Source organism: Dama dama, chromosome 16 (genome assembly GCF_033118175.1).
Source record: "Dama dama isolate Ldn47 chromosome 16, ASM3311817v1, whole genome shotgun sequence".
In the NCBI taxonomy this organism is placed as follows: Eukaryota; Metazoa; Chordata; class Mammalia; order Artiodactyla; family Cervidae; genus Dama; species Dama dama.
This window is the reverse complement of record NC_083696.1, coordinates 25,962,559-26,106,737: the sequence shown is the minus strand read 5'-3', so window position 1 is coordinate 26,106,737 and position 144,179 is coordinate 25,962,559. Positions and strand designations below refer to the sequence as shown.

General features: G+C 40.7%; 1 protein-coding gene across 5 annotated transcripts; it reads left to right on the top strand.

The window, feature by feature from the left end:
- Positions 1 to 42,498: 42,498 nt before the first annotated feature.
- Positions 42,499 to 120,758, top strand: PTPDC1 (protein tyrosine phosphatase domain containing 1). 5 transcript variants are annotated; one of them, XM_061163592.1, is made up of 10 exons: positions 42,499 to 42,855; positions 74,337 to 74,424; positions 104,394 to 104,565; positions 106,608 to 106,688; positions 106,918 to 107,036; positions 108,218 to 108,355; positions 110,062 to 111,317; positions 114,126 to 114,311; positions 116,449 to 116,559; positions 118,839 to 120,758. In XM_061163592.1, the coding sequence occupies exons 2-10, from the start codon at positions 74,343 to 74,345 to the stop codon at positions 118,953 to 118,955; spliced, it is 2,262 nt and encodes a 753-aa protein (XP_061019575.1). In that variant the 5' UTR covers positions 42,499 to 42,855; positions 74,337 to 74,342; the 3' UTR covers positions 118,956 to 120,758. The 5 variants fall into 5 exon arrangements, with proteins under 5 accessions (XP_061019575.1, XP_061019577.1, XP_061019578.1 ...); XM_061163594.1 differs by lacking the exon at positions 118,839 to 120,758 and adding an exon at positions 117,032 to 117,480; XM_061163595.1 differs by lacking the exon at positions 74,337 to 74,424.
- Positions 120,759 to 144,179: the final 23,421 nt, after the last annotated feature.

Below are 144,179 nucleotides of genomic sequence, written 5' to 3'. Positions count from 1 at the left end.
CCTTGCCCAGCCCCGGGTCTGTCTCAGGGAGTCTATGCACTCATCCCACCTGAGGAAGGATAAGGCGACAGGGCCAGAAGCTCTCCAGGCTGCTGCTCGCTGCCAGCCTGGCCACCCTGTTTCCTCTGGGGCCCCTTCAATCTCACAGGCCAGAATCCCTTATCAGTGTCGTGCAGTTCAGTGAACTGTGCCCCGTGTCACCGGTGAGGAGGCTGGCATGCTAAGTTGTTTCAGTCATGTCCCCCTCTTTGCAACCCCATGGACTGTAGCTCGCCAGGCTCCTCTGTCCATGGGATTCTCCAGGCAAGAATACTGGAGTGGGTTGCCATGCCCTCATCCAGGGGATCTTCCTGATCCAGGGATCGAACCCACATCTCTTATGTCTCCTTCATTGGCAGGTGTGTTCTTGACGACTAGCGCCACCTGGGAAGCCCAGTGAGAAGGCTATGTCAATACATAGTGTCACCCCTGAGAGACTCAGTTTCCCATCATAAAATAAAAATCAGACCAACTTCCTTATCACAGGATTTCTCAGCACTTGGTCCATAGCAGGTACTTAACGAACAGACGCTCCCACTTGCTGCATGCAAGACTGAGGAGGGGAGGGGCTCACTCCAAGCCACACGGCTCGTGGCGGGATTGGAAGGACACGTATGGTCACAACAGGCTGTAAAGAAAGCCTCCTCTCCTGGGAGGCTGGCGAGGCCAAGGTCTGTGTCCGCTCCTGCTGTGAGTCCATCACTCATCGGCCCACCGAGTGGCTCTGTGTGGGGACTGCTCGTGAGGAGCAGAGGGGAAGAGGGAATTCTGGAGAGTTTCAAATTGGTGATTAAGTGGTCCAGCTTGGAGGTGATGCTGGTCGCTTTCCTTGACAACCCGACCAGAGCTAGGACAATCCTGCCACATGCACAGCAGGGCTGGGACGAGCACTCCAGGCAGCCAAAGCTCAGAGCGGGGGTCCTGCCTCCAGGCTGCTCCCCTCGCTCTGTAGCATCCCCAGTCTGTCTCTCCCTTAGTGAGGTAGGGTCTCAGGGGTGAAAGAGATCTCCAAGCACCCTCCTGCCCAATACTGTGACAACCAATTCATGTGTGTCTTGACCAGTCATGTCTCCTTGACTGTTCTGGCTCCAGCCTTCACTAGTTTGGGAGACAAACATTGAAACCTGTCTGAGCTTTATCTTTCTCATCTCTCCATGGGGGACAGCAGCAATCCCATGTTCCGGGATTAGTGTGAGAGTGAAATGAGATAATACGTTCAAGGTGCTTAGCAGAAGGCCAGGAACAGGGTAAGTGCTCACAAAATTGGAACAATAAGATACTTTTAAGTGCTCAGAAAATCCTTACCAGTGATTACCCTTTGAATGAGTATCTTCTACCATACACCTAAGCCCTTTGGCATAAGGCAGTGTTGTCCCCATCTTTCTGACCAGAAAACTGAGTCTAGAGGCATTACAGAAAATGCCCAAGGAAGCTAGTAAAAGCACAGTCAAGTTTGAATCCTATGCTAGGAAGTCTATGGTTGCCCTATCCTGGGTGTAGGAAACTAGTGGCCAGGTGGTAGGGATGAAGCTCATATGTGCCAATGCCCAGAATAAAGGGTGGATATTGAAGCACTGAGAGGAACAGTGCAGAGGTCACGATAGAAGATGCTGGCACTGCATGGGTGCATTTCAGGGCAGTCTTGGAGGCCTGCGTGCAAAGATGCAGCTGGGTGGTTCTAGATAAAGATGCTGGCATGCAATGGGAATTTGCTGTACGACTCAGGGAAGTCAAACTGGGGCTCGATGACAACCTAGAAGGGTAGGATAGGGAGGGAGGTGGGGGGGATGTTCAAGTGGGAGGGGACATGGGTAAACCTATGACTAATTCCTGTTAATGTTTGGTAGAAACCAACGCAATACTATAAAGCAATTGTCCTTCAATTAAAAATAAGCAAATTTTAAAAAAGAAAAAAAAGAATTTCCCAGATTAATAAGGAATAAAATAAAAATAAACTTTAAATTCTTGAAAAAAAAAAAAATGCTGGCATCGTGTTCTCCCATCTGCAACACTCCGGTCCACCTAGGCATCTTCTTGAAGAAGCTCAAGTCGGGACGCAGAGCTGGGAGCAGGGACGGAAGCCCAGGCTGTGGGACTCCTGTTTTGCTTCCTGGAGTCCGTGCCTGTCAAGTGTTTTGCCAAGTGTCCCCCAGCCCCCAACTCCCTTGCACAGGTCCAGCCTTAGGTTTCAGAACTTGGTATGAAGCCAGGCACCTTCTCAGCATGGGTGAGGAGAGAGAAGATGCAGATACCCCGACAGGACTGATGACTCGGGTGAGTCCTCCCTCCTTCCCTCCAGCCCCGGCTTTCTCTGCTGGGGACTTTGGACAGTTCCCCATCCCTGGGACAGTGAGGGTGAGTGGCTTCCCAGAAGGTGTGAGAGACCAGGGGTGGCCCCAGGAGAGCCAAGTTGGCATGTGGAAGTCCCGAGGAAAAGAGAGAGCTGTGGAAGGTGCTCCAGGGCTGCGCCCTCATTCTCGAAGGCCTCTGAGGCGCCAGGTCCTTGCTGAGCGCAGGTGCAACCAACCTGCCTGCGTGCAGCCCGCGCGCCCTCTGCTGGCTTCTCCCGGAACAACAACTTAGCTCCCATCTGTCTCTCTCCCGCCTGCCCTTCTGGTGGCAGGAGAAAACAGGTTTGTTTTTTCCCCCAAAGAAACAAGTGTTTGTTTATTTATGTATCATGTGTTTCTATTTTTTTAAATCTCTGCCAAAGGCCTTTAAGGTCCTTGACAACAACATTCACCAACCCCACCTTCACCACAGTGGGGAGAACTTAATGCTTTCTAGGGAGAAGGGGATAAGTTCTGATATTTTAAAATAGTTAAAAGAGGATATTAGAACAAGGCCATCACTGCCTGCATGAGTTTCCTTTGGCTGTCATAAGAAAGCACCACAAGCCGGCTGACTTAAAACAGCAGATATCTGTTTTTTGTGTGCTGGAGGTTGGAAGTCTGAAATCAAAATGTCGGCAGGGCCATACTTCCTCTGAAGGCTCCAGGGAGGATCCTTCCTCTTCTCTTTCAACTTCTTGTGGCTGCCGATGATCCCTGACTTGTGGCTGCCTCTCTCCAGTCTCAGCCTCTGTAGTTGAATAGTCTTTTCTTCTGTATGTCTGTGTCTCCATCTCCCTCCTGTCATTGGTTTAGGGTTACCTTTATTCATCATAACTGATTACATCTACAGAGACCCTATTTCCAAATAAAGTGACATTCACAGGTCCTGGGAGTTAGGACTACAGCATTTCTCTTTGGGGAGCAGAGTTCACCCCACAACACTGCCCATGTGGCACCTTTGTTCAAATTACACAAAGACACCCCTTCCTGAAGGTAGGCATGGCTGCAGCAGTCAAGCACAGGCTGGGTTTGTGCCCCTCGCTTACCCTTGAGCTGGGTACCTGTGTGCAGAGAACAATCTGCACAACTGTAAGCAACAGCCCTCTTCTGGAACCTTTCATGTAAACGCTAACATCCATCCCAAGTAAAAGGTCCAGACTGAAATCTCAACTTCAGCCTGGGTCAACGGTGCTACAAAACCCAAAGGAAGAGCTTGAGTGGCTGCATCCCAAGGGTGGGGCAAAGCAGGGTCTGCAGCAGACAAGGCCATAAGTGATACATTATCTACAGAGGGTTTAAGAGCAATAACAAAGGTGTCTAAAAGTTGGTCTCCTTTTCTTATTATCACTATGTATCCGCTACTTTAAACAATGTCAGTCATGAAACTCTCCTCCCTTACCCACATCTTATGCTGGTTTAAGTTCTAAACAACTGCTGCTGTTGTCATTGTTTTTATAATATATGGATACTTTAGGCTAGCATACACTATTATTTACCTTTTCATGAAAACCATGGTCTGCATGGAAGTTATTTAGATAACTGGAAGTTAAGTAGTAGAACCTGACATACATCTTGAGTTTGTGAGGTCTGGGGACCATTGGTGAGCCCCAGTAGGAAAACACACTCCTGAGACCAATGGTAAAGTCCGTGTCCACCCTTCAGGCAGGGTGACTGTGAAGACAAAGACAGACCTCAGGCTCCAAATCTACTATTCTGCCAGAGCACTGGCGGTTTTATTTTTTATTGGTGTTTAAACCTTACGACAGGGCCTTCCCTGGTGGATCAGTGGCTAAGACTCTGAGCTCCCAACTCAGGGGGTCTGACTTTGATCCCTGGTCAGGGAACTAGATCCCACATGCCATGGCTAACAGTTTGCTTGCTGTGACTAAGACCTGGCCCAGCCTAATGAATAAATAAATAATAATAATAATATTTTAAAAACTTACAACAATGAGACAGAGAGCCAAGTGTAAAGTGTGACAATTCTGTATCCTGAATGGGGTGATGATTACTAGACAGGTGGTAAAATGACAAAGAACAACATACATGTACCAACATCAACTTCCTGCTTTTGATTTTGATTAACTATAGTTAGTTAACCTAAGTTGTCACTGGGGAGACCAAGGTGGAGGGTACATCAGACCTTTCTGTATTACCTGTGCAACTTACTTTGAATCTAAAATATAGTTTAAAATAAAAAGTTAAAAAGGTAGCCGCGGGCAAGAGTAATCTCAAAAGCCAAACAGAACAATGAAGTAGTGCAAAAGGCAAAGTGTGATAGTTTTGTGAATGCAGATTTATTTTGCACATGAAATATTTAACTTAAATTTATTATTCTTTTAAAATTACATTATGTATTTTTAATTTGTTATTAAACCATGGCAGATCAATGTTTTGGTTGAATGTGCTCCCCTAAAATATGTTAGTATAAAAGTTTTATCCATGTTAATTTGTCTTTCTATTTTATACTGTAATAATTGTTTTGGCCATTTGAATGCAGAGTTCCAAAGAATAGCAAGGAGAGATAAGAAAGCCTTGAGATCTTTTCAAAAAAATTAGAGATACCAAGGGAACATTTCATGCAAAGATGGGCTCAATAAATGACAGAAATGGTATGGACCTAACAGAAGCAGAAGATATTAAGAAGAGGTGGCAAGAGTACACAGAAGAACTATACAAAAAAGATCTTACTGACCCAGATAATCACGAAGGTGTGATCACTCACATTCAGCTAGAGCTGGACATCCTGGAATGTGAAGTCAGGTGGGCCTTAGGAAGCATCACTATGAACAAAGCTAGTGGACGAGATGGAATTCCTGTTGAGCTATTTCAAATCCTAGAAGATGACGCTGTGAAAGTGCTGCATGCACTATGTCAGCAAATTTGGAAAACTCAGCAGTGGCCACAGGACTAGAAAAGGTCAGTTTTCATTCCAATCCCAAAGAAAGGTTATGTCAAAGAATGCTCAAACTACTGAACAATTGCACTCATCTCACACGCTAGTAAAGTAATGCTCAAAATTCTCCAAGCCAGGCTTCAGCAATATGTGAACCCTAAACTTCCAGACGTTCAAGCTGGATTTAGAAAAGGCAGAGGAACCAGAAATCAAATTGCCAACATCCGATGGATCATCGAAAAAGCAAGAGAATTCCAGAAAAAACATCTATTTCTACTTTATTGACTATGCCAAAGCCTTTGACTGTGTGGATCACAATAAACTGTGGAAAATTCTGAAAGAGGTGGGAATACCAGACCACCTGACCTGCCTCTTGAGAAATCTATATGCAGGTCAGGAAGCAACAGTTAGAACTGGACATAGAACAACAGACTGGTTCCAAATAGGAAAAGGAGTACATCAAGGCTGTATATTGTCACCCTGCTTATTTAACTTATATGCAGAGTACATCATGAGAAACGCTGGGCTGGAGGAAGCACAAGCTGGAATCAAGATTGCTGGGAGAAATATCAATAACCTCAGATATGCAGATGACACCACCCTTATGGCAGAAAGTGAAGAGGAACTAAAAAGCCTCTTGATGAAAGTGAAAGAGGAGAGTGAAAAAGTTGGCTTAAAGCTCAACATTCAGAAAATTAAGATCATGGCATCCAGTTCCATCACTTCATGGCAAATAGATGGGGAAACAGTGGAAACAGTGACTGGCTTTATTATTCTGGGCTCCAAAATCACTGCAGATGGTGATTGAAGCCATGAAATTAAAAGATGCTTGCTCCTTGGAAGGAAACTTATGACCAACCTAGACAGCATATTAAAAAGCAGAGACATTACTTTGCCAACAAAGGTCCGTCTAGTCAAGGCTGTGGTTTTTCCAGTGGTCATGTATGGATGTGAGAGCTGGACTATAAAGAAAGCTGAGTGCCGAAGAATTGATGCTTTTGAACTGTGGTGTTGAAGAAGATTCTTGAGAGTTCCTTGGACTGCAAGGACATCCAACCAGTCAATCCTAAAAGAGATGAGTCCTGGGTGTTCATTGGAAGGACTGATGTTGAAGCTGAAACTCCAATACTTTGGCCACCTGATGCGGAGAGTTGGCTCATTTGAAAGAACCCTGATGCTGGGAAAGATTGAGGGCAGGAGAAGAAGGGGCCAACAGAGGATGAGATGGTTGGATGGCATCCCCGACTCAATGGACATGGGTTTGGGTGGACTCCAGGAGTTGGTGATGAACAGGGAGGCCTGGCGTGCTGCAGTTCATGGGGTTGCAAAGAGTCAGACACGACTGAGCGACTGAACTAAACTACTGAATTTTTTTTGGAATGAAGTTAAATTAAAAATTTGCTGAGGGACTTTCCTGGCAATCTAGTGGTTAAGAATCTGCCTGCCAATACAGGGGACATTGGTTCCATCCCTGGTTGGGGAATATCCTCAGAATTGCACAACTCAGGTATTATGGAAACCACCTCTGTGGGTAATTCTTGGTCACCTGGGACCACAAACATGTGGAGATCTGGGGAGAAGCTGTAGTAGGTCCAGAAACACCTCCTGGCCGGGGTCTTCCTGGGTCAGGCTGGTGAATGGGGTCCAAGGAACAGCCCTGGACCTAACTGGCTGGTGCCTGACATGTGGTGTTCCCGTCATGGCCCTCATATGTAAAGGGATCCGTGGACACCTGGCCCTATGCTGCTGTAAACAGCTGGTGCCTCATGCCTAGGCATGCCTGCATCCCTGCGTCCCTGCATCCTCACCACACACATCTCTTCTTTCTGCTGCCTTCTACACACCTTTAGGGCACTGGCCTCGCAGACATGACCCATTTCACATCTGGACCTCCATCTCCCTGTCTATGAGAGGAAGGATGGGTTGGATCGTTCTCAAGGCTCCTACCACTTCTGACGTCATCTTTGTCCTGGTTCTCTTTGTTTGGGATCTATTTCTTCACGTGTTTACTCAAGCCATGAGCCACTTACCCACAACAATCCTAGGGTTTTGACACAATTATCTCTCTTTATGGATGAGGGGACTGAGGTTCAGCAAGGGTGGTAACTTGCCTGGTTTACCCTATAATAAGTGGCAGGGCTGAAACTGGAATCTGAGCACACTCTTAAAGGCCTCCCATCACTAGGCCACTCGGCTGGAGGCAGGAGGGAGCCCCCTGGGCCAGCTGCCCATTGGTAAAAGTGAATGTCTGGTGTGGAGTGAATTACTGGAAGTGTTCAAGCAGAGGCAGGCTGATTGGTCAGGAAAGGTGTAGAAGAGGATTGGGTAAGACCTGCATGCTTCAGTGGCAGCATCATATTAATATAATGTTTCCACTTTTGAGAGGTGTCCCAAATAGTTTGTTCTTATTGATTTGTGAATAATTTACATTTATATAAATTAAAAATGCATCTTTTTATATGAAAAAATGAAATTTCAAGGTTATACCTGTAGCAACACCATCCTCAATCTCTTGCCTTTTAATGTGCTTTCCCGAGCAGGAAGAGGAATGAGGGGAGTCACAGCCCTTGGGTCCACAGAGGAGCAGGTCCACCTTGAATCTTATCTGCGCCATGTACACAACAACCACTACTCTGAGGTGCCTGCGGTATCCTTCCAGTCTAGAGATACCAGCGCCGATGATTCCACTCTGAACTTTTCAACAGCACCACAGCCTGGGCTGGCAATTTCCAGGAGCACCAGCCATGTGCCCAGTAAATTCTGAGCCCTGGAGAGTGCCCAGCAGAGGGTCCCTCAGTCTCTTTTGACTGGGATGTTTCATCATCCTGGCACTGATGTTCTCTGGCAAAGATCTTAATCCAGTCCACCACACCCTCCTTTCCTCAGTCCGTTCTCATATTTCTTGGCCAGTGTCTTTTCCCTCCTAGTTGTGATCCTACACCCCATGTTTTAGCTGTAGTTCTGAATATACATTCTATTTCTGGTAGCTACAATGTCACTATTTGCTTTGAAAAGTAAACCTCAAGAGCTCTGTGGCTTAACCCACTTAGAATTTCTTTTTCATTCACATGTTTGTCTGATGTGGATGTTCCTGGTCTATGGATGCTGTTTCTTTCTCCATGCAATGACTCCTTCCAGGGTCCTTCCAGGGAACAAGTTATGGGTTAGTTGTGTACCCTGTGATATTTGATTTTTCTGCCCAGCATTTAGCCCATGTTGATGAATGTTGCATATGCACTTGAACACAATGTGTGTGTTCAGCCAACTATTGTTGGCTGAGTGTCCAATAAATGTCAGTTAAGTCAAGCTAGTCCGTATCCTTACTGATTTTGGGTGTCAAGTTTTAAGAGACAAATGTTTAAATCTCCAACCATGCATAAGGATTTGTCTATTTCTCCTTTTTGCTCTATTGGTTTTGCTTCATGTATTTTGAAGTTCTGCTGTTAGATACACACTCTTAAAGATTAAGTCCTTTTGAAGAATCAACTCCCTTATCATTATGACTTGCTCTTCATTATCTGTGTCAATATTTCTTGTTCTGAAACATACTTTATCTAATATCAATATAGTCACACTAGATTTCATTTGGTTTGATAGAGTTTGCGTTGTACACATTTTTCAATTTTTAAATATGCAGCCTGTAGGCATTTCAAAATTTGAGATATAATTGACATATTATATTAATTTCAGTATGCAGTATAATGATTTTATATTGGTATGTATTGTGAAATGATTACCACCAAAAGTCTAGTTTACATTCATCACCACACATACATATAAAAAGCTTTTTCCTGAGGGTTTTTAAGATCTACTCTCTTACAAAATTTCAAATGTATAATAGAGTATTAACTATAGTCACCATTCTGTACACTACATCCCCAGGACTTATTTATTTTATAATGGAAGTTTGTACCATTTGAACACCATTGCCCATTTTTCCCACTCAGTACTCCCTACTTTTGGCAGCTGACAATCTGTTCTCTGTGTCTATGAGTTGGATTTTGTTTTTTGTTTTTTTAGATTACACATATAAGTGAGATCCTAAAGTATTTGTTTCTCTTTTTGATGTCAAATGCAAAAAATCATCACCAAGACCAATATCAAGGAACACACTATCTGTTTTCTTCAAAGAGTTTTATGATCTCAGATCTTATATTCAAGCACTTAATCCACTGAGATAATTTTGTGCATAGTGTGAGATTTAGTGGTCCAGTTTCATCATTTTGCATGTGGTTGTACAGTCTTCCCAGCACCTTTGAAAAGACTGTCTTTTTCCCATAGTATATTCTTGGATCTTTTGTCATGAGTTGATTGACCATATTTATAGCATAAGTTGACTCCTGTAATCGCTATTCTATTCTGTGTATCTATGTGTGTTTTTATGCCAATACTATACTATTTTAATTACCGTAGCCTTGTAATTCAGTTTGAAATCAGGAAGCGTTATGACATCAGCTTTATCTTCTTGGTCTTTTGTAGTTCCTTATAAATTTTAGGATTGATAGTTCTATTTCTCTGAAAAATACCATTGAAATTTTGTTAGGGATTGCATTGAATCTGTAGGTTACCTTGGGTAGCATGGCCATTTAAGAACTGTTAATTCTTTCAATCCTTGAGCACATCATATCTTTACATTTATCTGTGTCTTCCTCAATTTTTTTCATTAATGCCTTTTGGGTTTTAGTATACAGGTTTTTCACCTCTTTGGTTAAATTTATTCCTATATATTTTATTCTTTTTCATGCAAATTATAAATGGGTTTTTTCCCTTCATTTCTCTTTTTGTTAGTTCATTATTAGTATATAAAAAGCAACAGATTTCTGCAAGTTGTTTTTGTATCTTGCAATCTTACTGCATTTATTAGTTCTAATCATTTTTGGGTGGAGTCTTTAAGGTTTACTGTATATGTTATTTGCAAATGGTGACAGTTTTATTTCTTCATTTCCAATTAGATGTCTTCAATTTTCTGCCTAGTTGCTGTGGCTAGGAGCCTATCTATGTTTTTATATTTAAGTGAATTTCTTACATACAATGCATAAGTGAGTCTTGTTTTTATATCTATCTCTGCCTTTTGGCATGAGTGTTTAAACCATTCACATTTAATGTAATTATCCATATGGCTGCATTTACATCTACCATACTGATTTTTTTATTTGCTCTTTGTCACTTTTTTGCTTCTTTCCATACCTTCATTTAGGATGAATACTTTTTTATGATTTCATTTTGTCTCCATAGTTTTGTTATTAGATGAATCACATTTATTTATTGATTTACTCTAGAGTTTACACTGATCACAGTCTATATTCAAATAACAATATTTTCATATATAATATATAAACCTTACAATAGTAAACTTGTATTTCCTTACTCCCACCCAATATTCTGTGCTATTGTTATCAGATATTTTAATTCTACACGTTATAAACTCCAAAATACATTGTCACTTTTTGCTTTAAACAGCACTCTTGTTAAAAAAACTTTTTAAATTGGAAAATGTGTTCGAAATTTATTCACATATTTGCCATTTTGGATAGTCTTCATTTCTCTTGTGGAGAAACAGTTTTGGCCTGGCATCTGTTTCTTTATTCTTGAAACAATTCCTTTAACATTTAGTAAAAATTGCTAGCATTGTAGTAAAAATCTGCTAGCAATAAATTATCTCAGCTTTTGTTTCTTTTTTGCAAGATATTTTCACTGAGTATGGAATTCTGGGTTAACATTTTCTTTCAGTACTTAAAAGTACTGTTTTATTATCTTCTGAACCGCACAGTTTCTGAATAAAAATTTACTGTCATTCTTACTTTGCTCTTGTAATAAGCCTTTTTTTTTCTCTAGCCGCTTTATGAGATTCTCTCTTTATCACTCGTTTTCAACAATTTGATAATGTGTGACTTCCTTTATGCTTCTTCTATTTGGAGTTTGTTAAGCTTCATGGATATTTGGGTTTCCTGTTTTTCTCAAATTTGGAAGTGTTCAAGTATCATTTCTCTAAATATTTTTCTTCCTTTTCTCCCCTTTAAGTACTCCAATTACAAATCTGTTAGACTACTCAGTATTGCAACAACTGAGTAAAGTTCCGTACTTTTCGTTCAGTCTTGTTTTTCTCTATGTGCTTTATTTTGAATGGTTTCTATTGCTACAGCTACCAGTTCACTGATTTGTTCTTCTGCAGAATCTAGTTTGCTTTTAATTCCATCTAGTTTATTTTTCATTTCAGTATCATATTTTTAATCTCTGTAACTTCCACCTGGATCTTTTTTTCCCGCTTCTAGTTTTACTGATATACATCACTATATACATTTAAGGTATGCAGAATAATGATTTGACTTACACACATCTTGAAATGTACTTGGGGCTGTTTTATATCTTTTATTTTTTCCTCATTATGCTCATATTTTTCTTTATTGCCTTGAACATAGTTATAAGATTTGTAGTTGTTTTACTGTCTTTATCTATTAACTCCATTATCTCTGTCATTTCTCAGTCTGTTTCTTTTTCTTTTTTTGAGTTTTATTTCTTATGGGAATATAATTGCTTTTTAGTGTTGTGTTAGTTTCTGCTGTAAGGTGAAGTAAATCAGCGATATGCATACATATATCCCTTCCCTTTTGGCTCTTTCTTCCACCTCCCCCATCCCAACCATCTAGGTCATCACAGAACACCAAGCTGAGCTTCCTGTGCTTTATAGTGGGTTCCCATTAGCTATTTATTTTACACACGATAGTGTATCTATGTCAGTCTTAATCTCCCAATTTGTCCCACCCTCCCCTTTCCCTTGTCCACATGTCCATTCTCTATGGCTGCATCTCTATTCTTGCCTTGGAGATAGGTTCATCTGTACCATTTTTCTACATCCTACATTTATTTATTATGTACAATATTTGTTTTTCTCTTTCTGACTTCCTTCAGTCTGTATGACAGATTCTAGGTCCCTTTGTGTCTCTACAAATGACTCTATTTCACTCCTTTAGTGGCTGAGTAGTATTCCGCTGTATTTATGGACCACATCTTCTTTATCCATTCATCTGTCACTGGATACTTAGATGGTTTCCATTTCCTGGCTATTGCAAATAGTGCTGCAATGAACACTGGGGTATATGTGTCCTTTTGAATTACGGTTTTTTCAAGGCATATGCTCAGTAGTGGGATTGCTGGGTCATATGGTAGTTACATGTTTAGTTATTTAAGGAACTTCCATACTGCTTTCTATAGTGGCTGTATCAGTTCACATTCCCACCGACAGTGTCTTTATCATGTTGAGGTAGTTTACCTCTATGCCTACTTTCTGGATAGTTTTTATCATAAATGAGTGCTGAATTTGTCAAAAGCTTTTTCTGCATGTATTGAGATGATCATATGGTTTTCATTCTTTAATTTGTTAATATGCTGCATCACATTGATTGATTTGCATATACTAAAGAATCCTTGCATTCCTATGATAAATCCCACTTGATCATGGTTGTATGATCCTTTTAATGTGTTGTTGGATTCTGTTTGCTAGTATTTTGTTGAGGATTTTTTGCCTCTGTATTCATCATGATACTGGTGTATAATTTTCTTTTTTGTGTGATATATTTGTCTGGTTTTGGTATAAGGGTGATTATGGCCTCATAGAACAAATTTGGGAGTATTCCTCCTTCTTCCATTTTTGGGAAGAGTTTGAGAGGGAAAGGTGTTAGCTAAAGACCATATACAATAAACTCAGAGCAAACATCATTCTCAGTGGTGAAAAACTGAAAGCATTTCATCTAAGATCAGGAACAAGACTAGGATGTCCCCTCTGGCCACTTTTATTCAACATAGTTTTAGAAGTCCTAGCCACAGCAATCAGAGAAGAAAAATAAATAAAGGAATACAAGTTGGAAAAGAAGAAATAAAATTGTCACTGTTTGCAGATGACATGATACTATATATAGAAAATGCTAGAGATGCCACAAGAAAACTACTGTAGCTAATCAATGAATTCAGCAAAGTTGCAGAATACAAAATTAATGCACAGAAATTTCTTGCATTCCTATACAGTAACAATGAAAGAGCAGAAAGAAAAATTACGGTAACAATTCCATTTACCATCACAACAAAAAGAACAAAATACTTAGGAATAAACTATCTAAGGAGCCAAAAAACCTTGTACTCAGTCTGTTTCTGTTGAGTAATTTTTCTCCTGGCCATGGGTCATGTTTTCTTGCTTCTCTGCCTGCCTGGTAACTTATGTTTGAATATTCCATATTGTGAATTTTACAGTGTTCTTTCATGCTGGATACTGTTTGTTGTTGTTGTTCTTGTCTAGTTGCTAAGTCGTGTCCGACTCTTTGCCACCCCATGGACTGTAGCCTGCCAGGCTCCTCTGTCCATGATATTTCCCAGACAAGAATACTGGGGTGGGTTGCCATTTCCTTCTCCAGGGAATCTTCCTGATCCAGGGATTGGATCTGTGTTTCCTGCATTGGCAGGTGGATTCTTAGCCACTGTGCCATGTGGGAAGCCCTGCTGGATACCATTACATTATTTTAAAGAGTATTGTTCTGGTAGCAGTTACTTTCAGATCAATTTGATAATTTCGAGGTTTAATTTTAAAACTTATAGGGGTTTCAGAGTAGCTCTTATTCTGGGAAAAATTCAGCCTAGTAGGCCTGGCCCTTGTGCATATGCCACTCAATCCCCCAGGCATTATTAGGAGGCCTGTGGGAACACAAACTATTCCCACCCTTACCTAAATACCAGGAAGTGTTCTGTCTATTGCTTTGGGAGATTCCTTTCCTTGGTGCAAACAAGTACAAGTACTCTAATAAAGCTTCAACAGTATCCTTCTGCAGATGTCTGGAACTCTATAATACAATCTTTTTCTAAATTCTGTCTGCAAATTTCTAACCTTTCGACTTTCCCAGAACCCAATATCTGTTTCTTGAACTCAGCAGTACTTCTGAATATTGTTGGGTTTTCGTGTCCTCTCTTGCATTGCTCTTTGGGAAGTTGACTCCAGGCAGCAAGTTGGGACAATTATAGGGCTCATGTCCTTTGCTGCCTTTCAGTTTCTCAGTCCTATGCTCCCTGATTTCCAATGTCTGAGAACTATTGTTTCAGATATTCTATCTAGTTTTCTAATTTTTATGGCCATAGGGCAATTCCCATAGCATTTAATCTTTCATGGACAGAAGTACAAGTCATCCATTGAGTTCTTAATTTCAGTTATCATAGTTTACAATTCTAGAATTTCCATTTGATTTTTTAAATCATTTCCAGTTCTTTAAAAAAAAAAAACAAAAAAACAAAAAGCCTCTATATTTTCATTGGATGTATTGAAGACATGAAATATGAAACAATTATTTTAAAGTCCATGATTGATAATCCTAATATCTGGGACATCTGTGGGACTGTCTTCAGTCTTATTTTGCTTCTTTTAATTTTTCGTTAATTATTGTCCTTTTAAATGCCTGCTTATATTTGGTTGATTGCCAGTTATCTGTGGTTTAAAAATAATGGAGATAATTTGAGACTTTGGATTCCTTCTCATGCAGAGAGGATTTACTCTTACTTTGGCAGGTAGTTCGTAAGGGACAGGGTGTAAGCCTTCAGGGACCAAGCTGAGATTCTGGGTGCTAGATAGCACCCCCCCCCCCATCCTTGACCAACTTTGAGTGACAGTTGTTGCTCCCCAGGCCCATGGAACCACCAACAGTCTCATTGAGTTTCTCAGCCTCTGCAGCGGCAGTATTTATTTCTGGCAAATATCTTGGGGAGAAAATGTGCCAGATGTTGGGTTCCCCTAACTGCACTTCATTTCTCTCTATGATGATGTCAAAAGATGTGACTTTGAATTTTGTCCAGATTTTCTAGTTGTTCTTGGTTGTGAGGGTTAGTTTGAAACAAACTGGTTCACCATTACAGAAAATGAAACTCAGCATTGATTTCTTTTTAATAATATTTTTGAGGCTAAGAGGGCAGAAATTATGCCCAATGATGACATCTACTCAACTAAAATCTTCCTGGTGGTCAGAGCTAACTCTAATTCCCTGAACAGTGAGATCATAAAGATGATTCTACCCAAATAGCTAGGGTGGATAGCCCCCTTGATGAAGCCAGACAGTAGCATTCTTAGACTAAAGCATTTCAAGCAGAAGAGATTTACTACCATGACATGTGCAAGTAAGTTACTGAAAAAAGAAGTGTTCACCCATGGTACTATGGATGCTTGGGAGAAAAGTGCTTATAATATTAATATCTAGGAAAAATCATTATAATGGTAGTTTCTAGCATATCCTGTCTCCAGAAAATGAATTTTCTAAGGCTATATTATAAGTCTTTTCTGTCCATACCTGTCTATTAAACGCTAGACCTCTTTTCTCCATTGTCTCCAGTATCCTCTCCCTGGATGTCCATCAGCACCTCAGACTCAAGAGTCCAGGCTAACCTTCCTCTCTTCTCTGCCCCCCAAATCTTCATTTTTCAGAGAAAAATTTCTGAGATGAAACTATTTTAATAGAGGCTGCATCTGGAGAGTTTAACTGTGGAACTGGAGAGAGATGAAAGGCAAGGACTTTAGCTTTTTGTCTTTTACTCCTTTATAACCTTGAAAAAAAATTACCTAGGAATATCATCCTTAAAATAAAAAAAACATGTTCTCTAGCATTCACTCTCATGGCCATTGAGGCAAGAACATTAGCATCCTTCCAGATGACTGTTTCCACCCCTCCCTGTCCACTTGACACCAGACCCTCTTTCCAACCCCACCATCACATGTGTATGCAGAATGTAGCCACCGCAAGGGCCTTCCAGCTTTCCCATCCCACTCCAGTCTACTCTACTCTGATTTGAATTCTCTTTTTAATTGTCTCAAATGCATAGCTGAGCATTGGAGTAGCAATGACACCTCATTGAGGTGCCCAGAATGAAGTCCTAAGTCTTTGGCATGAAATAGAAACTCCTCATGACCCAGTCTCAGCCAACCAGATAGACTTGATCCCAGGCCCTCACCTTCCAGATCTGCTCATTTCTCAACATCCCTGAACTCATCCAGACCAGGGCCTGTGATGGTGCTCACCAATCAGGTTTTCACGAGCACTGATAACAGGGCTTGTGACAGTGCTCTGCATGGCCCACAATATTGTTATTTTTTCCCCTTTTCTCTTAATTCTCATATACGTATAACCCATGTGTAAGGCTAACACCACTTGCCACCTCAGCGCTATTTATTACTATGGTATTATAAAAAATAACACAAGTTTGTGAATCTCATGGGCTTAGATTCAATACTGGAAGGTGACTTACTTTTCTCTTCCAAAAAGAGAATCTCATGGGGGTGTCTGGAGGATGAAAAGAGAAGGGGGCATAAGGCCCCAAGCATAGTTCTTGACATAGCAATTCTACAACAGATACTTTGAGGAGGACCCTGGAGAACCCTTCCAGGGTCCCTGTTCTTACAGTGCCCTCTTAAAGCAGTCCTTACTCAGCCTTCAGGCTTCTCAGGTGGCTTAAGGGTAAAGAATCCACCTGCCTGTGCAGGAGATGCGGGTTCAATCCCTGGGTCATGAGGATCCCCTGGAGAAGGACATGGCAACCCACTCCAGTATTCTTGTCTGGAGAAGTCCATGGAAGGAGGAGCCTAGCAGGCTATAGTCCATGGGTCACAAAGGAGTTGGACACGATTTAGTGACTATAACACCAACTCGGCCTTCAGCAGTCAGCTACGGGCAGCCTGCTCCGTGGTCTGGCAGCACAACTGGGGCAGCATTCTTCCAGTGCATGGTATGCAGAATAATTGCCTTTAAAGATACCCCTGTCCTAATCTCCAGAACCTGTGATTATGTTAGCTTACATGGCAAAAGAGGCTTTCCAGATATGGTGGAGTTGAGGCTCTTGAAGAGAAATTTTCCTGGATTATCTAAGTGGGCTCAGTGTAATTCCAAAGGTCCTTACAATATGGAGGTAAGAGAGTCAAAGAAGCAACGTGATGACAGAGGCAGAGATTGGAGTGATTCTTTCCTCTAGAAGCTGGAAAAGGCAAGGAAATAGATTTCCCCCAGAGTCTCCAGAACGGACCAGTCCTGCTGACCCGTTAATGTTTAGCCCTGAGAAACTGATTTCACACTGTTGAACTTCAGAGTTATAAGACAGTAAATGTGAGTCATTTAAGTCACTGAAAAAAAGCAAAAGTGTTAGTTGCTCAGTCATGTCTGACTCTTGGTGACCCCATGGACTGTAGCCCGACAGTCTCCTCTGTCCATGGAATTCTCCAGGCAAGAATACTAGAGTGGGTAGCCATTCTCTTCTCCACAGGATCTTCCTGACCCAGGGATTGAGCCCACATCTGCAATGGCAGGCGGATTCTTCACTGCTGAGCTACCAGAGAAGTCCCATTAAGTCACTAAGTTTGTGTTATTCAGTTCAGTTCAGTTCAGTTCAGTCACTCAGTTGTGTCCGACTCTTTGCGACCCCATGAATCGCAGCACACCAGGCCTCCCTGTCCATCACCAACTCCCGGAGTTTACTAAAACTCATGTCCATGGAGTCGGTGATGCCATCCAGTCATCTCATCCTCTGTCGTCCCCTTCTCCTCCTGCCCCCAATCCCTCCCAGCATCAGGGTCTTTTCCAATGAGTCAACTCTTTGCATGAGGTGGCCAAAGTATTGGAGTTTCAGCTTCAACGTCATTATTAGGTTGGTGTAAACATAACTGTAGTTTCAGACTGTGAATTTTAAATCATTATAACTAGTCTCAAACACTCATTAAATAGGAGCCATTACAATCAACACATTTTTGCCAATGAAAAATAAGTTTGTTTATTTCTGCAGCATAAAAATCTGTGCTTCAGGATTCAATGAACTTTTGGAAAGCATTTTCTGCTTCCTGCTGGTTGTGGAAGCATTTTCCCTGCAAAAAGTTGTCAAGATGTTTGAAGAAGTGGTAGTCGGTTGGCAAGAGGTCAGGTGAATATGGCAAAAATGCATAGCTCAATTCACTCAACTTTTGAAGTGTTGGTTGTGCAATGTGTGGTTGAGCATGGTGGTGCAGAAGAATTGGGTCCCTTCAGTTGACCAATGCTGGCTGCAGGCATTGTAGTTTTCAGTGTGACTCATTGATTTGCTGAGCATACTTCTCAGATGTAATGGTTTCGCTGGGATTCAGAAAGCTTTAGTGGATCAGATGGGCAGCAGACCACCAAACAGTGACCATGATTTTTTGGGGGTGCAAATTTGGCTTTGGGAAGTGCTTTGGAGCTTCTTTTTGGTCCAGTCATTGAGAGGGTCACCACCAGTTGTTGCATAAAGTGCACTTTTCGTTGTACATCACAATCCAATCGAGAAATGGTTCTTTGTTGTTGCAAACAATAAGAGAAGTCACTTCAAAATGACAATGTTTTTGATTTTCAGTCAGCTCATGAGGCACCCACTTACTGAGATGTTTCACCTTTCCAGTGTGCTTCAGATGGTTAACGTTAAGTTCTTTGGCAACTTTTTCATAAGATCATCTTTGTTGGTCCTCTCAGTTTGTTGTTGTCAACTTCCCATGACTGGCCACTGTGCTCCTCATCTTCAAGGCTCTTGTTTCCTTTGCAAAACTTCTTGAACTACCACTGCACTATACGTTCATTAGCAGTTCCTGGGCCAGATGCATTGTTGATGTTGTGTTATCTCCACTCCCTCACAATCCATTTTGAACTCGAATAAGAAAATCGCTCAAACTTGCTTTTTGTCTGACATCTTTTCCCTAATTTAAAATAAATACAAAATAAACAGCAAGCAATGTCATTAGCAAAAATACATAAAGCGAGAAATGGGCATTAAAAATGATGTATAACATAACCACATTTACTTAAGAATGCATTCTAATGTCAAATGGCAATGTTCAACAGTGCAAAGCCATAATTACTTTTGCACTAATCTATTAATTTTGTTATCAGCAACAGGAGACAGTACAGGGTAACAGCTAGAGCTGTACTGGGCACCACACCATCTTCCCAGTGGTTTGCTGAAGGGACAGTGGCCCATTTTTCTTAGGTCATAGCTCCATATTTGATTTGTTTGAAAATATCAATGCAAAGCCTGCTGAATTCAGTCAACAGCTGACATCTAAAGGGTCAAAATCTGTCCCACTCCACAGTTTCATGATGATTGTAACGATATCATTTTTACCTCAGAAATACCTTTGAAAGTTGCTTTCATACCTATGATTGATCATGACTCAGGCCTGGGACCTGAGACCCTTTGGTGCATGCTGCAACGCTTGCACCTGGACACACCTATCCTTGAGCTAGAAAATACAAAGAAATTATATGAGAGTAAAAATAATGGTGTATGTGCAGTTGGGGCAAATTCTGGACCAAAAGACACAAAAAGACAAAAATCCAAACTGCCATTTCTGAAGAGCTGGGAGTAAAAACTGGGTGTTGGGAGCAAAACAGGGTGCTGGGCATGCCCCCAGAACTCAACACCATGAAGGGGTGGGTAAACAACCTAAGCCACCCCTCCTGCCTGACCCCTGGACATACCCTACCCTCACCCCATATGAGGAATGAGCTTGCCCACCCTGCCCTGCTCCTGCCCTGGGGAGCAAGTGGGAGAACCCATTTATTGTTTTTGCTCCCTCCTGTAGCTGGCACAGGAGCCCCAGTAAAGCCTTGCCTGAATTTCTTGCCACTTCCCTAAGAGGGCATAATTTCCTTGATCCTGAGTGAGAGGAGGTTCTTCTACAAGTTACCCCAGAGAGACTAGTGACTCTTCCTTGGGGTAGAGTATTGAGGGACATAGGGAGGTAGAGGCTTGGATTGGTCAGAGACAGGGAATAGTACGTGACTGCAGAGAAGTGAGTGACTCTGGAGAAGTAGAGATACTGTCAGGAGTTGGGGGAGACTGGTGATCCCCTCTGAGAGTTGGGAGATCATAGAAGGGGATCATATGAAACGTCAGGAAAGCTTCTGGTTCCCCATGTTTTGGATTACAAGAGTTATATAAGGCAGGATTTTGGTAAAGAACCTTGAAAGCCTGAATATAGGAAACTTCAGTCCACTTTCCCATCCTGCAGCAATAAAGATCCAATTGCAGAATGGTATTATAATTTAGAGACCTTTTTTCAGGCTATTTTTCTCCATTTCCCAACTTATACAACTCAAGTTTTTCCTTTCTAAGCCCTTCTATTTAAAAACAAATTTCCAGTTCTTTTTTTTAAAATTTATTTATTATTTTACTTCAGTTCTTAAAGATACACTTCAGAGGTGTTTCTTCTGGCTTGGAGAGGGTTCCTCCCATGTCAGGTAACTTGCAACTGAGAACAAGAAAGTTCTACAAATGGAATCTGATGTCCCAGAAACATTTACCAGGAGGCTTTAACCTGAAGGGGTTCAGGGTGCCCCCCAAATTCCTTTCAAACCTGATGGGGTTTCAAACATCCTCTACTCTGCTATCAATTCCTGACCAGATGTCTCTGGTCTTCCTTGGTGCCTTGCCCAAGTTGTCCCCCAATGTGGCCGGGGTGGGGGGGACATTTGAATCATTGCAAACTGGTTGTCAGGATTTTCCCTTGGAGGGATCCATTGTCTACACAGCTTAACATCCTACGATAAATCTTCCTACACTGGGGTGTATTGCTCGTGATTGACCATCTACAAAGTTTCTAGTTTGGGCTTCTGGGTAGTGGCCAGCCAGATAGGCTGTTCATAGCAATGCATAGGCTGTCAAAGCCTGGAGTGAAGGAGTCCAATAGATACAAAGAGGGACCCTTGGAGAAATTGAAGTTGGGTGTTATGAAAGATGGCACAGGGTTCAAGGCTGGAGGCTGGGAGACAAAGAAATTCTCATAGTAAATTTTGGGCATTGAGCAAAGTAAGAGACTAAATGGCAGAAGAACCCAAAATGCTTTGCCTTGTATGTCTGACAGTGAAGACAGAATTGGGAATCGTCTGACAATTTTGTCTGACAGAGTTTGGCAGAACAGGGACACAGTTTAGGAATGATGTCCAAGAAATCCTCCCTTAAAAGGGCATGGAGATATAAAGTGAGAAAGATACCTTGTTGTGAAAGTAAAATGCAAAAGAAAAGTATAGTGGAGGGTCCCACATTGGACAGTGAGAGAGCGAGAGAAACCTCATGGGCTCCTTCACGATGGGAAATCACATTTTCACGAGGTTCCAAAGGACGGCGTCAGCTATCACTCAAGTGCTATTTGAAACTTTGTAACCTGGGGAGTACCCTTGCCACCCCCAACTTTGGGGGGAAGACTTAGCGCAGTGGGAGACCAGAGTTTATGCCCTGTGGGTATTGAAAAGAGAGCAAAGCAGAGAGCAAGAGAAAGAAGGGAAGAGCAACAGTCAGGGACCTCACGCTGCCCTTGGGCAAGGCCTGCAGTTTACCTTGAGTTCCTAGGTTTTGGCACCAAGTATGATCTTGGGGTTTCCCTGGTAGCTCAGACAGTAAAGAATTCACTTGCAGGGTGGGAGACCTGAGTTCGATCCCTGGGTTGGGAAGATTCCCTGGAGGAGAGCATGGCAACCCACTCCAGTATTCTCGCCTGGAGAATCCCCATGGACAGAACAGCCTGGCGGGCTACAGTGCATGGGGTCACAAAGAGTCAGACATGTCTGACCAACAAAGCACAGCATGTGTGATTTTGGGTGGCCTCAGCTGTAACGGCTTGAAGCAGGGTTTCGGTCCCTCACCAGAGATTGAAGTTGGGCTGCAGTAGTGAGTGTGGAATCCTAACTCCTAGATGAGAGGCCAGTGACAAGGCTCTGGCCCTTCAGCTTTGCAGAAATGAATTCCCACAAAGACACAAAATAGTGAAACAAGTAAAGGATTTATTAAGAGGAAAAAGAGTACATGTGGATGATGCACAGGCAGGCTCAGAGAGAGCTGAACCCTCATGGTGGTTTAAATTACCTTTATGGGGCATTCCTTCTGGGTTTCCTTTGACGAATCATCTTGCTTTGCCTGGTTCTGAGTCTGTATTTGGTATATCTCAGGATCATCCCATGAGTGCATGCACATCTCTTAGCAAAGATGGATTCTAGCAAAGAGGACTATGGTATGTTGACATCACCTGCTACAGGGTGGTGCCTGCTCCCTTTTTGACCTTCAAGGAGCTGTATAGTCAGGAAGGTCTCCTTGCGTTCAAGAATGAGAAATACATAGTCCCTTATCTTCTATTCTGAGCAGGGCTCGGCCTCTCCTACCTTCATCTTAGAGTGCAAATTTTAGCTGCTCAGCCGGGGGCCCATCTATTTCCTGCTTCAATATCACACTGCAGATGAGGAAACTGAGGCACAGAAAAGGGCCATGTACTGTGCGGTGCTTAGTTGCTCAGTCATGTCTGATTTTCTGTGACCCCCGTGGACTGCAGCACACCAGGCTTCCCTGTCCTTCACCATCTCCTGGAGCTTGTTCAAACTCATGTCCATTGATTCAGTGATGCCATCCAACCGTCTCGTCCTCTGTCGTCCCCTCCTCCTTCTGCCTTCAATCTTTCCCAGCATCAGGGTTTTTCGAATGAGTCAGGTTTTTGCAACAGGTGGACAAAGTATTGGAACTGCAGCTTCAGCATCAGTCCTTCCAAAGAATATTCAGGACTGATTTCCTTTAGGATTGACTAGTTTGATCTCCTCACTGTCCAACGGACTCTCAAGAGTCTTCTCCAACACCACAGTTCAAAAGCATCAATTCTTTGGCACTCAGCCTTCTTTATGGTCCAACTCTCACATCCGTACATGACTACTGGGAAAACTATAGCTTTGACTATACGGACCTTTGTCAGCAAAGTGATGCCTCTGCATTTTAATACATTGTCTAGCTTTGTCAAAGCTTTTCTTCCAAGGAGAAGTGTCTTTTAATTTCATGCTTGCAGTCACCACCTGCAGTGATTTTTGAGCCCAAGAAAATAAAGTCTGTCACTGTTTCCATTGTTTTCCCATTTATTTGCCATGAAGTGATGGGACCAGATGCCATGATCTTAGTTTTCTGAATGTTGAGTTTCAAGCCAGCTTTTTCACTTTCCTCTTTCACCTTCATCAAAAGGCTCTTTCATTCCTCTTTGTTTTCTACCATAAAGGTGGTGTCATCTGCATAGCTGAGGTTATTGATACAAAGAATTAAGAAGCTGGCAACTTGCAAATGCCAATCAGTACAGATAATAGAAGCCCCATACACCCGCACCCAGAGTCAGTTCTCTCTAGCCAAAAGAATCGGAAAAGGACAACCTAGCAAGACAGAAAACTTTTAGACCATAACTTTAAGACTTTAAAGAACCAAATAGAAATCTTAAAACTAGAAAACGCAAATTAAAAACTCTAATCAAATATCACAAAAAATACCGCAACTCTATTGCCATTTCCATCCCCAAGGAGTTACTGGGGAAACTAGATGCCCACCCTCACCCACCTGACTGTAACAAGACAGCCCCTCCCACTTACCAGCATGGTGTTAGAGAAGGCTGAATGAGGAGCTAGGGCCTTTATCCCCGTCTGATGGTTATGAATCCCTCCTCCACTATGTCAGTGGAGACTAAGTAGGGAATCTGAATTTCCACCCCAACTGGGCAGTACCAAGGTGGTATACCCCTTTTCTCACCAGTGCAGTGACAGAGGAGCCTGCTGAAACAAAGAATTTAAATATGGAACAGTCTCATAGCATAATAATTATGTCCAGAATATAATAGAAAATCATCAGATAAACCAAGAAGCAGGAAAATCTCAACTTGATTGAGAAAAGTCAGCAGAAGCCAATACCAATGGGACACAGGTTGGAATTACACAGCAAGGGTTTTAAAACACCCATAATGAAAATGCTTCAATGAGCAAATATGAGCATGTTTGAAACAAATGGGAAAAAAATAGACAGTCTCAGAAAAGAAATAGAAAATATAAAGAAAGTAAAATGAATATTTTAGAACTAAAAAATACAAATGAAAAACTCAATGAATGGGTACAATGGAAAATAGAGAGGAAAGTACAGAGTGAAGAATCAATAAAGTTTAAGGTAGAATGATAGAAATTATTCAACTGAACAAGAGAAAGAAAACAGCTTTTCTAAAAGTGAGCCCCCAATTCCTGTGGCTCAAGATTGTCCTGTAATACAAATCTCACATGTATTATTGGAGCCTCCGAAGGAGAGGAGAAAGAAGGCGGGACTGAAAAGTTTTCAAAGAAATAATGGCTGAACATTTCCCAAACTTAGCAGATGACCTAAACCTACATATTCTAGAAGATGAACAAACTCCAAATAGTATAAACCCAATGAAATCCATGTAAAACAGCACAAAGTTCTGAAAATGAAAGACCAAGAAATTTTTTAATTTAAGACAAATTTTTAAGGTTTTTATTTTGTATTGTTAACGTTGATTAACAATGTTGTGATAGTTTCAGGTGGACAGCAAAGGGACTCAGCCATGCATCTACATGTATACTTTCTCCCTCAGACTCCCCTCCCATCCAGGGTGCCAGATAACATTGAGCAGAGCTCCATGTGCTATACAGGAGGTCCTTGTTGGCTATCCATGTTAAATATAGCAGTGTGTGCAAGTCCACCCCAAACTCCCTAACTATCCCTTCCCCCCATTCTTCCCCCAGCAACCATAGGTTCTTTCTCAAAGACTGTGAGTCTCTTTCTATTTTGTAAGTAAGTTCATTTGTATCATTTCTTTTTAGATTCCACATATAAGGGATGTCATACAATATTTCTCCTTCTCTATTTGACTTACTTAACTCAGTATGACAATCTCTAGGTTTATCCCTGTTACTGCAAAGGGCATTGTTTCATTCTTTTAAATGACTAAGTAATATTCCATTGTATATGTGTACCACATCATCTTTATCCATTCCTCTGTCGATGGACATTTAGGTTGCTTCCATGTCCTTGCTATTGTAAACAGGGCTGCAATGAACATTGGGGTGCATGTATGCTTTTGGATCATGTTTTTCTCTGGATATATGCCCAGGAGTGGGATTATAGGGTCATATGGTAGCTCTATTTTTAGTTTCTTAAGAAACTTCCATACTGTTCTCTATAGTGGCTGTACCAATTTACATTCTCACCAACAGTGTAGGAGGGTTCCCCTCTCCCCACACTCTCGCCAGCGCTTATTGTTCGTGGATTTTTTGATGATAGCCATTGTGGCTGTAGTTTTGATTTGCATTTCTCTAATAATTAGTGATGTTAAACACATTTTAATGTGCCTCTTGGCCACTGTATGTCTTCTTAGGAGAAATGTCTATTTAGGTCTTCTGCTCATTTGTTGATTGGATTTTTTTTTTTATGCTGTTAAGCAACATGAGCTGTTTATAAATTCTGAAGACTAATCCCTTGTTCGTCACATCATTTGCAAATATCTTCTTCCAATTTATGGGTTGTCTTATCACTTCATTTATTGTTTCCTTCGCTGTGCAAGTTTTTGAATTTAAGTAAGTCCCATGTGTTTGTTTTTTATTTTATTTTCATTATTCTAGGAGATGGATTGAAATGTTAGAGAGTGTTCTGCCTATGTTTTCTTCTAGGTGTTTTAAAACATCTGGTCTCATATTTAGGAAGGACCAAGAAATGACATTTTACCTATGGAGAAAGCCATTCAAATGCCCATATTTCTCATTAGAAATCATTAAGCCAGAATTAAGTGGCACAGCATACTTCAAATACAGAAAGAAAAGAATTATGAATGCAGAATTCTATATCCAGTGAAAATATCCCTCAGGAATAAGGGGAAAATCAAAACACGCCTAGAGGAAGAAAAACTAAAATTTGTCATCAGCAGACATGGCAGCCAGTCCCATCACTTCATGGCAGATAGATGGGGAAACAGTGGAAATAGTGGCTGACTTTATTTTTCTGGGATCCAAAATCACTGCAGATGGTGATTGCAGCCATGAAATTGAAACACGTTTACTCCTTGGAAGGAAAGTTATGACCAACCTAGACAGGACATTAAAAAGCAGAGACATTACTTTGCCAACAAAGGTTCATCTAGTCAAGGCTATGGTTTTTCCAGTAGTCATGTATGGATGTGAGAGTTGGACTATAAAGAAAGCTGAGCGCCGAAGAATTGATGCTTTTGGGCTGTGGTGTTGGAGAAGACTCTTGAGAGTCCTTTGGACTGCAAGGAGATCCAACCAGCCCATCCTAAAGGACTCAGTCCTGGGTGTTCATTGGAAGGACTGATGCTGAAGCTGAAACTCCAATACTTTGGCCACCTGATACGAAGAGCTGACTTATTGGAAAAGACCCTGATGCTGGGAAAGATTGAGGGCAGGAGGAGAAGGGGACGACAGAGGATGAGATGGTTGGATGGCATCATCAACTCGATGGGCTTGGGTTTGGGTGGACTCTGGGAGTTGGTGATGGACAGGGAGGCATGGAGTGCTGCGGTTCATGGGTTAGCAAAGAGTCAGACACGACTGAGCGACTGAACTGAACTGAACTGAGACATACCGCAAAAGATGTTTTTGAGACCAAAATGATAAAAGAAGGAATTCTGAAATGTCAGTGTGGAAGGCAGAAAAACAGTAGGAGTAAAAGTGTGAATAAACCCAGTAGACTTTTCTTCTCTTCTTGAATACTCTAAATCACATTGACAGGGTTGGGGGTGGGTGGCAAGCAAGAAGGAAGATTTCTCTCATGACCCTCGCTTTCTTGATGACAGTCTGTCACAGTTTGGATGGCACACCCTCTGCTTTCTTCTCTGATTTTACTCCACAGGGTACAGGAGAAAGAGCCCTGCACTATATGACCTGGTTATAGTCCCAGGTCTGTCACTGACTAGCTGTGAACAAGTCAACTCTCTGAGCCTTGTCTATAAAATGGGTATAAATCTACTTTATCTAGTTTTTGAAAGAAATTGAATAGTTTTGTATTTAAAAGTACTTTGTAAACTGAAATGTACTGCATTAATACATTCCTTTTCAGAGCATAGGCCCCTAACTTGGTCTAGGATGTAGAGAGAAGAGATAATAACTGAGCTGAAGCATGAAGGAGGAGAAAAGAAGAGGGGTGATAGGACAAGAGAGGAGCATGAACAAGGAAAAGGAAGGCTAGACAGATCTGGGAAAAAAACCACTCAGAGTCTGCACAGCCAGATTAAAGAATTGAGGGAAATGGGTGGAGGAGACATGATGTTAACAGTCCAGGCAGGCAAGGTCATAAAGCACTTTGCACATCACCCTACGGAGTGTGGACTTTTAAAGATGTGGTAAATGAGGTGTTTAAAGAGGGAGTGGAATGATCAGATTTGTGGTATGGAAGGCATACCTGGGAGGGCAGTATAGAAGGAGGCATAGAAGCAGTCAGACTAGCCTGAGAGATCACTCAGGAAGCAGGAGCAGTAACCCAGGCCAGGAATGTCAAGAACCCAAGTTAGGGCAACCATTCCACAGGTGGAGAAGAGCAGAGTAATCCAAGAAGTTCTGAGGAGGTGGGGTCCATAGGACAGGACACCAGTGAGCAGGGAGGTAAAGGGGATGGAGGGTGACTCCTAGTTTCTGATTTGAATCGACAGATCAAAAGAGGTTCCTTCACTCAGTTAGAAGCAGAAGCAATTTGAGGGAAAGAGAGGATCCAGTTTTAGAATGTTGAGTTAGAGACACCTGTGGGACAAGCAAGTAAAAGGGTCTTAATAAACTGTTGGAACATAGGAGGGAGATGTGGGATGTATGTAAACAGAAGACACTCTTAGAGTGTTATTGGGATCACAGTCTCATAGCTTGTATGTGGATGTACTATATCCAGAGGGTTCTAAACTCTCCACCTTCATTCCTCAGAATTTGTTAAAAAGAAAATCAAACAGGGAGCCCCTTTAAAAACATACATCTTAAAGGCTCTTTACATAGATTAAATCTTTATCGTGCATGGTTAAGCTTGGAAACGCTCAGATTCATAATGGTCTTTTCTAAGAATACTGCTGCCTGGGTTCTTTTCCAGGATGGAAGAACTTCTGTAGCATGTGTAGTGTTGCAGTCAAGAATTTCCATCCACATTCAACCTACATGTCTTTTGTCTGGTTAAGCCCATTGCTTTCGGTTCTTATTCTCACTGGAAATAATTTCTTACTGTGAGCTTACACAGTAAGCTTTATAACTTTATAACTTTAAACCTGTGATTGAACTATTCCAGACATATGAATGAACATTTTTAAATGCATTTATCAAGATGTTTCCAAATCTCAACTACAATTAACATTCCGCATTAATTTCCCATGCCCCTCCTCCCCCTTGCTCACTCCTTGCCTGCCATAATGGACTTGTTTGCATTTCTGGAAGGCCCAAGGCCTTATTTTTACTAACTGCTTCTTTATAATGACTGGAAGTAAATTGACATGCAATTTAACATCAAGAGCAGAAATAGATCACTTCCTTTCTCTTGTGTCATAGTTTATTCATCTGTAAAACAAGAAGGTTGAATTTGATTGGAATTAGAGGACAAGAATGGAACCCCTAGATTCCCAGGGGGCTCTCAGTGATGTAAGCAAGAATAAATAAGCTAATAAAATGGAACTTTTGCCCACAAAAAGGCTACAGAAGGAATAAACATTTACTAAGTACACATGTACTTAGGTTTATGTTTCCTTGAAGTTGCATAATGAAGTAGGTATTCCCATTTTCAAATGAAGAACTAGCACACAGAGAGGAAGATAACTTTCCTAAGGCAGAATTGGCATTTTACAAAACTAAATAAAACAAAAAATCAGGTTTCTTTGCTTTTAAATGGAATTATATCAACTTAATAACTTAGCCAGGATCATCCAGTTAACTGGAGAAGGAAATGGCAACCCACTCCGGTATTCCCAGTGCTGGAAATCCTATGGACAGAAGAGCCTGGCAGACTCCTGGCATTCCATGGGGTGGCAAAGAGTCGGACACGACTCAGTGACCAAACAACAGCCAGTTACAGAGGGAAAAAGGAAAAAGAAGTGGATTTTTGTTTTATAGATACCATTCAAAACATGACTCATAGGGAGAGGCATATAGTTATTTGTATCCTTCTCAATAAGGTTAGAAATCTATGGAAATGGAATAGTTGTTTTCTAAAGCAAGGACCTTCCCTCTCAAAAAAATCCTAGGATTCCAAGAAAACCTGTTGATTCACAGTATGTGCATTGATAACTAGCTGCCACAAGGTGGCACAATTCTCAGTAAATGCAATGAGGTTGAGTGCACGCGTGCCAAGTCGCTTCAGTATTGTCCAACTCTGCGAACTCGTGGACTGTATGGCCCATCAGGCTCCTCTGTCCATGGCATTCTCCGGGCAAGAATAGTGTAGTGGGTTGCCTTTCTTACTCCAGCAATGAGGTTGGTCTAAGTCTAAAATCTCAAATTTGCCTTCTCCACCCAGAGCATCCTTTCTCTTTTAGAAATTCAGTCTGATTTTTCTATGTAATAAGGGCAAGCTTACATGAATATGGTTATTCCTTTAATCTGGAATCCCTCACACCATCTCTTATCTCCCTCCTCTCACTAACTCACATTCATCTTTAGCTTACACCTGAAATATCATTTCCTTAGAGACCCTCATCTCCCTGAACAAGATTAGTTTCCTGAGACCATGCTCCTGGCGCATCTTTGCCCTTGGTCATACTTTACACTCTTGAACTTTCTAACTTCTGGGTTTGAAGCTTCATATAAGGACAAACAACCACACTGATCTCATTTGCAGCTCAAATATGGAGGCCAGCCCTGTGTCTGAGTCATAGTAGGCATTCAATAATTAGCATTGCTCAATGAATAAAGTAATGGTAGACTAAACATTAGAGAAATAGATAACCTCTAAGATTTCTTCCTCCAGATCTCAGGGGAAACATTTTTTCCCACCAAAAAGAAACAAAAGATTGATCAAGCTTCCATCATTTCTGATCTTTAACTCCATATAGTGGTGGAAGACGATTAGCAATGCTTAGGAATTACTTTACATTTCCTTAGTTAATGTCACACTATTATCCGTAATTGTGTAATTTAACTATCCACTTCTGAAGCTGTCATCTAGAGTAGTAATAAATGAGTCTCCTGTGACTGAGAACAACAACTTGGATCTAGTGTGGAGAGGGGATTTCTTCCAAGCTTGCCTCTGGCAGCTGAACAACTTTCCCCCAGGAACAGGATCTGAAATATGATATTTTCCAAGAGAAATGTGCTCTAACCAATTGGCTCTGTGCTTTGAGGCTGCTCTGGTTGGTGTGTGCAAAAGGCCTGAAAACTATCCATTGGGGAGATTTTTATATGATCTTTGCTCCTTTTTTTTTTTTTTTTGCATGCTAATAAAACTTAAATTTAATTTAATTCAACAGTGAACATTTGCTGTGTGCAAGAAACTGTGCTGAGTCCTATAGAGATGTGAAAAGCAAGACTCCTGTCCTCAAGAAGTTTACAGTCCAGTATTTCTTGCTGCTGTTGTTCATTTGCTAAGGCATGCCTTAGTGACCACATGCCTTAGTGACTCTTTGTGACCACATGAACTGCATCACTTCAGGCTTCCCTGTCCTTCACTATCTCCCGGGGTTTGCTCAAACTGACGTCCATTGAGTTGGTGATGCTATCTAACCATCTCACCCTTTGCTGTTCCCTTCTTCTTTTGCCTTCAATATTACCTAGCACCAGGGTCTTTTCCAATGATCAGTTCTTCGCATCAGGTGGCCAAAGTATTAGATTTCCAGCATTTCTTATTTCAGCACTATTAGTCATAGCTTACATTAAGTTCATATTTTGGACAAATGATTCCTACTCCTTAGGAGAGCCTAATGGAATCTTGAATTGGGTAACAGAAAGGGGTGATGCTGAGGTCATTGGAAAGGATAGATTCAATATGTGCATATTAATTTGATTATTCTAACTACAGAAAGTGTGTGTGTGCTAAGTCGCTTCAGTCATGTCTGATTCTATGCAACCCTGTGAACTGCAGCTCACCAGGCTCCTCTGTCCACGGGATTTTCCAGGCGAGAATACTGAAGTGGGTTGCTGTGCCCTCTTCCACGAGAACTTCCCGACCCAGGGATCAAACCCACGTCTTTTACATCTACCTGCATTAAGTGGGTTATTTTACCACTAGCACCACCTGGAAAGCCCAACTACAGAAAGTAAAGCACAACAAAACTATCCTTCTGAGGGTATATGCATGAGATTGAAGTTAGCAGTTATATGGAGTTAATATTAGAGAGGTGATAACAGACTCAAATATTAGCACAGAGGTACCCTAATCTCCATCCAGCATGTTCACTCCAAGGCTCCAGCAATAATCAACTAACAGTTCCCACTGACTGAACACCCACCTGGGCTTTAGGATCAGCAGCTATTACCCACATCTTCGCATGTGCTGTTGCTTCTGTTTGTGCCGCTCCAATCTAGTGTGGCCGGGAAACCCCTTCCCTTCAAAACCCAATCCGAGCTCACAGATGCCTCTGACAAAGCCTCTCTTCCTCCTCTGGAGCTTCTGATCACTTTGTTGTCTCGGCTTATTTATGTGGACACCATCCTCTCACACTGCCAGGCTGGAGCTGCGCCTCATTCCTACCGCACCTCCAACCCTGTAGCTTGGGTTCTTCAAGATGCTAGAGGGTGTCCTTCCTTCTGTATGCTCCCTAAAGTCTGCCACAGTGGAGAGGAGTCCCTGGGGAGTCAGAAAGTCTCTTCTCCCTATATGTCCACAGCTGTAGCCCTAAAATTACTTTTAGGACTTTTCATGGGATTACTTTTCATGGGAAACTGTCCTAGAAAATCCCAAGAGGGCATCAGATGACTAGAAACATCATTAGATTGATTACTATTCTCAATTCATATGTTTTCTCAAGATTAAAGTGCTTTCATATGTACTATTTTCTTTCCATCTTTATAAAAACACAGTTTTAAGAATCTTAGAATCATCTGAGCTGGAAGTACCTTAAAGAACATACCAATTCTCTTTCAAACTAAAATGAAGATCAGAAAATTTTAAAAACTTACTCTGAATCCTAAGATTTAGCAAGAAAAGTAAGCTGCAAAACAAATTACCACAAATTTAATGGCTTAAGACAACACCCATTTATTAACTCACAGTTCTATGGGTCAGAAGCCCTGCCTGGCTCAGCATGACTGGCTCCTTGCTCAGGGTCTCATGAAGCTGTAATTAAGGCATCAGTGGGCTGAGTTCCCACTTGGAGGCTCTAGGGAAGAACCTACTCCCAAGTTCATCCTTACTGGCAGGACTCAGCTGCAGGATTGAAGGCCCAGTTTCCTTGTTGGCCATTGACTCTCAAATCCTTTCTACCTGGCCCCTCCATCATCAAGCCAACAACAGGGCATTAAATCCTTCTAATACTTCCAATCTCTGATTTGTGCCATGGCTACCAGCTACAGAAAATCCTCTGTTTTCAAAGGTCTCATGTGATTAGGTTAGGCCCACCAGGATCCTCCCTTTTTCTTATCATCAACTGTGCCAGATAACATAACCTAATCACAGCAGGAAAACCCATCAGATTCAGTCCCAAGGATGATTCAGGATGTGTATGTGGAAGGTAGGCAGGAACTCTTGGAAAACATGTTAGAATCCTGCCTACACACAGGGAATGGAAATCAGAGACATGGTTTTGATACCAGCTTCACTACTCACCATCTCTGTGGTTGGACATATCATTACATTTGATTGAGCTCATGTTTCTTCATTGTAGACTGAAATTAATAAATACCCCTGTTAGTGAGAAAATGGATATGAGAATGGCTTTAGGGTATAAGGCATAACCTGGCAAGGTCTAGCTCAAGTTAATATGTACAAGTCTGTGACATCACTAGACTCAAAATTGCTAAAAGTTAGAGGAAAGTTTGTCTCTTCAGACCTGCCAAAAACAGGGGCTTCCTCCTCTGCAGTGTCAGCCCCACTGTCATTATGACATGGAAGTTGAGGGCACCAAGAAAAGGAGAGGAGCTACAGGATTTCAAAAAGCAGTTTCTTCCCGCCCAGGACTAAACTGTATTTGGATGTATCTGGACTGCTCTAGCCCTTGGCTAAAGCTGGGATTTCTTCAAGTGACAAAACAGTCCTGGACCCCCAAGCTGACATGTTCATCTGATAAAGTTGGGGCCTAACTCAGAAGGGGAAGGCACAGCAGAGATAACTGGGCACATGTTTCAGCAAGGAAGAAAGCTCGTCCATCCCTCCCCACTCTCCAATGTTCCTTAGCGCAAAAAGTGTGACTTATGTTAACATCTAGTCATAGCTCTCTTCATTTAGGACACCACCAAAGGGGCAAGGTTCTAAAGGTACAAGTAAGCCAGCACACGCATCTGTAGGAGGCTGATTTTCTCTTCCTTCAGTGTAGCTTACTTTCTGAGAAAGGAGCACGTAAATCTGGATGTAAATTGCTTAAGAATGATGGCTTGCATGTACTAACCATGTTTGCCTCTTCAGCAGAAGAAACCATTATGTGATGGTCTTCCTCAACCCTTTTTTGCTAAATACATAGAATAGAGCAGAGTCTGGAATAAAACAGATATTTCAAAAAACATTTGCCAAATGAACAAATTTATAATGAAAGTAATCATATTAAAACAGTGAGCTGGACCCATATTTCCTATTTCCCACCCACCACTCTTTCTAGTAAACCGTTTCCCACTATATTGGGCTAGTGGCTGCCTTTTGAACAGATTTAATAGCAGGTGTTAAAGCTCAGGCTAAACTTGAATGTGTCAGCTCCTATATCCACTAGAAATTCCAACCAGTCTGTCAAGTTAAATGTCTCTATAAATAGTCATGCAGCTGAGGAAGTGAACAGCACGTTGACCATCTGTTGTCTTTCTTCCCTGGGGAGCTGAGTTGAAGGAATTTGAAAGGTTAATGAGCTCTCTCTGGCTCCTGTGATCTTGCATAATCTTTGGATGTGGGTCTTGTCCACTTTGGAAGATAAACACCCAGGAAATACCTCGGGAGTGCACATGCGTATACAATGATTAGAGGTGTCTCTCCTTAGTGATCTGTGAAGTTTTTAGAGGCTCTAAAGGAATACTGGGGAACTACTTGGGCTTTGTAGTCAGCTCAATGTTTTAAACCTTGATTCCTCCATGTAGTCGGATAACTTTGGTTCCTCTCTGATCTTCTGTTTCTTCACATGCAAAATTGGAACAATAATATTAATAATATTTATATCATGGGGTTATTATGAAGGTTAAATGAACTAAGTACACAAAGCACTTAGTATAGAAATAGGCTCTTCATAAATTGGCTGTATGATTGTTTGTATGTACTAAATTTCCTCTTGAATACCTGTACATTTATTTCTTCAAACCATGCATACATTTATTCCATAAACATTCACTAAGTGCTTAATAATATTCCAGTCCCTGTGCTAAATGACAGATGTTGAGTTAAGTGAGAGGATGGCTCAGGCGAAAGAGAGAGGAAATTAACACTGAGAACCCACACTGAGCCAGACTCTGTGCTGAGTGTTGGGAATCGCAGGCGAACAAGTCACAGAATTTGAATCTCATATCTGCTTTTGCTTCTTCATTTCACACATTAGTTCATTTAAGAGACATCAAAGCTCAACAAGCCACTTTGGCGTTCCGGTCACCAAAATTTCTTTTTGACTCAGTCTTCTTTGCATTCCACTGGGGCAGGAGAGCATACCCAAGAGACTTGCTTTACACTCCAGTCAAGCCTGAGCTCAGTCTTGGCCTCCCACTGCTCCCCAACTATCTTTGATTTCCCACTTGTAGTGAAGAATAACTCCACTTTCTCAACAGAAGCTTCAGTGCCCTGGGCCTCAATGTGATTGCTTTTGAAAGTAATTGTGTTTTGGCAAGAACATCCTGCTCTCTTAATTAAGGGCTTCTGTGGTTTGGTCCTTGTCCTAGATCCTTTTAATTTATTCCCTGTTGTCAATTTCATCACTAAGTATGTCCTCTTATATAATGTTATTATAGCACAAGTGACATAGTTCCATAAAATTTCAGGAAAAGTGGATTTTACTGGAAATAAATGTACTCAGAGAACCGCATTATGAAGAAACATTCCACAGTGCTGATTCGTTCTCTATTTCCCACAAATCCACAGCAACAAGTGACTCATTTTAAAACTAGCTCTAGAGTTGCCCATCTAAAATAACTCAAGTAAAACACACACACACACACACTTGTCATGTTTGTCACAATTAATCAATCTTACAACACAATTCCAGAACAATGAAAAGTTAAATAACCTATAAAACTATAAGAATTTTAGAACCACAAATGTGGGGAAATTTTTATACTTCTCAAGTGGGAAAGGTATTACTAAGCATTGCGTCAAAGGCAGAAAGCATTAAGAAAATGACCAATAGAATTGATTTCTGAAAAAAATTTAAAACTTTTACAAGACCAAGAATTCTGCCAAATATTAACAAACATAAACTAGGGAAAATATTTGCAATCCATAAAGAGCAGTTAACATATAGTTTTTCACAGTTGCATGCTAGGCAAAAGTCATGAGAAGACAATTCACAAAACAAATGTCCAGTAAACATATAAACATGTTTGAATTTACCAATAAAGCGATACAGATTAAAACTATGAAACATAGTTTTTCACCATTAGAATGGTAAAGCTTAAATTTATGGATAAGGCAAGTACGTGCATGAACCAGCACTCATACATTCTTACCGGATGGGATTAATTTTCTGGATGGCTATTTTGTAATATGCAAATTGTTTTTAAAAGCATATACCATTTGACTCAGCAATTTCATTTTAGGCATTATCCTAAGGAAATAACTGGAGAAGTCACAAAAATGTATTGTAGCACTGTTTATAATAAAGAAGGATTTGAAACAACCTTCTATCTACAAAGGGTAGTTAAATTACATGACTCTTGTACAGTGGAATATTATGCTACTGTTATGGGCTTCCCAGGTGGCTCAGTGGTAAAGACTCTGCCTGCCATGTAGGAGACCTGGGTTTGATCCCTGGGTTGGGAAGATACCCTGGAGAAGGGCATGGCAACCCATTCCAGTTCCATGAGTTTCATGAAGAGAGAAGCCCGATGGGCTTCAGTCCATGGGGTCACAATTCTCACTCCTTTACTGGCTTCAAAGAAGCTGCCAGGTTGTAAGAGGGTCGATGGAGAGAACCAAGAAGCTGAGAGCAGCCCACTGCTGACAGTCAGCAAAAAAAATGGAACCACAGCCTAGAGCTGCAGGGAGATAAATCTTGCCAATAACAGCTTGGAAGCAGATATTTCCATGGTCAAACCTCTGATGGGACTGCTGTCCTGGCCAACAGCTGATTGCAGCCTGGCAACAAAAACTGTGAGATAATAAATAAGTGTTGTTTTAAGTCACTAAGTTTGTGGTAATTTGTCATTCAAAGCTGTCTATGTTATGTTAGGTAAAAAATAAGTTATGAAATAGTATGTCGTATGATCTTATTTGAATTAAGCTTATGTTTGAATAAATTTGTACAAAAATGTCTTGGACAGTATAAGCCACTTATATAAATTTTAAATTTATGTATTTTTATATATAAAATTTATATATTTTAAACATAGTCCTCATACTGTTCTACTTTCTTGCAAATTATTTTTTCAATGAATACTTTTTTATAATTAAAGATAGATATATTCTCATTTTCAAAAATAATATATTCAAAACCTTGGGAGGAGAGTTTATCATTTTTGTGTCATAATGATGCAACATTTGGCGGGGGGAACTTTGGAACACATTGAAATTCACTGATTTAAAGATAATGTAACATATTTCTGTTCATTAAGGTAATCTGTGAATATGATTAAACATGAATGCCCATCTTTTATTAATACTAAGGATAAAATGAAAAAATGCAATCAGAGCTTTTGCATTGCTAAAAACAGCTCACATTAAATTGAGACAATTACGTTATGGCTTATTTCAAACACAATTGCAAATAATTGTCAGTTCAGTTCAGTCGCTCAGTCATGTCCGACTCTTTGTGACCCCACGGATGGCAGCACACCAGGCCTTCCTGTCCATCACCAATTCCCGGAGTTCATCCAAACCCATGTCCATTGAGTCGGTGATGCCATCCAACCATCTCATCCTCTGTCATCCCCGTCTCCTCCTGCCCTCAGTCTTTCCCAGCATCAGGGTCTTTTCAGATGAGTCAGCTCTTCGCATCAGGTGGCCAAAGTTTTGTAGTTTCAGCTTTAGCATCAGTCCTTCCAATGAACACCCAGGACTGAGTTCCTTTAGGATGGACTGGTTGGATCTCCTTGCAGTCCAAGGGACTCTCAACATTCTTCCCCAACACCACAGTTCAAACGCATCAACTCTTTGGTGCTCAGCTTTCTTTATAGTCCAACTCTCACATCCATACATGACCACTGGAAAAACCATAGCCTTGACTAGGCAGACCTTTACTGACAAAGTATTGTCTCTGCTTTTTAATATGCTGTCTAGGTTAGTCATAACTTTCCTTCCAAGGAGTAAGCATCTTTTAATTTCATGGCTGCAGTCACCATCTGCAGTGATTTTGGAGCCCAGAAAAATAAGTCAGCACTGTTTCTACTGTTTCCCCATATATTTGCCATGAAGGGATGGGACCGGATGCCATGATCTTAGTATTCTGAGTGTTGAGCTTTAAGTCAACTTTTTCACTCTCCTCTTTCACTTTCATCAAGAGGCTCTTTAGTTCTTCTTCACTTTCTGCCATAAGGGTGGTGTCATCTGCGTATCTGAGGTTATTGATATTTCTCCTGGCAATCTTGATTCCAGCTTATGCTTCCTCCAGCCCAGCATTTCTCATGATGTACTCTGCATATAAGTTAAATAAGCAGGTTGACAATATACAGCCTTGACGTACTTGACTTTTCCTATTTGGAACCAGTCTGTTGTTTCATGTCCAGTTCTAACTGTTGCTTCCTGACCTGCATACAGGTTTCTCAAGAGGCAGGTCAGATGGTCTGGTATTCCCATCTCTTTCAGAATTTTCCAGTTTATTGTGATCCACACAGTTAAGGGCTTTGGCATAGTCAATAAAGCAGAAATAGATGTTTTTCTGGAACTATCTTGCTTTTTCGATGATCCATTGGATGTTGGCAATTTGATCTCTGGTTCCTCTGCCTTTTCTAAATCCAGCTTGAACATCTGGAAGTTCACGGTTCATGTATTGTTGAAGCCTGGCTTGGAGAATTTTGAGCATTACTTTACTAGTTTGTGAGATGAGTGCAATTGTGCGGTAGTTAGCATTCTTTGGCATTGCCTTCCTTTGGAATTGGAAAGAAAACTGACCTTTTGCAGTCCTGTGGCCACTGCTGAGTTTTCCAAATGTGCTGGCATATTGAGTGCAGCACTTTCACAGCGTCATCTTTTAGGATTTGAAATAGCTCAACTGGAATTCCATCAGCTCCACTAGCTTTGTTCGTGGTGATGCTTCCTAAGGCCCTCTTGACTTCACATTCCAGGATGTCTGGCTCTAGGTGAATGATCACACCATCATGATTATCTGGGTCACAGAGATCTTTTTTGTACAGTTCTGTGTATTCTTGCCACCTCTTCTTAATATCTTCTGCTTCTGTCCCTATCATTTCTGTGCTTTATTGTGCCCATTTTTGCATGAAATGTTCCCTTGGTATCTCTAGTTTTCTTGAAGAGATCTCTAGTCTTTCCCATTCTACTCTTTTCCTCTATTACTTTGCATTGATTGCTGAGGAAGTCTTTCTTATCTCTCCTTGCTATTCTTTAGAACTCTGCATTCAAATGGGTATATCTTTCCTTTTCTTCTTTACTTTTGGCTTCCCTTCTTTTCACAGCTGTTTGTAAGGCCTCCTCAGACAGCCATTTTGCTTTTTTGCATTTCTTTTTCTTGGGCCCCCCCAAAATAAAGTCAGCCACTGTCTACCCATCTATTTGCCATTAAGGGATTGGACCGGATGCCATGATCTTAGTTTTCTGAATATTGAGCTTTAAGCCAGCTTTTTCACTCTCCTCTTTCACTTTCATCAAGAGGCTCTTTAGCTCTTCTTCACTTTCTGCCATAGGGTGGTATCATCTGCATATCTGAGGTTACTGATATTTCTCCCTGCAACTGCAATCTTGATCCAGCTTATGCTTCATAAGGAAACAAAATTACAACTTGAAAAACTGATAAGCCAGAACATTCATTCAACTCAATAATGGAATATTTGAGATAAATTAACAGGGCAAGTCTTCAATAAGTGTAACAACTTACCATTCAAGAATGACTGTCCACTTATCTCCCTTAACAGTAGATAGATTCAGAGCAGTGGCTAAGGTGTATTACTGAGAATATCATAATTGGAGATGGTGCCTGGAATAAACTGTTTTCATATTAACTAAAAAATGATTTCTACATAGTACAGGTTTTCTGTAAGAGGGATGATTAAATACAATTTAATTTTTGGCTAGAAAGTACAATCACAATAGCTATAGAGTACATCTTTTCAGCAGCTAAAATACAGTATTTAAGCTAGTTGTGAGATGTGACAATGAAGTAACTAAACTCTAGGTTATTGGGTTTGCTAAGGAAAATATTGTCAGCTGTGAGTATCATTCAATCTTGGAATCTTTTCATGGATCCAAGAGCCTCACCAGCTCTATAGTGCAGATGTTTAAACACTTGATTCCCTATCCTGCATCTTTTCCTCTCATCTGATTGGTTTTGCTTGTGTCAAGTGCCCATCCATTGGCTGGGGAAGCAGAAGATGTCTAAATTTAGAATGCCACCAAGAAAACTGCCCACAAGTTAAAGTAACACCATCCACCCCCACCCGCTGCCCAAAGCAAGGAGACAACGGATGCTACCGGCCATAGCAATCAAACTCCTTGGCGTGAATATGTGACCCACGTACTTGCCTATCCCCTCTCTCTTCATTCCCAGTAGTCAATATGCCTCACCCTCTTTGCCATCTATATACTTTTGTACTACCATTCCTTACACGTAGCTGGTGGTTTCCAGTTCAATTTTCAAGACCCCATTAGTCATCAGCTCTTTTAAAAAAATATTATTTAGAGCCATCAGTTCTTTAGAATTTCTTCTGTGACAACGCCCTCCCCTCCCTTCCAGGTTGGATGCCTTCTCACCTGTTCCATACCACCCATAGTATCATGATGTGTTCAAATTGTCTGTACTCTTGTCTTTCTCCCCCTTGACTGTGGACTCCCTAAAGGCAGGGATTATCTGACGAACACTTATGCTTAATGGAGCAGCATGTATTCAATGAGCATTAAAGTTTATTGAATACAAAAAATCAGTCTCATTACTTACTAATAAACTCTAATATGGGCACTCTTCTCCCCTGGACAGTATCGAGAAGTACCAAGTTCAACTTTTTCAGTTCTCTTTTAGCTTCGACTGTTTATCAAAAGCAATTGTTTTTACATTACAATATTGGTGTTGTGACATAACTATAGTTTTACACTGGTATATTACCCGAGGCCTGCTTCCTGCGCTTATAGAGGAGTGGCCTTATTCTCATTGTTTTTGATTCTAATCAGCTTTAGACAGAGTAGAATGGTCCTTCTTAGTACACAAAATTATATTCCTTAGGCCCATATGCTTGTAAAATACTGTGTAGCAGCTCAGTAGTATATCTAGATCATTTGGTATATCTATGGTTTGTCACTATTATCTTTCAGTGTTCATGTGCATGAGAGGGCTAATAATGCCCGCCCACCTGGCAGGATTGTTGAGCATTTAAGAGGAAAATACATGTAAAGCATTTAGCACAGGGTCAGCCACAGAGTTTATATTTGCCTAGTAAGTTGTTCAGCACACCCAGGGGAAGGAATTATTTCTACTGAGTTGTGTGGTACAGGACCACTTGCAAGTGTTTATAAAAAGAGGTTGTAGTTGTTCATCCAAAGGCATTCTTCCTTCCTTATTTGGAAGAGAATTTTATTGAGGGCAGAAATATGCTTAGAGTACCAGGCAAGGCCATGTCACTAAGTTCAAATCTGTAAGATGTAGATAGTAGTTGTCGGGTGGGGCTTCTGGCAAGATCCTTTTTAAAAGAGATTTTTTAAAAATCTGACAAATACTCAAGTCTGAACACTAGTTTCTTAATCAAGTAAAATTGGTGTTTCATTTTGCAAAACAGTGAGCTTAAAGCTCACAACTCAAACTTCATTTGATTAGAACAAATGGCAATGCCATATCATATCATTCAACCTAATAGTCCAAATGCCTTTCCAGACAATCATCATAGAATTTTAAAGATACATATATCTCAAGGGTCAACTTTTGATAGAGTTAATAATTGTTACTGTGAAATTGGCTTTTTTTCTTTTTCTGCAAAGAGTAGTGGTGAAGAATACAATGACTACTGCTGCTGCTGCTGCTGCTAAGTCACTTCCGTCGTGTCCGACTCTGTGCGACCCCATAGACAGCAGCCCACCAGGCTCCCCCGTCCCTGGGATTCTCCAGGCAAGAGCACTGGAGTGGGTTGCCATTTCCTTCTCCGATGCATCAAAGTGAAGAGTGAAAGTGAAGTCGCCCAGTCGTGTCCGACTCTCAGCGACCCCATGGACTGCAGCCTACCAGGCTCCTCCATCCATGGGATTTTCCAGGCAAGAGTACTGGAGTGGGGTGCCAGTACTGGATTGGTGCATTGCTTTCTCCGACAATAACTACTAGTTCAAACTAAACTAAACTAAGGTGATGTCAGAAGCTACAACAACCATTTTGGCCCAAACTTGGGGATAGAAGCCAAGAGTAAGGATAGAGTGGAGTTTGCATTCCTGGGGTACCAACCTAACACCTTCTGAGAGAGGGGGGAAAGCCTAAGGGCTTAGGATGTTGAAAGTTAGGCACGCAGGCGAACCCATCCGTCCATCTGTTAAAGGAGCTAGTGTGAGGCTGACTGCGGGGCCTTGATCTAATCCCAGTATTCCCGTCCTTAGGAACATCTGAGACTAGCTGGAGGCTAGGTAGCCAGTAAGACTGGGGCTGGACTAGGATGACAACAGAGGAAGAAAAGGTGGAAAACAGGCTCTCGGTCCAGGGCTGAGAGGCTGGCCAAACCCCATACTGTGTCAGCCCTCGTCCCAAGTACTCCTTTCCCTTTTTTCTCCTACTGGTGTAGTCCGGGGAGAGCAGCGGGAGTCAAAATTGGACTTCGGCTACCCGCAGTCCCGCAGAACTGACCCCGAATCCACCCAACAGCGTCAGCTGAGCAGTTAGTGCCCCACCGCGCCCTCAGCCCGCCGCCCACTTTGAAAGCTCCGAGAGCCGCCAGCCGCGTCACGGGCCGTCTCAAGCTGCCATTGGCCAGCGCGCGTCACGTGCAGCAGCGCGCGTCGGCGATTGGTGCAGTGCGAGGCCGCGGGGACGCGCCGGGGACCGCAGAAGGAGCGTTGCCTCAGCCCCTAGTGCCCGGCGGCGGTGAATGGACCGCTAGGCGGGCGGCCTGGTCAGGCAGGCAGGACTGTGAGGGGCGGTAGTGTTGCCTGCCCTGCTGGGCGGCGGCGGGGCCTCTGGGACACGTCGGCGAAGCACGGCCTGTGGGGTTCAGTTGGGGCTGGGGTGGAGGTCAGCCGGCGGACTGGGGGCAAGTGGGGCGGGGAAGGCAGTAAAGCCTACCCGCCCGCCGCTACGAGGACTATGGATGAGAAGCCGGGGGAGAGGCGCGCGATCTGCTGCTAACTTAGCTGCGCCGGCGATTCCAGCTGCGTGTTAAACGTTTGAATCCTCACGTGGTGAGTGCTGGCGGGCACCTCAGTGAGGAGGACTGGCCTGGGTTTCGGGGCTGCAGGGCCCTGTTGCTAGGGGCCTCTCTCAGCCCCGCCCAGGACCCGACATCCTTCTGTCGGAGCTCCTGATTTTTAAATGTCAGTAACTAATTAAAAGTAAATGAGTAAACGGAGGGGGAGGGCGGATGGGCCGGTTCCAGACCATCGGTTTTTGGCCAATGTAGACCAGATCCTGCTTCTAATTTGTGGTGTGACCTTGACCAAGTCACCTCTCGAGGATGGACATTCTCAACGTATATGATAGTGCTCATATTTTTGAGGGGGAAAAGATCTCAGACAATACAATGGCTTGTGGCTTTCCAAAGGGCCTCAGAACTTAAGTACTGCCTGTCTCGGACTGGAGGATTAGAAGGGAAAATGCTTAGAAAGGCTCCTGGGAGGAGAGGGGGTAAATGAGAAAAAGGTGAGAAACCCTTCTTTAAGGGGAGAGATAAAGAGACGTTCTTGTGATAGTTTTGTACATTAGAAGATTAAAACAAACGAATTGGAAGAACTTGAAAGGTCGTCTATTAGAATAGTTTTGTGACGCCGCACACGTACACACACATAATTTTACTTGGTCTCCAAAACAGACTGTCATTCCCCCTTCTATAATGAGAAAATTGAGGATCCAAGGGTTTGGGTGACATGCTGCAGTCAGAGCTATTAAATGAAGAACTGGAATTTAAACCCAAGCCTCTGTGGCTCCAAACCCATTCATCATGTTGCCTCTCAGCCTCTGTTCCAGTTTTGTCCCAACCAAGAATTCTACTTTGTGACTTAAAATATGAACATTCCCAGCCCCCCACACCCAAAAATGTGAATTCAATATCTGGGACCTCGCCTGGTAATCTGCATTTTAACTGTTACTAGGTGATTCCATTTTGGTGATCCAGGGACCATTTGGAGAACAATTACTCTATAAATTTCCCATCCAGCCCCCTCCTCCTGATGGGGTGTACCCTCCCGATTCAAAGGGCAGAGATTACATCTTCTCTTCCAAAGAGGTGGCCAACCAAGCTTTGGGAGAAGCCAAGGTTTATGAGCTAGCACCTTGCACAGTTCTCAGTTTGAGAAAGTGCTGGCAATTTTGGTTTTCTTTCTTCCTCCCTCCGTCTTCCTTCCTTCCTTCCTTCCTTTCTCCTCCCCGCTTTCTCTCCCCTCTTTTTTTGTACAGCTTCCTTTGTTGCTACTCTGATACTCCTGAGAAAATGGCTCAAGGCATTTATTTTAAAGTCCATATTAAAATTTAAAACACCATGAAAAAAGTTTTAAAACCACAATTCATTCATAATGCTTCCAATCTGTAAGTTTTCATGTTCTGCTATTAATTAATAATCTCCCTCTTGTTAATCATATAGATTGTTCAAGTTCACACAATTTAGAAAATTCTTATAGGAGATGAGCTTGAACCTCACAATTCCAATTGGAAATCAGATAATTATGCTGAAGATAAACCTTAAATCACAGTTCTCTTAAGAGCATATCTCATTCTTCTTCCGAATGCCTCAAAATCTGAAGATTTTTCTTTAGTTCCAAAAATAAATGGTATCGTTGGTATGAATATGTATGCACTGAAATGTTTCTTTTCCAGTGACTATCTGTTCTTTCCCATGTCACTTCATTCTCACCAAAAGATATATTTATATATATATATATAATTTGCTTATATATTTCATGTTCTAAAAAATGTAAGTTGAATAATCAAAACATTTCTTTGCAGTTATTAATGTGTCATTTAAGTGTCATTTAATGCACTTTGCTGCTAAAAAGGCTTTATTTTTCTAGTTCTTATGGAGGCAATATGGGATAGAGGAAATAAAGTGAGTTTTGGTTTAAGGAAGACCTGGTGCTCCAACCCCAATTCCAACACTTTCAAACAGTGATCAATCTGGTCACAGTAAATTGAGCAAATTGGATTTTTAAAGAAGCTGTGAATTTTGCATTGTAACTAGTTAGAGTGATGAAAATTTGAAACTCTCTATCTACTTACACTTGCATGAAAAAAATAACTTTATTAATAGGGATTCTGCTTTAACATCTTCTCAGTTTGTTAATGATCATGTTTTATTCTTTTTTTTTTTTTTGTCTTGTTTAGAACCTAACATTTGTTCTCTTGGGTAGTAAACCTTTATGATTTTAATCCATAACTTTTTGAGTGGCAGATTCTACTGCAAAACCATTACCTAGCCTTATTCTAGCTTATGAAAGAATACTTCCTTTCTTTGTTCTTTCTCTTGGATGTGAATAGGTATTAGTCTTTGGCTCATACTTTCCTGTCTGGTTGCTCCTGTGTTTATAGTGCAAGGAGTTGGCCATTGCAGGTGGAGAATGGTTTAGAGAAGGCCTACAAATAGTACTTGAGGGAAACAAAGGCATGTCTTTTTTGATCTTGGAGTCGTTTTTATTCACTACAGTTCAAGCAGCACCGTTTCTTCTGCACACTTGATCTAATAATTTGTGGCACTCTTCCCTTCAAAAGGAAGGTTGTCTGGCCCCATAAATGAACTCAGGATTTTATTTCCTAAAAATGTTTGAATACTTGTGCTAGGCATTATAATAGTTTAAATGGATCAGTTATTATAGATTCATAGATTCCTGTATGTTTAAGAATGGCCATATGATCTTAGCTATTCATGGAAACATTTTCTCATTTTGAATCATACTGTTTTCAAAGTCAATCCTAATATGTTATTTTTATAGCTTTATAAAGACTAATTTAATTTAGCTCTAGGTGGAAAATGTTCTAGAGGATTTATATTTTCTCCATTTAAAAAAATCTTCTGATTTAGGCTTTAAATTGCCCAGTAGTTTAATTAGTGTTGTTTCTATGTTTTTATTTTATTCTAGACACAATACTGTTTCCCAGGAAGTTTGCATATAATATGTATTGACTTTTAAAAATAATGTTTTCCAAAAATAAATAAAGGTAGGTAATATATATAGTCAATATCAAATTTAGAAAATACTGATAATCAGAAAATAAAATATACTGTTAATATTTTGACATATGTTCTTCTGGTCTTTGTTTATGTACTTGTTTTATTTATGTATTTCTTAATAAAAATGAGATCATACTCTACATTCTATTTTATACCTTATATTTTTTAATCTAGTATCATATGACAAATAAATATGCTTTTTACACACATGATTTCAGTTCTTTGTGAACAGATGTTTTGTTGCTAAAGTAGGGACCACAAGAATCTATGTATTAAATCAGTCTATAGAAACCCAGTCTACCAACCCAGGAACAGAATTATTTCTCTGCTTCTTTTTGACCTTAATTCTGTACCTCTTACTCCCCACTGCCCATTTCCCCACCGCTAGGAGGGTTCTTTTGGGGGAGTCTCTGAAGGAAGTTTTATCTAGTCAGTTATACATTGTTAACACTTAAGTTCTCTTCTTTTCCAGTCTTTTTCAGTAAATCCTTCAGAAATTTTATATTTTATTTTATTTGCTGGAAACATCATGAGTGGAGTTGGGAGGATTTGGAGTAATACAGGAAAATAAGATCATATGCTGGAATTCTTTCTCAGACTTACAGGGAAAGGAAAGATAACGGAATAAAAATACTTCCTGGGTATATGTTTTCATTCTTTCTCCCAGACAATGATGTTTTTAAAGGTCAGGGACTATCTATCCTTATATTCCTCATGCCTCTTGTAGTTCTTGGCACCTAGTAGCAACTCAGGTATTTATTATATTGACTCATGAGTCCCTAACTATCCTGGCTTCTTCCTCCCTTAACATATACTAGTTTATCTGTCTCTTTTCAGTATGTTCCTGTATACTCTGTCTTCATACTTTGAAAAATATATATATTTGCACAAAGACACAACTTTATATGATTGAAAACTGGAAAAATATCAAAGATCTAATTTTATTATTATTGATGATGTCAAAGTTTTCCATCATCATACAGTTATAACTAAAAACTGCATTATTTATTTTGTTGTTCAGATTGTTCCAGTGTTTGCCATTGTGAGCTGTTTTAGTTGGCTTCTGAATCGCTTTGACATAGCCCTAGCAGTTTGTGTTTTGAGCATTTTTCTACTTTCTGGGCCAGGATCATCTTGTATATTCTCTACTCTGCTTCTAAAATCAGCCGTTTCTCTTTTTGTTTATCTTTGTTGTTTTTTACTTTTTTATTTTCCATATGGCTTTTTACAAGATATTGAATATAATTCCCTGTGCTATACAGTATGACCTTGATGTTTATCCATTCTATTAATATATATAATAGTTTGCATCTGTTAGTCCCAAACTCCCAATCCATTCCTCCCCCATCCCACTTCCCCTTGGCAACCACAAGTCTATTTTCTATGTCTGTGACTGTTTTATAAATAAGTTCATTTGTGTCATATTTTAGATTCCACGTATATCATATGGTATCTGTCTTTTTCTTTCTGACTTCACTTATGACAATCTCTAGGTTCATCTGTGCTGCTGCAAATGACATTATTTCATTCTTTTTTATGTAAAATCACCCACTTCCCTGGATCCTTTCACTGGAAAATGGTATTAGAAACCAGGACTTGCTCTAATCTGCTCATCATTGAAGCACACTTATTCACCCAGGCCAGGGAGGGGTACAGTGACCACAGCTGGGCTGTGCTCAAGGAGACTGACAGGCAGTTATACTGGGGCAGAATCACTCTGGTGGGAGTCCCTCCCAGTGCCTGCAAAGGCTGAAGCAGATGGTTGAGGAAGGCCCTGCCCCTTCTGTGCCACTCAACAATGATACCTTGCTTCTGTGATGTCCCAGGTTTTTTGTGTAAACTTTCCTGGTTGTGGGACCCTTAGTCCTGTTACTTCAGGCTGTCTTTTCACAGCCAATCCTCCCTGAGTCCACTCTGTGAACCCCACATTCCAGCACCCAATGCCTTCTACACCAGGAGACACACAGCTCATACTGGAGCGCACAGGGCTGAGGCACAGACCATGCATGCGTTTCTTACTTTGTTCTGCCTTCCACAGAAAGTGCCATCTCCTTTGATCCCCCAAAGTTCCCTTTCTGCTATAGCTGATCTCCCCACATTTTCTGAATGTGGGAACCTGTGCTCACCTTCAGCCTCCCGCCAGGATTGCTGGCCCCTTTTTTGATTCCTTTCCTTTTTTTCTTTCTTTTGTCCTACCTGGTTGTTAGGGGATTTTTTCTTATCCTTTTAGGAGTCCAGAGTCTTCCACTAATGTTCAGAAGGTGCTCTGTGAGAATTGTTTCATTTGTAGATGTATTCTTGATTTAATGGTGAGGAGAGACAAGTTCTGGGTCCTCCTATTCTGCCATCTTGACTTCTCCCTTAAAATTTTTTTCTTTAATGAATTTTGCTTTTAGTATTGTACTTAAAAATTCATTACCAAACTCAAAGTCATGCTGATTTTTCCCTAAGTTTCCCTAATTTCCCTAAGAAATTTTTTAGGTTCTACATTTTACATTTAGGTCTATGATCCACTTCAAGTTAATTTTTGTGTAAGATGTGAAGTTCAGTTTGTTGTATATGGACTTCCAATGTGTAGTGTGATTTATTCAAAAGACTCTTCTTTCTCCATTGAATTGCCTTTGCACCTTTGTCAAAAATTGACAGTATTTGTGTAGGTCTGTTTCCATACTCTCTATTCTGTTTCATTGACTGATGTGTCTATTCTTCCCCCCTCCACCCCATGTTCAATATTGTAACGGTGAGTCTTGAAATTGAATAATATAAATGCTTAAGCTTTTGCTCTTCTTTCCCAGAATTGAATTGGTTATTCTAGTACCTCTACCTTTCCACAAATTTTTGAAATAAGTTTATATATTTCTATTAAAAAAAAAAAAGAAAACCTGGCTAGAATTTCAATAGGGATTGCATTCAGTTCAGTTCAGTTCAGTCGCTCAGTTGTGTCCGACTCTTTGCGACCCCATGAATCGCAGCATGCCAGGCCTCCCTGTCCATCACAAACTCCCAGAGTTTACTCAAACTCATGCCCATCGAGTCGGTGATGCCATCCAGCCATCTCATCCTCTGTCGTCCCCTTCTTCTCCTGCCCCCAATCCCTGCACTAGGTCACAGAAAATCGACATCTTTACTGACTAGTTGACTTTTATGTGTTGGCTGTGTGCCTTTTGACTTTGCTAAACTCATTATGAATGAGTTATTTGGTAGATTCTTTGGGGTTTTCTGCCTACAGTATGTTGTCTGTGGTTAAAGCAGTTTTACATATTTCTTCCTTTCTAGCCTGAATACCCTTCATTTCTTTTTTTTATTTAAATACACTAGCTAGGACTTTCAGTATGAGGTTGAATTAGAAGTGATGAGAGAGGACATCCTTGCCCTGTTACTGATCTTAGGGGAAATACTTAACATCTTATGCTCAAAATTATTCAAGCTAGGCTTCAGTAGTATGTGAACCGAGAACTTCCAGATGTACAAGCTAGGTTTCAAAGAGGTAGAGGAACCAGAGATCAAATTGCCAACATTCATTGGATCATGGAAAAAGCAAGAGAATTCCAGAAAAACATCCACTTATGCTTCATTGATTATGCTAAAGCCTTTGTGGACCACAACAAATTGTAAAATTCTTAAGAGATGGGAATACCACACCACCTTACCTGTCTCCTGAGAAACTTGTATGCAGGTAAAGAAGCAAGTAAGAGCTGAACCTGAAACTACTGACTGGTTCAAAACTGGCAAAGGAGTACGACAAGGCTGTTATTGTCACTCTGCCTATTTAATTTACATGCACAGTACATCATACAAAATTCGGGCTGGCTGAATCACAAGCTGGAATCAAGATTGCTGAGAGAAATATCAACATCCTCAGATATGCAGATAATACCAGTCTAATGGCAGAAAATGAAGAGGAACTAAAGAGCTGCTTGATGAGGGTGAAAGAGGAGAGTGAAAAAACTGGCTTAAAACTGAATATTCAAAAAACTAAGATCCAGTCCCATCACTTCATGGCAAATAGAAGGGAAAAAACTGGAAATATTGACAGATTTTATTTTCTTGGGCTCCAAAATCATTGCGGACAGTGACTGCAGCCACAAAATTAAAGCTTGCTCCTTGGAAGAAAAGCTCTGACAAACCCAGACACCACATTCCAAGGCAGAGGAATACTTTGCTGACACTTGTCTGTGTAGTCAAAGCTATGGCTTTTCCAGTGCTCACGTACAGTTGTGAAAGCTGGACCATGAAAAATGCTGAGTGCTGAAGAATTGATGCTTTTGAACTGTGGTGTTGGGGAAGACTCTTGAGAGTCCCTTGGACTGCAAGGAAATCCAGCCAGTCCAACCTAAAGGAGATCAGTCCTGGGTGTTCATTGGAAGGACTGATGCCGAAGCTGAAACTCTAGTACTTTGGCCACCTGATTCGAAGAGCGGACTCATTGGAAAAGAGCCTGAGGCTGGGAATGATCGAAGGCAAAAGGGGAAGGGAGCGGCAGAGGATGAGGTGATTATAAAGCTTCACTGACTCAGTAGACATGAATTTGAACAAACTGCAGGAGATAAGTGGAGGACAGCGGAGTCTGGTGTGCTGAAGTCCTGGCATGCTAAAGTCACAAAGAGTTGGATACAACTTAGGGACTGAACAACAACAACAAAGAGAGGATATCCTTGCCTTGTTCCTGATCTTAGGGGGAAGGCTTAGCATCTTGCTGTTGAGAATGATGTTAGCTGTGATTTTTACAAAAATAATCTGTATTAGGTTAGTGAAGTTCTTTTCTAATTTTTGAGCATTTTTATCATGAATTGATGTTGAACTGTTTCTGCTCATGTATTATATGATCACATGATTTTTCTTGTTCTGTGTGTTAATATGATGTCCCATGGACAGAGGAGGGCTACAGTCCTTGGAGTCACAAAAGTGTCGGAGATGACTTAGCAACTAAACAAAAACAACAAGCATTTTAAGTCTACATTTCACTAAGTATATTCATGTTGTGTAAATGAAGTTGTCTTTATTTAGTTCAAAACATTTTCAAATTTATCTTGAGACTTCTTAACTCATGTATCATTTAAAGTACATTGTTTAATTTCCAAATAATTTGAATCGTCTAGCTATCATCTATTATTGATTTCTTTTTTTTTTTTTATTGATTTCTAGTTTTATTTTGGTATGCTCTGAGAACATATTTTATAAGGTTTGTATTTTATATTTATTAAATTGTGCTTTATGTACCAGAATGTTGGTGAATGTTCCGTGTGTGCTTCTGTTGTTGGATGAAATGTTCTATAAATATCGGTTGGATCAAGTTGATTGATGGTACTGTTCAGGTCATGTATAGTGTTACTGATTTTCTGCCTACCTGATCTATCAATTCCTTGAAAAGAGGTGCTGAAACTTCCAACTGTAAATACAGTCATCCTGCTTATTCACAGTAAATTGGTTCCAGGGTCCCCCACCCCACCTTGGATTCCAAACTCCATGGATGCTCAAGTCCCTTATATCAGTTGATGTAATGTCTGCATATAACCTATGCATATCCTCCCATATACTTTAAGGCATCTCTGGATTACTTATAAACCCTATAAAATTACTTATAGATATGATGTAAATGCTATGTGCCTGCGCGCGTGCGTGCTGAGTTACTTCAGTCATTTCTGACTTTGTGCGACCCAGTGGACTGCAGCTTGCCAGACTCCTCTGTCCATGGGATTCTCCAGGCAAGAATACTGGAGTGGGTTGCCTCCAGAGAATCTTCTCAACCCAGGGATTGAACTTGTGTCTCTCAATGTCTACATGCATTGGCAGGTGGGTTCTTTACCACTAGTGCCACCTGGGAAGCCCAAATGCTATGTAAATGGTTGTAAATACAAGCTAAAGATTATGTAAATAGTTGCAGGTATGTAGCAAATTCTTAAGTTCTGCTTTTTGGAGCTTTCTGGGGTTCTGTTCCCAAATATTTTCCATCCGTGGTTGGTTGAATCCACGAATAGGATTAAGCTTCGTGTGTGTGGGTGTGTGCATGCACACGCGCGTGCACGTGCATACTTAATCATGTCTCTTCAGATTTTCTGTTTTTTTAATTACCTTTTTGTTGAGGTAACATTGGCTACAACATTATATAAACTTCATGTGTACAATAATATATTTTTTCTATGTACGTTACAGCTCAACACCAAAAATTCAATTTCCATCTGTTACCATTTAGTTGATTCCCTTTACCTATTTCACTCTCCCCCTGATCACCCCTTCCTCTCTGGTGACCACTATGTTCTCTATATCTATCTATTTGGTTTCGTTTATTCAAGTTTTTTATTTTTTATATTTCATATGAGTGAAATCACATGGTATTTATCTTTCTTCATCTGACTTACTTCATTTAGTATAATGCTCTTAAGGTACATCCATGTTGAAAGATGATACTGAGCAGTATTCTATCATTTTTGTGACTGAGTAGTTTGTATTCCTGTATATACATATTTATCTATCTATGTGATGTATCACACACAGTGATGGGTTTGAGGATGTTGAATCAACTTGCTTTGATAGATCATGGTTTGGTTTGAGAATGTTGAACCATCCTTGCTTCTGTAGATCATGGTTGTGTGATCTTTGAATGTATTTTATTCAGCTTGCTAATATTTTGTTGAGAATTTTTGCATCTTAGCTTAGAGATATTGGCTATAATTTTCTTTGTGTTGTCTTCATTTGGTTTTGGTATTGGAGTGATGTTGGCTTTATGAAATTACTTAGCATTCCCTATTTTTCAGTTTTTTTGAAGAGTTTGATAAGGATAGATATTAAATCATCTTTGAATGTTAGAATTTACATGTGAAGCCTCTGGTCCTGGGCTTTTGTTTTGAGGGAGGTTTTTATGTTTCCATTTCACTGTCTGTCTTCATAATTCAGTTTTGGGTGGTTATAATGATTCTAAAAATTTGTCTGTTTCTATGTTTCCAATTAGTTGTTACATAGCTGTTCATGATATTATTCTATAATTTTTTGCATTTTTGTGGTATCTGGTCTGCTCTATTTCCAGTGCTTTCGAATACATTCTTTATGTCGTATATTGAGTTCTTCAGCTCCAAAATTTGTTTGGTTCTTTTTTAGGGTTTCAACCTCTGTGGTAAACTATTATTTTGGTTCATTAATTTTATCTTGAGCTAATTGAACTTGAGCCTTTCTGAGTTTTCTTGTAGCTTGTTGAGTTTCTTCATGACAGCTCTTTTGAATTCTCTGTTAGATCATAATACTCCATAGTTTTAATTTTGTTTTGGATGAAATTGTCATTTTCTTTTTGTGATAGTGTTACTGTGGTTCTTCATGATGCTTCATGAGTTGTTCCTCTGGTGGTGTATTTGAAATAGAGAATACTTTTCAACTGATTCTGATAACTCAACCATGGCTGATTCATATCAATGTATGACAAAACCCACTGGGAAAAAAAATAATAATAATAAAAAAAAAAAAAAGAAAAAAAAAAAAAAAGTAATTAAAAGGATTTTATTTTCTCTTCCAATAGGTGGCGCTATAGCACACATGTTCTCTTATCTGTGCTACCTCTGGCTATATTTAGGAAGTAGCACTTTCCACCCTCCACCTGATGGGCAGAAAGCAAAGATGAACCAAAAAAGAGCCTCTTGATGAAGGTGAAAGAGGAGAGTGAAAAAGCTGTCTTAAAACTCAACATTCAAAAAACTAAGGTTATGGCATCCGGTCCCATCACTTCATGGCAAACAGATGGGGAAAAAATGGAAATAGTGGGAGATTTTATTTTGCTGGGCTCCAAAATCACTGCAGATGGTGGGGCTTAATTGCTCTGTGACATGTGGGATCTTCCCAGACCAGGGATTGAACCCGTGTCACCTGTCCTAGCAGGTAGATTCTTTACCACTTGAGCCATCAGGGAAGCCCTGTCCTTTACTTTTCAACCTGTTTGTGTCATTGAATCTAACATGTCTTTTGTAGATTGTATATATTAGTAGTTTAGTTTTTTAGGGGGAGAATGAAATCTAATTTATGCTTTTTTATTTTATGGTTTTGGGTCCATAAAAACTAAGACTAGTTTTTTAAGATCAGTTTTAAGTTCACAACAAAATTGAGAGGAAGTTACAGGGATTTCCCAAATATCCCCTGCTCCAACAGATACGTCACCCATTACCAACATTGCTTACCAGAATAATACATTTGTTATAATCTATGAACCTATATAAATATATTATAGTCAACCAAAGTATCATTTACCTTAGTGTTCATTCTTATTTTTAAATTTATTTATTTTTTAATTGAAGGATAATTGCTTTACTGAATTGTGTTGGTTTCTGCCAAACATCAACATGAATTGGACGTAGATATATATCTGTCCCCTCCCTCTTAAACCTCCCTCCATCTCTCTCCCCATCCCACCTTTCTCGGTTTTTACAGAGCCCCAGTTTGAGTTCCTTGAGCCATATAGGAAATTCCTATTGGCTATCTATTTTACATATGGTAATGTAAGTTTCCATGTTACTGTCTGTTGACATGATGTTGGCGATATTATCTCTGATTCCTCTGCCTTTTCTAAATCTAGCTTGTACATCTGGAAGTTCTTGATTCACATACTGTTGAAGTGTAGCTTGAAATATCTTGAGCATTACTTTGCTAGCATGTGAAATGAGTGCAGTTGTGTGCTAGTTTGAACATTCTTTGGCATTGCCCTTCTTTGGGACTGGAATGAAAACTGACCTTTTCCAGTCCTGTGTCCACTGCTGAGAGTTCCAAATTTGCTGGCATACTGGGTGCAGCACTTTAACAGCATCGTCATTTAGGATTTGAAATCTTTATAGATGCTCTATGATGTCAGTCATTTCAGCCTGAAGGATTCCTTTAGTATTTCACATAGGGCAGATTTGCTAGCAACAAATTCTCTCATATCTGTTTTTTTGGTCTTTGTTTTTAAATCTGGAGATGCCTTAATTTTGCCTTTATTTTTAAAGGAGAATTTAGCTGGATATATAATTCTTGGTTGACCATGTATTTCTTTTAGCACTTTGAAGATGATCATCTGACTGTCTTTCATCTTTTCTGATAAGACATAACTATCTGTTAACTCTCTTCATGGTCATATTTTAGGCTACAACTTCCTCCACTCAGTTTTAGTTCCCTCTACTTCTGTCTGCTTTCTTTCTTCGCAAATCCATTAAAACCTCCTGCTTCTCGCTCCGTGAGATTATTCTTTTTAAATTTCTTCTCACCAGGATCTTAGGAGGAAGGGGAAGCTAGTGTGTGAATTCAATCCACTACCTAAACCAGATGTTCTCTGTATCTTGCTATAGAAGTTCTGATGTAAGCCTGTGATTTCCCAGGAGCTACACACCTGCCCTTGTTTTAAGTTATCCAAGCTTGTCCCTCAAGTGTTTCAAATATGTTTCACAGAATAGTATTTTCTTTGAGAAGTAGTTCAGGAATGTAAAAGATGTAAAGTCTTGTTATCCTTCCCAGTCTGTAAATAAATGGGGGATGTAAGGTGAACAGTAAGCTCTGCTTCACCTTCCCAGTCTGTAAATAAATGGGGCTGTAAGGCGAACAGTGAGCTCTGCTTCACCTTCCCAGTCTGTGAGGAAATGGGGGCTGTAAGGCGAACAGTGAGCTCTGCTTCACCTTCCCAGTCTGTGAGGAAATGGGGGCTGTAAGGCGAACAGTGAGCTCTGCTTCACCTTCCCAGTCTGTGAGGAAATGGGGGCTGTAAGGCGAACAGTGAGCTCTGCTTCACCTTCCCAGTCTGTGAGGAAATGGGGGCCGTAAGGCGAACAGTGAGCTCTGCTTCACCTTCCCAGTCTGTGAGGAAATGGGGGCCGTAAGGCGAACAGTGAGCTCTGCTTCACCTTCCCAGTCTGTGAGGAAATGGGGGCCGTAAGGCGAACAGTGAGCTCTGCTTCCCCTTCCCAGTCTGTGAGGAAATGGGGGCCGTAAGGCGAACAGTGAGCTCTGCTTCCCCTTCCCAGTCTGTGAGGAAATGGGGGCCGTAAGGCGAACAGTGAGCTCTGCTTCCCCTTCCCAGTCTGTGAGGAAATGGGGGCCGTAAGGCGAACAGTGAGCTCTGCTTCCCCTTCCCAGTCTGTGAGGAAATGGGGGCCGTAAGGCGAACAGTGAGCTCTGCTTCCCCTTCCCAGTCTGTGAGGAAATGGGGGCCGTAAGGCGAACAGTGAGCTCTGCTTCCCCTTCCCAGTCTGTGAGGAAATGGGGGCCGTAAGGCGAACAGTGAGCTCTGCTTCCCCTTCCCAGTCTGTGAGGAAATGGGGGCCGTAAGGCGAACAGTGAGCTCTGCTTCCCCTTCCCAGTCTGTGAGGAAATGGGGGCCGTAAGGCGAACAGTGAGCTCTGCTTCCCCTTCCCAGTCTGTGAGGAAATGGGGGCCGTAAGGCGAACAGTGAGCTCTGCTTCCCCTTCCCAGTCTGTGAGGAAATGGGGGCCGTAAGGCGAACAGTGAGCTCTGCTTCCCCTTCCCAGTCTGTGAGGAAATGGGGGCCGTAAGGCGAACAGTGAGCTCTGCTTCCCCTTCCCAGTCTGTGAGGAAATGGGGGCCGTAAGGCGAACAGTGAGCTCTGCTTCCCCTTCCCAGTCTGTGAGGAAATGGGGGCCGTAAGGCGAACAGTGAGCTCTGCTTCCCCTTCCCAGTCTGTGAGGAAATGGGGGCCGTAAGGCGAACAGTGAGCTCTGCTTCCCCTTCCCAGTCTGTGAGGAAATGGGGGCCGTAAGGCGAACAGTGAGCTCTGCTTCCCCTTCCCAGTCTGTGAGGAAATGGGGGCCGTAAGGCGAACAGTGAGCTCTGCTTCCCCTTCCCAGTCTGTGAGGAAATGGGGGCCGTAAGGCGAACAGTGAGCTCTGCTTCCCCTTCCCAGTCTGTGAGGAAATGGGGGCCGTAAGGCGAACAGTGAGCTCTGCTTCCCCTTCCCAGTCTGTGAGGAAATGGGGGCCGTAAGGCGAACAGTGAGCTCTGCTTCCCCTTCCCAGTCTGTGAGGAAATGGGGGCCGTAAGGCGAACAGTGAGCTCTGCTTCCCCTTCCCAGTCTGTGAGGAAATGGGGGCCGTAAGGCGAACAGTGAGCTCTGCTTCCCCTTCCCAGTCTGTGAGGAAATGGGGGCCGTAAGGCGAACAGTGAGCTCTGCTTCCCCTTCCCAGTCTGTGAGGAAATGGGGGCCGTAAGGCGAACAGTGAGCTCTGCTTCCCCTTCCCAGTCTGTGAGGAAATGGGGGCCGTAAGGCGAACAGTGAGCTCTGCTTCCCCTTCCCAGTCTGTGAGGAAATGGGGGCCGTAAGGCGAACAGTGAGCTCTGCTTCCCCTTCCCAGTCTGTGAGGAAATGGGGGCCGTAAGGCGAACAGTGAGCTCTGCTTCCCCTTCCCAGTCTGTGAGGAAATGGGGGCCGTAAGGCGAACAGTGAGCTCTGCTTCCCCTTCCCAGTCTGTGAGGAAATGGGGGCCGTAAGGCGAACAGTGAGCTCTGCTTCCCCTTCCCAGTCTGTGAGGAAATGGGGGCCGTAAGGCGAACAGTGAGCTCTGCTTCCCCTTCCCAGTCTGTGAGGAAATGGGGGCCGTAAGGCGAACAGTGAGCTCTGCTTCCCCTTCCCAGTCTGTGAGGAAATGGGGGCCGTAAGGCGAACAGTGAGCTCTGCTTCCCCTTCCCAGTCTGTGAGGAAATGGGGGCCGTAAGGCGAACAGTGAGCTCTGCTTCCCCTTCCCAGTCTGTGAGGAAATGGGGGCCGTAAGGCGAACAGTGAGCTCTGCTTCCCCTTCCCAGTCTGTGAGGAAATGGGGGCCGTAAGGCGAACAGTGAGCTCTGCTTCCCCTTCCCAGTCTGTGAGGAAATGGGGGCCGTAAGGCGAACAGTGAGCTCTGCTTCCCCTTCCCAGTCTGTGAGGAAATGGGGGCCGTAAGGCGAACAGTGAGCTCTGCTTCCCCTTCCCAGTCTGTGAGGAAATGGGGGCCGTAAGGCGAACAGTGAGCTCTGCTTCCCCTTCCCAGTCTGTGAGGAAATGGGGGCCGTAAGGCGAACAGTGAGCTCTGCTTCCCCTTCCCAGTCTGTGAGGAAATGGGGGCCGTAAGGCGAACAGTGAGCTCTGCTTCCCCTTCCCAGTCTGTGAGGAAATGGGGGCCGTAAGGCGAACAGTGAGCTCTGCTTCCCCTTCCCAGTCTGTGAGGAAATGGGGGCCGTAAGGCGAACAGTGAGCTCTGCTTCCCCTTCCCAGTCTGTGAGGAAATGGGGGCCGTAAGGCGAACAGTGAGCTCTGCTTCCCCTTCCCAGTCTGTGAGGAAATGGGGGCCGTAAGGCGAACAGTGAGCTCTGCTTCCCCTTCCCAGTCTGTGAGGAAATGGGGGCCGTAAGGCGAACAGTGAGCTCTGCTTCCCCTTCCCAGTCTGTGAGGAAATGGGGGCCGTAAGGCGAACAGTGAGCTCTGCTTCCCCTTCCCAGTCTGTGAGGAAATGGGGGCCGTAAGGCGAACAGTGAGCTCTGCTTCCCCTTCCCAGTCTGTGAGGAAATGGGGGCCGTAAGGCGAACAGTGAGCTCTGCTTCCCCTTCCCAGTCTGTGAGGAAATGGGGGCCGTAAGGCGAACAGTGAGCTCTGCTTCCCCTTCCCAGTCTGTGAGGAAATGGGGGCCGTAAGGCGAACAGTGAGCTCTGCTTCCCCTTCCCAGTCTGTGAGGAAATGGGGGCCGTAAGGCGAACAGTGAGCTCTGCTTCCCCTTCCCAGTCTGTGAGGAAATGGGGGCCGTAAGGCGAACAGTGAGCTCTGCTTCCCCTTCCCAGTCTGTGAGGAAATGGGGGCCGTAAGGCGAACAGTGAGCTCTGCTTCCCCTTCCCAGTCTGTGAGGAAATGGGGGCCGTAAGGCGAACAGTGAGCTCTGCTTCCCCTTCCCAGTCTGTGAGGAAATGGGGGCCGTAAGGCGAACAGTGAGCTCTGCTTCCCCTTCCCAGTCTGTGAGGAAATGGGGGCCGTAAGGCGAACAGTGAGCTCTGCTTCCCCTTCCCAGTCTGTGAGGAAATGGGGGCCGTAAGGCGAACAGTGAGCTCTGCTTCCCCTTCCCAGTCTGTGAGGAAATGGGGGCCGTAAGGCGAACAGTGAGCTCTGCTTCCCCTTCCCAGTCTGTGAGGAAATGGGGGCCGTAAGGCGAACAGTGAGCTCTGCTTCCCCTTCCCAGTCTGTGAGGAAATGGGGGCCGTAAGGCGAACAGTGAGCTCTGCTTCCCCTTCCCAGTCTGTGAGGAAATGGGGGCCGTAAGGCGAACAGTGAGCTCTGCTTCCCCTTCCCAGTCTGTGAGGAAATGGGGGCCGTAAGGCGAACAGTGAGCTCTGCTTCCCCTTCCCAGTCTGTGAGGAAATGGGGGCCGTAAGGCGAACAGTGAGCTCTGCTTCCCCTTCCCAGTCTGTGAGGAAATGGGGGCCGTAAGGCGAACAGTGAGCTCTGCTTCCCCTTCCCAGTCTGTGAGGAAATGGGGGCCGTAAGGCGAACAGTGAGCTCTGCTTCCCCTTCCCAGTCTGTGAGGAAATGGGGGCCGTAAGGCGAACAGTGAGCTCTGCTTCCCCTTCCCAGTCTGTGAGGAAATGGGGGCCGTAAGGCGAACAGTGAGCTCTGCTTCCCCTTCCCAGTCTGTGAGGAAATGGGGGCCGTAAGGCGAACAGTGAGCTCTGCTTCCCCTTCCCAGTCTGTGAGGAAATGGGGGCCGTAAGGCGAACAGTGAGCTCTGCTTCCCCTTCCCAGTCTGTGAGGAAATGGGGGCCGTAAGGCGAACAGTGAGCTCTGCTTCCCCTTCCCAGTCTGTGAGGAAATGGGGGCCGTAAGGCGAACAGTGAGCTCTGCTTCCCCTTCCCAGTCTGTGAGGAAATGGGGGCCGTAAGGCGAACAGTGAGCTCTGCTTCCCCTTCCCAGTCTGTGAGGAAATGGGGGCCGTAAGGCGAACAGTGAGCTCTGCTTCCCCTTCCCAGTCTGTGAGGAAATGGGGGCCGTAAGGCGAACAGTGAGCTCTGCTTCCCCTTCCCAGTCTGTGAGGAAATGGGGGCCGTAAGGCGAACAGTGAGCTCTGCTTCCCCTTCCCAGTCTGTGAGGAAATGGGGGCCGTAAGGCGAACAGTGAGCTCTGCTTCCCCTTCCCAGTCTGTGAGGAAATGGGGGCCGTAAGGCGAACAGTGAGCTCTGCTTCCCCTTCCCAGTCTGTGAGGAAATGGGGGCCGTAAGGCGAACAGTGAGCTCTGCTTCCCCTTCCCAGTCTGTGAGGAAATGGGGGCCGTAAGGCGAACAGTGAGCTCTGCTTCCCCTTCCCAGTCTGTGAGGAAATGGGGGCCGTAAGGCGAACAGTGAGCTCTGCTTCCCCTTCCCAGTCTGTGAGGAAATGGGGGCCGTAAGGCGAACAGTGAGCTCTGCTTCCCCTTCCCAGTCTGTGAGGAAATGGGGGCCGTAAGGCGAACAGTGAGCTCTGCTTCCCCTTCCCAGTCTGTGAGGAAATGGGGGCCGTAAGGCGAACAGTGAGCTCTGCTTCCCCTTCCCAGTCTGTGAGGAAATGGGGGCCGTAAGGCGAACAGTGAGCTCTGCTTCCCCTTCCCAGTCTGTGAGGAAATGGGGGCCGTAAGGCGAACAGTGAGCTCTGCTTCCCCTTCCCAGTCTGTGAGGAAATGGGGGCCGTAAGGCGAACAGTGAGCTCTGCTTCCCCTTCCCAGTCTGTGAGGAAATGGGGGCCGTAAGGCGAACAGTGAGCTCTGCTTCCCCTTCCCAGTCTGTGAGGAAATGGGGGCCGTAAGGCGAACAGTGAGCTCTGCTTCCCCTTCCCAGTCTGTGAGGAAATGGGGGCCGTAAGGCGAACAGTGAGCTCTGCTTCCCCTTCCCAGTCTGTGAGGAAATGGGGGCCGTAAGGCGAACAGTGAGCTCTGCTTCCCCTTCCCAGTCTGTGAGGAAATGGGGGCCGTAAGGCGAACAGTGAGCTCTGCTTCCCCTTCCCAGTCTGTGAGGAAATGGGGGCCGTAAGGCGAACAGTGAGCTCTGCTTCCCCTTCCCAGTCTGTGAGGAAATGGGGGCCGTAAGGCGAACAGTGAGCTCTGCTTCCCCTTCCCAGTCTGTGAGGAAATGGGGGCCGTAAGGCGAACAGTGAGCTCTGCTTCCCCTTCCCAGTCTGTGAGGAAATGGGGGCCGTAAGGCGAACAGTGAGCTCTGCTTCCCCTTCCCAGTCTGTGAGGAAATGGGGGCCGTAAGGCGAACAGTGAGCTCTGCTTCCCCTTCCCAGTCTGTGAGGAAATGGGGGCCGTAAGGCGAACAGTGAGCTCTGCTTCCCCTTCCCAGTCTGTGAGGAAATGGGGGCCGTAAGGCGAACAGTGAGCTCTGCTTCCCCTTCCCAGTCTGTGAGGAAATGGGGGCCGTAAGGCGAACAGTGAGCTCTGCTTCCCCTTCCCAGTCTGTGAGGAAATGGGGGCCGTAAGGCGAACAGTGAGCTCTGCTTCCCCTTCCCAGTCTGTGAGGAAATGGGGGCCGTAAGGCGAACAGTGAGCTCTGCTTCCCCTTCCCAGTCTGTGAGGAAATGGGGGCCGTAAGGCGAACAGTGAGCTCTGCTTCCCCTTCCCAGTCTGTGAGGAAATGGGGGCCGTAAGGCGAACAGTGAGCTCTGCTTCCCCTTCCCAGTCTGTGAGGAAATGGGGGCCGTAAGGCGAACAGTGAGCTCTGCTTCCCCTTCCCAGTCTGTGAGGAAATGGGGGCCGTAAGGCGAACAGTGAGCTCTGCTTCCCCTTCCCAGTCTGTGAGGAAATGGGGGCCGTAAGGCGAACAGTGAGCTCTGCTTCCCCTTCCCAGTCTGTGAGGAAATGGGGGCCGTAAGGCGAACAGTGAGCTCTGCTTCCCCTTCCCAGTCTGTGAGGAAATGGGGGCCGTAAGGCGAACAGTGAGCTCTGCTTCCCCTTCCCAGTCTGTGAGGAAATGGGGGCCGTAAGGCGAACAGTGAGCTCTGCTTCCCCTTCCCAGTCTGTGAGGAAATGGGGGCCGTAAGGCGAACAGTGAGCTCTGCTTCCCCTTCCCAGTCTGTGAGGAAATGGGGGCCGTAAGGCGAACAGTGAGCTCTGCTTCCCCTTCCCAGTCTGTGAGGAAATGGGGGCCGTAAGGCGAACAGTGAGCTCTGCTTCCCCTTCCCAGTCTGTGAGGAAATGGGGGCCGTAAGGCGAACAGTGAGCTCTGCTTCCCCTTCCCAGTCTGTGAGGAAATGGGGGCCGTAAGGCGAACAGTGAGCTCTGCTTCCCCTTCCCAGTCTGTGAGGAAATGGGGGCCGTAAGGCGAACAGTGAGCTCTGCTTCCCCTTCCCAGTCTGTGAGGAAATGGGGGCCGTAAGGCGAACAGTGAGCTCTGCTTCCCCTTCCCAGTCTGTGAGGAAATGGGGGCCGTAAGGCGAACAGTGAGCTCTGCTTCCCCTTCCCAGTCTGTGAGGAAATGGGGGCCGTAAGGCGAACAGTGAGCTCTGCTTCCCCTTCCCAGTCTGTGAGGAAATGGGGGCCGTAAGGCGAACAGTGAGCTCTGCTTCCCCTTCCCAGTCTGTGAGGAAATGGGGGCCGTAAGGCGAACAGTGAGCTCTGCTTCCCCTTCCCAGTCTGTGAGGAAATGGGGGCCGTAAGGCGAACAGTGAGCTCTGCTTCCCCTTCCCAGTCTGTGAGGAAATGGGGGCCGTAAGGCGAACAGTGAGCTCTGCTTCCCCTTCCCAGTCTGTGAGGAAATGGGGGCCGTAAGGCGAACAGTGAGCTCTGCTTCCCCTTCCCAGTCTGTGAGGAAATGGGGGCCGTAAGGCGAACAGTGAGCTCTGCTTCCCCTTCCCAGTCTGTGAGGAAATGGGGGCCGTAAGGCGAACAGTGAGCTCTGCTTCCCCTTCCCAGTCTGTGAGGAAATGGGGGCCGTAAGGCGAACAGTGAGCTCTGCTTCCCCTTCCCAGTCTGTGAGGAAATGGGGGCCGTAAGGCGAACAGTGAGCTCTGCTTCCCCTTCCCAGTCTGTGAGGAAATGGGGGCCGTAAGGCGAACAGTGAGCTCTGCTTCCCCTTCCCAGTCTGTGAGGAAATGGGGGCCGTAAGGCGAACAGTGAGCTCTGCTTCCCCTTCCCAGTCTGTGAGGAAATGGGGGCCGTAAGGCGAACAGTGAGCTCTGCTTCCCCTTCCCAGTCTGTGAGGAAATGGGGGCCGTAAGGCGAACAGTGAGCTCTGCTTCCCCTTCCCAGTCTGTGAGGAAATGGGGGCCGTAAGGCGAACAGTGAGCTCTGCTTCCCCTTCCCAGTCTGTGAGGAAATGGGGGCCGTAAGGCGAACAGTGAGCTCTGCTTCCCCTTCCCAGTCTGTGAGGAAATGGGGGCCGTAAGGCGAACAGTGAGCTCTGCTTCCCCTTCCCAGTCTGTGAGGAAATGGGGGCCGTAAGGCGAACAGTGAGCTCTGCTTCCCCTTCCCAGTCTGTGAGGAAATGGGGGCCGTAAGGCGAACAGTGAGCTCTGCTTCCCCTTCCCAGTCTGTGAGGAAATGGGGGCCGTAAGGCGAACAGTGAGCTCTGCTTCCCCTTCCCAGTCTGTGAGGAAATGGGGGCCGTAAGGCGAACAGTGAGCTCTGCTTCCCCTTCCCAGTCTGTGAGGAAATGGGGGCCGTAAGGCGAACAGTGAGCTCTGCTTCCCCTTCCCAGTCTGTGAGGAAATGGGGGCCGTAAGGCGAACAGTGAGCTCTGCTTCCCCTTCCCAGTCTGTGAGGAAATGGGGGCCGTAAGGCGAACAGTGAGCTCTGCTTCCCCTTCCCAGTCTGTGAGGAAATGGGGGCCGTAAGGCGAACAGTGAGCTCTGCTTCCCCTTCCCAGTCTGTGAGGAAATGGGGGCCGTAAGGCGAACAGTGAGCTCTGCTTCCCCTTCCCAGTCTGTGAGGAAATGGGGGCCGTAAGGCGAACAGTGAGCTCTGCTTCCCCTTCCCAGTCTGTGAGGAAATGGGGGCCGTAAGGCGAACAGTGAGCTCTGCTTCACCTACTGTGTTAAGTTGTTCATGTTGAACTAGCTGCAATTTATTTTAAAAATTCTAAACAGTGTCACAATATGTGTATTTAAAGGTGGATGTAATTATATGACCACAGTGTTTATATACTTACTAAAAAGAATATTCAGATAATGAACATCTTTTGGTTAGGAATCCAAATTATGGTCTGCAAAATGATGTGGTATGCTGTTTTTTACTAAAAATGACTGATGAGGAGAATCTTTCTTGCAGATACCACCTGCATAGCAACATTCCAGGTAATGTGTTTGGTTTAAAATAGAATTTTGATAGGAACATTAATGCCCAGGTCTCACCCAGGAACATGAGTCTTTTTCTAGATCTGGTTGATGATGTAGAACTTCTTAACATGTTTCAGGAGGTTGTGAAGACTGGGTCAGAAAAAAAGAAAGTTTTATTTTTCTGGCAGCTAAATAGAACCCAGGAGACACACTTTCACAATAATCTATAGAATAGGTGCTGCTAGGTAAATGCAGATTGCCTATCTAATGCATTGATTCTCAAAGCATCAAGGTCATTGAAAACTAGTTAACAAGGTAGATTCTCAGCCCCATCCAGACCTACTGAGTGGAAATTCTTGAGGTGGGGCTGACCAGTCTGGATTTTAGGAAAGCTCTCCAATTGATTCTGATGAGTGTTGAATTAGGATTTGTTGACTTTTTTTTTTTTTTTAATGAATTTAGAAGTATCTGTGGTAGTGGCAGTCATGTGAAGATGGTTGAAACCTGTAGGAATAACCAGTCAGATGTGGTGGTTTGTGGGAAAAGAGTATGGAAACCTTGCTTATGAAAACCAGTTTCACCTATTGTTAACATCTTACCTGTTTTATCATAATATGTTTTGTGAACAATCTGAACCAAACAGCATATTTCTTCAAATGATGAAATACTGAGAATGATACTGTAGTGTTGTTTTTCTCTGATCTGTGATTAGTCTCCTGAGAGCTGGGGACCTTCCCTAAGGTGTATTTAAGGTATGAGATCACAGAAACCAGTGTAGTTCATAGCAAACTGCCAGACATAACTTATATTCAAAGCAGTCGTAAGTTATTTCCCTGAGGACTTACCTAGTTAAAAAGGCTGGAGGGATTTGAAAAAAAGAAAAGATGTGTTTTAAATGTTGCCAGCCTGTTCTCCAGAGGTGATTTGAGGAGAAAGAGGATTTTATATAGTTCTAGGGTTTTTTGTTGTAGTTTTGTTGAGGATGCAGACTCAGAGGTGGGATTCACAGTTTTATTTTGTTTGACTACATAAGGAGTCATAAGGAGTGCATTAATTCTATTAAGGACAAAATACTACATACTGTGGTATTAAGAATCTATTTTTTATAGCATCTGAGCCACTAGATAAATCTTGTCAGCCCTTCATGATAAGGGGATGTGAATAGAATGTGTAATTAGCATTAGGGAAAGCATCCTAAAGGAGAGAAAATTTGAGCTGAGGGTTGAATTTATTGTCATCGTGCATATTTGGCTAAAAAAAAAAAAACTAGCTACACTCCTTAGGGAATTAGGAAAAATACAAATTTTTCAGGTTGAAAATTGAAAAGATGTTGGAGATGTCACTGTGATCAGGGAAATTAAGATAGAATGCCATTTCTTGCATTTGTGTAGTGGTGCTGTTGTTTGATAGGCTGTTAGCAACAATCTTGAGATAAGTAAAGCATGATTACTCTTCCTCCTTTACAGATGAAAAAGCTGAGGTTCAGAGAGATTAAATGATGATGGTGTGGTATATATTGGGTTGACCATAAACTTCATTTGGGCTTTTCTGTAAGATATTGTGAACAATATAGTTAAATATATATAGAGAATGATACAGAAGGTCCATATAATCAAAGCTATGGTTTTTCTAGTAGTCATGTACAGATGTGAGAGTTGGACCATAAAGAAGACTGAGTGTCAAAGAATTGATGTTTTTGAACTGTGGTGTTGGAGAAGACTCTTGAGAGTCCATTGGACTGCAAGGAGATCAAACCAGTCAATCCTAAAGGAAATCAGTCCTGAATATTCATTGGAAGGATTGATGTTGAAGCTGAAGCTCCAATACTTTGACCACCTGCTGCAAAGAGCCGACTCATTGGAAAAGACCCTGATGGAGAGAGTGAAGGCAAGAGGAGAGGGCAGTGGCAGAGAATGAGATGGTTAGATAGTATCACCGACTCAGTGAACATGAATTTGAGCAAGCTGTGGGAGATAGTGAAGGACAGGGGTGCTACATTTCATGGGGTCTCAAAAAGTCAAACATGACTTAACAACTGAATAGCAAACAGCACTGCAAATGATTGAACTCTTTGGCCAATCCAATATTTATTCAACAAATTTTTGAGCATCTACTACATAACAGGCCCTTTTCTGGGCTTTTAAGACACAGTAGTTGACAAAGCACACAAAAATCTATGACTTCATTGGGTAGAGAAAGGCAGATGGTAAATGGGATAAATAAGTAAATTATGTAATGTGCTTAGATATATTTTCTTTACAAGTCCTGAGGAGAAAAATGGAACAGGGAAAGAGGGCTGGTTTAAAATGTGAATAGGGTGACTAGAAGGGTTTTGAAGAGAACGGTGACATGATCCACCTGAAGTTAACAACATCATTCTGGCTTCTGTGTTGAAAACAGACTGTATTATCAATCAGGTATGGAATTAGATCTCTGTACTGGCTCTCAGGTAATCTTTATAACTTCTACAGAGTAGATAGTGAGTCTCAGAGCTGTTAGTGTGCTTAAGATCACAAAGCCAGTAAGTGCCAACAACTCTATTGAAAATATGTATAGATTTTGTAACATTATATTAGACTAGCTGCATTTCTGTTTCTGTTGGGAGGGAGGAACCTAAAGTATGTAAAAGGGCTGTGTTGTTGGTACTTGTCTTTGGTATAGCAGTGAATGAAGATTTGGAAGGAAGAATTGACAGATTGTCTGCACAGAGCAAGACAAATTTGAAAATACTACTGTGGAAAGGAGCTCTGAAGAGTTTCTTGAAAGGGAAGCAGTTATAAATGGTGCAGAATCCAGTGTAGCTAAGTTCCAATGCATAGTGTAGCAGACTAAGGTCTGTCTTTCTTGTTGAAAATCTGTATGTATAGTGGTTAAGAGCACAAACTCTGGAGCTAAACTGTGTAAATTCAAATCCCAGCTCAAATCCAAGTTCAGATAATAGCCATGACTTCAGACAAATTGTTTGACTTCTCTTTGCCTTAGTTTCCTAATCTGTAAAATCTGTAAAAATAATGCACAGACTAAACATGTTCTTGCCATATAATCCAGCAGTTATGCTCCTTGATGTTTACCCAAAGGAGCTGAAAAACCTTTGTCCACACAAAAAACTTGTACACAGATGTTTATAGCCACTATATTCATAAATGCCAAAACTTGGAAACAGCCAAGTTGTTCTCCAGTAGGTGAGTGAATAAACTGGTACCTTTAGAGAATGGAATATTATTCAGCACTAAAAAAAAAAATGCACTTTCAAGCCCTGAAGACATGGAAGATGTTAACTGCATATTAGTAAGTGAAAGCCAATCTGAAAAGGCTACATAATGTATGATTTCAACTCTATTGCATTCCGGAAAAGCCAAAGTCTGGAGACAGTGAACAGATTAATTATTACTGGGATGGGGTATAGAGTGTAACTAAGTGGAGCACAGAGGATGTTTAGGGCAGACACAGTACTGTGTATGATACTATAATGGTGGATACATACCATGCTTCTTTGTGACCCCATAGACTGTAGCCCACCAGGCTCCTCTGTCTGTGGAATTCTCCAGGCAAGAATACTGGAATGGGTTGCCATTTCCTACTCCAGGGGCTCTTCCCAACCTAGGGATTGAACCCAGGTTCCTGGTGTCTCCTGCTTTGGCAGGGGGTTCTTTACCACCAGCACCACCTGGGAAACCTATGCATGTCATACATTTGTCCAGTTTCATAGAGTGTCCAATGCCAAGAGTGAATCCTAAGGTAAACTATTGACTCTGGGTGATTATGACGTATCAGTGTAGGTTCTTCTATTATAACAAATGTACCGCTTTGGTTGGGGGGTGTTGATAATGAGAGAGGCTGGGCATGTGGGAAATAGGCCGGTGGTTTAGGGGAAAATCTCTCTACCTTCTACTCAGTTTTGCTATGGATCTAAAACTTCTCTAAAATTAAACTAAGTATTAAAATGAAAATAATGGTGATACTCATCTAATAATATTGTCATGGATATTATGAGTTGAGATATATAAAGCATTTGGAACAGGGCTTAGTGTTAAGTAAGCATATGTGTTATTATGTTATTCATGAGCATAAAAATATATAGGTTGCATAGGTTCACTCATAGCCTTAGGCCTGCATCTGTTTTTCCCCATACAAACTTAAAATTTTCAGCCACAGAAGCTTTTATCATGATTGCTGTGTAGAATCTAATCATTTCGATTGTATTTCTTTAAGTGTGACAGAAAGCCTCTTACCAGAATGAGCTGGAGAGTAAGTTGATGATAGAAATTGTTAGACCAAATTTAACAAATCCTTTTGAGGATGGGCCAAAGAATCTGCATTTTCCACAAGCGCTCAAGGTGATTCTGATGCACGTTGGAGTGCTAGTGCATTGAGAGTCTAGGAAGAATATACCATACTTCTGATATCTCAGGCACTTATTAGTACAATCCCTGTAAATTCTCTCCCCAAAATACATGTATAAATTTTGGCAGATCACTATGTATCTGGAAGATGGAAGAGAAAGTAGTGACCTAAGAACTATTTAGTTCACTTCAGAACCTGGTCTCTTGTGTGAAATGACTTTTTTATGTAGTAGAACATTTTTTGTATCAAAAATCATCTTACTTTATGATGATGATTCTTAACAATATGAGTCACAGTCCATTGGTGTTCTGACTTTCAAGTATTAGGTACTAGTTAATGAACATGTGATTAGCCCTAAGCAGTTAAGTCATTTTGAGGGACATTTTGGGATAAAAGCAAACTGTATGATAGAGTAAGCAAAATATCTGTCATAAGAAACAAGAAATGAAATTCAGGTATGATTTGCAGTGAAATGATAGGATTACTATTTATCCCCCTTTTATACTGAATCTACAACCAAGCATATAAAATAAATTCATTTGTGAATTGAGATAATGTTTTTATAAATCTTGAGAAACTCAACCATTAATAACTGTTGGTAGGACTGTTTTACAGATAATGAAGGGAATACAAATTCTAATAATAGCAAAAAAATGAAGTGAATACAGACTTAGACAGTAAAGAAAAAGATTACAGGTACTGGCTTGTAAATGAAAATAAACAAGTGTTTATCGAATACCTATATACCAGACATTGTGCTGGTAATACACCCACACACACAAACATACAACCTCTCTTCATCTTCACAACATCTTAAGACAATAGGTATAAAAACCCTCATTTTACAGAAGATAAAATTGTAGCTCAAAATGGTTCATATGGCAGACAATGTACAGAGTTAGGATATAAACACACAGAACATTGGATTGTACCATGTCGTTTAACTAACTTAGTTAAGCTGTGTATAATTGGACTGTAAATTAATGGTTTTATGGAGAGTCAGTGCACAAATGAACACTTTTGCAGAGTTCTCCTAGATTTGAGTTATTTGAAGAGGGCCAAGGGGGATTTCTGCTTCCAAACAAGATGAAATAACAGAGATCAGAATTACCCTCCTGCCTGAAATAACTATAAAACCAGACAAAATATGTAAAAATGGTTTTGGACTTTGAAAAGCAGGCAGCTTGGAATCATGATCTTTGAGAGAGGACAAGCAAACGTGGTGAGCTTCAGGTTGCACCAGCTGCCTCCCTGGAAGCAGTTTGCATGCTGCAGTGTGGGGAGTACCTAAACGAAGCCTTCTTGGAGACGTGTAGAGAGCCAGGATGGCTAGAATTTGCAGTGTAGTATGGAGAGAAGGGATAGCGTGAAGAGAGGCTATAGAAACATGTGGAGGACCCTCAAGTTTTTGCTGGCCTAGAGTGTTTGGCTGATCTGCACAGACTACCCAAGACTAGGGAAAGATACAGGAAGAAGTAGACAGAACAGTTCCAGGGCACTCAGGGGGCTGGAAATAGTTCATGTTCCCACCAGTCAGAGAAGAAAAGCCTCATGTATGATACCCAGAGCAGCAGGTGGAAGCCTTACAAAGTTGTGGCCTTAAGCAATGGGCTAAATTAGCCTAAACTGAAGGCAGCTGTGGAGCTGCCATACTAATTTCAGATAACTAGTCTAATGAGGCAGGAAAAAAGTCAGTAATTGAGACCTATTGAATAAATAATGAGGATTTCCTTGAGGAGAAAGAAGGATTAAGTAAAACAGGATAAAAGTATGACTGGTTGTTCAGGCAAACAGGAAAGCTGTTTAATTTGTAAACCAGTGGAACTGAGGCTACTAGAGTTTAGATGAAGGCATGTGATAAACAACTGCAAGAAGAATGAAAGGGAATTTGCACTGAATACTTTTGATAGTCCTACAGATACAATGAGCTTCCTAGGTGGCGCTAGTGGTAAAGAACCTGCCCATACAGGAGACATGAGATGTAGGTTCAGTCCCTGGTTGGGATCAAGCCCCTGGAGAATGAAATGGCAAGCCACTCCAGTATTCTTGCCTGGAGATAAGGGTTGCAAAGACTTGCAACTAAAGTGACTTACCATGCATGCATGCATGCATACACAATATATGTAAATAATATCTAACACAAAATAATTATTTTGTATTTTCCCTTGCATATTAGAATAAGCGTATAGACAAGGCATGGAAAACTTGATTACAGGTATTTTTTGTTGTTTAGTTGCTAAATCATATCTGACTCTTTTGCAATCCCATGGACTATAGCCCGCCAGGCTCCTCTGACCATGGAGTTTTCCATGCAAGAATACTGGAATGAGTTGCTATTTCCTTCTCCAGGGATTCTTCCTCACTCAGGAATCAAAGATGTATCTCCTGCATTGGCAGGTGAATTCTTTACTGCTGAGCCTCCAGGAATGCCCAGTTGCAGATATAGCTAAAGTGTAAAAATTAAAAATCATTCAAAAAATAATATAGGTCCCCTCTACTTCCAAGTTCTTCTACCTATATCATTTTTGCAGTTACTTTTAATTTTTAAGCTTTAGCTAGATCTTAATTAGCTAAAGCTTAAAATTAAAAATTGTTTTAAAAAAAAGGAAATGAAATAGGTGGCAGAACTTGGAAGTTGAGGGGAAAGGTGAAATGGAATAGTACTGATAAAACTACTTTTCTTATTTTGCAAGGTAAGGAATCGAGATACTGTGTAAAGTTGATAGAATAAAATATGATTAAAGGATGTTACTTAAAATTACAAAGATAATCAGAAGAATTAAAAATATTTTGGTGTGTTTAATGCAGAAAGATTTGGCATGGTGGGAGGTAAGTAGAGTAAATGAGCCAGTTTCCTCATTTTTTATACCAGGAATTCAATAATATGGTGAATCATTTTAAAGATGATAATAACCAGAAGTGTACATGTAGTCATTTCCCCTGGAAGAATTAAACCCAGTGTTTACATTTTTTACCTCTGGGGAGTAAAAGTTGGGCTGGGAAATAGGAATGGAGACTTTTCATTCTGTACCATTTATTTCATTATAAACTTTTATATATGCTTAATTATCTGTGTTTGAATGTCCATTTTTTAACCTCAAAATGTATTGCCAATCATCTTTAGCCTTTTTTAAAAAAAAAAAACAACTATTGTATCTTGATGTGTCTTGGGACTTCTGAAAACACTAATGTGATGGTAAACCACATACACTGTGCAGGCAGGGGAGCTGATTGTTTTTAAGTTTTGACGATCACAGCCCATCTGAGGATTAGATGTCAGCTCTGGGTACTAGGATATGAATAACTATAGAATTTAAATAGAAAGGGCATCCATGTCTATGAGGTCTAGAACTGCTGATGGATAGTCTGGGAAGATGTAATGCGAGAGTACATGATCGCCAGCCAGCTTTAGATATGTGGAACAAAGAGTTTATTATTCTGTGTGGCCTCAGAGCAGATATTTACAGAGTAGCCACATAAAAAGAGTTTTTTACTAGAATCATGTGATGATGTCACTGTTACTTTTCAAAGACATTGTGGAAAGAATGCTCATGTGGGTTAGGATTCTAATAGAGGACTTGTGAGGTTCCTCACAAATTTGAATTTCTGAGGGCTGAGTTGAGAAGAAAGTTTTAATACAGTAGTCCACAATCTTATTTGTACTTTTTACTACCCAAAGGGTAAGATTAATTCAACACTATTTAAAGCCATTTTGGAGGTTGTTTCTTTGGCCACTCTGTGCAACATATGGGATCTTAATTCCCAGACCAGGGATCAAACCTCTTCCCCTACATTGAAAGTATATAGTCTTAACCACGGGACCACCAGGGAAGTTCCTAAAGCCATGTTTTCAATGGGGTTTAGGTGTTAGATCCATGAAATTCAGTCTAATATGCCATTTCACCTCAAGAGATATGAATGCAGTGAATGTGTCCCTTATTCCCCTTTTCAAGAGACAGAGAAGAGCAAGTCATGGCTTCTCCTCTTGAGACCCTATGGTGTGTAGGGAAGCCAGTCCAGTAGTCGCATTTTACTGCATCACAACTGAAGAGCTTAGGGTGGCTTCAGGAAAGACTTAACAGAAAAAGTGACAGCTAGGTCTGTCTTGTCACCACATGCTGGATCACCTGGGACATGCTTCATAACTCCTCATCTACCGAACAACAATTCTGACTGCTCTAAAAATCCCATGGTTCTAAAATGGTGGTAATTGTTTTTTTGGGGTCAAAATATGTTTTAAAGGTCCAGAATTTTGAAAAGTAATATAAAACTATTTAATGTAAATCTGATCTTAGTGGGTATTCTTTTAAATTAAATTTTTGCTAATGAGTGTCCTGGAACAACTTGTTCCATTAGTCCATTGACTTCTTGTCTTTATGTAATATTTGTTTGAAATATTATGTACATTATAAAGTTTTATATTAATTAGTATGATACCAGATTTGTGATATGAATATTGCAGGAATTTCTTTTATCTTTCATGGTAGAATACATTTATGATTTTAATTTCTGTATTTCTTTTGAAGGGAGACAGTTTCATCAAGTAGGACTTGAAAATTTTGTACCTATTGAGCATATAAAACTTGATTTTAGAAATAAAATTTTAGTGAATTTGAAATTCTCAGCGGGTCACTGAAATTTGTGAAGTGTTTTTTTTTCCCACAAAAATCAATGCTCCAAGGAAAATATTATTTAATTACCACTTAGTTTATTGGTGCCAAAATTTTCAACAAATTTTTTAAGTATTTTTAAAAAATTAATAATTACATAAAAATTAGTCTTTGACCCCCTAGTCGTTGATGCTCAAACAATAAACATGCCTTTTCAAAGAAAAATATTAAGATCATTATTCAGGAAAAAACTTTAATACTGTATGTGACTTTCTATTGTATCACAGTTAACTCTCCCCTTCTAGAAAATTCCAAGCTTCCAATCATGGCTTTCTGATTACTGGGGGCTTTCTGACCAGCCCCATCCAGGGGCCATCCAGTAGCCCACCTAGAGTTAAGAGTTACCCCATTAGAACTAGAACAAAGAGTCTCCTAGGGTCCTTATCATTTAGGAATTTACAGAAGTCTAGTTGCTCTGTGTCAAGAACCAGGGAGCAGAAATCAATATGTGTTTTGTTTATTTCACAATCTGACACATAACAGGGGCTTCAAAAAAGTGATGATTTTTGCTTTTTGACACATTAAATGATTTACTTAACTTTCCTCAGTTGAAACCATAGCAACACAGTGGTTAGCCATATAATTTACCATGAGATAGATGAAGACTGTTAACTGTAAAGTCATAAATTAGTAACCCTCACTGAACTGAATTAGTAAAGAAGGAGGGATTCTGTTTAATTCCCTAGTGTACCATTGTGTCCACAATAAATGTTACCCCTTGAGCCTAGTTCAAGTACAAATTCCTTTTTTAAGCATTGCACCTGCCCTCAAATTGGGCAGCCCTCTTGCTTGTCCCAGACTGCCTTGTGATACTTAGCACATGTTAGCATTATTTGTGTCTACATCTTATCTTCCCAACAATCTATAAATGTACAGGAAGAGTAGGTCTTATTTTTTTCTATCATTTCCTTATAGTCTAGCACAGCACTGTCCACTAGAATATTATATTCAAATTTGGATTCTCCAGTAACAACAAAAAGAATCAGAAAAATAATTTTAATAATTTATTTAACCTAATATATTTTAAAATATTTAAATGTTAAATCCGTGTAAAAAAATAAATATTTTACATTCTTTTTTTGTGCCATTCTCCAAAATCTTGTAGTTTATATCTATAGCATATCTCAGATCTATACTAGCCACATTTTAAATGCTCAGTAACCACTTAGTTAATGATTGCTGTATTAGATAGTAGAAGACTAGCACATTGTAGGTGATTAGCAAATAAATATTCCATAGGCAAAACTTCAAAAAGTAATCTTTTCCCCCCAACAGACTACCATGGCTGCAGGAGCCTTGCCTCAAAATGAACAACCATATTCTACATTGGTGAATAACAGTGGATATGCTGTAAACATGAAAGGTAATAGTTCTTTTTTTTCTTATTATTTTGTACTTTATTTTATTTTACTTTTTCTTAAATTTATTTTTTAATTGGAGGAAAATTGCTTTATAATCTTATGTTGGTTTCTGCCATACAACAACTTGAATAAGCCATAATAATACATATATTGCCTCCCTCTTGAGCCTCCCTCCCTTCCCCCTTTCCACCCTACCAGGTCATCACAGAGCACCAGGCTGGGCTCTTATAGCAACTTCCACCAGCTATCTGTTTTACCCATGATAGTGTATATATGTCAATGCTACTGTCTCCATTCGTCCCACCCTCTTCTCCAGTGTCTCCACAAGTCCATTCTGTACATCTGTGTCTCCATTACTCACATGCAGATAGGTTCATCAGTATCATTTTCCTAAATTTTGTATATATACATTTGATATATGATACGTATTAACTTACTTCACTATGTATAACAAGCTCTAAGTTCATCAACCTCACTACCACTAACTCAAATTTGTGACCCCATGGACTATATTGTCCATGGAATTCTCCAGGCCAGAATACTGGAGTGGGTAGCTGTTCCCATCTCCAAGGGATCTTCCCAACCCAGGGATTGAACCCAGGTCTCATGCCTTGCAGGCGGATTCTTTACCAGCTGAGCCACCAAGGAAGCCCTTTTATTTTTATGGCTTAATAATCCATTGTATACATGTACATCTTCTTTATCCATTCATCTGTTGATGGACATCTAGGTTCCTTCTGTGTCCTGGCTATTATAAGTAGTGTTGCAATGAACACTAGGGTACGTGTGTCTTTTTGAATTGTGGTTTTATCAGGGTATATCCCCAGTAGTGGGAGTGCTGGATCATATGGTAGATTTATTCCTAGCTTCTTAAGAAATCTCCATAATGGCTGTATCAGTTTACTTTTCCACCAGCTGTGCAGGAGGGTTCCCTTTTCTGCATATCCTCTGTAACATTTGTTGTTTGTAGACTTTTGATCATGACCATTCTGATTGGTTTTTGCCAAGAGAATGCACTGGTCATAGTAAACACCCTCTTCCAACAACACAAGAGAAGGCTACAGATGGACATCACCAGGTGGACAATACTGAAATCAGATTGATTATATTATTTGCAGCCAAAGATGGAGAAACTGTATACAGTCAGCAAAAACAAGACCCGAAGCTGACTGTGGCTCAGATCATGAGCTCCTTATTGCCAGATTCAGACCTAAATTGAAGAAAGTAGGGAAAACCACTAGACCATTCACGTATGACCTAAATCAAATTCCTTACGATTATACAGTGGAAGTGACAAATAGATTCAAGGGATTAGATCTGTTAGACAGAGTGCCTAAAGAACTAGATGGAGGTTCGTGACCCTGAACAGGAGACCGTGATCAAGACCATCCCCAAGAAAAAAAATGCACAATGGTTGTCTGAGGAGGCATTATAAATAGCTGAGAAAAGAAGAGAAGCAAAAGGCAAAGGAGAAAAGGAAAGATATACCCATTTGCATTACTTTGTCAACAAAGGTCTGTCTAGTCAAGGCTTTGGTTTTTCCAGTGGTCATGTATGGATGTGAGAGTTGGACTATAAAGAAAGCTGAGTGCTGAAGAATTGATGCTTTTGAGCTGTGGTGTTGGAGAAGACTCTTGAGAGTCTTGGACTGAAAGGAGATCCAACCAGTCCATCCTAAAGGAGATCAGTCCTGGGTGTCCATTGGAAGGACTCATGTTAAAGCTGAAATTCTAATACTTTGGCTACCTGATACAAAGAGCTGACTCATCTGAAAAGACCCTGATGCTGGGAAAGATTGAGGGCAGGAGGAAAAGGGGACGACAGAGGATGAGATGGTTGGATGGCATCACCGACTCAATGGACATGGGTTTGGGTGGCCTCTGGGAGTTGGTGATGGACAGGGAGGCCTGGCGTGCTGCAGTTCATGGGGTTGCAAAGAGTTGGACATGACTGAGCAACTGAACTGAACTGAACTGAATGCAGAGTTCCAAAGAATAGCAAGGAAAGATAAGAAAGCCTTCTTCAGTGACCAATGCAAAGAAATTGAGGAAAGCAATAGAATGGGAAAGACTAGATATCTCTTCAAGAAATTAGAGATACCAAGGGAACATTTCATGCAAAGATGGCACAATAAAGGACAGAAATGGTATGGACCTAACAGAAGCAGAAGATATTAAGAAGAGGTGGTAAGAATACACAGAAGAACTGTACAAAAAAGATCTTCATGACCCAGATAATCACGATGGTGTGATCACTCACCTAGAGCCAGACATGCTAGAATGCAAAGTCAAGTGGGCCTTAGGAAGCATCACAATGAACAAAGGTAGGGGAAGTGATGGAATTCCAGTTGAACTATTTCAAATCCTGAAAGATGATGCTGTGAAAGTGCTGCATGCAATATGCCAGCAAATTTGGAAAACTCAGCAGTGGCCACAGGACTGGAAAAGGTCAGTTTTCATTCCAATCCTTAAGAAAGGCAATGCCAAAGAATGCTCAAACAACCACACAATTGCACTCATCTCACACGCTAGCAAAGTAATGTTCAAAATTCTCCAAGCCAGGCTTCAACAATGTGTGAACCATGAACTTTCAGATGTTCAAACTGGATTTAGAAAAGGCAGAGGAACCAGAGATCAAATCGCCAGCATCCTTTGGAACATTGAAAAAGCAAGAGAGTTCCAGAAAAACATGTGCTTCTGCTTTATTAACTATGCCAAAGCCTTTGACTGTGTGGATCACAACAAACTCTGGAAAATTCTGAAAGAGATGTGAATACCAGACCCCCTGACCTGCCTCCTGAGAAATCTGTATGCCGGTCAAAAAGCAACAGTTAGAACTGGACATGGAACAACAGCCTAGTTCCAAATAGGGAAAGGAGTACGTCAAGGCTGTATATTGTCACCCTGCTTATTTGAATTATAAGCAAAGTACATCATGAGAAATGCTGGGCTGGATGAAGCACAAGCTGGAATCAAGATTGCTGGGAGAAATATCAATAATCTCAGATATGCAGATAATACCACCCTTATGGCAGAGAGCGAAGAAGAACTAAAGAGCCTGTTGATGAAAGTGAAAGAGGAGAGTGAAAAAGTTGGCTTAAAACTCAACATTCAGAAAACTAAGATCATGGCATCCAGCCCCATCAGTTCATGGCAAATAGATGGGGAAACAATGGAAACAGTGAGAGACTTTGTTTTTGGAGGCTCCAAAATCACTGCAGATGGTGACTGCAGCCATGAAATTAAAAGATGCTTGCTCCTTGGCAGAAAAGTTATGAGCAACCTAGACAACATATTAAAAAGCAGAGACATTACTTTGCCAACAAAGTTCTGTCTAGTCAAGGCTATGGTGTTTCCAGTAAGTCATGCGTGGATGTAAGAGTTGGCTATAAGGAAAGCTGAGCATCGAAGAATTGATGCTTTTGAACTGTGGTGTTGGAGAAGACTCTTGAGAGTTCCTTGGACTGCAAGGAGATCCAACCAGTCCATCCTAAAGGAGATCAGTCCTGAATATTGATTGGAAGGACTGTTGTTGAAGCTGAAACTCCAATACTTTGGCCACGTGATGTGAAGAATTAACTCATTTGAAAAGACCCTGATGCTGGGAAAGACTGAATGCAGGAGAAGGGGATGACAGAGGATGAGATGGTTGGATGGCATCACAAACTCAATGGACATGAGTATGAGTAAGCTCCGGGAGTTCGTGATGGACAGGGAGGCCTTGTGTGCAGCAGTCCGTGGGGTCGCAAAGAGTTGGACATGCCTGAGCAACTGAACTGAACTGATTCTGATTGGTGTTACATGATACCTCATTATAGTTTTGCTTTACATTTCTCTAATAATGCCATTTTGAGCATCTTTCATGTGTTTATTGGCCATCTGTATGCCTTCTTTGGAGAAATACCTGTTTAGGTCTTCTGCCCATTTTTTGTTTGGATTGTTTATTTTTCTGGTATTGAACTGTCATAAGCTGCTTATATTTTTTTAGAAATTAATCCTTTTCAGTTGCTTCATTTGCAGTTATCTCTCCCATTCTACATGTTGTCTTTTCATCATTTAGTTTCACTTGCTGAGTGAGCGCTTGATTATTTAGAAGTGTTTTGTTTAGCCTCCATTTGTGTTTTTCTTGTAATTGATATCTAATCTTATAGCCTTATATAAGTGTTGTTACCATTGATGTGTGGTTTTAAAGTCCCTTAGTATTTCTGTGATACTGTAAATTTCTTCCTTTATGTATATTCATATTTGCTTTATGTATTTAGGTGCTCCTATGTTGAGTACATATATTTACAATTTATAAATCTTCTTGGTTTGTTCCCTGGATATTGTGTTCTTTGTCTGTTGTAACAGTATAAGTGTTGTTACTCCAACTTTCTTCTGATTTCCATTTTCCTGAAATAACTTTTCCTGTCCCCTTTCAGTCTGTATCTGTCTCTAGATCTCACGTGGGTCTCTTGTAGGCATCATATTTATGGAACTTGTTTTTGTTAGCTATTAGCTTTTGCTTGTCTGTAAAGCTCTTCATTTCTCCATCAAATCTGACCAAGAGCCTTGCTGAGCATTCTTGGTTGTAGGTTTTTGCCTTTCATCACATTAAGTATTTCCTGCCACTCCCTTTTGACCTGCAGAATTTCAGCTAAAAAATCAGCTGATAAACTTATGAGAGTTCTTTTGTATATAACTTGTTGCTTTTTCCTTGCTACTTTTAATATTCTCTCTTTAACTTTTGCCATTTTAATTGCAGTATGTCTTGCTTGGTGTTTTCCTCTGGAATAATCCCAGTGGGATGCTGCACTTCCTAGACTTGAGTGAGTGATTTCCTTTCCCTGGTTAGGAAAGTTTTCAGCTATTATACCTTCAGGTATCGTCTCAGGCCTTTTCTCTCTCTGTCTTCTTCTGGGACCTCTATAATGCAAATATTATTGCACTTGATGTTGTCCCAGAGATCTCTTTAACTGCCCTCTTTTCTTTTTATTCTTTTTTCTATTCAGAGTCAGTGATTTCCACCATTTGTCTTCTAGATCCATTCCTCTGTATCATTTAGTCTGCTATTAAGTTCCTTTAGTATACATTTCAACTGCTACATTCTTTAACTGTGTTTAGTCACTCTTTATATTTTTTAAGACTTTGTTTAAAAACTTCTGACTTCTCACTCTGTGCATACATTCTTCTCCCAAGTTCTTCCATCATCTTCAGGATTGTTCCTCTGAACTATTTCTTGAGTAGATTGACTGTTTCCACTTTACTTTGTTTTTCTTCTGGAGTTTTATCTTGTTCCTTCATCTGGACCATTTTCCTTTGCCATTTCACTTTGTGTAAGTTATTTGTATTTTCAGGTATGTGATAGGTTAGTTATGTTTCTTGACCTGTGAGAAGTGGCCTGTGGGAGACATCCTATCTCAGCAGTGCATTTGTCTCTTGTCGTCTAAGCTAGATGCTCTAGGGTTTCTCCCTGAGATGGGTGTGTGGGTTCTTCTGTTATGGGGGCTATATGTACAGTCTTGTAGGCTTGATTGGCCCCTAGCCCATTTGGCTTTCAGACCCTGCATTGTGCAAATCCTGCTGGCTGCTGTTCAGCGAAACAGCACAAGGTCTGGTCACAAGGCAGCTGGCTACAGAAACCTAGGGAGCCTCAAGGCTAGTGCTGGCTCACTGGTGGGCAGAAACCAGGTCCCGAAGACTCCAGGGCTGTTGCTTGGCCACTGGTTGTTAAAGCCAGATCCTGGGGTTAGTGCTGGTCTACTGGTAGGCAGAGCCAGTTCCTGGAGTCCAATTATAGGACCAGGGATCCCAGAACTCGTTTCAGGTAGTTGGTGGTAGGGGTGGGCGGGTTGCTTCCTAGACTTGATTATGGAGTGTGAGATGTCCTGAAGCTTGTGTTGGCCTGGTAGTGGACACAGCCAGAGCCCAGCTGCTCTCAAGGTACAGTCTGGCTTTCTGTGGATGTCCTGGATCTGCAAGCTGCAGAATTGTTGTTTCCTTTGATCTGCTGTCTGCTCCTTGTGGTAAGTGAAGCTGTTCTAGAGACTAGTGCAGGCTTCCTGGGGGGAAGGCCTGGTGCCTGCCTACTGGTGGGTGAAGCTGGGTCCTGGCCCTATGGTGGGTAGGGCCATGTCAGGGGCATATCTTAGAGGTGGCTGTGGGCTCAGGAAGTCTTTGGAAAGCCTGTCTGCTTATGAGTGTGCTGTGTCCCTCCACAGTTAGTTGTTTGGCCTGAGTTAGCCCAGCTCTAGTCCCTACAGGCTGTTGGATGAAGCCCATCTTACCAGTAGTCAGCCAGCATGGCAGCTACCAACAGCAGTATCACCTGGCAGAATGTTGCCAAGTATGACTGCCAAAGTGTTTATATCCCCAGGGTGAACCATAGCTGCCCTGACCTCTGCAGGAGATTCACCATGACCAGCAGGTGGATCTGGCTCAGGCTCTTGTCAAATGACTGGTTTTGCCCTGGATCTTGGTGTGTGTGATTTTATGTGTTTCCTTTAAGAGTAAAGTCTCTTTTCCCACAGTTTTTTGGGGCTCCTGAAATACCCCACTGGTGTTCAAAACCAAATGCTCTGGAGGCTTATCTTCCAGGGCTGGGGAGCCCCATGTAGGATTTAGAACACTTACTCACTGTGCAGTATTGTTACTCTCCAGTTGGTGGGTCATCCACCTGCGCTCAGTTGGCTTCCATCGTGTCCAACTCTTTGCAACCCCATGGACCATAGCCTTCCAGGCTCCTCTGTCCACGGGATTTCTCCTGCAAGAATGCTGGAGTGGTTGCCATGCCCTCCTCCAGGATCATCCACCTGTGGATATGTAATATGATTATATTTTGAGTCTGCCCATCCTACCCATCTCTTGGTTCTGTCTCTGTCTTTAGTTGTAGGAGATCATTTCTGGTAGGTTCCAGTCTTTTTCATCCATGTTTTTTCTGCATATAGTTATGATTTTGGTGTGTTCATGAGAGGAGGTGGGCTCAGGGTCCTTCTACTCTGCCATCTTGGCCACTCTCTCCTTAGTCTTTTAAGAAACAATGTTGAAAACAATGTTTATCTCCTTCATTTTCCTCTTAAATTATCTGGCTGTTCCTCTCATCAAGCACCTGCTTGCAATTCAATCTTTCATTTCATTCTTCTGTTACTCGCCAGTGTCACTTATAAAGCCCATTCAGAAGCATGCTAGCCCTTCTTCTCAGTCTTTTTCTCTCTGTCATGGCCTTACATTTCTGATTCTTACAAAGTTTCCCAGGAAAGGAAGGGTGCTGTTACTCAGACTCTTACTGCCACACTCACCCTCTCTCTTTCCTACTGTTGAAAGCTCTGAGCTGAAAGTACAACCCGATTTCCTGCCACTTTGGCATCACTGGTCTTGCTGCTACCAGTAGCAGTTAGCAAGAAACATGTTGAATAATTTTTCTTGGCAGTACCTCTTGCATGATTTTCTTACTGCCTACTTTGGATTTTGCTCAAGTTCATTTTAGTGCTTCTCTGTAGGGAACTTGGAAGGGTTGTCCCCCTCTGAGTACGGATTTGATAATATAAGGAGAGGTTAAGAAATAAAGGTCTAGAGGTATTGGAGTTAAATGCTTGCTAGGAATAATTGGTTCGTGAAGTTGGTTATGCTTCTTTTTAGAATCTATCCACTCTGCCAGAGAGAGCTCTCTTTCATCAAGAAAACCAATGTTTTGCACTTCTGACCTTGTCTACCTGAAACTGTCACAACATTGTTAATTGACTTACTGCAATATAAAATAAAAAGCTTTAAAAGTAAATTCCAGATCTTTATAGATCCTCCATCTGTCTGTGCTGTGTCTGACTCTAAAGGGACTAATACTTCTGCTAACTACCATCTGTGGACAACTTCTATGTGCCAGGCTTACTACATATTCATGTCCCTGATTTTAGAAAGAAGAGGTACCTAAAACAAGTGCTTTCGTAATGGTGTCAGTTTGTTGCTTCTCTGGTAGAGGGGTTTTCCCCTATGTACTTTCCAGTTAATGAATGTAAGAATTCGCTTAGCCTTTTCCCCTTTACTTTCTTCAGTTGGAATGTTACCTCTTAGTTGGTGTTTCTCACCTGGATTCTCTTGGCTTTTGAAGCGAAGCGGCTCTTGATTGTACAGGAGAGCCCTTAGCATTGAGAACATTTAGTATCTTTGCCCTCCTCATCTAGTAATGTCCCTAGGTCACAGTGACTATCAAAAAATCATGTACATTTCCAAATGTCCCCAGGAAGCTTGTAACCCCTGTTGTCATCCACTCAGTAAGCTGATTTTTACCTTCCCAAAAGCATCTTTTTTTAATAAAATTTTCCTTATTGTGTAAGTGTAGCTAATTTTTAATTAGGAAGAATTAGAAAAAAATTTAAAAACTTTATATCTAACTTTCTTAAAGTGCATCTCATTTATGAAGACAGTCAGTTATATGTTGTTAAGTTAACATTGGGATAAGGCTAGTATATTTTTTAAATGTTGACTAATAGGTGATGAGAAATTCTAACTAAGGGGTATATAAATAAAATACTTAAATGATTTTTAAAGGAAAATTGGAGTTTCATTCAGTATTGAATTAGCTTTGGAATTAAACAGACCTCAATTTAAATCTTGGTTCTACTACTTTTGGAGGGGAAAACTTATTTTGAGGAAATTTCAAATATTCCCAGAAGTATACAGAATACAATAAAGATTTCCAGGTGGGTACCACCCACCTGCCATGGAGGTACCATCCCCTAAGTAGGTACCATCACCCAACTTTAACAATATCAGATCACTAGCTTCCTCTACTCATTTCCCCTACCTCCATATTACTTCATTTGATTCATTGACTGTATATAATCATTGCAATAACTAAAAAAGTTAACAGTAGTTTCTTAGATATCTAAACATTGCGAAGATTTCTACTTGTCTCATAGATGTATCTTTAAATTGAGATCCAGCAGTATATATGATTTCATACATCACACATGATTGAGATGTATCTTACATCTCTTTTAAATTTGGGTTTCCCACAATCTCTTTTTCCTTACACTTTATTTGTTGAGTAAATCAGATTTTTTTTACTCTGTAGATTTTGCCATAATCTATATTTTGCTGATTATATCCTAATACTATTTACTATAAATTGAATTGATAGAAGGATGTAGAGTCTATAGTCAGGTTTTTTTTTTTTATTGGCGTGATATTTCATAGAAAGTGCTATATTCTTCCATCAGGATTCTCATGTAATCAGATTGTCCCTCTTCTTATAATGTTATTTCTTTTATTTTGAAATAATTTCCAACATACAGAAAGGCACAAAAAATTTTTTGTCTATTTTTAAACCATAGACCCTCATTCACATTTTATCAACTGTCTCTGTAATATCTTTTAGTACCGAAACTTTACTTGTCATGTTTTTTCAACTTCTTTTAATGACCATAATTTGTCCTTTCTTGACCTTTATGAAGATTACAGGCTAGTTATTTTGCAGTGTTTCTCAGTTTGAGTTTGTCTACTGTTTCATCATAAGATTGAAATTTTTGACAGAAATATCACAGAAGTGATTCTGTGCTTTTTGTATTCTCCATCCTGTCAAGCAATTCAAGATACCATTTTGCTATAAAACTGGAAATGTTAAGTTTGATCACATCAGTAAAGGTATATCTGCCAAAGATTTACCTATTATACATTATTCTTTTTCCCTTTATAATTAACATTTTATGGAGAGATCCACTGAGATCTTGTATATATCCTGGTCCTCATCCAGCTTTTACTCAGTAGTTTCAACTTTTAATTACTACTATGACAGATAACTGAATGGAGGTTTTCTAATTCCTTCTTTCCTTTGGCATTTCTTAGTTAGCATTCTGCTGTGAGGAAGAACTTTATTTTAGCTTTTATTTGTTCAGTTATTTCAGTGTAGGTTACTACTTTGTTCAGTGGAATATCATCCTTTACTATCATTTGTTTGGTGCTCAAACATGATACTATAATCTTTGGCAATTTATATTAGTGTATGTATATATGTATGTATGTGTATACACCTTAGTTATTTTTGTTTTTGTCTATGCATATTGAAAACCATGAATTAGTATTGGTACTTCATATTCTAATCCAACACTATATTATCATTCTAGCTTTGCCTATTTTTATGTTTACAGTTCCCTTCTCCAAGAGTGAGAAACCTGGCTCTTATCCCCAATATGTCTGCTTATTTATTCAGCCCTCGTTTTCAAAACTAGTCTCCCAGCCCTGCTCAGCCATCATCTAGCTTAGCTCTTTTTTTCACATGGGGCCTACATTCTGCCAGATCATGTATCATATGCTATTAGATATCTTCCTGTGTTAGCTCTGACCTGTGCTAAATCACCCTCACTTAGCCTGCCTTGTGACTTTTTTCTTTGATTGTATATACATTTGTAATTAAAATATTGAGATAATTAAGTACTAACATGCAGTTGTAAGAAATAGTAAAAAAGTATCTCATTTACCCTTTACTCAGTTTCCACTAACAGTAACGATCTTACAAAATGTAGTACTATTTCACAGCCAGTATACTGACATTGTTATAGTCAAGATACAGGACAGTTCCATCAAAACAAGGATTCCTTCTGTTGCCCATTTATAGCCAAACCCACTTCCACCCATAACTTTTGGCATAGGTTTCTTTGGGTGTGTCCTCTTTAAGCTTCATTTGACCAAGGCCAATCATTGAGGTTTGTTCTTATCCCTTTTTGAGGGCTTACCTTTCTCAGCATGGAACCTCTGGGACAAAGGAGATGGGCTTAGGGCAGTCAGGGCTCCAGTACTTTCAGTGTGCCTTGTTGAAAACTATAGAATATTGCTGAAAAAAAAAATTAAAGATTTAAATAAATGAAAAGACATCCTGTGTTCATGATTTGGAAGAATTGCTAAGATGTCAGTACAACCCAACAGAATCTATAGATTCAATGCAATCACTATCAGATATCCCAATGATTTCTTTGCAGAAATAGAAAAATTCACCCCAAAATTTGCAGGGACTATTGAAAGACCCCCCCAAATTGCCAAAATAATCTTGAAAAACAAGAACAAAATTTAAGGACTTGCATCTTGATTTCAAAACTTTCTACAAAGATACAGTAGTTAAAGCGATGTGGTATTGGCATACACAAAGACATACAAACAAATGGAATGGAAAAGAGATCCCAGGAGCAAAAAACCTTGCAAATGTGGTCAGTGATTTTTGACAAGGGTGCCAAGGCTATTTAGTGGGAAAAAAATAATCTTTTTATCAGTTAGTAGTGAGAAAACTGTGTACACATGCAAAAAAAATGGTGTTGGACTCTTACCTTCTGCTATATATGAAAATTAACTCAAAAAACCTGAGAGAAAACAAGATGGCAGAGTAGAAGGACATGGAGTGTACCTCTTCCCTCAAATACATCAAAAATTCATCTACATTTGGAGTAATTCTCACTGAATACCTACTGAATGCAGGCAGAAGATCTCCTACAACCCCAACTGCAAGAAAGATCAACATATAAAATGAGAGAAAAAAATGGTAATTGAGATGAGACCTGTGCCCCTTGGAGGGAACTGGGAAAAAGGAACGGTTCCCTCATCCTGGGAGCCTCCTTCATCATCTGGAAAGTCAGCTGGGACAGAGGCTCAGAGGAGAGTGCACCAGCAGGCTTGAGGTAGACAGTGCAGAGAAAGACCAGCCAGATGGTCCTTGCCAACTTATGACACTTTCGAGCCCAAGTCATGCCCCTGCTGATGTGCTCAGTGGTGAGTGCTGCAACTTGAGCTTCAGCAGACAGACCCAGGGACAGGACTTGGTTTGGCTATGTGGAGACAGCCCAAAAGGCCTGAAATATGATCTGGGGATGTGTGTTCAAGATGGAACCCACTTCTGCCATAGGAGCACCATTGTCAGTGAGCTTGCAAGGGAGAGGCATGGCCCTCCAATAGTAGCTTTGTTCTCAGTGTGCTAACAGCAGGAGTGATTTTGCTGCTACAAGATTTAGGAACATGCAGGTGCTATCAGGTTGCCCACATGTGGAAGCGGCTGAGATCTGAGCCAGTTACCAGCACTCTCAAAGTGGATTCAAGGCATAGCTTTTGGTGGGTTTTCAAGCCTGCAACTTTGTGGGGGCAATGACTGAGGGACATCCATGCTGACTACTGGCAGCCCACTGCTGAGGTGTGTCAAATATGAGCAGCAGCAGACTTTGTGGCTGCACACACGTGGAAGTGGCACCGAAATCTGAACCAATTACCAGCTTTCCCACCGTGAAAGTGGGGCCGAAAACAGTGCCTCCAATAGTGTACTTTGTGGGTGCACACACTGGGTGGCAGTTGACATCACTGAGCACAGTGGACAAGTCCTGGAGAGGAATATGCAGCAGCTTCTTTCCCACAAGGGGTAGTCCAAGCCCGAGTACCTCATACTGCAGCCTAGGACTAGAGCTGGGGGCTTCTATTCCTACAGCTGAGGAGCAAATCCTGCCCCCAGCAGGGCTGCGACTGTCAAAGAACAAGGAGAAGGCTCTACCCAACATTGACTGCACGCTCTGGTCACCATAATACCAAACACACACACCGTTCTCTCCCAAATACCAAACACACATACACACACCCTTCTCTCCCAAATCCCAAACACACACACACACACACACACACGCACCCTTCTCTCCCAAATACCAAACACACACACAAACATACACACACACACACACACGCACACACACACACACACACACACACCCTTCTCTCCCAAGAGGATAATGGCCAGGACACCCTGAGGAAAGACATGGCAGGCATCCATACCAAATATAGCCCATGCACCAAAATTACTGAACACATGCATGCTGAACAAGAACACTCCCAAATAAAAACAGATAAAGGCCCAATATCACTGATGAACATAGATGCAAAAATCCTCAACAAAATTTTAGCAAACAGAATGCAACAGCATATTAAAAAGATCATACATCATGACAAAGTGGGCTTTATTCCAAGGATGCAAGGATTCTTCAGTATTTGCAAATTAGTCAATGTGATACACCATATTAACAAAATAAAAACTAATGATTATCTCAATAGATGCAGAGAAAGCCTTTGACAAAATTCAACACATATTTATGATAAAAACTTCCCAGAAAGCAGGAGTAGAAGGAACATGCCTCAACAGAATAAAAGCCATAAACAACAAATCTACAGCAAACATTATCCTCGATGGTGAAAAATTGAAAGAATTTCTCCTAAAATCGGGAACAAGACTAAGAAGCTCACTGTCACCACTACAATTCAACATAGTTTTGGAAGTCCTAGCTACAGCAATCAGAGAAGAAAAGGAAATAAAAGGAAGTAAAGATTGGAAAAGAAGTAAAACTCTCACTGTTTGCAGATGACATGATCCTCTACTTAGAAAACCCTAAAGACACCACCAGAAAATTACTAGAGCTAATCAATGAATATAGTAAAGTTGCAGGATATAAAATTAATACACAGAAATCTCTTGCATTCTTATACACTAACAATAAGAAAATAGAGAAATTAAGGAAACAATCCCCTTCTATAAAAGAAATAAAAAATTATACAAATAAATGGAGAAATATACCATGCTTATAAATTGGAAGAATCAATATAGTGAAAAATGAGTATACTACCCAAAGCCATCTATAGATTCAGTGCAATCCGTATCAAGCTACCAACAGTATTTGTCCCAAAACTAGGACAAATAACTTCACAATTTGTATGGAAACACAAAAAACCTTGAACAGCCAGAGCAATCTTGAGAAAGAAGAATAGAACTGGAGGAATCAACCTGCCTGACTTCAGACTATACTACAAAGCTACAGTCATCAAGACAGTATAGTACTGGCACAAAGACAAATATAGATCACTGGAACAAAATAGAAAGCCCAGAGATAAATCCACACACTTATGGACACCTTAGGTGCTGGAGCAGCGAGCAGCAGCTGAGTGGTACTGGAGCAGCTGAGAGGAGATACCCCACTTCCAAGATCTGGAGCGGCAGCTGTGAGGAGCTATCCCACGTCCAAGTCAGAGAAACCCCAGTAAGACGGTAGGCGCTGGAGCAGCTGTGAGGAGATACCCCATGTCCAAGGGCAAAGGAGAAGCCCCAGCAAGATGGTAGAAGGGGCAAATTCGTGTTTAGAATCAAACGCCATTCCTGCCAGAGATGCTAAAAGGGCTCAAACAAACCTTGTGTGCACCAGGACCCACAGACCCCACAGAGACTGAGACAGAACTGTGTTTGAGCATCTCCTGTGGAGGTAAGGGTCAGCAGTGGACTGCCACAAGGACAGGGGCTCTGGGTGCAGCAGACTTGGATATGGAATAAGCCCTCTTGGAGGAGGTCGCCATTAACCCCACCATAGAGCTGCCAGAACTTAAACAGGACTGGGAACTAGATACTTGGAGGGCACAAACAGAACATTGTGCACGAGGACCCAGGAGAAAGGAGCAGTGATCCCACAAGAGTCTGACCCAGACTTGCCTGTGAGTTTCCAGGAGTCTCCAGCGGAGGTGTGGGTTGGTGGTGGCCTGCTGCAGGGTTGGGGGCACTGAGTTTAGCAGTACCTGCATGGGATCTTTTGAAGGAAGTTACCATTATCTTCATTACCTCCACCATAGTTTGGCCCCAGATAAATAGCAGGGAGGCAACACAGCTCCACTCACCAACAGAAAGTTGGATTAACGATTTACTGAGCATGGCCCTGCCCATCAGAACAAGACCCAGTTTCCCCCTCAGTCAGTCTCTCCCATCTGGAAGCTTCCATAAGCCTCTTATTCTTCTCCATCAGAGGGCAGACAAACTGAAAACCACAATCACAGAAAACTAACCAATCTAATCACATGGACCACAGCCTCATCTAACTCAATGAAATTATGAGCCAAGCCGTGTAGGGCCACCCAAAATAGATAGGTCATGGTGGAGAGTTCTGACAAAATGTGGCCCACTGGAGAAGGGAATGACAAACCACTTCAGTATTCTTGCCTTGAGAACCCCATGAACAGTATGAAAAAGCAAAAAGATAGGACACTGAAAGATGAACTCCCCAGGTGGGTAGGTGCCCAATATGCTACTGGAGATCAGTGAAGAAATAATTCCAGAAAGAATGAAGAGATAGAGCTAAAGCAAAAACAACACCCAGTTGTGGGATGTGACTAGTGATAGAAGCAAGGTCCAATGCTGTAAAGAGCAATATTGCATAGGAACCTGGAATGTTAGGTCCATGAATCAAGGCAAATTGGAAGTGGTCAGACAGGAGATGGCAAGAGTGAACATCAACATTTTAGGAATCACTGAACTAAAATGGACTGGAATGGGTGAATTTAACTTAGATGACCATTATATCTACTACTGTGGGCAAGAATCCCTTAGAAGAAATGGAGTAGCCTTCATAGTCAACAAAAGATTCTGATATGCAGTACTTGGATGTGCCGGGCCAGCCGGAAGATTTCAGCGAGCAACACTACGCGTTCCTTTAGGCTAAGAAATAAAGGAGACAGAACAGATGGGGTCGAGAGGATCGCTGCAGTCAACGATGATTCTTTATTTCTCAGGGTTACATATATACTAAACCAAGAAGAGAGGCATCCCAAAGAAAATTCTTCCCCATGTACATCATCTTTAAGATAATCACCAGAGCTCTCTCATGGCGCCAAAGGCATCCTACTTATCTTAAGGGCAGTCGTGCAAAGCCATCTATCTGCACCTTGTGTGCATTCAAGGCTCACTAATGGTCTGTTAGGAGTTAACTCGGATAGTAAATTCCAGAGGGGTGGCGGGACAGAGAGCTATGTCTGCGAACAGACCCTTGATAATCAATCAAGGCAGCTCCCAGAGTCAGCTCTTTCAAGCCGCTCCCCGCATGGATGCAATCTCAAAAACAATAGAATGATCTCTGTTCGTTTCTAATGCAAACCATTCAATATCACGGTAATCCAAGTCAATGCCCTGACCAGTAATGCTGAAGAAGCTGAAGTTGAACGGTTCTGTGAAGACCTAAAAGACCTTATAGAACTAACAGCTGAAAAATATTTCCTTTTCATTATAGGGGACTGGAATGCAAAAGTAGGAAGTCAAGAAACACCTGGCATAGAGCTGCTGGTAGTAGTCTCTTATGATCCTTTGTATTTCAGTGTTGTCTGTTGTGATCTCTCCATTTTCATTTCTAATTTTGTTGATTTGGTTCTTCTCCCTTTGTTTCTTAATGAGTCTTGCTAACGGTTTGCCAATTTTGTTTATCTTTTCAAAAAACCAGCTTTTAGCTTTGTTGATTTTTGCTATGGTCTCTTTTGTTTCTTTTGCATTTATTTCTGCCCTAATTTTTAAGATTTCTTTCCTTCTACTAACCCTGGGTTTCTTCATTTCTTCCTTCTCTAGTTGCTTTAGGTGTAGAGTTAGGTTATTTATTTGACTTTTTTCTTGTTTCTTGAGGTAAGCCTGTAATGCTATGAACCTTCCACTTAGCACTGCTTTTACAGTGTCCCATAGGTTTTGGGTTGTTGTGTTTTCATTTTCATTCATTTCTATGCATATTTTTATTTCTTTTTTGATTTCTTCTATGATTTGTTGGTTATTCAGAAGTGTGTTATTTAGCCTCCATATGTTTGAATTTGTAATAGTTTTTTTCCTGTAATTGAAATCTAATCTTATTGCATTGTGGTCAGAAAAGATGACTGGAATGATTTCAATTATTTTTAATTTACCAAGGCTAGATTTATGGCCCAGGATGTGATCTATTCTGGAGAAGGTTCTATGTGCACTTGAGAAAAAGGTGAAATTGATTGTTTTGGGGTGAAATGTCCTGTAGATATCAATTAGGTCTAGCTGGTCCATTGTGTCATTTAAAGTTTGTGTTTCCTTGTTAATTTTCTGTTTAGTTCATCTATCCATAGGTGTGAGTGGGGTATTAAAGTCTCCCACTATTATTGTGTTATTGTTAATTTCCCCTTTCATACCCGTTAGCATTTGCCTTACATATTGTGGTGCTCCTATGTTGGGTGCATATATATTTATAATTGTTATATCTTCTTCTTGGATTGATCCTTTGATCATTACGTAGTGTCCTTCTTTGTCTCTTTTTACAGCCTTTATTTTAAAGTCTATTTTATCTGATATGAGTATTGCAACTCCTGCTTTCTTTTGGTCTCTGTGTGAAATATTTTTTTCCAGCCCTTGACTTTCAGTCTATATGAAACAAATGGGACTTAATTACACTTAAAAGCTTTTGTACAACAAAGGAAACTATAAGCAAGGTGAAAAGATAGCCTTCAGAATGGGAGAAAATAATAGCAAATGAAGAAACAAAGGATTAATCTCAAAAATATACAAGCAACTCCTGCAGCTCAATTCTAGAAAAATAAATGACCCAATCAAAAAATGGGCCAAAGATCTAAACAGACATTTCTCCAAAGAAGACATACAGATGGCTAACAAATACATGAAAAGATGCTCAACATCATTCATTATCAGAGAAATGCAAATCAAAACCACAGTGAGGTACCATTACACGCCAGTCAGAATGGCTGCTATCCAAAAGTCTACAAGCAATAAATGCTGGAGAGGGTGTGGAGAAAAGGGAACCCTCTTACACTGTTGGTGGGAATGCAAACTAGTACAGCCGCTATGGAGAACAGTGTGGAGATTCCTTAAAAAACTGGAAATAGAACTGCCGTATGACCCAGCAATCTCACTCCTGGGCATACACACCAAGGAAACCAGATCTGAAAGAGACACGTGTACCCCAGTGTTCATCGCGGCACTGTTTATAATAGCCAGGACATGGAAGCAACCTAGATGCCCATCATCAGACGAATGGATAAGAAAGCTGTGGTACATATACACAATGGAATATTACTCAGCCATTAAAGAGAATACATTTGAATCAGTTCTAATGAGGTGGATGAAACTGGAGCCCATTATACAGAGTGAAGTAAGCCAGAAAGTAAAACACCAATACAGTATACTAACGCATATATATGGAATTTAGAAAGATGGTAATGATAACCCTATATGCAAGACAGAAAAAGAGACACAGATGTATAGAAGAGACTTTTGGACTCTATGGGAGAAGGCGAGGGTGGGATGATCTGAGAGAACAGCATCAAAACATGTATATTATCAAGTGTGAAACAGATCACCAGTCCAGGTTGGATGCATGAGACAAGTGCTTGGGGCTGGTGCACTGGGATGACCCAGAGGGATGGGATGCAGAGGGAGGTGGGAGGGGGGTTCAGGATAGGGAACACATGTAAATCCATGGCTGATTCATGTCAGTGTATGGCAAAACCCGCTACAATATTGTAAAGCAATTAGCCTCCAACTAATAAAAATAATTGGGGAAAAAAAAAAAAGAAACACCTGGAGTAACAGGCAAATTTGGCCTTGGAGTACAGAATGAAGCAGGGCAAAGGTTAATAGAGTTTTGCCAAGAGAACATGCTGGTCATAGCAAACACCCTCTTCCACAACACAAGAGAAGACTCTACACATGGACATCACCAAATGGTCAACACCGAAATCAGATTGATTATATTCTTTGCATTCAAAGATGGAAGCTCTATACAGTCAGCAAAAACAAGACCCAGAGCTGACTGTGGCTCAGATCATGAACTCCTTATTGCCAAATTCAGACTTCAGTTGAAGAAAGTAGGAAAAACCACTAGACCTTTCAGGAATGACCTAAATCAAATCCCTTACGATTATATAGTGAAAGTGAGAAATAGATTTAAGGGACTAGATCTGATAGAATACCTGATGAACTGTGGACAGAGGTTCATGACATTGTACAGGAGACAGGGATCAAGACCATCCCCAAGAAAAAGAAATGCAAAAAAGTGAAATGGCTGTCTGAGGAGACCTTACAAATAGCTGTGAAAAGAAGAGAAGCAAAAAGCAGAGGAGAAAAGGAAAGATAAACCCATTTGAATGCAGAGTTCCAAAGAATAGCAAGGAGAGATAAGAAAGCCTATTTCAGTGATCAGTGCAAAGATAGAGAGGAAAAGAGTAGAATGTGAAAGACTAGAGATCTCTTCAAAAAATTAGAGATACCAAGGGAACATTTCATGCAAAGATGGGCTCAATAAAGGACAGAAATGGTTTGGACCTAACAGAAGCAGAAGATATTAAGAGGTGGCAAGAATACACAGAAGAACTGTACAAAAAAAGATCTTCACGACCCAGATAATCACAATGGTGTGATCACTCACCTAGAGCCAGATATCCTGGAATGTGAAGTCAAATGGGCCTTAGGAAGCATCACTATGAACAAAGCTAGTAGAGGTGATGGAATTCCAGTTGAACTATTTCAAATCCTAAAAGATGATGCTGTGAAAGTGCTGTACTCAATATGCCAAATTTGGAAAACTCAGTAGTGGCCACAGGACTGGAAAAGGTCAGTATTCTTTCCAACCCCTAAGAAGGACAATACCAAAGAATGCTCAAACTACCACACAATTGCACTCATCTCACACACTAGCAAAGTAATGCTCAAAATTCTCCAAGCCAGGCTTCAAGAATACGTGAACCGTGAACTTCCAGATGTTTAAGCTGGATTTAGAAAAGGCAGAGGAACCAGAGATCAATTTGCCAATATTCGCTGGATCATCAGAAAAGCAAGAGAGTTCCAGAAGAACATCTATTTCTGTTTTATTGACTATGCCAAAGCCTTTGACGGTGTGGATCACAACAAACTCTGGAAAATTCTGAAAGAGATGCGAATACCAGACCACCTGATCTGCTTCCTGAGAAATCTGTATGCAGGTCAAAAAGCAACAGTTAGAACTGGACATGGAACAACAGACTGGTTCCAAGTCAGGAAAAGAGTAGGTCAAGGCTGTATATTGTCACCCTGCTTATTTAACTTATATGCAGAGTACATCATGTGAAACGCTGGGCTGGATGAAGCACACACTGCAATCAAGATTGCTGGGAGAAATATCAATAATCTCAGATATGCAGATGACACCCCCCTTGTGGCAGAAAGTGAAGAGGAACTAAAGAGCCTCTTGATGAAAGTGAAAGAGGAGAGTGAAAAAGTTGGCTTAACTCAACATTCAGAAAACGAAGATCATGGCAACCAGTCCCATCACTTTATGGCAAATAGATAGGGAAACAGTGGCTGACTTTATTTTTTGAGGGGCTCCAAAATCACTGCAGATGGTGACTACAGTCATGAAATTAAAAGGCACTTAATCCTTGGCAGGAAAGTAATGACCAACCTAGACAGCATATTAAAAAGCAGAGATGTTCCTTTGCCACAAAGATCCATCTACTCAGGGCTGTGGTTTTTCCAGTAGTCATGTATGGATGTGAGAGTTGGACTATAAAGAAAGCTGGGCACCAAAGAATTGATGCTTTTGAGCTATGGTGTTGTAGAATACTTTTGAGAGTCCCTTGGACTGCAAGGAGATCCAGCCAGTCCATCCTAAAGGAGATCAGTCCTGAATGTTCATTGGAAGGACTGATGCTGAAGCTGAAACTCCAGTATTTTGGCCACCTGATGTGAAGAGTTGTCTCATTTGAAAAGACCCTGATGCTGGGAAAGATTGAAAGCAGGAGAAGAAGGGGACAACAGAGGATGAGGTGGTTGGATGGCATCACCAACTCAGTGTACATGAGTTTGAGGAAACACTGGGAGTTGATGATGGACAGGGAGGCCAGGTGTGCTGCAGTCCATGGGGTCACAAAGAGTTGGACATGACTGAGCGATTAAACAGAAATGATGGACATCTTATCTTTGACAAAGAAGGCAAAAATATACAATGGAGAAAAGAAAACCTCTTTAACAAGTGCTGGCAAAACTAGTCCGCCACCTGTAAGAGAATGAAGTTAGAACACTTTCTAACACCATACCCAAAAATAAACTCAAAATGTATTAAAGATCTACATGTAAGACCAGAAACTATAAAACTCTTAGAGGGAAACATGCAGAACACTCTGACATAAATCAGAGCAAGATCCTCTATGACCCACCTCCCAGAGTAATGGAAATAAAAACAAAAATAAATAAATGGGACCTAATTAAAAGCTTTTGCACAACGAAGGAAACTATAAGCAAGGTGAAAAGGCAGCCTTCAGAATGGGAGAAATAGTAGCAAATGAAACAGCTGATAAAGAATTAATCTCCAAAGTATACAAGCAGTTCATGCAGCTCAGTGCAACCCAACCAAAAAATGGGCCAAAGAACTAAACAGACATTTCTCTAAAGAAGACATACAAATGGCTAACAAGCACATCACTCATTATCAGAGAAATGCAAATCAGCACCACAATGAGGTACCATCTCATGCCGAACAGAATGGCAGCCATCAAAAACTCTACAAAAGTGCTGGATAGGGTGTGGAGAAAAGGGAACCCTCTAATACTGTTGGTGAGAATACAAACTAGTACAGCCACCATGGAGAACAGTGTGGAGATTTCTTAAAAAACTAGAAATAGAACTGCCATGTGACCCAGCAATCCCACTGCTGAGCATACACACCAAGGAAACAAGAACTGAAAGAGACACATGTACCTCAGTGTTCACTGCAGCACTGTTTACAATAGCTGGGACATGGAAGCAACCTAGATGTACATCGGCAGATGAATGGATAAGGATATGTGGTACATATACACAATGAAATATTACTCAACTATAAAAAGGAACACATTTGAGTCAGTTCTAATGAAGTGGATGAAACTAGAGCCTATTATACAAAGTGAAGTAAGAAGGAGAAACAGGAAGAAAACACCAACACAGTATATTAACACATATATATGGAGACAGCAAAAGAGACAGATGTAAGGAACAGACTTTTGGACATGTGGGAGAAGGCAAGGGTGAGGCAATTTGAGACAATATGTATATTGAAACATGTATATTACCATATGTAAAACAGGTGACCAGTGCAAGTTCAATGCTTGAAGCAGGGCACTCAAAGCTGGTGCTTTGGGACAACCCAGAGGGATGGGGTGGGGAGGGGCTTGGGTAGGGGGTTCAGGATGGGGAGACAGCCTAGTTCTATTGACACCTATGGCTGATTCATGTTGATGTATGGCAAAACCCACCACATCACAATATTGTAAAGTAATTAGCCTCCAATGAAAATAAATAAAAAATTTTTTAAACAGAAAATTAATTCTGAAGAATGAATTAATGAGCTGGAAGATAGAATAATGGAAATCACGCAATCACAATTAACAGACAAAAGGACAAATGAAAAAAAATGAAAGCAACATATTTGACCTATGGGATGCCAATTTACACATAATAGAGATTCCTGAGGGAGGAGAAAGAGATAAGGGGATTGAAAATTCATTTGAAAAAATTATTGCTGAGAACTTGTTAAATTGAAAGGGGGAAAATATCTAGGTACAGGAAGTACAGAGTGTCCCAAACAAGATGAACCCAAATAGACCTATATCAAGACACATCATAATTAAAATGACGAAAGTTAAAGGAAGGATTCTAAAGACAGTAAGAGAAAAACAGTCAGTTATGAGGGAAATCCCAGTAAGGCTATTAGCTGATTTCTCTACAGAAGCGTTGCACGAAAAAAAAAAAAAAAAAAAAAAAAGAAGCTTTGCACGTCAGAAGGAAGTAGCACAATACATTCAGTCCTGAAAATAAAAAGCCTGCAACCTGGGATACTCAACCCAGCAAGATTATCATTTAGAAGGAGAGAGAAAAAATTTCTCAGATAAGCAAAAAACTAGAAGAATTAAGCAATTAAGCAATACTAAACCTATTCTAAAGGAAATACTGGAAGGTCTTCTCTGAAGAGAAAAAAGCAAGTATCTATAGGGAAGGAAAAAAAATCACAGTAGGAAAGGCAAATATATAAAAGGATTGAAGATCACTTAAGCTAGTACATATGTTTTAAAAAGCAATAAAATTTTTTGTGAAAATGATTATAATAAATAGCAAAAGGATAAACAGAAAGTGTAAACATAGGATATAAAAATCATAAAATGGAGAGGAGTAAGAAAATGTCGATCTTTTAGAATGTGTTTGAGCCAATATAACTACCAGTGTAAAACAAGTAGATACAGTAATGAGTTAACATACTTGAAAACTAGGGTAACCACAGGTCAAAAGCATAGATTCACAAAAACGAAAAAGAAAACTCAACCCTAATATAGTAGGGAACCACAAAAGAAAAAACAAGGAATTCCCTGGCATTCCAGTGGTTAGGACTCTGTTCTTTCACTGCCAGGGCTCGAGTTCATTCCTTGGTCAGGGGACTAAGATCCCACAAGCCATGCAGTGTGCCCCCCCCCCCCGCCCCAAATTGCTTTCAATGTTAGTGGACTAAATGCCCTAATCAAATGACACAGAGTGGCAGACTATATAATAAAACAAGATGCTGCCTACAGGAGACCAACTTTAGGGTGAAAGACATACATAGATTGAAAGTGAGGGAATGGAAAAAGGTATTTCATGCAAATAGAAATGACAAGAAAGCAGGGGTGACAATACTTATATCAAGCAAAATAGACTTTAAAACAAAACCCATAAAGAAAGATAAAGAAGGACACTGTATATTGATAAAAGGGTCAATACAAGAAGATTCTACACTCACTAACATATATGCACCCAATATAGGAGTACCTAAAACAAATGCCAGCAAGAAAAAAGAAAAATTGATGGGAATATATTAATAGTAAGAGACTTTAACATCCCACTGACAGCAATGGACAGATCTTCCAGACAGAAAAATCAATAAGGTAACAGAGATCCTAAATGACACAATACAACGGTTATACTTAACTGATGTACTCAGGACATTACATTCCACCCCCCCCAAAAAAGAACAAAACTGAAAATACATTCTTTTCAGGAGCACATGGAACATTCTTTAGGACACAAAACAAGCCCTAACAAATTTTAAAGAGCGTAAATAATTTCAAGTATCTTTTCTGACCACAGGAGCATGAAACTAGGAATTAACCTCAGAAAGAGAAGTGAAAACAAGGTTTCATGGAAACTAAACAACATGCTACTAAAAAACCGGTGGGTTCATGATGAAATGAAGAGATTTTTTAAAAAATTTCCTCAAAATAAATGGCAATGTAAACACAACTATACAGAAGATGTGGTACATGTGTACAAATGGAATATTACTCGGCTATAAAAAAGAATGAAATAATGCTGTTTGCAGCAATATGGAGGGACTTAGAGATTGCCATACTGAATGAAATAAGTCAGATAAAGAAAGACAGGTATTACATGAAGTCAGATAGAAAAAGACAGATATCATTGCTTATATGTGGACTCTTTTTAAATGGTACAAATGAACTTATTTACAGAACAGGGGATCTTCCTGGCTCAGAGATCGAACCCACGTCTCTTACATCTCCCGCATTGGCAGGCAGGTTCTACACCACTAGCGCCACCTGGGAAGCCCCTGTGTATTTATGGAAAGCGGCTGTTAGGAGGAGCCCTGTGTTGTTGGATTAGAATTGCTAACATCAGCATGAACTCTCAGTTTTCAACATAAATGCATGCATATATAAATATGGATGTAAATGTGTGGTGTATGTGTATGTATGCATGTATGTATTGTATGCATTCTTTAGTTCTATCCACTGAGAATGCCTGCAGGCAACAACTCTTTAACAGTAGTGACCACACCTAGCATCTGGACTTGGTTTCTAAATATCATTTTTCACCATAAACACCAGAACTTATTAGATCTAATTATGAGGAAGCACACACACCCAAATTGAGGAAATGTTCTACAAAATAGCTGGTCTATACTCTTCAAAAGCCAAAGGCATTGATATCAAGGAAGGACTGAGGAACTTGTTCTAAAGTGAAATAAATGAGAAGACAACTAAAACTAAGTGTGTGATTCTGAACGTTGTGTAGTATGATTTTACCGTAAGGAACATTGAGATAATCAGTGGAACTTGTGTGAGGTCTGAGGAATAGTGGGCAACTAATAATATATCAATTATAATTTTCTAATTTGGGGGAATTTTGGAGAATTTTTTATGGGAAATATACACTAACTTAGAGTAATGGAGCAGCATATCTGCAGCTTATTCTCAAATGGTTCAAGGAAAAAAATTCTTTGTATTATACTTAAAACTTTTCTATAAGTTTGAGATTGCATCAAAAAATAAAATCCTCTCCAAATATTTTTAAAATTAAAACTAAATTGTTCAATTCTGTTGAATGTGTGCTAAGCAGTAAAAATAAGACAAAAACTATAAAAAGGACCATCAGAGACCTTAGTGAGAATGAAACAGGTCACAAATGAAAATAGCAAATGGAGTCAAATTTTCTTTTTTAAAATTTTATCTGTAAAGGGGAGGCAGGGGATGGAGGGGCTCTCTGAAGAAAGGGAATTATAATGAAGGATCTGGAAACAATAACTATTAATGTTTGTAAAAATTAAGATTTGACCACAATTGGGGGAGTCTTGGAGGAGTTCTGTCTTCAGATATTTGAAAACCTTGCAAGTCATAGAGATGCTGTATTTTTCATTTTTAAAGGGAGGGGCCAGGACCAGTGTTTACAGAGAAATGGATTTTGACTCCACAGTAGAAACATCCTGAGCTGTCAAACAGTTGAATAGTTAATTGCCTTGTGAGAAGTGAGCCTCCTGTCATAAAAAGTGGGAAAAAAGAAGCTGAAAAGTCAGTGTTCTAGTCTAGTTCCGGGAAATGACTCCTTTATTGACTTAGGACTGAGACTACATAGACATGTGACTAAATGGACATGAGACTCTATGGACATGTGTTTGAGCAAGCTCCAGGAGATGGTGAAGGACAGGGAAGCTTGGCGTGCTGCAGTCTGTGGGGTCGCAGAGAGTCGGACAGGACTGAGCAGCTGAAGGAGAACAACAACAGCCTTTCTCTGTGGTTGTCAGAAAAAAGTTTCTTCAGCTTTTAGGTGTCTATTGAAAATATGGCCCTTCATAAAATTACTCTTGCTTAAAACACTTCCATTTTATATAAAACATGAAATAGAAATTAAGTAGTCTTGTTGCTCCTTTTATTTAAAGAAAAGACTTCATTTTTTCCTATTGGTAATTTAAATAAATATTAAAATGTTAGTCTGAACAATTACAGAGGTGTGAAACAAAAAGTGTGAGTATTAGTAACTAAATTGATCCACAAAATGAATAACTATTTTTAAAAATAATACAGAAAAGAGAGACCAATTTGTACTAATTTGGTACAAGTTCTAACATCTTTTATTCCATGAATTAGAAGATAATCCCTTTAAAGTCATGGCATGATTGTTTTTTGGCAACATTCTGTGAATGAAAACATGGTCATGTGGGGATATGGATTTCTGAGGTCACAGAGCTTGGCAAAATAGCTTACCAGAGACAGCATCTCTTGATCTTTATTTTAATACTGTGTTCCTCTCTGACCTCAGGAAAAACCTGTGATTTGCTAAAAATATTACTCCTTTCCACTTCTATAAAGTTAGTTGTTCAAACATGTAAAGACTCAAGTAAATAAAAATATGAGCTTTGCACACCAGTCCTATCATCTCTAGTTTAATGAAGGAAAAAATAGAAATAAAAAATTTTAATCCTGAAAATATATAATACCTTATTTTTAAACAATGTAATTGATAATAGCCTAAATATTCAACAGCTCAAGAATGACTAGGTAAATTATAATGCATCAAATTCTTGTGCATCCACTAAATGAAAACGAGAAGACTAAAGCAAAACGGGAAGGTGTTGGCTATGCTGCTTAGAAAAAGCAGGGGAAATTATTTGCAATTATGACTACAAATATGTAGAAAATCCACATGTCTGTGGACAAATACCAAAAGGAAGATGAGTTTAGGGGTGGAATGAAAGGTACTCTTCCCTATTGTAACATCATTTGGCATAAATAAAAACTGATTTTTAAAGGTGAATTTGGCTATGAATTGGGCATTTTTTCAAGGAATAGTTTGGAGCTTGCAACAGTGAGGTTGACAATTCTGACATGTCTTGGGGAAGTGGAGGCCTCTGCCCTGTCTGTGGTGCCCACAGGTGGGCAGCACTCCAGTTCAGCACCAGACAGTGCCACTGTATCCCGGCACCCCTGGGTGCCCCAGGTGAGTGAGCAAGGCAAGAATATGCTGAGAGGGAGGACTGCAGTCACCTTTTGGATTCCTGTTTGCCTTCAGCTCCACTTTTCTGAAAGCCCAAACTCAGTGTCCCTGTCTGGTAACGGAGGCCACCAAGTGGTTGCATGTTTATTTGAGGCCAGCCCAGTCCTTAAGATTTCACAGCAGAAATTATTCCTGAGATGATACAAAAATCTTCCCTTCCTTAGCTTGGTCCAGACAAGTCCTGTCCTCATCAATTTCATTCTCATTTTCAGAACTGTTGAGAGCAGAGTCACTTGGACTCTCATGTCCTTAGAGCTGCACAGATCAGGCATTTCCTGCTCACTGGCTGAGGCCTCCTAATTGCTACCTCACATGCATTTTCATCTCATATGGAGATTGCCTGCTGGGTTTTCTCTGGCACCTTCTCCTGACGGACTCCATATTTACTGACTTAAGGGTCTTGTTGCTGCTTGCTTAGACTTGAAGTCCTGGCATGCAGTGCAGTGTCCGCCCCTGTACTATCTTGCTCCCACACTTACTGTCACTGTCCCAGCAGGCCCTCAGTCCTTGACTCCAATCCCTGTCTTTGCAGGGAGTGTTAACCGTGAGAAACTTGAGTCAGACTTCTGTTCCCCAACAGCAGACTCAGACTTTTTATTTTGAGCATTTAGGGCTTCTTGACATCAGGTTCCAACTTGCCTTCCGCACCACATCTTCTGTACTTTCCTTTCCTTTAAAACTGTGTGGAAGCTGTGCCTTCTGAATAGACTACATTAAAATAAATTCTTTTTCATTGCTGTTTACAAAATGACAGGGGCAGGGTGCTACACTCAAATTTAGACACCAAATTGAGCTGCTGTATCTTATTTGACATAACATACCCATTTGAAGAAATGGGGGTGTGTTTTAAAAGGAGCAAGTTTTAAAGCATTACTAATTATTAAAATAGAACAGAACAAAGCAAAGAGCCCTATCTGTGACAATAGGTTGTTTCCATCTACGCATGGCCAGAATACCATTTGGAGAAACAGAAAGAGAAAAAGGCACCGCGTGGGGTGAGGTTGTTGCAGTTTGACATTAACAAGAGAGGAGGCGGACAATTGGTGGTTGTTAGAGTTTCTGTGTTCTTTATATCCTTTATCCTCAAGTTGCAATCTCCCCCTCATCCAGTTCCTTTAAAAAATGTGATACTTAGTGGATTTTCTTCCTATGTCTCTGCCAAGATGTTATTGAAGCTTCTCTTTTCCCCTTAGTCAGCAAGAAAAGACACAGAAGCATGTCTTTTGAGTTTTTGAGGGCTGTAGTTATGACTGCTGTAACTATCCAATAACCAAGAATTGGATTTTCGCATTCTGAAAATAGAAATATGAAAATAAATGTCTTTTGGTTAGTATACCAGCCCTAAAGATGTCTTTATTTCTTCTATCCAAGCATTTCTTAAGTTGTTCTATAAAATAATATAGGGTTTGGGGCTTCCTAAGTGGCCCACTGATAAAGAGTCTACCTTCAGTGCAGGAGATGCGAGTTCAGTCCCTGGGTCAGGAAGATCCCCTGGAGAAGGAAATGGCAATGCACTCCAGTATTCTTGCCTGGGAAATCCCATGGACAGAGGAGCCTGGCAGGCTATAGCCCATGAGACTGAGAAAGAGTCAGATATGACTTAGCAACTAAACAAAAAATAGAGGGATTTTTGGTTTTGAAAAATGATGTTTTAATAATGTTATAGGTATCTAATATGTCCCATTTTATTACAATTAACTTTTTATTTGCCCTGTTTCAGAGAGGAGTAGAAAGAGAGTATTTTTCAAAATGTTCAGAGAATAAATATGAAAGGAAGAACAAAATTTAGGTATTTTAATAATGTGTGTGTTTGCATCATAAAGACATTTTTCTAAATTCATTACAATATTTTAGATATAATTCTCTGAGCAGTCAGATCTTTTTGAAGGTATTTGAGAAACAGTAGAAAAGTCACATTTAAGGTATAATCTATTTAAAATACATGTTATTCTTCCCAATATTTGAACAATCTGTTCTAAACACAATCCATTCATAAGGGATTTTGCTTGTACAGATCTGAGTGGGAATCAGTACTTTCTTTGTTTGTCACTATGGAAACAAGTCAGCCTATCCTGAACGGCTGTTAGATCACGCAGAGTGATGCTCACGTTCTCAGTGTAACTTCATCATGGAGCAGGCTGGCGCTGACATCTCGCCTCCGGCTCTTCCCTCCTGGAAGCCCAGCACCATGCAGGATCCACCCCGGAGGCTCTCCGCTGTGCCATTCCTCAGCTCCTTTTTCGAGGGCCGTCGCCACTCTGCCTCCGACCCTATCCTGCGGCTGCAGCAGGCGCGGCGCGGCTCTGCTGCCAAGGTGCTCTCCTCGTCTTCTCTCCAGGTGATGGTGGCCATGTCCTCTGTCAGCTGTGCTGAGAGAAACCCAACTTGCCCCGAGAGAAAAAGTAAAGTTCCTTTTCTTCTTAAAGATTGACACACCTTTGAGTTTAAATATAATGATTGTAAAGAAGCTATGCTGTGTTTATACCTTTTAAAATTTTGAGAATTCTACATTATACTTTTTATTGTCTGTTATGCTATGAGATTCAGTAGACATGTAATAGGAGATGAAAATGCTTGAATGTTTTATGTTTTTTTCATTAAAAATGTAGTTCTTGTGTAAAACTCATTTCTTTGTAAGAGATCTATAACAGTTTCTTCCTTTTCATTACCAGTAGCCCATATGGAGATTCTTGTGTGCAAAGGCCTTTTCTGAAGTGAAGGCTAGTGCACTTATATGAAAGGGAAACAGTTTTATTCCTGACAAAATGAAGGGGATTTAGCACCAGCTTGTCATATACAATCCTGAGAGAAATTGGAAGCTCTTTCCCTTGTTACTGTTCCATTTGGAGAGTAGGATTTTAAATCTTCCCTTCTTCGTATGTTCTAGGAAATTCAGGACGTCCTACGCCAAAATATACAAAAGTTGGAGAGCGTTTGCGGCATGTCATTCCTGGACACGTGGCCTGTTCTATGGCATGTGGTGGCAAAGCTTGCAAGTATGAAAATGCAGCCCGCTGGGGTGAACAGGAACAAGCTATTAAAGGTGTCTACTCGTCCTGGTAAGTGATTCTGTCAGTCTTTGATAGCTCCCACCTACTGCTAAGTAGGAAAAGGAAATGGAGGTATAGGTGATGGCCACAGGCAGTAGCCTGTAGAAGAAGGAATGTGGGGTTTTGAAGTCAGAGGACCTCATCTTCCATCCCTGGCTTCCCCTCTTGGCAATCTGGCCTACTCACAGGCACTCTGAACCACAGTTTCCTTATCTGTAAAATGGAAATAATAAAACCAACCCTATAGGATTATTTTTTTTAATAAAATAGAATGTTGTAGGTAAAGTATCTTAAAGAATTGGTAACTAGATAGATTTTAAATTTCAGAGATTGCTAGAAACAATTAAAATATTCAGCTACAAATTTGAGAAATTTTGAGGTAATTAGGTAGTTTTTCACTTTCATGCAGGTGAACTTTAGCCTTATTTTTATTTTGTTCCTGTATTCTGTATAAAAGGATGCATTTTCATACAAATACATACACTTCCAGTCTACCTCAGTAGAAGGTGGTATAAGTTGTCGGTTCAGTAGATGATGTAAAATGCTTTCATTGTTTATGGTATGTAAGTATAATTCATTCATTATTGAATCATGCTATTTTTATTAGCAAATTGTCAAGTATACCCTTTTTTGATATAGTGATATCTCTGAAAAATTCTGATATTTAAAACCATATTTGGAATGCACTCAGAGGAATTTACTATTTAAAGAACTCTGCTGGTGAATCATTTTATAGAGTAAGACTCCATTTACAAATTAGATATTTGTCAGCCAGTTCACTAGCCTCCAACCCTGTACTTTTTCATATTGGATATGTTGGGTACAGGTATAGTGTTATAGTCTGGGATCCACTGTCACTACCTTCATCACTACCTTTCTTAAAGAGTGTCATGAAAAAGCAAACACTACTCCTGAGATGTGGTCAGATACATAAATTTATAATAATGCAGCTTAAGGTCACATTAATATTTCTGGTTTATTGTTGACTAAACTATCTTGTTTTCACCTCTGCTGCTTTCACATTACATCTCTCCTAATCTTACACTAAGTGCTGTTAAATTTGCAAGATCCCAAACCTTCGTGGTTCCCTGTTTTTAGATATTGCCCCAGGCATGAGAGATGGTATCTTTCTGAACCCTGACCTGCTCATATGATGTCTCTGTTACTCCTCTCAGGTTCTTGTAACCCACAGTTTGTGACAGTCTATCTTAGGTATCTTTCACCAGACCACTGGTGAGAAATCTGATCAGAACAGAGGGAAGTTAGAGCCCTAGTGAGAGTGACAGCCATTTACTGGGACTCTATCCATTTGTACACTCAGTAAACATCCATTTGGTTACAGGCCAGTCACAGTGATAGACATTTTCAAATTATTATGGTCATAAAACCCTTTTAAGTAGGCACTGTTAGTGTCATGTTATTGATAAGGAATTGAAGTCCAGAGAGACTAAGTAATTTGCTGCACAGCTGGAAAATAGAAAAGCCAGCATTTGAAACCAGGCCTGACTGACTCCAAAGTGATATTTTTTCCTAAATTACAATAACTCAGCATTTATGCATAACCACATGCCAGGATTTATGCTAAAAGACTTTACAGTCACATCATATTGAATTCTCACACCAACCCTATGAGGCAGGCGCTATTACCCTCACTCAACACATTAGATGACTGAGGTACAGATAAATAAGTAACTAAAAATGCCTCCCAGCTGGCCCTCCTCATTTAGTCAGTAACCTCTGGATAACTAATCCAGGATGTTACTTTTGCTGCCAGTCGAGGTTTCTCCATCATTCGGTCATGTCCGCTAGAATCTCATGAAAGTCCTTGAGGATACTTTGCTGGAGTCCATAAATACGTTATGTTCTGGAATTGTTTCCAGGATTTAAGAAGTGAGGGTTTCTTAGAGCCGTAATCATAATACAGAATTGAAGCCAGATTTGTATAAGGAGATTCTTACCTTACAGTATTATTGAAATCATAGAAAATGCAAGGGCTTGAAATCTTGCTTTCTCAGTTCTGTGCATTTCATCAGTCCCTCCTCCCACTGTAGGGTCACTGATAATATCCTGGCCATGGCACGCCCATCCACTGAGGTCCTGGAGAAGTTCTGTATCATTGAGCAGTTCCGAAGGTAAATGTTGCATGTTTATCCACTGTAATAAGCCAGCTTATGTCTTCTTTTCCACTGCTTTTGACTTCAAATAGAAAAGTGCTTTCATTTTACCAACAGAAATGTGAAGAACTTATTTCAAGTAAGATAAAGTTTTAAGAGTAGTTAATGTTTATTAATACCAAAAATGGTTATTTTTTTGTTAACACTACCTCCCCAATATGACTAATTTTTTTCTTTTTCCTTTAAGCCATGGCATAAAAAGTATCATTAACCTTCAGCGTCCTGGTGAGCATGCCAGCTGTGGGAACCCTCTGGAACAAGAAAGTGGCTTCACATACCTTCCTGAAGCTTTCATGGAGGCTGGCAGTAAGTCCTTCCAACCTCTTCTCCATATGTTACCAAGGACAGAACTCAGAGACTTTTGTCTGCTCAGTTCTTAGATTAAAAAGGAGATGGAAACAAAGTTCATGCATAGTAGTAGGGCTTCTGAAAAGTGAAGATGAGATAACTTTGTCTTTAAATATCTTATTTAGTATTGGTGTTAATAGTACAGAATTTCTTTTTTCCTGTGAGAGAGATCTTGAGAGAAGACCTTATAGAAATAATACCTGCATAATTAATATAAACAGTATGTCAGACCTGTCATCTCATTTAATCCTTAAAGCATTCATGTAATACGGTTGTTCTGAGACTTCCCTGATGGTCCAGTGGCTAAGACTGTGCTTCCAATGCAGGGGGCCCGGGTTCCATCCCTGGTCAAGGAAGTAGATCCCACATGCTGCAACCAAGACCCAGCACAGCCAAATAAATAAATGAACGTTTAACTCTGTGTGTGTGTGTGTGTGTGTGTGTGTGTGTGTAGTTGTTGTTCTGCTTCACATATGAGGTCACACAGACTGAGAAAGTTCTGACTTGCCCAGGATTACACAACTTAAACATAGCAACAGGATTAGAACCCACAACTTATTTGTGCTTTCACCTACCGCATAGCTCTACCCTGTGGGCAGGATGCGGGGATTCTTTCTGTGACAAATCTAGAAGCTCTGTCACAGGAGCTGTAGCATAGAATCCACTGAACATGTATCATTCACACCAAGCTGGAAAGGACCAGACTGTGCCACTTCTACAACCTGAAGTTCATGTTTGCTTTTTTATCCCACTAGTTAGAAAAATCTGTATGTACCACCCCATGTCATTTATCAGTCAGTTAGACATGTTTTAATGCTTAAACAAAGTTGCATGCTTTCCCTCCATGGTAGAGTAATTTTGGCATAGGTCATCAACTTTAATGTATAATCCTGCTTTTCATTAATTATTTCTGAGTTTCAGCAGGAAATGTGTTAAATAATACAGAATATGCTTTTTAAGAAATGCTAACAGTAGCTTTACTGGAAATGGGAAAAGCCTGTTATTTTAGGTCTACACATCTAGTGAGATCTGCGTGTTTTACAGCTGTATACTGTCATGACTTCACTCAGTTTTTTCAAATGTATTTGCAAGTATTTCTCCTATATGTTGATTTCTTCTTGTTCTTTCTCATTGTCCAGTTTATTTCTACAACTTTGGATGGAAGGATTATGGTGTAGCGTCCCTTACCACCATCTTAGATATGGTGAAGGTGATGACATTTGCCTTACAAGAAGGAAAAGTAGCTATCCATTGTCATGCAGGGCTTGGTCGAACAGGTAAATTCTAGGGGGTGGTTTTATTGCCTTTCTATGTATTTAAACATATAAGGAAAAATATTTCCTAGTTCTTAGGGGTAGTTTTCAAATTCCTATCGAAGGTTTGGAGTCAAATGGAAAGTCAATAAAAGATACTTGAAATATCTTAAATAGATAGTTTCAGTGACCATATATCCATGAGAGTATTTTTTGAATAGTTTAGAGTTAAAACTGCATCATATTGAGAAATAGGTGGGTTTCCATAGCTAGCTGAATGACCTTTCTGATTTTCTTCTTTAAAGGAAAAAAGTCAATACTTTTGTTTTTAATACATGTCTCTTTAAAATTTTATCTTCCTTAACCAAAATAATAATGGAAATAGCAAGCATTGTTTCATCCAATAATCTTTTTAAGTTGTTAGCAACACTAGGTTTTGAAGGAGGTTAATTTGCTGTATCTAGTAAGTGACAGGACCATGACTTAAAGCCACGGCTATAAGGATTTTGTTTGTAGAGTCTTAACTGTGCCTGCAATTCTGTGTAAAAACCAATGATTTTACTTTAAAATGCAGCAGAATATCAGTGCAATGCTGATACTAGGGCACAAAAAGGATGGACTCTTCATTGGTCATCTAATCCAGCCAGACACCAGAGTTTTACTCTGTTTACAATGTACCCATGTATTTACCACTGGCCTTCCCACTTACTGGGCTGCATCTTCAGATGGGGACATAGTTCTGCTCCAGATTGTCAGCTCTCATGGTTGAGCCAAGATCTCACTGTTCTAGGGATTCCATGTGATAGTTCTGCAGATATATCATACTTATCCTAAAGAACTGCCTTATCCTAGTGAAAAAGATACGTTGGACCTTACCTCATACTAGGAAAACAGGCATTTTTCAGAGGTTCTGATTTTCACATGTAATGAGATTCAGAACCTTCATGAATCACACAGATGTCTTTTGATTTGCCTTTTACTTGATGTTAATTATTTTATTTAAATTAATTTATCACATTTTTATTATTCATTTCAGTTTAGTATTAATGATAGTACATAAGTTTTACACTATTAATGTGGTCTTCCTTAATATCAAGTACTTATAGAAAAGTATCTATGATCTAGAGGAAAATATATATTAGTTTAGGCATTAGTTTAGTCTTAAAGAAGAAACTTCAAGAGAGAAAATAGATTGTGAGAATGAATAGTTGCCAAAGATAAAAATACCCAAGTGGGAAAAATGCAGGTCTGGAATGTGCCACCAATTGATGTCAAAGATGAAAGGGGTGGGAAGTTGCAAGCAGAATGTATGGAGTGATTGAATAGAAATTTTTAAGAACTGTTCAAAGTGGAAAGCAGTATTGTCTTTCTTCCATGTTGGAGTTGGGCATAATGAGGGTAAATGAACCAGGTCATCAGTTCATTCAGTCATTGCCCTCCACACTCAGCAATCCTCCCTTACTCCACACCTACTCAGGTTCACTGTGACAGTGCTTGTGCTTGCCCTGGGCTACAGAGGTGACCAAGGGTTCTCAGTCAGGGAGAGGGTTACCATAGAGACAAGTAAATAGGTGAACCTCTGTACCAAGAATTTAAAAGTTATCATTGTTCTTAAAATGTTCCTGTATTCATATGGTTTCCTAATACATATTCAAATTTTAAAATCATCAAAGAGAATAAATAAAAATATAAAATTTTCTCATGCCAATCTTCATTTCTTCATTGTTTAGGTGTTTTAATAGCATGTTACTTAGTTTTTGCAACAAGAATGACTGCTGACCAAGCAATTATATTTGTTCGGGCAAAGCGACCTAATTCCATACAAACTCGAGGACAGCTACTCTGTGTAAGGGAATTTACTCAGTTTCTGACTCCTCTTCGCAATATATTCTCTTGCTGTGACCCCAAGGCACATGCTGTCACCTTAGCACAGTATCTCATTCGTCAGCGACATATGCTTCATGGATATGAGGCACGACTTCTGAAACACATACCAAAAATTATCCACCTCGTTTGCAAATTGCTGCTGGACTTAGCTGAGAACAGGCCAGTGGTGAGAGAAAAAGTGGCAGACATACCTGGCCTCTCAGCTGAAATTGAAAAGACTGTTTCTGAGATGATCACAAGGCAGCTGGATAAGGAGTTACTGAGACATGATAGTGATGCATCAGACTCTTTCACCCCCAATGCAGTGGTGATGGATTTTGAGAATCAAGATGTGGTTCTTTCCAGTGAGCAAGAGTTGGACCCTCTTTGGAAGAGGCGGAATGTTGAGTGTCTTCAGCCCCTGGCTCATCTGAAAAGGCAGCTCAGCTACAGTGACTCAGATTTAAAAAGGGCGGAGTCACTTCTGGAGCAAGGGAGGACTCCGTGGACAGTGCCTGCCCAGGCCTTGCTTTGCCATAATCCCAGGCAGCAGAAGCACATAAGCCATTGTTACTCCCCACAGTCTCCACAGCTAGATTTAAATAAGGAAACGCTGGTCCGCAATACATTTTCTTTCTGGAATCACACTAAATTTGGAATCCCAGAGGGACTCAAAGATGATGGATCATCAATGTTCCATAGGACGAGCGTTCCAAAGGAGGTACAGCGAAGCAGAACCTTCTCTTCAGGAATTTCAGGTTCATACAACCCTGGGGAGCCAGTTGCACCAAACTTTGCAAATATTCCTAAGGAACCAAACTGTTCTCAACAGAAAGTGTACCACTGTGAGTGTGAAAGTCATGGTGGTTGTGGCCCAAGCTCTGTTGCAGAGGATGGTGAGACTTGCCGCCGCCCTGTGGACTGTGGGTTCAGTCCCAAAGCACAGTTCTTGGGGAATGAAACTCAGAACAGCAAATATCTGTCTGAAGTTGCTGCACATGTGGCTTTACAGTCTGAGTTGAGTGTTGAAGCAAGGAGAATACTGGCAGCCAAAGCCCTGGCAAATTTAAATGATATTGCAGAAAAGGAGGAAGTGAAAAAGAAGGTAGAGATGTGGCAGGTATTTGTATTTCATTTAATTATTTATGATTAGGAAATATTTTTGTCAGAGCAAAAGTACATTTTCCCAAGTTCATTTGTTTTCAGGAATTTGAAGACATGTTGGTATAATACATAACTTTTGAACGTCAAGTTACTCAACTGTAATACCACATAGCTGTCATTGAAAAAACAGACACAGGTCTCTTGATTAGGTTCATTTCAGTCTCTGTGAAAGAAAGCACTTAGTGCTTAGCACTCAGGGTGCTTGACTGAACATGGCAATGAAAGTGATTGATGGCAATAGTTTCCTTCTTCCTTGCTGGGCCTGTGGGACTGATGGCCAGATGGATAGAAAACTGTAGGAACTAACCTGAGCCCTAGCAGGGAACCACACTTTGAGAACCCCGAGCTGAGAGATAAAATGAAGTAGAGACAATTCTTTCCCAAAGCTCTTTAACCCAAGTATCAAGTAAGGACAGAAGGATAGTGATGAATGCTGACTGCTCAGCAGTCCCTCCCCAGCCCACCCAAACAAGGCAGGTATTGGATTCCAGAAAGCAAATGCGAGTGGCCACAGAGCCCCTTTGTCCACTAGTTTTATCTGAGATTGAGTCCCTGAGTTCTATTTCTTGGCTTTAAGCTAAATTAGAATGTGACATTTTAAACTTTAACATCATTTTGTGTTGTACTTTAACATCGTTTTGTGTTGTACTTTCATGAGGGAGCAGTCTTAAATCATGCTCTCTGCCTAGAATGAGCAGCTGATTAGAGAGAAGACAGGCCTTATGAACCTAGTTATGGTAAACTGCCCAAATGTGGGGCTGACATGGGGAGGCCTAGCTCAGTGATATTTTGGCTTGTTAGCCCATAATGTACCATGAATTATTTGTAACTGTTTTTCCATCTCCTACCACTAATCAAGCAAGGTGTGTACACTTTCCAGGAGGTCAGGCCTTCCAGATATAGAGGCAAGAAGAGGAGGCATGGAGCCTAACTATGACAGGAAGAGAGCACTTCCACGCATGATTTTTTCATCAGAATTGTGGTGTTTTGCTTAATCAATAGTTAAACGTATTGCTGTCTTCCAACATGAAGTATTTTCTATATTTCATACTCCAAGCTGAACAACATTCCACTCAGTGGACGGGTCTCCTCCGCATAACTGAGCCACAGTAGCTAGCGGCAGGACCTCCGGTTTCAGGCTGTATAGCTCACCACCCCATCGTGGGTCTGCCCAACATGACTGAACTGTTTGAACACATAATATATACAAAAGCATTTTCTAGATGTAGATACAACTCTATCTTTTGGATAGGTTTGCCTTTTTTCCTTTCTGGATTTTATTGTGGATCTTTCAGTAATAAAGAAAATCAGTTGAATTCTGTGCACCCCTTAGGCCCTTTCACATTGTTTCATGTGATTTTCACAGTAATCCTGTGAGACAGATGATACTATTTACAAATTCTTTGTTAATCTTTCATTACTTACAAACTAAGTATCACAGGTGGGGAAACTCACAGAGGTCAAGTGATGTGCTTGAGGTCACGTGGTCTGAATGTAGCAGAGCCAGGATACAGTTCATGTGTTTAATACTTTCCATCATCCCTGATGTTTTTCCTAGCCCCATTGGAAATTTTCAGAAAACAGCAATGATGTAATGATCATTTTACTAAGGGGATCTTTGAGTCATGTTATTTCTGCATAACATAAAATTGAATAAAAGCTACTCTGCTATGTACATGATCTATGAGATATGATGGACTATGCATAACTAAAAGTTTGGACTTATTTATGAGAAAATAAAGAGAAACCAGTGCTGGAGGACCCTAATAGCATGAGAAAAATATCACAGACTGGGGTAGAGCAGATCTGGCTTGGGAATGTGCTCTCTTAATGTGGGCTCCGGCAAGTTACTTCTTTCATGAACTTCCCAGTACATTCATCAGTAAAGGAGACCTCCATGCTGGGTTGCTATAAGAAGCAGAGAAAAGTCTTGTGTCATCATTCCTGTCATACTATAAGTATTCTATGAATATTAGGGGGGTGAATGAATGAATGGTTGTAATTATTCTGCTTATTACTATTGCAAACATGTATTTTATTTATTAAAACATAAATCTGAACCCTCTCAGAATTAAAAATAGTTACCTTACTTTCCCCCTTACTCTCTGTGAGGTAAAGTTTTAAAATCTCCTTAAATTATCTCCAGGCATTTGGATTATTGGCAAAACTTCCTAGTTGTTTTACCCTATCAAATTCAGAATGCAGGACTTGGTAAATTTTACATGGGATTCTAAAAAAGAATTTGAAAGAAATAGGTTATATATACCACATTTATTAACTTTTTGGCACTTTTATACTTTTTCATTTATCATTCAACTTCCTTGCAGTAAATATTTGTTTTGTTCTAAGGAGCCTGAAAAGACAGCTTCCTTCTTGAATTGTTTCTGTATTTTCTGAACGAAGTGGAGAACTCGGGTTAACTAAGCCTTCTCAGTATCAGGAGCCTTAACAGCCCTCTCAGTTTAGTCATCCCACCAGTGGGGTGGGAATGAACTTCACAAAGGGAAACTGAGGCTTAGAGAAATTAAATGTCTTAGCCCAGGGTACTGAGTGAAAGGGGGACCACTGGGAGGGGTTCCAGTCCCCACCTCAGAGCCTGAGACTTTACTCTCCTGGAGAGCCTAAGGCTCATCAGATGTCAAACCATGCCTCCCTGCCTTCCTCTCTCCCTCACTTTGTCCCTCTCTCTCTCTGTTCCTTTCCCTCCTCTTCTGTCCTGTCCTCTCTCCTTTCTCTTTCTTTTTCTTTCTCCTTTCCTTTTTAGAAAGAACTAAATTCCCGAGACGGAGCTTGGGAAAGAATATGTGGCGAAAAGGATCCTTTCATCCTGTGCAGTTTGATGTGGTCTTGGGTGGAGCAGCTAAAGGAGCCTGTGATAACCAAAGAGGACATGGACATGTTGGTTAACAGATGTGCAGATGCCTCGGAAGCACTGTTCTTATTAGAAAAGGTAAAATAGCTGTTGAACAGTTGATGAAGTTAACTGAGGCCCTCAGTACAAGTTTTACACACTAAAAATAACCATTTTTAAAAAAAAGGAGGACTCTCACAGAATTCCATATTGAGGTCTAATTTAAAATTTTCCAAAGTGAGGGAAGAAATGCACCCCTAATATAAACATTCAGAAGATAGAAAAATAAAACTGTAAAATACTATATCCCCAGGTTCAGTTCAGTTCAGTTCAGTCTCTCAGTCATGTCTGACTCTTTGCGACCCATGAACTGCAGCACGTCAGGCCTCCCTGTCCACCACCAACTCCCGGAGTTTACCCAAACTCATGTCCATTGAGTCGGTGATGCCATCTAACCATCTCATCCTCTGTTGTCCCCTTCTCCTCCTGACTTCAATCTTTCCCAACATCAAATGAGTCAGGAGAGCTACTTTAAACATTTTCATTGAAACATTTTCAAGTTTTTTCTTTCAGTCTTATCAATACATATGTTAACTTGGTAAAAATTATTTCACATAAAATGTTATACTTCATTTTTGCTCAGAATTATAACATAGATGTTTTTCCATGTGTTTTTCATAAATGTAAACTTAAATGGGTAGATAATGCTCTAACATGAGATATGTTACAACTAATCACTTTCTCATTTTCAGGTATTTGTTTCTACTTATTTACTGTGAGCATATAATGTGACTAACTGAAGTGGGTTGGAATATGCATTCATTTGTATTTCTTTAAAAAGGGTGTGTGTCACATATACATTTATGTGTGTAATTTGTGAATGTATACAATATAGAAGGAAAAATAAGGAACTGATAATGATGGTTGCCTTTAGAGAATAGTAATCGGAGACAGTGGATCTAGAAAGCAAGAGAGACTTTTCATTGTAGATTCTTTTATACAATTTAATATTTTTAACCATGTGGAGATATTAAATTTTCATCTGTAAATAGGATTTGTTTTGTTTTAGGAAACAATGTTACCTCATAATCAGCCTTGCGTAATCTGCTATGCTGTGGTATAAACATTTCATTGCTTCCAAATCTTCTGCTACTAACTACTGCTTAATATAGACACACAGAGATACACACAGGCATTTGTGCACAGTTGTGTGATGCCCATGAGCATTTGAATGACAGAGATGAATCCGGAGCAGGGATAAGGAAGGCAGTTAACTTTGACGGATTGGGTGGCAGTGGGCCAGGCCCTTGCTAGGTCATAATTTCTGTTTTCACCTTTGTTCATCTCCATTGCTCAGAGAGGTAGAGGCCCCATTTTCAGAAGAGGGAATGTGAAGCAGTCTGCCCACAGCATGTAGCATGTGTCAGAGCAGGATACAAACTCTGGCACTGAAGTCCTGTACTTTTCTGTCTCATTGTGCTATTTCCACATTATTCACTCCAGTCCTCACATTCAGGGTGTTTACATTATTTATAGTTTTGATACAGATCACTGTAATGATAATTTGTGATTGCATGTTTTTGTGCATTTCAGATTATGTCCTTGGAGTAGATGTTCAGAAGTAAAATTAGTGACTCAGTGGACAGGGTGTGTTGGATGCAAATTGCTCCAGTAATGGGGTTTCTCCTTTGCTTCTGCAAAGGAAACAACTGTTAGGAGTTAAGCTGGGGACACATTCTTCAGGGACCTTTCCCCTTATGCTTTAGCATGTTCCTGGATGACTGTGGTGGTCTTTCTTCTTCTGTCCTTTCCCATTCAGTATTGTCTGCAACTGGCAGGACATGATGAAGGTACTGAGTGCTAAGTACTCAGCTGTCTGTACACATATTGTGTGAGGTGCCAGCGTCTACTAGGTGTACTGAAGTGACTGTGTCTAGAAACAGCAAGAATGAATCATCTTCAGTACGCTGCATGGAAGGTGTTTGATTAAAAGTTCCACTTATCTTCAGATTCAACTATATTTTGTGTAATAAATAACCAGCTTTGATATTATCTCCTGACAGCTGTTCAGATTAACATATAACAGTAAACATTGGTAGAGCCCTTGGTAGATAGTTTAGTATTTGAGGTAGTGAATACTTGATTGCAAACCAGTTCTTGGCTCAGCAGTTGTTTTGAGTTTATTTCGTGAGGCATTTTTCAGACAACTTGTTTGATTTTGATTTCTGCAAAACAGGGCCAGCAACAAACTATTCTTTGCGTGTTGCATTGCATAGTGAGCCTGCAGACGATTCCTGCAGATGTGGAGGAAGCTGTTCTTGCCCGCGCCATTAAAGCTTTCACTAAGGTGGGTTGCACTCCTCCTTTCCACTTCAGACCACAGTCAGCATAATCTTGGTAAATCAGAATCCAGAGGTCATCAGCCTTCTCTAAAATAAAACTTTTGGCCATGTTTCCCTTTAATGGAAATATGTTTGACACTTCATGAAAGTTACAGACTTTTGGCTAAAAAATACCAGTTTCCTAACAATGATATAAGAAAAGGCTGAACCGTGGGCTTTTTGAAGGAAAACTTTGAAACAAAGAACTTTTATGTAGAGAGAAACAATTGAGTGTTGAGGAAAAATTTTTAAATCATGTGCCTAGTAGAATTCTAACCCTAGTAGAGAATCTTTTCTTCTTGAGCCAGTTCTACCTTGGGTCTGAACAAGAAACCACCTATTGAGAGTTTAACATCCAGCTTTGGCAGTTCAGTGCCGTGTCTGGTTGGAAAATCCTAAGTAAAGTTTCCTTACCATGCACATCCTTTTGTCCTGCAGCAGTCTTTCCTGACTGAAGAAAGATGCCAGATTTCATGCCAAGAGAAAAGGTTCCCCTCAGCTAATTTGTTTTGTGTCTCTTGTATGTGATACCAAAATATCATTAAACAAAGAACCCTGTTTTTTGATGACAGCGTCTTTGACAAACATTTATATTAATAGCAATTGTTATTTGTACTCATTCACCAGTCTCTTTCCCCATCCACTCTTTCCAAAGTGATGTCCTTCTTACAGATTTCTTTGTTCCTCATCAGGAGCTTTTTTCTTCATCTAGAGCTTTACAGCGTTAACCACTTTGCATCCTCTCAGTCAGTCTCTTTGTGACTGTTTCTGAGTTAGCACATCAAAACCAAACTATGTGATCTTTTACAACTGTGTTTATGTTTTCATAGACCCAGAGATTACCTGCTCTGTGGAGAGGGCTGTGGTTTGGTGTGTAACAAAGTATGCAGTTCAGGCCTTACTAATATTATTAAGTTTTTCAGATAGGATAGACAAAACAAGGTTAAGATAAAGTTAAATTTCTGAATTTAATTAAAAATAAGTCCTTAATACTGGTCTCCCTGAAAGCACTAGGAATTCTTTACAATTTCTATTGACCTTTCACAGCGATACTAATGAAAAGTTAAATATACTGGTTGTTCCAAATTTGTCTATAAAAATGTTAGAAGACTGTTCTTAGGTCTCTCCCCTTGTGTACAGTCTTAGGAATAGAGGCCCTGATAGCTTTTATTCCAGACTAGCTCATCAAGGAAATCTGTGTAGCATCTGCTTCCAGTGTAATAGATAAGATTTCCTTCAGGCCACAGCTTAGCAGCCTTGGCACAGCTCCCTCATCAGACACTGGGGAGTTCCTCAGCGGGGAGGCAGACTCCTTGCTTGTGTGGCCTCCACTTGTGCCGCTCTGCATCACCCCCAGGGGGCTTGGAAGGCAAGGGAACCCATGTGATTATGGAGCGTGTGCTGCCTTCAGTCATAAAGTTGTTTGACCCAACACTGTCATGTCTTCTGCCAAATGTCCTCAAGTTGTGTGAGACCCTTCCAGCCCCCCTGGAGGGCACGGCCTTCCTGTCTCCCTCCAGAAGGGAAGGGATCACTGGTCAAGGAGTCCTGATCTTTTCCTAAGGAGTTGCACATTTGGCAGTGGGAGTAGAGTGGAGGTGTGGTGATTGCTCTGGTTCTCTGTCCTGTCATTGCAACCCTGCAAAACAGTGAACTTGGATAAAAAATCCAAATATGTGTACATGGTGCCTTCCCACCAGTGGGAAAGGAAATTAACTTTTACAGAGAGGTTTTTACATGTGTCATGCCCGTGTTAGATCTTCATATTTTGTACTCACAGAAATCCTAAGGAGATGTGATCTCCATTTTACAGAAAGGTTACAATTGCTTACAGAGAACTAGGCTTCCTATTCAGGTCACCTCGGTGCAACACTTAAGCTGGTGTGCACTGTTTTAATAAGGAGACTTTTCCCTTAGGCCAGCCATGATTAATCTCTGGATTCAAAACCCCCATCACACTCACTGTTGGCTTGCCTCATGAGTACAGTACCTATCCAGGCACTAGATTTAATTGTTTTAGTTTTCATTCGTAAGTTTAGTATTGACATAACTGGCAGTTCTAATGTAATACTTTAATTTAAACTAATATGTGAACTGTATTGTGTGTCCTTCTTAATTATATGTAATTTTGTTTGTAAGTCTTTGTTTTTCTCCATCCCCTTTCTTTCCTCCCAGAATAAAGACTGGTTATAGTATCCTGAATTCCTGTTATAGTATACTGAATATAAATTTTCTTTATCACTAGGTTAATTTTGATTCTGAAAATGGACCAATAGTCTACAACACCCTGAAGAAAATATTTAAGCACACACTGGAAGAAAAAAGAAAAATGACAAAAGATAGCCCTGAGCCTGGCATTTAGTGACACTGACTTTCCCTTCATGACTATTTCAGACTTGAAGATCTAGGTGGCATTTCTGCTCATAGCTGAACAAATTGAAGTGTGGAACTGCCTCATTTCATAGCACTTTATTTCAGATGCTCTCGGTTTGTGCTCAGAAATGCTTGTTCCTGTTTGGAGCAATTATTTATTTTAAAATATCCTTCAGTTACATTTTTATGTTAAAAAATTGCCATAAAGTTGGTGCCACTTCTTTTATTTATGTATTTATTTAACTGAATTAATATTGTTGTATTAATATTTTAAGAATGTGGTGTTTACATCCTTGTTCTTTTTTGACATTTTGGAAAAAGTTATAACTCTTCTTTCCAAAACAATTATTTTATTGATGGAGCTCTTCTCTTTATTGATGGAATTATCTGTTTACGAAATAGATAATTTTAATAGTAAAACTTTATTGTGTATGCCCTGATACATGACCTTAAGGAAGTCACCAAGTGTCTTAAACTGTATGATATTTGTTATAAGAAGGCTATTGTTACAGCATTTTAAAGGATTTTTTTTACAGTTGTTTGAATTTTTGTTTTTTCTTTTTATAAATGTGGCAAAGAGTCTCAAATGTATTATTTTTGTGAGTGTTTTAGTTTTACGTTAAAGGATTGACAGTACAGTGTTTGGGACTTTTTATTGTAGGAAATAGGCTTCCTCTTTGTCAGGCTTCCTGACAGCCTCACTGACTTCTGCTGTCACAGGCAACAGGAACAGTTCTCAATACATCAAGCCTTATTCCCACTCTCCTGGGCTGTTGCTGAGCTGAGCAGCATCTTTACAGAGAAAGTAGGATCGGTGACAAGCAGTGTAGGAAGCTGTAGGACTCCAGCAGAACTGTCTTAACAGCGGCGGGCCATAGCCACAGCCACTCCCCAGAGGCAGTTCTGTTCATGCTGATGTTGTGATAGCATGAGCACCAGCCCACGCGTCCTAAATCTGCTGTTGCTTAGACCCAGTTGCCTCAGGGCTTTATCTTTGGTTGCTTTTCTGGGAGAATTTAGATCTTTAAATTGAATTTGACTCATTGTAGGTTGCATTCACCCTACTGGTTTTAGATAAGAGGAATTGCCTAAATTATTTAGTTCCTTATAGACCAAACTATCAGTAATCAAAGCCATTAAATTCTATTTAAGGGAATATGTGGGGCACAAGAGGCCAAGCCTCTCTTTTTTTCCCAATAAAAATGATATTAAACCAGTTTCAAACTAAAGCTACTACTTAATCTTAAAGACAGAATTTCAGAGAGAGTAACTGATTTACAATAAATGAAATTTCTCCAACTTGTACATTTCTGAATCAACTCTAGCACATCAAAAATGTCTGTCATTATTGGTCTTACTAACTAGTGGCAAATGCCATACTGTTTGAATTTTTAGGAAATTAAATCCAGTGAATTTTAGTGAACTGGTTTGCCCATTCCTGACATTTCTTCTTTTCAAGTGCCTGATCTGGGAAAGACAGGGAGAAAACAATTACATTTATCCAAAGGTACATTATAAAGATATGTATTTTATACCTAAAAAGACATTTATCCTCATCTTTGTCGGTCTAAATGGACAGGTGCCACCATGGCTCATCTGACAAGTGGCTCTTGGCCTGTGCATCTGAAATCATCATTTCGGATTAGAGGGTAGATCCTGCACGGCCATGCTGTGACCACAGCAGTGCGTGTCTAAAATCTAAGTGCACCAGTCTGAGAAAGAGAGACGGTGTGATTAATCAAGCTGTATACAGATTTTGTATTTATTTGAATAAAAGTGGGGAAAAAAAGCACATGATCTTTGTCTTGTACTTCTTTAGCTTAGTGCTCTTGAGATCCTGATGATAAAGATTTGGCTTTGTAATTAGGATTTCCTAATGAGCAGTCTGAGTTGCAGGCTGAGTAGTCAGCTGGCCAGGCTCTAGTCAGCCCTGACACTGTTGGTTCAGAATGGCCAAGGGATGGAGGCAGGCAGATAGGAGGATTCTAAGAGGAATATGGGAGGAAAATCTCAAGGTCAGCAGGATTCCTACCTTCCAGTATTTGAACTGGTGAAGAGTTCTCTGTAGCCCAGAGGATAGAAGTCTACCTACTAGAAGAAGTTACAGGCCTGCAAAAATTCAGCTCAGCAGGGTGGAAAGGGCCAAAACTGCACACATTCAGAACTTAACAACCATGGCTGAGCACATGCATTGTCTTGATTACTTCTCTTACCAGACCAGGAGTGAAGTACTTTTCATACTTAGCTGATGAAGGAATTCCCCTCTGACTGACTTTGAGGTATGTTCTCCCTCTTGAGGCCCTTTCAGCACTAGACTCCATGATGGCATAACAGAGCACTGCATTATCCATAACTTCAGTGGAAATATCCTGCAATTTTTGTCCTCTGAAAAAGACTGAGCTCACTCTATTGCTATTATATATGTGTGTGTGATACACACAAACGTATATATATATAGATAGTAAGTGCATGATTTCTTGCCACTTCTGTTTTTTTCCTGTTTCAGAGAACTTGCTGATGCTCTTTGAGATGAAGTGCTGCTATTTTAAAGTTGCTTCATCTGTTTGCATAACTCAGAAACACTATGCTGATCTACTTTCTCATAGCTTCAACCAACTTCCCAGTTCTATCTGAGAAAGAGTATGTGCTTTCATCACTCTGGATTCCATGAAAATAAACATATATCATACTTCAATAGAGAGGAAATTTCTATATTTTTCTCTTAAATGGAGGACACTTGCTTATATGCTTGGGTGCTATTTCTGGCTGTTCTCTAGAGGTCTGAAAAAGTTTCCAGAGATAGTATGTTGTAGACAGAGTGTGTGCCCCAAGTTCTTGATATCTGAAGGCCCCCAATAATTTGAGGATAATTTGAGGAATTGTTTAAAAGTGACAGCTTACTCATAGGATCTTTGTTGTTCAAAATTATTAAACATTGATACATTTTCAGTAAATTAAGAACTACATTTCCTTTGGTGCTTGAATGTGACCCAAGAGTAACACCTTACCCAAGGAGCCCTTTCCAGTGTTGAAGTGAAAGTTGCTCAGTTGTGTCCGACTCTTTGTGACCCCATGAACTATACAGTCCATGGAATTCTCCAGGCCAGAATACTGGAGGGGGTAGACTATCCGTTCTCCAGCAGATCTTCCTGACCCAGGAATTGAACCAGGGTCTTCTGCATTGCAGGTGAATTCTTTACCATCTGAGCTATCAGGAAAGCCCTAATATCTGGGCTTACTTGGGGATCAGCTGGTAAAGAATCCGCCTGCAATGTAGGAGACCTGGGTCGATCCCTGGATTGGGAAGATCCCCTGGAGGAGGGAAAGGCTACCCATTCCAGTATTCTGGCCTAGAGAATTCCATGGACTGTGTAGTCCATGGGGTCACAAAGTTAGACACGACTGAGCGACTTTCACTTTTCAGTGTTAGGTGGTTGAAAATTATTTACAGATAAAATGGCAGGAAAAAGATTCAACAAATCCTGTTACACATCAGTGGATTATTTTTTAGTTATGCTTTTAAGCATGAGCTGATCTCTGATTAGCCCAACGCTGGCTGACAATAAAACTGATTTACAAGTAATCACAATGGAGCCATTCAACAGTAGAGCTGTACTGAACCTTCTTTCTAAATAGTCGATTAAAATAGCTAGTCACTAAAAATAATGTCCCAATAAGATTTTAATAACATAAAATCTTTTGCCCTGAAAAATAAAAGTTTCATACATCCACTGCAATTTACATCACAATAGAAGGTTATTATGCCCTAGCCTCCTGGCTTTCTTGATTAAAATTAAATAATGTTTTACTCTTCAGAATACCTCTTTGGGAGAAAAGTTACATTTTTAGAATACATTCCTACTTACCTAACCATTTGATTACAGTCTGCAAATACTAATTGGTTTTGATTTAGTGAATTGCCTTTTCATTTCTTTCTCCTCTTAAAAATAAAACAGACTACTCAGACATTGAATTATGTTGAACCATATTGAATGGCCATTTCTGCAGGTCAAAATTATCAAATATGGGCCATTTTATACAGTTCAACCAAATACTAAATTTTCCTGGGGCCAGTAGGTGACATTTTCTAAATTATTTTAGCAAAGTTTAGATGATCAATTACTTTCTAAGAATATCCTTTATGCTCAGAGTTCCAAAACAAATGAAAGAGATTAATATAGAACTATTCTTTCAGCAACTGATTTGTGCTCCTCTGAGCTTCCACTCTGCTGATGCTGGGGACACCCAGGAATCATTGTCATTCATCCCTCCATCAGGAACCAAGTCTAGTGCATGTCTGTATGTCACTTGTTCATGCCATCTCATGCCATCAGCACCCAGAATGAGTTCTACATTGTCTGCCACTTAGCTACCCACTTCAGTCCACACCTTCATTCTTTCTGTACAATGGTGGAAGAATAATTCTCGATACTTTATTATTGTTAATTCTGAATGTCCTTCAAAACTCAGCTCTGATCCCTTCAAACTATATATTAATTAACACTTTGTTAAATGTAATTAAATTCAACTACCCGATGACCACAGAGGTAGGGAGGTGTCGTGAGCTGAATTAAGTCCTAAAATTCATATGTTGAAATCCTAACCTCTAGTACCTCAGAATGTGACTGTGTTTGGAGACAGGCCTTTTAAGAAGTGATAAAGTTTAAAAACAAAGTCCATATGTGTGTCTCATGTGACTTAAACGTAAGATGCTGGATTTGTTGGTATTTTCATCCATGAAACTGCTACTCCTGGTGTAACAGTGGTGCATAGAGAGGACTCAACAAATGTAATGTGGGTCAAAGGGAGGAGGGTGGAGGAAACGAAGGTAGAGCCCTGGCGTCAGTGTATACCTAGGTCAGTTATATTTAAAAATTGGGTTATTTGTAAAGCAGAGATAGAGACACAGATGCAGAGAACAAATGTTTGGACACTAAGAGGGGAAGGTGGGATGAATTGGGAGATTGGAATTAACATATGTACACTATTGATACTATGTATGAAATAGATAGCTAATGAAAACCCACTGTATAGCTCAGGAAACTATGCAGTGCTCTGTGGTGACCTAAAAGGAAGGACAACCCAAAAAAGAGGGGATATATGTATATGTATAGCTTTGCTTTGCTATACAATAGAAACTTAACATTGTAAAGCAAATGTACACCAATAAATATTAATTTAAATAAATAAAAACAAGGAAGTAGAGTGTACAGGGCCAAAATGGAAGTAATGGTTCTCCACTTCATTCAACGGTCTTCCCTGATAGCTCAGTTGGTAAGGAATCTACCTGCAATGCAGGAGACCCCAGTTTAATCCCTGGGTCGGGAAGATCCACTGGAGAAGGGATAGGCTACACACTCCAGTATTTGGGTTTCCCTTGTGGCTCAGCTGGTAAAGAATCCGCCTGCATTGCAGGAGACCTGGGTTTGATCCCTGGGTTGGGAAGATCCCCTGGAGAAGGGAAAGGCTACCCACTCAAGTATTCTGGCCTGGAAAATAAAACATCCCATGCCAGTAGACTACCAAGTTACATATATCTAGAGTAAGCACTAGGAAAACTGTAGTGATATTACTCACTATAATCAAGATGGGATTTTTTTTTTTATGTTTAAATAACTACAACAGAAAAGAGAAGAAGAGGAATACAGAAAACAAACAAACACAAATAATCAAATGGCTGACAAATGAACAATTACCTAAATTCAGATGGTCTAAATGCACCAAAGACAGATTGGCTTAGTAGATAAAAATGATTAATAAATCCTGCCTTCCAGAAAGATTAAAATACAATGTTATAGATAGGTTATATCATACATTATTTTTTTAAAAGCAGAATGGTTTATTAGATAAAGTAGACTTTAGAGCAAAGAAAATTACAGAAACATTTGTTTCTGTTGTTTAGTCACTAAATTGTGTCTGACTCTTTTGCAACCCCATGGGCTGCCAGGCTCCTCCGTCCATGGGGTTTTCCAAGCAAGAATACTGAAGTGGGTTGCCATTTCCTTCCCCACAGAAACATTACACAGTGATGAAAGGATCAGCCCACCAGGGATACATAATTCTGAGTAAGTCCACACCAACCATCAGAGCTTCCAAACACATGAAGCAAAACCTGGTAGGGCTGAGAGGAGAAATAGACAAAGCCACAGTTAGGCTTATAACTTCACCATCCCACTCTCAGCAACTGAGATTCTGTGCAACAGAAAGCAAGACTGTAGAGTCACTGAAGCCTGCACACGCATACAACAGTGGCTTCCACACACACAGAAGCACACGACAAACACTGGCTCCTATGCAGCAGTTCGGACCGGCTTATCTCAGGGCCACTCTGCTCGCCTAAGAATCAGTCAGTTCCTCAAAGAGCTCTTGCTTATTTCTATTATATATTTATTGATTTAAATATATGTGTGTGTTATATATATAAATAATATATATTATATAATTATATGTAATTATATAATCATATAATATATAATTATATATTATAAATGTATAATATATATAATTATGTAATACTTATATAATATGTATAATTATAATATATAGTATAATATAATAGATACAATATATAATTATACATATAATAATTATAACAAATTATATATAGTTATATATTATATATATTTATAGTTATATTTTTTAATATATATATATAGGGCTTCTCTAGTGGTGCTAGTGGTAAAGAACATGCCTGCCAATGCAGGAGACAATAATGGTTTGATCCGTGGGTCGGGAATATCCCCTGGAGAGGGGCATAGCAACCCACTCTAGCATTCTTGCCTGGAGAATCTCATAGGCAGACGAGCCTGGTGGCCTATAGTCCATAGGATCACAAAGGGTTGGACACAACTGAAGTGATTTAACATGCCCAGATACACACACACACACACACACATATATTAGTAATTGACACCTTTCTAAAATAATTCACTTAAAGAACATAAACCCATTCAGTACTTCTTAATATAAATCTTTGTGAAAAATAGCTATATTTTTTTTAAGTTAGTGGCATTGTTTTTAATTTTTGCAAATCTCTTTAAGTTCTGACAAGAGAAAACAACTGGATTCTCATATCTGCCTTGCATTCATTTTGTTATACTATCACACATCTTGTAACCACTGGAAAACTCCACCGTACATTCATGAGTGTGAGAAATGCACATAACATCTTAATACTCTAATGAAAAAGTAGAGGTTGCAGACACCTTAGTCTCAGGTCACGTACAGGTATCCCTGACAGCGTATGGCCTCTCTCAAGTCAAAACTAACAGCCCATAGCTCCTTTCCAAAAAGCCTCCCACAAAGGTGATGCTGCTGGAAGTGGATTCAGTTTGACAAGGAGAGAGAAACTGAGTGCAAAGGAAGAGGGAAAGGAAAGTTGGGAGAGGAACGGAAAGTATGAGGTTTTTTGTTTGGGCTATTTTTTTCATCACTTTTCAAAAACCACAGAGAAAGACATCCTGAAACTATGAAGCTAGGGAAGCAGTTCTGCCCCATCTCATATAACATGAACAACAATCCCATGTAAAATTATTAAAAGAAAAAAAATTAATGGGTTAAATTTGGAATAACATCCCTATAAATAATGAAAGAATGCAGAGATATATGCTTGCAAAATAAAGACATGTCTAATATTTAAATGAGCTTTAAAAATTAAGATTATAGAAGCTATGATAGAATAGCAAGAAAGTAGAATATGAAAAATTCAGAAATGAGATGACTGGTTAAAAACAAGGTCTGGAAAAAAATGCAGATGAACTCAAGTAAGAATTAGAAATAAAGAGGAAAATTCTGAGAAACTGAGTATTAAACTAGATGGATGTGCTATGTCCTATGTTGCTTCTGTTGTATACAAATCTTTGTGACCCTCTGCACTGTAGCCCACTAGGCTTCTCTCCATGGGATTCTCCTGGAATGGGTTGCCATGCCCTCCTCCAGCAGATCTTCCTGACCCAGGGATTGAACCTGTGTCTCTTATGTCTCCTACGTTGGCAGGTGGGTTCTTTACCACTAGTGCCACCTGGGAAGCAAAAAAGCAAATAAGTCCAAGAGAAACAAAGGAGGGAAGGAGGAAATAAATGTACAAAGTAAAGGTTAAGAAGATTTGAGAAAAGTGATAGCTACAGAGGACAAAGAAGATTTAACATAGGTATAACAGGTATATCCAAAAAAGAAAGCTGAAATAATAGGAAAAAAATAATAATTTAAAAAGCTACACTATCACAAAAATTTCTCAGTGAAAAAGCAATGTACTTACAAGTATATACTAAAAATTTAACTCCATTTACATGGGAAAATCAACCCAGACTGGTCAACAGTGACACATACTCTAGTAAAATTATTGGTTTTTAAAGGAAGAAGAAAAGCCTCATTGGACAATCAGACAAAAGACCAAGTTATTTAAGCTTCCAGTTCAAGATGGCAGAGTAGGACATGCACTCATCTCCTTCTGCAAGAGCACCAAAATCGCACCTAGCTGTTGAACAACCATTGACAGGAGGATGCTGGAACCCACCACAAAAATATATCCCATGTCCAGAGACAAAGAAGACACAGTGAAACAGTAGGAGGAGCACAACCACAATAAAATCAAACCCTATACCTGCCGGGTTGGTGACCCACAAACTGGAGAACAATAATACAAAAGGAGTTTTCCCACTGTTGTGAAGGTTCTGAACCCCATGTCAAGCTTCCCAGCCTGGGGATCCAACAAAGAGACTGGGAATTCCCAGGGAATCTGACCTTGAAGGCCAGTGGGATTTGATTATAGGACTTCCACAGGACTGAGGGAAACAGAGTCTCCAGTCTTGGAGAGTACAAACAAAATCTTATGTGCACCAAGACCATGAGAAAAGGAGAAGTGACCTCACAGGAGACTCAACCAAAACCACCTGCTAGTGTTGGAGGGTCTCCTGTGGAGGCGTGGATCAACAGGGGCTTACCACAGGGAAGGGGCCACTGGCAGCAGCAGTCCTGGAAGGCCCCCTTTGGCATACACCCTCTGGGAGGTCACCATTAACCCTACCATAGAGCCCTAGACCCCAGGGATGGGTTGCCTCAGGCCAAACAACTAACAGTGAGGGTACAACCCCACCCATCAGCAGATAATTGGATTAAAGTTTTACTGAGCAAGGCCCTGCCCACCAAAGCAAGACCCAGTTTTTCCCACTGCCAGGCCCTCCCATCAAAAAGCTTACACAAGCCCCTTAGCCTCCTCCATCAGAGGGCAAATAGAAGAAGCAAGCAGAACCACAATCCCACAGCTAGAATCAAAACTACATTTAGTCAGTCAGTCAGTTCAGTCACTCAGTCATGTCTGACTCTTTGTGACCCCATGGACTGCAGCATGCCAGGCCTCCCTGTCCATCACCAGCTCCCAGAGTTTACTCAAACTCATGTCCATCAAGTCAGTGATGCCATCCAACCATCTTATTCTCTGTTGTCCTCTTCTCCTCTAGCCTTCAATCTTTCCCAGCATCAGGATCTTTTCAAATGAGTCAGCTCTTCGCATCAGGTGGCCAAAGTACTGGAATTTCAGCTTCAACATCAGTCCTACCAATGAACACTCAGGACTAATCTCCTTTAGGATGGACTGGCTGGATCTCCTTGCAGTCCAAGGGACTCTCAAGATTCTTCTCCAACACCACAGTTCAAAAACATCAATTCCTCGCCGCTCAGCTTTCTTTATAGTCCAACTCTCACATCCATACATGACCACTGGAAAAATCATAGCCGTGACTAGACGAACCTTTGTTGGCAAAGTAATGTCTCTGCTTTTTAATATGCTGTCTAGATTGGTCATAAGTTTCCTTCCAAGGAGCAAGCGTCTTTGAATTTCATGGCTGCAGTCACCATCTGCAGTGACTTGGGAGCCCAAGAAAAAATAAAGTCTGTCACTGTTTCCACTGTTTCTCCAACTATTTGCCATGAAGTGATGGGACTGGATGCCATGATCTTTGTTTTCTGAATGTTGAGCTTTAAGCCAACTTTTTCACTCTCCTCTTTCACTTTCATCAAGAGGCTCTTTAGTTCTTCTTCACTTTCTGCCATAAGGGTGGTGTCATCTGCATATCTGAAGTTATTGATATTTCTCCTGGCAATCTTGATTCCAGCTTGTGCTTCATCCAGCCTAGCATTTCTCATGATGTACTCTGCATATAAGTTAAATAAGCACAGTGACAATATACAGCCTTGACATACTCTTTTTCCTATTTGGAACCAGTCTGTTGTTCCATGTCCAGTTCTAACTGTTGCTTCTTGACCTGCATACAGATTTCTCAAGAGGCAGGTCAAGTGGTCTGGTATTCCCATCTCTTTCAGAATTTTCCAGAGTTTGTTGTGATCCACACAGTCAAGGCTTTGGCATAGTCAATAAAGCAGAAATATGTTTTTCTGGAACTCTCTTGCTTTTGTGAGGATCCAGTGGATGTTGGCAGTTTGATCTCTGATTTCTCTGCCTTTTCTAAAACCAGCTTGAACATCTGGAAGTTCACAGTTCACATACTGTTGAAGCCTGGCTTGAAGAATTTTGAGCATTACTTTGCTAGCGTGTGAGATGAGTACAATTGTGCGATAGTTTGAGCATTCTTTGGCATTGTGTTTCTTTGGAACTGGAATGAAAACTGACTTTTCCAGTCCTGTGGCCACTGCTGAGTTTTCCAAATTTGCTGACATTTTGAGTGCAGCACTTTCACAGCATCAGCTTTTAGGATTTGAAATAGCTCAACTGGAATTCCATCACCTTTACTAGCTTTGTTCGTAGTGATGTTTGCTAAGTCCCACTTGCCTTCACATTCCAGGATGTCTGGCTCTAGGTGAGTGATCACACCATCGTGATTATCTGGGTCACGAAGATCTTTTTTGTACAGTTCTGTGTATTCTTGCCACCTCTTCTTATTATCTTCTGCTTCTGTTAGGCCCATACCATTTCTGTGCTTTATTATGCCCATCTTTGCATGAAATGTTCCCTTGGTATCTCTAATTTTCTTGAAGAGATCTCTAGTCTTTCCCATTCTATTGTTTTCCTCTATTTATTTGCATTGATCGCTAAAGAAGGCTTTCTTATCTCTCCTTGCTATTCTTTGGAACTCTGCATTCAAATGGGTATATCTTTCCTTTTCTCCTTTGCTTTTCGCTTCTCATCTTTTCACAGCTATTGTAAGGCCTCCTCAGGCAGCCATTTTGCTTTTTTGCATTTCTTTTTCTTGGGGATGGTCTTGCTCCCTGTTCCCTGTACGATGTCACGAACCTCTGTCCACAGTTCATCAGGCACTCTGTCTATCAGAGATCTAGTCCCTGAAATCTATTTCTCACTTCCACTATATAATCATTAGGGATGTGATTTAGGTCATACCTGAATGGTCTAGCAGTTTTCCCTACTTTCTTCAACTTAAGTCTGAATTTGGTAATAAGGAGCTCATGATCTGAGCCACAGTCAGCCCCTGGTCTTGTTTTTGCTGACTGTATAGTGCTTCTCCATCTATGACTGCAAAGAATATAATCAATCTGATTTTGGTGTTGACCATCTGGTGATGTCCATGTGTAGAGTCTTCTCTTGTATTGAAAACTACATTACAAAAGGTTAATCAGGATGAAAAAGCATAAAGTTATGTCCCAGTTGAAGGGACAAGATAAAACCCCAGAAAAGCAACTGAATGAGGTGGAGACAGGCAACATTCCAGAAAAAGAATTCAGAATAATGATAGTGAAGATGATCCAAGATCTTGTGAAAACGATGGAGAAAATACAAAAACTGTTTACAAAGATCTACAAGAACTAAAGAACAAACAGATGAAAAACACATTATAAGAAATCAATAGCAGAATAACTGAGACAGAAAAACAGATAAATTATATGGAGGACAGAATGGTGGAAATCACTGCCACAGAAGAAAGAATATAGAGAAAAGAATGAAAAGAAGACAGCCTAAGTGACCCCTGGGACAACAATAAATGCACCAGCATTTGCATTATAGGAGTCCCAGAAGGAGAAGAGAGAGAGAAATGACCTGCCTGAGAAAATATTTGAAGAGATAATGCTGAAAACTTCCATAACATGGGAAAGGAAACAGTCAATCAAATTAGTAAGCACAGACAGTCCCAGGAAGGATAAACTCAGGAAGCAACACACCGAGACCCATAGTAATCAAACTCACAAAAATTAAAGACAAAGATAAAATATTAAAAGCAACAAGGAAGAAACAACAAATAACATAGAAGGGAACTCCCATCAGGTTATCAGCTGATTTCTCAACAAAAACTCTATAAGCCAGAAGGGAATGGCATGATAATATATTTAAAGTGATGAAAAGGAAGAACCAAAAATACTCTACCCAGCCAGATTCTCCTTCAGATTTGATGGAGAAATCAAAAGCTTTCCAGACAAGCAAAAGTTAAGAGAGTTCAATACCACCAAACCAGCTTTACAACAACTGCTAAGGAACTTCTCTAGATAAGAAACAAGGCAAGGAAAAGACCTACAGAAATTAAACTCAAAACAATTAAGAAAATGGTATTAGGATCATATGTATCAATAACTACCTTAAATATAAATGGATTAAATGCACCAAGCAAAAGATATAGACTGGCTTGGCAGATGAAAACATGTGCATGTAAGTACTTACACTTACCACATCACTCTGCTTGACCTCCCAAACTGTATGTAATTATTTTATATTGTTAGGTTAATCATGTTTACATTATAGTTTTCAACTGTAATTATCTTTTATTTTTTTGTCTGGCTATTGATTGCAAACTAAGGAGCCTCTTGATGAAAGTGAAAGAGAAGAGTGAAAAACTTGGCTTAAGACTCAACATTCATTTTTTTTTTTTTAATAACCATCACATTTTATTTGTATCTTTCATGTGACATGCCTTTTCCTCCAATATATTTTTTTCCCAATTATTTTTATTAGTTGGAGGCTAATTACTTTACAATATTGTAGTGGTTTTTGCCATACATTGACATGAATCAGCCATGGATTTACATGTGTTCCCCATCCTGAGCCCCCCACCCACCGCCCTCCCCATCCCATCCCTCTGGGTCATCCCAGTGCACCAGCCCCAAGCACTTGTCTCATGCATCCAACCTGGAATGGTGATCTGTTTCACACTTGATAATATACATGTTTTGATGCTGTTCTCTCAGATCATCCCACCCTCGCCTTCTCCCATAGAGTCCAAAAGTCTCTTCTATACATCTGTGTCTCTTTTTCTGTCTTGCATGTAGGGTTATCTTTACCATCTTTCTAAATTCCATATATATGCGTTAGTATACTGTATTGGTGTTTATCTTTCTGGCTTACTTCACTCTGTATAATGGGCTCCAGTTTCATCCACCACATTAGAACTGATTCAAATGTATTCTTTTTAATGGCTGAGTAGTATTCCATTGTGTATATGTACCACAGCTTCTTTATCCATTCGTCTGCTGATGGACATCTAGATTGCTTCCATGTCCTGGCTATTATAAACAGTGCTGCGATGAACATTGAGGTGCACGTGTCTCTTGCAGATCTGGTTTCCTCGGTGTGTATGCCCAGGAGTGAGATTGCTGGGTCATATGGCAGTTCTGTTTCCAGTATTTTAAGGAATCTCCACACTGTTCTCCATAGTGGCTGTACTAGTTTGCATTCCCACCAACAGTGTAAGAGGGTTCCCTTTTCTCCACACCCTCTCCAGCATTTATTGCTTGTAGACTTTTGGATAGCAGCCATTCTGACTGGTGTGTAATGGTACCTCACTGTGGTTTTTATTTGCATTTCTCTGATAATGAGTGATGTTGAGCATCTTTTCATGTGTTTGTTAGCCATCTGTATGTCTTCTTTGGAGAAATGTCTGTTTAGATCTTTGGTCCATTTTTTGATTGGGTCATTTATTTTTCTGGAATTGAGCTGCAGGAGTTGCTTTTATATTTTTGAGATTAATCCTTTGTCTGTTTCTTCATTTGCTATTATTTTCTCCCATTCTGAAGGCTGTCTTTTCACCTTGCTTATAGTTTCCTTTGTTGTGCAAAAGCTTTAAGTTTCATTAGGTCCCATTTGCTTATTTTTGCTTTTATTTCCAATATTCTGGGAGGTGGGTCATAGAGGATCTTGCTGTGATTTATGTCGGAGAGTGTTTTGCCTATGTTCTCCTCTAGGAGTTTTATAGTTTCTGGTCTTACATTTAGATCTTTTATCTATTTTGAGTTTATTTTTGTGTATGGTGTTAGAAAGTGTTCTAGTTTCATGCTTTTACAAATGGTTGACCAGTTTTCCCAGCACCACTTATTAAAGAGGTTGTCTTTTTTTGTCTTTTTTCCACTGTATATTCTTGCCTCCTTTGTTGAAGATAAAATGTCCATAGGTACATGGATTTATCTCTGGGCTTTCTATTTTGTTCCATTGATCTATATTTCTGTCTTTGTGCCATTACCTTACTGTCTTGATGACTGTGGCTTTGTAGTATAGTCTGAAGTCAGGCAGGTTGATTCCTCCAGTTGCATTCTTCTTTCTCAAGATTGCTTTGGCTATTCGAGGTTTTTTTGTATTTCCATACAAATTGTGAAATTATTTGTTCTAGTTCTATGAAGAATAGCATTGGCAGCTTGATAGGGTTTGCATTGAATCCATAGATTGCTTTGGGTAGTATACTCATTTCCACAATACTGATTCTTCCAACCCATGAACATGGTATGTTTCTCCATCTATTTGTGTCCTCTGTGATTTCTTTCATCAGTGTTTTATAGTTTTCTATGTATAGGTCTTTTGTTTCTTTAGGTAGATATACTCCTAAGTATTTTATTCTTTTTGTTGTAATGGTGAATGGTATTGTTTCCTTAACTTCTCTTTCTTTTTTCTCATTGTTAGTGTATAGGAATGCAAGAGATTTCTGTGTGTTAATTTTATATCCTGCAACTTTACTATATTCATTGATTAGCTCTAGTAATTTTCTGGTCTTTAGGGTTTTCTGTGTAGAGGATCATGTCATCTGCAAACAGTGAGAGTTTCACTTCTTTTCCTATCTGGATTCCTTTTATTTCCTTTTCTGCTCTGATTGCTGTGGCCAAAACTTCCAAAACCATGTTGAATAGTAGTAGGGAAAGTGGGCACCCTTGTCCTGTTCCTGATTTTAGGGGAAATGCTTTCAATTTTTCACCATTGAGGATAATGTTTGCTGTGGGTTTGTCATATATAGCTTTTATTATGTTGGGATATGTTCCTTCTATTCCTGCTTTCTGGAGAGTTTTTTTAATCATAAATGGATGTTGAATTTTGTCAAAGGCTTTTTCTGCAGCTATTGAGATAATAATACGGTTTTTATCTTTCAATTTGTTAACGTGGTGTATTACATTGATTGATTTGCAGATATTAAAGAATCCTTGCATTCCTGGGATAAAGCCCACTTGGTCATGATGCATGATCTTTTTAATATGTTGTTGGATTCTGTTTGCTAGAATTTTGTTAAGGAAGGACTCAACATTCAAAAAAAAAAAAAAAAAAAACCTCAACGTTCAGAACACTAAGATCATGGCACCTGGTCCCATCACTTCATGGCAAATAGATGCGGAAACAGTGACAGACTATTTTCTTGGGCTCCAAAATCACTGCAGATGGTGACTGCAGCCATGAAATTAAAAGACAGTTGCTCCTTGGAAGAAAAGTTATGACCAACCTAGACAGCTTATTTAAAAGCAGAGACATTACTCTGCCAACAAAGGTCCATCTAGTCAAAGCTATGGTTTTTCCAGTAGTCATGTATGGATGTGAGAGTTGGACTATAAAGAAAGCTGAGCATCAAAGAATTGATGCTTTTGAACTGTGGTGTTGGAGAAGACTCTTGAGAGTGCCTTGGACTGCAAGGAGATCCAAGCAGTCCATCCTAAAGGAAATCAGTCCTGAATATTCATTGGAAGGACTGATGCTAAAGCTGAAACTCCAATATTTTGGTGACCTGATGTGTGAAGATTGACTCATTTGAAAAGACCCTAATGCTGTGAAAGATTGAAGACAGGAGGAGAAGAGAATGACAGTGGATGAGATGGTTTGATGGCATCACCAACTCTATGGACATGAGTTTGAGGATGCTCAGGGTGCTGGTGATAGACAGGGAAGCCTGGCATGCTGCAGTCTATGGGTTCGCAAACAGTTGGACACGACTGAGCAGCTGAACTGAACTGAACTGATTGTGAAAACTGATAAACCACTTTTACTATTGTTATTATGTAACTATTACTCACTTAACACCATTGTATCATGATCGGCCAACAGAAAGATAACAGAATTCTATATCACTAAAACTACCATTTCATAGAAAAACCTGTAATCACTTTTTAAAATCCAGATGCATATCAGAATTATCTTGGAATTTTTTGAAAAATACAAATGCCTAGATAATTCTTTTTTCCTCTAGAACTCCAGATATGTTTCTAATGAGCAGCAGTGTTTAAAAACTACTGGACTGTATGATGATCTTTTACTTTTATCTAGTTTGTTCTACTTTTCCTATTTCATATTCAGTGCTCCCATTTCACGTAGTTTATGTTTTCAATTTCTCTACCTCTTTTCTTGATGTTCTTTCTCAAACCTTTATCATGTGTAGTAGATAAGCTCTTGTACACATATATATAAATAGTATATATAATATATATATCTTAGAAAATGTATGAATTTTTGCCTAACTAAAATTTTATGACATTTTTAAATGGCATTTTATGACATTCTAAAATTTATGACTCCATTTGTTTGACTTAGTATGAATAAACTGCTAGATTTCTACTTTAAAAAAAATAGATATGCAACAAGCAACAAAGATTTACTGTATATCACAGGGAACCATAGCCAGTATTTTGTAATAACCTATAATGGAAAATAATCTGAAAAATAATATGTATGTATATGTATAACTGAGTCACCTTGCTTTGCACCTGAAACATTGTAAATCAACTATATTTCAATAAAATATAGATATTATGAGATGAAAAAATTTTTTAAAAGACCAAGCCATACAAAGACAGAAATATAGACCAATGTAACAGAATAGAAAGCCCAGAGATAAATCCACGAACCTATGGACACCTTATCTTTGACAAAGGAGGCAAGGATATACAATGGAAAAAAGACAACCTCTTCAACAAGTGGTGCTGGGAAAACTGGTCAACCATTTGTAAAAGCATGAAACTAGAACACTTTCTAACACCATACACAAAAATAAACTCAAAATGGATTAAAGATCTAAATGTAAGACCAGAAACTATAAAACTCCTAGAGGAGAACATAGGCAAAACACTCTCCGACATGAATCACAGCAGGATCCTCTATGACCCACCTCCCAGATTATTGGAAATAAAAGCAAAAATAAGCAAATGGGACCTAATGAACCTTAAAAGCTTTTGCGCAACAAAGGAAACTATATGTAAGGTGAACAGACAGCCTTCAGAATGGGAGAAAATAATAGCAAATGAAGAAACAGACAAAGGATTAATCTCAAAAATATAAAAGCAACTCCTGCAGCTCAATTCCAGAAAAATAAATGACCCAATCAAAAAATGGACCAAAGATCTAAACAGACATTTCTCCAAAGAAGACATACAGATGGCTAACAAACACATGAAAAGATGCTCAACATCACTCATTATCAGAGAAATGCAAATAAAAACTACAATGAGGTACCATTACACACCAGTCAGAATGGCTGCTATCCAAAAGTCTACAAGCAATAAATGCTGGAGAGGGTGTGGAGAAAAGGGAACCCTCTTACACTGTTGGTGGGAATGCAAACTAGTACAGCCACTATGGAAAACAGTGTGGAGATTCCTTAAAAAACTGGAAACAGAACTGCCATATGACCCAGCAATCTCACTCCTGGGCATACACACCGAGGAAACCAGATCTGCAAGAGACACGTGCACCTCAATGTTCATCGCAGCACTGTTTATAATAGCCAGGACATGGAAGCAACCTAGATGCCCATCAGCAGACGAATGGATAAGGAAGCTGTGGTACATACACACCATGGAATACTACTCAGCCGTTAAAAAGAATTCATTTGAATCAGTTCTAATGAGATGGATGAAACTGGAGCCCATTATACAGAGTGAAGTAAGCCAGAAAGATAAACACCAATACAGTATACTAACACATATATGTGGAATTTAGAAAGATGGTGATGATAACCCTATATGCAAAACAGAAAAAGAGACACAGATGTACAGAACAGACTTTTGAACTCTGTGGGAGAAGGTGAGGGTGGGATGTTTCGAGAGAACAGCATGTATATTATCTATAGTGAAACAGATCACCAGCCCAGGTGGGATGCATGAGACAAGTGCTCAGGCCTGGTGCACCAGGAAGACCCAGAGGAATCAGGTGGAGAGGGAGGTGGGAGGGGAGATCAGGATGGAGAATACATGTAACTCCATCGCTGATTCATGTCAATGTATGACAAAACCCACTGCAATGTCGTGAAATAATTAGCCTCCAACTAATAAAAATAATTGAAAAAAAAAAAGCCATTTAAAAGGGAAGTAAAATTAGACTGACTTCTGACTTTTCAAAAGCAACACCATGCCAGAAGCTAATGATACTCACAAAAGTATCTTGCTAAGACATCAATATTATCTAAGCTATTTACAGATTCGATACAATTCCAACAGCCTTTTTTTAAAGAGATGGAGAAAATGATTTTATTTCCAAATGATGCAGCTTTTAAATATAAAGGCCACATATGTGTATCAACATAAAATAACTCAGAGAATGTTATTCACATGAGTCCTTCCCGAGGAGTATTCTATGACTCAAGGTCATTCTAAATCTAGCCCAGTGCTTGTTTGTGTACAATGCATGAGCCATAGAAAAAGGATAAAATATCCATGAGCCCAAATTTATATAAATAAGTGAGCAATAAGTAACCGGGAAGATGAGATAAACCTCCTATGAAGAATTTCAGACTAATTTAGGTAAATACTCTTCTCTTCTCCCACTAAAATGCACTTAGTAATTTGCTTCCAGAAAGTATAAGGTGGAAGGGGATGGGGAAGGGAATCAGTCTACAGTGGCAAAAGCTGCAAACGGCTCCCGGCCAGAGAATCAGAGTCAGCATCTTCAGTGTTAAGTCATGTTGATAGCATTTTCCCCTGATGTGATGTGAGGAGAAAGGCACTTTACCTCTGTGGTGGTAGTCGTTTGTTTCAGTCACTAAGCCGTGTCTGACTTTTTGTGACCCCATGGACTGCAGCCACGCTTCCCTGTCCTTCACTGTCTCCTGGAGTTCCCTCAAATTCATGTCCATTGAGACGGTGATGCCATCCAACCATCTCACCCTCTGTTGCCCCCTTCTCTTCCTGCCCTCAATCTTTCCCAGCATCAGAGTCTTTTCTAAAGTGTCAGCTCTTCGAATCAGGTGGCTAAAGTATTGGAGCTTCAGCTTCAGCGTCAGCCCTTCCAATGAATATTCAGGGTTAAATTCCTTTAGGATTGACTAGTTTGATATCCCTCTGTGGTCATCCTCCCCAAAACCCATAATTCTACTCTAACCATGAGGACAACATCAGGCAACCCCAAACTGCTGGACATTCATCAAAAAACCTGGGAAGTCCTTCTTAAAACTATCAAGTTAATCAAGGACCAGAAAATCTAAGAAACTGTCACAACCCAGGGGAGGCTAAGGAGACATAGTAACTAACTGTGATATCCAGGTTTGAATACTGGAACAGAAAAAGGACATTGGGGTTAAATTGGTGAAATCCAAGTGAAGTGTCAAGTTTAGTTAAGAGCAATGTACCAATGTTGATTTCTTAGTTGTGACAAATGTATAGTGGTGATATAAAATGTTAACAATAGGGAAATTGAGAACAATTTCAACAACAATAGGAAAATGAGAACAAGAACATACAAGAATTCTACTATTTTTGAAACATTTGTGTTAAGGTAAAACTATTCTTTATTTATTTTTTTGGTAGTATGGCAATTAAAAATTTTTTAATTAAAATTTAAAAATTAAAAAAATTTTATTGGAATATACTTGATTTACAAGTTTCTATTAGTTTCAGGTGTATAGCAAAATGAATCACTTATACATATATTTGCTCTTTTTTAAGATTCTTTTCCCAGATAGGCCATTGCAGAGTATTGAATAGAGTTTCCTATGATATACAGTATGTCCTTATTAGTTACCTACTTTACATGGTAGTGCATATATATCAACCCCAGTCTCCCAATTTATCCCTCCCCCCACCTTACCCTTTGTTAACCATTAAATTTGTGTCTACATCTGCAAATCTCTTTCTGTGCTAAAATTATTCTTTAAAAGCTTATTGTTTTAAAAAGACAATTTTAAGGTGTATCATGGACTAAATCTTGGTATTTCTCCAAAAAAGTCATGTACAGAAATCGTAACCCCCAATGTGTCTATTTGGACATCAGGCCTGTGAGGAGATGATAAAGGTTAACAGGTCGTAAGGGAGGGGCCCTAATCTGAGGGGGTTGGTGCCCTTATAAGAAGAAGAAGAGACACCAGAGCTCGCTCTCTCCCTTGTCGGGACACAGGGAGAAGGTGGCTGTCCGCAAGTCAGGAAGAGTCCACACCAGGAACCAAACCTGCCAGACCTTAACCTCAGACTTACAACCTCTAGAACCGTGAGAAAATAAATTTCTGTTGTTTAACTCACCCGGTCTATGGTGCTTTGTTATAGCAGCCTCAGCAGACTAATACAAGGTGTATGATTATACGTGGTAGTTGTATGCACAGGAGGCAGTAGAACACGCCAGAGATGGACAATATGATTATAAATTCTTGATGCTACTATACAGGGTAACCTGTGAAATATTTACCAAAAACTAGAAACTGAATCACATCTAAGTTTATCAGAGAATCATGTGAAAGACAACATGAGGATGCAATCAGAATCTCCATTCTCGGAGAAGCTATACAGGACAAATGACCTGGTTTCTTGAATAAAGAAATCACAAAGGAAAAATTAGGGAAAGAATCCATAGATTTTAAAATACCTATCTGCCAAATGCAACATATAGACCTAGGCAGGATCCTGATATTAACAAACTGTTATAAAACAGTGATGACAACATATAGATATTTTATGATATAAAGCAGTTGTCATTTATATTTTTTAAAAGTCATATTTTAGAAATATAAACCAAAGTACTTATAAATAAAATGATGCAATGTTTGCAATTCATTTCAAAACTATCTAACAGGGGAGAGAGTCTCCTAGGATCTGGGCAGAGTTAAAGATGAAGCAAGATTGGTCATAAGTTAATAATTGTTAAAGTTAGTTGTTGAGTATATGGGGATTCATTTTGTCTATTTTTGTATACTTTTGAAATTTTCCACAAAGCAAAGTTTAGAGGGGGGATCGGGATTGGGAATACATGTAAATCCATGGCTGATTCATATCAATGTATGACAAAACCCACTGGAAAAAAAAAAATAATAATAATAAAAATAAAAAAAAATAAAAATAAAAAAAAATAAAAAAAGAGAAAAGCAATATGTACAACACATTTTTTTAACTTATATAAGTTTCTGTATATGACTCCCCTTCTAGCCAAGATGGAAAAAAACAGGGGCCATATATATATCTCACTCCTGAAACAAATATACACACATATACATGCCCCATCACCACTACCAACAGCAGCAACAATGACAATATTAGGAAACTGGACCTCAGGAAACAAAAGACAATGGTCTTTGAGATATGGGAAACAAACGCTTTGAGCCTCACTATTGACACAGCTTACTGTTCTGAGAAAGTTTCTGTGGCAGAGAAGAGGAGACTGAGAACAGCCTTGCAGCTTCTTACTGGAGGAAATGGAGCTGAGAGTCAAGAGAGACCAGGCGGCTAGAGCTTTTGGACAGAGTGCCACCCAGGAGGGAGCTTCACAGGCCCAGAGATCTGCAGAGCGACCCCTTGGGTGCTCAGCTGAGTATTGATCATCTCTAGGATGAGGTCATTACCATATAAACAAACAGAAGAGAAGAAGAAAAAAAAAGTGAAACATCATTGCCAAGGGTCAAGAAAAAGCATTTGACAAAATCCAACATCTATTTCTGATAAAAGTTCTCAGCAAATAATAGAAAAGCACTTCCTGAACCTGCCAAAGGGCATCTACAAAAAGTCTATAGCTGATGTCATATATAAGGATGCCGTGCGTAAGGATGCTGTCCCCATAAGATTAGGAGCAAATCAAGGAGGGCTGCTCTCACCAGTCCCATTCAACATTGTACTGAAAGTTCTGGCAAGTATAGTCAGGCAAGAAAAAGAAGTCAAAGGCATCAGGAGTAAAAAGTAAATGGTTTCTATTATTAGACATAACCATGTATGTAAAAAATCTGATGGAATTTGCAGAAAAACTATGAGAATAAGTGATTTCATAAAAGTGAAAGGATACAATATCAATATATAAAAATCAATCCCACTTCTATGTACTAGCGATGAACAACCTGAAATTGAAAAATAAGGGCAGGGCATCAAAAAGGTAAAATAGTAAGGGATAAATCTGACAGAAGATGTAAACGACCTGTTGTAATAGTTTTTTAGGGCTGCTAAAGCAAATTATAACAAATTTGGTGGCTTAACAGTAACAGTAATTTGTTCTCTCCCAGTTCTGGAGGCCAGAAGTCTGAAATCAAAGTGTCAGCAGGGCCGTGCTCCTTTCAAAGGCTCTAGGGGAGGATCCTTCCTCCCTCTTTCAGCTTCTGCTGACTTCAGGCGCCCTTCGGTGTGTCTTGGCTTGTAGCATTATGACTCATGTCATTATCATCACTCTTCTTCATGTCACCTTCTCCTCCTCTCTCTCTGTCCTCTACGTGAGGACACTTGCCATTAAACTTAAGGCCCACCTGAATAATCCAGGATGACCTCCTCATCTCAAGACCTTTAACTACATCTGCAAAGACCTTTTTACTAAATAAAGTCACACTCTCAGGCTCTGGAGATTAGGATGTGGACATATCTTGAGAGCTGGAGGGAGGGGTGGGGGCAATGATTTAATTCACTACACTTGTTCACTGAAAACTACAAAATATTGGCAAGAGAAACTTATACCTAATTAAGACAAGTTACACCTCTCCATGAATCAGAGGACTCAAGATTGCTAAAATGTCATTTCCCTCTAGGTTCTACGCAATCCTACCCAAAATCCAACCAGGCTTTTCTTGTAGAAATGAACAAATAGATTCTAAAATTTAGGAGAACTTCCTGGCAGGCCAATGGTTGGGACTCAGCTTCCATTGCAGGGAGCATGGGTTAAATTCCAGGGAACTAAGATCTTGCAGGCTGTGCAGTGCAGCAAAAAAAAAAAAAAACACCATAAAATTTATATGGAAAGGCAAAAGACCTCAAACAACCAAAACAACTTTGAAAAAGAACTAAATTGGCAGGCTAACACTACCTGATTTCAAGATTATTATAAAGCTACATGAATCACCCAGACATGGACCAACAGACTGGTTCCAAATTGGGAAAGGAGTATGTCAAGGCTGTATATTTTCACCCTACTTATTTAACTTCTATGCAAAGTATATCATGTGAAACGCTTGGTTGGATGAAGCACAAGCTGGAATCAAGTTTGCCAGGAGAAATATCAATAACCTCAGATACGCAGATGACACCACCTTTATGGCAGAAAGTGAAGAAGAGCTAAAGAGCCTCTTGATGAAAGTGAAAAAGGAGAGTGAAAAAGCTGGCTTAAAACTCAACATTCAAAACACTAAGATCATGGCATCTGGTCCCATCACTTCATGGTAAATAGATGGAGAAACAATGGAAACAGTGACAGACTTGATTTTCTTGGGTTCCAAAATCAGTACAGATGGTGACTGCAACCGTGAAATTAAAAGACACTTGCTCCTTGGAAGAAAAGTTATGATCAACCTAGATAGCATATTAAAAAGCAGAGACATTACTGCCAACAAAGGTCCATCTAGTCAAAGCTTTGGTTTTTCCAGTAGTCATGTGTGGATGTGAGAGTTGGGCCATAAAGAAGCTGAGCACTGAAGAATTGATGCTTTTGAACTGTGGTGTTGGAGAAGACTCTTGAGAGTCCCTTGGACTGCAAGGAGACCAAACCAGTCAATCCTAAAGGAAATCAGTCCTGAATATTCATTGGAAGGACTGATGCTGAAGCTGAAGCTCCAATATTTTGGCCACCTGATGCGAAGAACTGACTCATTGGAAAAGACCCTGATGCCAGGAAAGATTGAAGGCAGGAGGAGAAGAGGACAACGGGATTCGATGGACATGAGTTTGAGCAAGCTCCAGGAGTTGGTGATGGACAGGGAAGTCTGGCGTGCTACAGTCCATGGGGTCACAAAGAGTTGGACATGACTGAGCAACTTAACTGAATTGACACTAATCAAAACTGTGATATTTTGTACAAATAGATCAGTGAAACAGAAAAAGTCCAGAAACAGACGCACATATACATGAACACCTGATTTTTTACAAAAGTGAAAAGGCAATATAATGGAGTAAGGATAGTCTGCCCACAGATGGTGCTGGGACAATTTAGATATTTGGATATTTACATGAAATATCCAATTTGGATATTTACATGAAGAAAAGTACTTGGATCCATATCTTGCACCAGCTACAAAAATCAACTTTTAAATGTAAAATCTAAAACTATAAACTTTCTAGGAGAAGGTATATGTTACATTAGGTAAGCCAGAGATTTAGATATGACACCAAGAGTGTTACTGTGAAAGGGCTGGCTGCCTGACCTGCATGGAAGCCAGTATTATGGTACAGACTTTTGAGAAAAGAAAGAATTTTATTGAAAGATCACCAGGTAAGGAGATAGGAGGCAGGGCTAAAATCTGTCTCCCTATCCAGGGTTTCAGGTGAAATTTAAGGGATGAGCTGATTGACAAGTCATGGTTCAGTCCGTATATTGTGATCAGCTGCTGGAAACTGGAATTTCCTTACTGAAGGACTGCTCACTTCATAAAGGGCTCCAGTGGCAGCATTTCTATTCTTTGAGTTTTCTAGACTGAAGATTCTTGGTTCTGGGGTCATTTGGGAGACACGTGTCTTGCAAATGCACAGTGCTGTCTCTGTAAAGTAGCTCCAGGTTTGATTAATTAACTTTTTAAGGAAGAAAAATCTGTTTAAACTGGTCAGTGTTTAAAACTTCTGCTCTTCAAAAACACTGCTAAGAAAATGAAAAGACAAGACATAGATGAGGAGAGAATTTTGCAAGACATATAACTGA

Bases quoted from the DNA above. Each gene is read 5' to 3' on its own strand.
- PTPDC1 (XM_061163592.1), top strand. From the start codon at position 74,343: ATGGCTGCAGGAGCCTTGCCTCAAAATGAACAACCATATTCTACATTG. The intron at 106,689-106,917 runs GTAAATGTTGCA...TTTTCCTTTAAG, and splicing joins ATCATTGAGCAGTTCCGAAG to CCATGGCATAAAAAGTATCA. The intron at 116,560-118,838 runs GTGGGTTGCACT...CTTTATCACTAG, and splicing joins CCATTAAAGCTTTCACTAAG to GTTAATTTTGATTCTGAAAA.